This window comes from Dermacentor albipictus, chromosome 6 (assembly GCF_038994185.2).
Source record: "Dermacentor albipictus isolate Rhodes 1998 colony chromosome 6, USDA_Dalb.pri_finalv2, whole genome shotgun sequence".
NCBI classification, from domain to species: domain Eukaryota; kingdom Metazoa; phylum Arthropoda; class Arachnida; order Ixodida; family Ixodidae; genus Dermacentor; species Dermacentor albipictus.
The window spans coordinates 109,384,091-109,494,983 of NC_091826.1; the positions used below are offsets into that span (position 1 = coordinate 109,384,091).

A 110,893-nucleotide genomic window follows, 5' to 3' on the forward strand; every position below is an offset into this window, starting at 1 on the left:
CGCAGTGGCGCCGCCTATGAGCAGCGCCATACTGGCTTTGGTCTTTTGCATGGCAGGTATACGCTCGGCGGTAGGTTCTGGCGTTTGTCTTCGCGGTCGTGCGGTCTGTTTAGTATGACGTGCGTCTTCTACGTGGTAAACGGTTCTGTGAGACGTGCTGAAGTGGTTTAAGGCATCATGGCATAAATTTATGTTGCCGTTGAGGTGAACGGAACACGCAGCGCGATGTGTGCGCGCATACTTGAGCCCACAATGAGCCTCGGAGATCAATTGTGTATTTCTGAATGTTCCAATCACTAATGTTACCATATTGCAGTATTATCCTCTATTTCTAAGCTGTGGTTTACGAGCCATGAAACATACGCGACGATCCGAACAGCGCCGGTACCGTTCTGCTACAATATGAGCTGTGATGTTATACTACGACATGCATTCAAACTGTTCGCTGCAGGTTACATTGCGTGACTACTTGGTTGGATGGATGTGGTTTCCGCCCCTGAATAAAATAGTTTTGGCAAGTAATAGCAACATACCTTACAGTCTGAATTAAGCTTCTCCAGCAAAGGGACTGTTTACGAATTGCGCGAGCGTCCTAAGCAGTGGTAGGTGCTGGATTACATATATCTTTGTTCTATATAACGCATGGTCCGAGCATACGGCATCAGCGGTTACATATTTATAAACGTTGTGCGGAGTGAGTATGCGAGGTCCTATCGCGGCCTTAGCCAGTTTTCTCTTGCTTCTTCGAGAAAGAGGATGATAACCGAATTTTTTTTCGGTTGTGTTCGTTCCGTTCTCTACGACACACTTACACGTATTACGGAAATGTTGGCATCGCATTCTTTTTGTGCGATCCCTCTCATATGTTATGACTGTATGCAGGCCAAAAAGACAATGCCGAAGCGCACAGCTTACATATGTATCGTGCTGGTTCATCAACCGCAGTGATCGCTGTGTTGAGCAGAGCCGTCGGCCTGATGCAGGAAGGCTAGCGTAGACATGTGGTTATTTGAAGCCTACTAGACTTTAAATGCGCGAAAACGACGCCGGTGTATCACAAATATTTGATAGCCCTGCCGCTCAGATGTTTTGTGGTTGCCTTAGGTTGGCCGTGCACGAGCATGCGCTGTTATGTTTTATGTTTTACTCCCTACGCCAAGCGAGCAGACCATGAGCAGATTTACCATTTAATGCTGGTAATACAGATACGCCGGTTTTCCTTGTTGAATTAAAATCGACATAAGCAAAATAGTAAACATCACATACACGCACCGCGACTGATAATGCGCGTACACCGCGGCTGATTATGCGCGTCACATTTTCGCGCCCCATGACGTATTTCTGCTTACAGTATAGTTACTGATACACTGAAAGGCTTCCTTGACGATCTTATATGAACGAACATGGCGTAAATTTCACAACGTAAGATCTAAAACATCTCGAAATCGTTCCGCAGCACGCGACAGCAATACTTTCAAGCAGCGCCGCGCCGGATCGCCCAAGCCAGAGAGGAGGAAAGGCTCTCCGCGCGCCCTATCCTCCTTGCCCGGTGAAACGGTCTATATAGGTTGCGCTGAAATATACGAGAATAACATTTATATAGCTAATATACAAAGCTACAAGAACGTCTGAATCCACAAGCACGAAGATCAGACAAATCCGTGTACTTCCCATCATTCCCATGGTAGGACAACGACTGCAGCTCCAGACTTCCCTCTAGTAATTTTAGTGGGAGACTCTATGGAATCGGCCGCACTAATATCTCCCCACCCAGCAATTCGCGAAAAATGCGGAAATAGCAGCGGCTCAGAAGTTAATCTTACTCTTAACATCAGAAACGTAACAGACTCGTGTAACACGTCTTGTATTCCGGTGCCAATAACAGCAGCACGCTACGCTGACAGACAGTCCTGGTAGGCGTCCGGGGAGTCGTACTTTTGCTTGAAGAACTCGAGTGTCCTCTTCACTGTAGTCAGCAATGGAAACTTTCCCATTCCACAGTAGCCATCGTAATCCGAAAACTCAAGTCCCACCGCCGTGAATCCGTACTTTAGTGTGGTTGCGTTCTTCCGGCTAAGGCAGAGCTTTAGAAATAAAACAGAAGGAAGTAAAAACACATAAGACTTGACATAACAATTGCAAGGTACATATGCATATTGACAGGCACTTATGAGTAAATTGTCGGATAATCGGTGTCTAACTGAAGATTAATGGAAACTTGTAAAATTTAGAAACGAGCCAGAACTTGAATGAAGGCATAAAGAAACCAAGGGATAAATTAACAAGGCCTTTAGTTCATAAGTATCATTTTCTAATGGCCGGCGGCCTTTGCAAATAATACGCACGTACAACATCAGGATTGGTTCCTACGTGCTTTTACTGACAATTCTACACTCTTAAACAATATTGCACCCTTTGGCTCGTATCTTGCCACACAACGATAATCGTCGTCTGTCTTGTCCGCATTTACTTTCCTTAACGCTGCGAGCCCGGTACTTCCAACTCACAAACGGCATGCACGTTATCAGCACGAGAAAGCATTTTCGACAGGAAGCGCACGTTTTCAAGAAAGGAAACGCAAGCAAGGCAGATGATTATTGTTGAGTGAAAAAAAAAGGGTCTAAAAAAGGGACAAAAAATTTGTCTAAGAGTGTAGCGCAGGAGCTTTTTTGTAAAAACGGACCAACATCGTTAACCGCGTGCGTAGATGTCTTCGAACAGGGCAACGACGCAGCCAGCGTCGTGTAGTTAATAAATTAATATTCAACAGCAACACAGATTTGCAAAATATACGCACGCAGTACGTACTGAAAAAAGACTTCAGGCATACGCATAACGCAGTTGAGGCAAGGAAGACAAAGCGCAGTGATTAATCAATGACGACTTCGTTTCGGCAATGCTTTATCTCATATGACCATCCACTCTCTCAACACCCAATAAATTAGATTCCATATAGGGAAGCGCCCCAACGCAGCAGCTTCAGATGTGCATGCGATCGTGTACCAATTCATTACGAATTATTTTCTTTCCACGTACACTTCTGATAAGCTATGGACATATAAGGAATACTTTATTTAGCAAGTAAGGCAGCAAATTCATAGACGGTTGATATAGTAGTTTTCATAGAATTGACGTAATAAGAAAGTGATGGGACAGACTTAGTTTGATTGTAAATAAAATTTAGAACACGTGTGGACACAGACAACACATTCTCCGTTATAACTAACCTCACGTTTGGAGAGGTTGAGTAATTTCATGTGCCAGCATATCTTCTTTCTATTTCTCTGTCTTTTTTTATGATATCCTGCTTTCAAAGTGAGGAACCTGCTGTTGTTTCATGTATATGTAGCAACTCGTGAATTTGTTTTGTTTTTTTCTGCCATAGAAAAGCACACTGTACAGCCTTGTAGGCTCGGGACCCGCTGCCACGTATGCATATCTAACGGTCATTCAAGACCCGTCTGTGAGCTTTTTTTTTCTCCTTAGCCTAGCCCCATGTAGGTGGAATTGTTATCGGAAAGTAACAACGAAACTTGAAAGGAATGTAACGATAGCGGTACAAAATTAGAGACGTAACGCTAATGAATATCTTCCTGCTGGTACTAAGAAAAACATGTGGAGCTGGACAAGTTATATACATTCGCGCCCAGATTTTGCGTAGTCGACGGGGAGTGATGGAAAGTCCGTAAATTCGAGAATACGGTAAAATCGAAAGATACGAAAACTCAATGGTTAGACGGCCAATTTATTTCTCGTGAAAAAAAAATCGGTTATCTTTACTTGCCTACGGTTTTTTAATGAGAGTGCCACGCCGCTCACGTGGGTCGCCAAAGTGACGAGTCTGTTTTCTTGTTCCTTCAGCCTCGGCAAATTGCTAGGAGGAGGTCGATGGCGTCCGTGACCTCGCTAGCTGTCGGCACGCGACCTACGTGTGTGTTCGTGTCGTCACCTTCTCACCAATAGGTGTTGGAATACCAACACGCCCTAACCTACGCTGTTTCTCAAGCTTGCTCTGCGTCGGCAAGAAGCGTCTCAAGCTATCCCAATTTTCTGTTGCATTCATGTCTGTCGTCATTGCTTACGTAGGCGACGAAGTCCACGCCTGGCGGGATAGCGTGGCAGTCAGTCAGCGCAAGCCTTGTATTCGCGAATTCCCCCGCGCGATCCCAAAGAGCGTGTCTTTTGCTGCGTGGCATTTTTTAGTTTCCTTTTCCGCTTTTTTTCTTTGGTGTGGCTTCCTAATATCGAGAGGCATGGTCAATATTCCACCAAGCGATGGAATTCGTAGTTTCATTACACCTAATGGAATAAGTTTGGGGAATTTGAATTTCTTCGTAAAATCAAGACGATGAGCAAAACGAGAACAAGGTGAAAGCAGGAGCCAACGTTTCGACAAGTGGACTTGTCTTCTTCAAGGCGACGTATGTTGCCAAGGCGACGTATGAAGACAAGTCCACTTGTCGAAACGTTGGCTTCTGCTTTCACCTTGTCCACGTTTTGTTCATCGTCTTGAATTTCCATCTCCCACATTCCCCGTGTTTTCGTAAAATCAAGAAATTCATAAAAATTTGATTTTGGTAAATCCTGGTTAAACTGTGATACGTACAGCACATACCATCGGTCTTTTATGAATTTAGGGAATTTGTGCCGGCTGAAAGAACACATAGTCTACATCAAGCGGCTGTTAACTTTTTTTGAAAGATGCAATTAGGATTTCGCTATTCACATGACTTGTTTCGTTTATTCAGGCCAATGTTAAGCGATGTCTGAGCGACACCCGACGTGGATGCTAAGTGGCTATGATGTTGGACTGCTAAGCACGAGATCGTGGGATCGAATCCCGGCCACGGCGGCCGCATTTCGCTGGGGGCGAAATGCGAAAACTCCCGTTTACTTAGATTTTGGTGCACGTCAAAGAGTCCCAGGAGGAATAAATTTCCGGAGTCTTCCACTACGGCGTGCCTCATAATCACAAAGTGGTTTTGGCACGTAAAACCCCATAATTTTTTTTTATGTCTTAGCGAGGGTTTCTTTATCCTCCTGTAGATTTCGCTGATGTTAGCTATGTCAGCTCAACACTGGCCATTCACAACAGTCTCTAGTGGCTTCAGGATTAAGACGACCTTGGAGAAAACGAATTCATTGGCTCGACTCATTTGTGCTGAAGATGCTAATTACCTTGTACCGTAGTGTCTCGGGCACGTCGTAGACAAAGGTCATGAACTTCTTCTCGTCAACGTTGTACCTGCACTTGAACAGTTCGTTCTTCTGGACATGCCCGTACTTCCTATCTTTGCACACCTGCGGTCAATTTTGGCGGTTATAAAAGTGGGGCATGACAAACCTTATCATGCAACCTTGAGCCTATGCTTAAGCTCTCAACTTATTCTTTCGATGGGATTTCAGCCAATATCATCTAGCTACACCGAAAAATGTAGTATGCACAGGATTTAAAAAGCAAGTTATGTAAACCAGTTTTCAAAGCCATGCTTCGATAGACTTCTTATGCAGTGCACCAAGTCAACAACTGAAGGCTTCAGTTAGCCTTTCCATCAAGTGAAATTGTCATATGTAGACGGTGGGGAATGGTTTCGTCGAAAATTACATACCAATGCACATTTTTTAATGAGTGCCGCGTTACTAATTATTGAACTGGACATTGTTAAGGAAACGAGATCATCCTAATGGGGCGACTTGAGTGCTGCGCCCACGTAGCTCAGGGGCAGTTATGTCAGACACCGCCTAGCACTTTGCGCGTCAAGCAGCTGGTTTAAATACCGGGATCATGCGCCTATGCTCCCATCTTCCTTTTAAAAAAATACAAGAGGCATCCGCATGGCGAGATGTTCAGGTGCTTCTATCGCCTAAGTGGCGTACAACCACTATATGATATTTAGTAAACTATGTATACCCAACAATAGCGTTTGGACACATGTTTCTTATGTGATGTCATACGCAAAGACCAAATTGTCTTACATGAGGTATTGACCCCTTTCACGGAGTAGTTTGTTCTAGAGAAATCAGATGGCGCTTTTGGCGGCGCGTCGCACGTCGCCTCAGCGAGAGCGCACGAATACGAAACCATTACCGCTTCCACCTTGGTTCTGTGTGATCAGCTGTCGGAAATGCAACTGAGTTTTCGCTAATGCACTGTGCTCCAATCATGCCGGATTGAATCGCGTGGATTGAAGATGTGTGCAGTAGTTGGCTCCAAAAATAGTGACAAGCATATTAAGGATTGGAGTGAATCTGTGTAGCCAAGATCGCGGACCATTGCGGCAACTGTCCGTACGTGTTACCGGCACTTCGAGATGCACAGCTTTCTTCGAGGATACAGAAATGTGCCCATCCGCGAGCGTTGTATCCCTTAGAGCTGCGCACGGGCTCGGGCCGGCCCTAAAGCCCGTACCCGGCCCGCGGGCCGGGCTCGGAACAGACTTTCTATGTCTCGGACGCACCGGTCGGGCTCCCCGATCTCGACTGCGTACCTCATGGGAAAGTAGGCTTGTCGTCTCGCATGTAGATACAGCAGGAAGTGCAATGTATGTATTCATCAAAAATGGAATCTACAGGGCGGGAGAAAAGTACAAACGCCAACAAAAGGCAAACGAAGGATAGCGCAGGCTGGGAATGCGTTTTCGGTTCTACCAAGTACCGACGCTTTGGAAAAGCCGCCGCTTGCAGGCGCCTCCCAGTAAAAAAGCTATGAAGGGAAGCGTTTGCGGCCCGTGCACAGCTCTAGTGTGCCTAACCTTTGAAGAAAGTGCTTCAGCCCCACAACGTCGGCAAGAGTGAGTTCCGCACCTTAAACAATGACAAAGGGAGTAGCGCCACTTTCTGTCATAGTACGTTTCGCGCACAGTATCTATGCACGTCTGCCCCAGCGTGCACGGAATCTTACGCAAACTTTGTCGCCAACGTGTCAGTAAGTGAATGGACGCACACATAAATATACGCGCCCTATATGCGCACGACAAACGACGGACTGCACCAATAGCGCACGAATGGTCGAAGCTGAATGTTTCGTGATGGTCCACAAGAGTAAGCGAGTTACTAGCGATAATACATCCTTGCCACAAGGTACTAAAATGTACAAAACGGCCATGTTTCAAGCCTTGTGCGCGGCAAGAACAAATACAGGGTGTTTCAGCCAACACTCCAATTTTTTAAAGGTTGCCTGTGGCAGATAGCTTGATTCTAGTTTATTAGCCGGTCTACTCGAAGCGGCGGACACTACTTACACAAAAAATTGAAATGCAATATCGACTAATTAACAAGAATGCACTAATTAACTTTATAACTAATTATCGTATGGCCCATATTACAATTTACAAATTCTATATATAGCAGTAGACTGCGCAAGGCGGATCCAGTTGGAACAAATTCTCCGGACGACACCAGTTTCGAGATATAAATTCGCGAACTTTGCGGAGAAATGCATTGGCGTTCCAGTTACTTGTGTGCTTCGGTGCATGAAACGACGTTTTGTTAAGAAATTAACTGCGACGCCAATGCATTTCTCCGCAAAGTTCGGGAAGTTGTATCTCAAAACTGGTGTAATCTTGAGAATTCGTTCCAAGTGGATCCCCCTTGCGAACTCCACGGCTAGAATTTGTAAATTGCAATATGGGCCATAATGTTATTAGTTAAACTTAATTAGTGATTTTTTATAAATTAGTCGATTTTGCATCTCTATTTTTTGTGCAAGTATTGTACGCCGTTTCAAGTAGACCAGCTCATGAACCAGAATTGTGATATCTGCCACAGGAAACCTTTAAAGATTTTTGAAAATGTTCGCTGAAACACGCTGTATATCAGAACTGAGCACTCCCCCGAGGGATTAGGCCGAAATAATCAGATAGCGACCGCGACAAGGAAATGTACTGCGTCAGAAATGTGACAAGCATACTGCTTCAAAATATTCACCAAATAAAGAACGAAGGGCAAAACATGCTGTTTCAATTCATAAGTGAAAAGTTTGGATAGCTCGGAATACATATTTAGCCTCGCTTTTAAAACAAGCACCATATACGCTGCTCGCGCTGTTTGGGCATATATTTTGATCAGCGTCCAAATTTTGCATGTTCTCTGAAGCTGTGGCCAAAGCTCCGTGTCGTCCATCCTGTCACCGTCTATGATATCTCCTGAAACAAGCGGTTTGCTAGGCCACATCTGCGTCATACACACCCATTCTAAACGCGGAGGCAACGGAGGCAGTTGGCGCAAGAAATGGACGCGTAACCACGTGATCAAACTTGGCAGCAGCCACGGGGTCGCCGCGAAGAGGGTCAATAGCGCACGTTTTCATAGTATTTTGTAAATTCACAAAGTAGTTCCAGCCGTTTCGCACTATGAACTTTCAAGCAGGTATTGTAAAATACAAGGAAATCTCCATAGTTAATGCATTCCTTTTAAATTTTGTGAATGCTTGGAGCGTTGTATTTCCTCCCCTTTTATTTTTCGCCTGAGGTCTCACATGCCACTCACCCGCTGCCCTCTTTCGGTGTTCCTTTCTGATGTGACATATATTTTAAATACCTGCATCACATCTAGAAACAGCACGATAACTAGTCACATCAAGAAAGCCAGCGCTTTACGCACTCGCTCTCTGAAATATTCAGCGGCGATACAGTTAATTACTTACGGTTACTTAACGGTTACGGTTACGCTTACTTACTTACTTACATACAGTTAATTACGTTAATAACAGCTATAATTACTTTCACAAAAACCTATGTAACACTGCATTTAAACTCGCATCGCCGCGAAGTATTTGAGAAGTCATAGCGTATTCGAACTACAGAACGTTCTAGTTTCACATTTTAGAGATTTGTTGTGGCGCATTGTTGAATTGTGAAACGTGGGCTGAGCCTCCACGAATTACTGAAGCTTAATTTCGGAAATTCGCCCTAACAGTCCCAATATTGCACTGCACTCCGGTACACACCTTTGCACTTATATCTTTTCAGTACAGACCCACAAAGGATTATACTCTCAAAAAGCTTTTAACATACGTCCATTGATAACATCAGCGTCGTATTCAGGCAGTTTTGAGTTGGCCGTTTAATGTACAGATTCAGGCACGTGATACTGTCACAGAGCACTCCTAGCTTCGCGCTCTCAACGAGGCGATGATGGTGATTTACCCATTCGATAGTAATTATTTTCTTATAGAGCTAGGCTCGCCTATAGTCCCTTGATAATATGAAAGTACCGCCACTCTTTGAACTCTGCCACCGCCGCGCGACCTCCTCGCCTCCTCCTCGCCCCTTGCGTGTCCTACCCGCGGCAACCAGTTTTGCCCCCGTTTTTCTGCACGGCGATTGGTCTCCCTGCCGTTGCCCTTGGAAATGCGCGGATCTTTAGTTTTGCTTGTGTTTTTCTTTTTAGTTCGCGTCATTTTCCTCCTGAGTACGGCGGGCTCGGTGCTTTAGCTCGGCGTAGCGAACGTTGTGCGCAGTGTTTCTGGTCTATGTGCTAGCGCTATGCCGGGCTGTTGCGCATATAACTGCAGCAAGAAACCTGAAGATGGTTATGCCGTTTTTATGATACCACAACGAAAGCGTAACGGTTTGCGTAGGAAGCAGTGGCTGCATGACATTGGCCGAAGCAACATCAAGGGGATCAACGGAACCGAACTTCGATGAGCCGCACTTTTAAGACCAACGAGAGCCCTATTCGTTCGGCCACGCCGACGGTAGGGTTAGCCCTAACGCCGAACGCTGGCGCGTGGGAGCTCGGAGACCCGCAAGCAGCCTTCGTGTCTACGGTGAGCTGCGGGGACGACCCAGCCCGGAACGCTACGATCGCGGGGAACCCAGGCACCATTGCCCACCAACCACCGACACCGAAACCATGGAAGTTGTATCTGAGAGTCACCCGAGACCCCTGTCTGACGAGGCCTTGCCCGGGCCGTCTCCCGTCCTCTCGGAGCAGCTCCACAATCAAGAATCCCAGTGGGAAATGGTCGTTTCCCTTCATCGGAAACGCCGCCTGCAAAAACAACAATCCACTGGTGAGCAAGATCCAGTCGGGCAAACCACGCCATCGAAAACCACACCGTTAGGGCTAGCACTAACCCAGGTGCCAGCTGCCGCCGCGAAAGCCACGTCGCAAGCTACCTGCGAAGAGCGCGGAGCCGGAACACCTATTTCTGAAGACGCGGCTGCAAGTAGCAGGCCTCGCCGACGCGCGCCTCCACTCCCGCGCACTGACATGAAAATCATTATACGCCCTGCCCCGGGCCTCATCGTTCGAACTACAGACCGACCAAGTGGCCAAGGCGATCGTCCAAGCCACCGGAGGTGCGCCGACCTGCAAGGGGGACGACTTCATCATCCGCCTGCGACACGGCTCGAACACCATCATCGTGAGCACACCTCACGAGGCCACGGCGGCCACATTCATGCAAATTATAAGCCTCACCTTTCACGGACGATCACACCTCGTGAAGGTGTACCTATCAACACCCGAGGGCCTGCTTAAAGGTGTCGTACACGGCATCGACGCAGGCACCGGCAAAGAAGAGCTTATGGCGAATCTTCGGGTCCGCACACATGGAGTCCGCATCGTGCGGGCCCGTATGCTCGGAAAATCCCAGACAGCCCTACTCCACTTCGAGGGACCACAGGTGACTAGATTTGTGTACTACTATGGAGGGAAGATGCCCTGCCGAGACTACCAGCCAACAAGGCAGTTCTGCTGCATCTGTAGAATCACCGGACACCGACCAGACGTCTGCCCCAACCCAACGGTTCGTGCGTGCAACGTTTGCAACTACATTAATTACATTAACTACATTAACCCTGACGCCGGTCACACTTGTGTTCCGAAGTGCGCCCTGTGCGGAGGGGCCCATCTCACCGCCGCAACAGAGTGCAACAAGCTCAAATGCATTCCACCCAGATGGAAGCCTGCCTCCACCACCACACCCAAAACCCAACGACATCCCCGCCCGGTCACTCACTCGACCAAGGCGGCTGACCTTCGCCCGCGATAGTTCAGCTCCGAGCGGGAAGGCTCCGACTTCGACTACTCGGAGTCTCCGAGCATCCACAGATCCCGGTCCGGTTCCAACCCGAGGTCCAGGTCCAGCTCCTGCTCTCGCCCAGGGTCTCACTTTCGGTCGCCCAGACGGCAATCTCGGTCGACGCCCAAGCAAGGACAGCAGGTAGCATCAGCCATCGCGGTACTCAAAGACAAGGGGCCCCAGCAACACCACCGAAAGACCAAGGGAGCCTCAGTCAAGAGGACTACCACCAAAGAACACGAGGTAAGCGGGGCGGCAGTAGCCTCCCCCTCGTATAAAAAACCACAGACGCCACCATCGGTGAAATTGGAACAGGAACTCGCCACCATGCGCGCACAGATACAGACACTCACACAAGAAAACAGGCAACTCAAACAAGTGACACAGCTCACACAAATACTACAAGAGGCGGCTCCACACAAGGACATCATTGACCTACAAACCCATGTCGATGCCATCCGCACCCAGATGCAAGCCTTTATGGACGCTACACGCGCCCAGTTGGAACAAATAACACAGAGTGCAATAGAGCGGACAGATGCAGCAATAAAACATATGGCAGCCACTGTAGAAAGCAAGCTTAAGAACCAGCTTCACTCCACAAAACTACGAAAGACACTACGACAGAACCTTTACAAGGCCACACCTGTAGCAGCACCAAACCAAACCGTAACATCACCGACCACAACGTCCAACAATGCCTAGACCATACAGGCAAGTCAAAGAAAACTTAGAATTTTGGCAATGGAACTGCCGTGGGTACCGCAGGAAGAAAGGGCTGCTGGCACAATTGATCGCTCATTCCTCAAAACCACCAGAGGTCATAGCCCTGGAAGAGCCCGGTACCCGACCAACACTACATGGCTACGAAGAATACCACACAAGTCAAGACGACAAGTGGAAGGTAGCCACACTAGTAGACAGAAACATCACAACCATACAAAACAGACCCATAGACGACGTGGACGTACTACATGTACTTCTCGAAATGATATACAAAGGCAACCAGAAACAGATCGCCTTCGTACTCAACATTTATTGCCCCCCTAGCCAAAGGCGGGCAAACAAAGGAAAACTCTTTGGGGACACCCTCCGCCTCGCTAAAGACAGTCCCCTGGTAATCATGGGTGACTTCAACGCTCAGAACACCCTGTGGGGGTACCAGAGGCAGGATTGGAAGGGTCTCCAGCTACAAACACTAATTGAACAGTGTCATCTCACACTCATCACAGACCCGAACATACCGACGAGGGAAGGGAAGAGCGCCACACGCGACACCACTCCCGACCTCGCTTTCATTACTCAAAGCACGCGAGTCGAATGGCTCAACACACTCGAAAACCTAGGCAGCGATCACTTCATATTAAACATAACACTACAGACTAGACGCCTACGCAGGCAGATCGGCACAGCTAAACTCACTGACTGGCGAAAAATCAGGGAAGCCCAAGAACAGGACGCCGACACAATCACGAATCTCGAAGATTGGTGCGACAACCTCCGCCGACATAAACAACGCCACGCAAAGGAAATCGCCAGAACGGAAGAGACCCCAGAGGTAGATCCCCACTTACTACACCTGTGGGATGCGAAACGGGGCCTTACCCGCCGCTGGAAAAAACAGAAATATAACAGGAAACTGAAGACGCGCATAGCACAAATAACAGTGGAAGCAGAGGAATATGCCATGCAACTCGCTTCCGCGAACTGGTGTAGATTCTGTGACTCCTTCGGTGGCACGCTGGACACGGCGAAGGCGTGGCACCTCCTCAAAGCCATCCTGGACCCCACCAAAACCAAAAGAGAAGGACACAGGGCTCTGGAACGGTTACTACACACATACCCAGACAGCCAACAAGACCTCATCGATGCCATCAAGACCAAGTGCTATGGAGATCCCTCTCCCACACAACTATGTAGAACACCCTACACAGGACAACTCAACGCGCTAATGGACGAACCTGTAACCGAAAATGAAATGAGAGCGGTCATCGCAGCCAGCACTCGTAACACAGCGGCGGGCACGGACCAGATCACAAATTCGATGATCAGAAACCTGAGCGACAAGTCTATCTCCGCGCTCACGGCCTTTCTCAACAAACACTGGGAACAAGGTACGGTACCGGCGATGTGGAAACACGCACGAATAATCATGATCCCCAAACCGGGCAAGAAATTGGCAATTGAAAACCTCAGACCCATATCGCTCACGTCCTGCCTCGGCAAGGTGTACGAAAAAATTATAAACACGAGACTAGAGACACTTGGAAGATAACAAACACCTGCCGGACACCATGTTCGGTTTCCGCGCAGGCCTGTCCACACAAGATGTGCTACTCAAAATCAAGGAAGAAGTCCTCAGCAACGTTTCTCGCTGCGGCGAACACGTCCTCCTAGCCATCGACATCAAAGGGGCTTTCGACAACGTCAGCCACCAAGGAATCCTAGAAGGGCTGGCCAACACCAACTGCGGCGTGCGAACGTACAAGTATGTTCAGAGCTTCCTGAGCCACCGCATGGCGGAGCTGAAGATGGGAGAGATCCAGACTTCAGTGTACCACCCTCCCAACAAGGGAACACCACAAGGTGCCGTCATCTCTCCCACGCTGTTCAACGTCGCCATGATCGGCCTCGCAAGCAAACTGCAGGACGTAGCAGGTCTTCGGCACGCAATATACGCAGACGATATAACACTCTGGACCACAACAGGGTATCTCGCTGAAAAAGAAGAACGCCTGCAAACAGCAGCAAATATAATCCAAGAATACGTCAGCCAACGGGGACTACAATGCTCGCCCGAAAAATCTGAGCTCGTACGGTCTGGCGAGGCCGGGGTAACCACGCAGTCCCCACAGACCCAACAAGAAGACTCGAGGTACGCCTCAACGGGGGCCTCATCCCAGAGAAGCCGTTGCTGAGGGTGCTGGGCATGTGGTTGCAGTCCAACCAGCGCGCTACACACACCCTTACCCTCCTCAAAACCAGTGTCAAGGCGATATCACGCATGATCTCCCGTGTAACATCCAAGAACAGAGGAATGAAGGAAAGGGACACCCTCCGACCGGTCAGTGGTCTGGTGGGGAGCAGAATCACATACAGCCTGCCTTACTACCACCTCACACAGTCCGAGGCGAAGCAGACCGACACACTTTTGAGGATGGCGTTCAAGACCGCTCTCCGCCTGCCGATGAGTACATCGACTGAAACATTATTGGCGCTAGGGTTGCACAACACTCTCAGCGAACTGACAGAAGCCCATTACGTCTCGCAACAACAGTGACTTGCGCGGACTCACACGGGCCGGCAGGGCCTACAAACCTTGAGGTTCCAAGCAATAACAACACGAACCCAAGAAACCTGCTTAATACCTCGTCACGTCCAGGACAGGTTTCACGTTGCCCCGATACCACGCAATATGGACTCTAACCTACACTCCGGCAGGAGGAGAGCAAGGGCCCAGTACATGGAGAAAGCGTTCAGGTTCAATACCACGGCCCGTTTTACGGACGCCGCCATGTATGGGACGAACAACAAGGGCACAGTGGCAGTGGCATACGACCACCGAGGCCACGTTACCTCCGCTGCATCGACCCGCCCCTGCACGATCACGGAAGCCGAAGAGATGGCCATCGCGTTAGCCATGCGCGAGGGCCTACACGCAAATCAATTACGGACGATCCTTACGGATTCCCAGCAGGCCTGCCGCAACTTCCTACAGGGAAGAATTGGAAGACCTGCTGCACAAATCCTCGCCTGAATACTCAAGGTGGACCCTGAGGACTTCACCACCCAAACCATCATCTGGATACCAGGCCACACTGGCATCACGGGCAACCTGCAGGCCGACAGAGCAGCTCGAGGATTCGTACATAACCGAGCACTCATCACGCCGGCTGCAGAAGACCCGGACCCTGTCGACCTCGAGTATTCAGCCATCGTTAACTACCACAGAGGGCGTCGCTTGCGATATCCACCACCCCATCGAAATCTAAAGACAGAAGGTGCCGCTGCCTGGCGTAGGCTCCAGACAGGCACTTACACGAACCTACACATATTACATCGGATACACCCCACAGCCTACAGGGACGAATGCCCATGGTGTGGGGCCACGCCAACCCTATACCACATTACGTGGGAGTGCGCACTACAAAACGTAGAACACCTAGACACGAACACCACGAGGGAGCAATGGGAGGCACTCCTGTCCAGCTCGGCCCTCGACGACCAGCTCAAGCTGATAAAGAGAGCCGAGAAGATGGCAAGAGCCAGCGGAGCCCTGGACTAAGGGCCCCGACCATTAGCGGTTTTCTGATTTTTCTTTTTATAAAGTTTATCTGTCTGTCTGTTTTGCGAGCTGAGGAGTCTTTCTTATAGCTCGTATCAAAGCATCCCGTAATGCTGCGTTTTTTTATCATTCTTCCGGCCTGCTCACCAGCGTTTTTGTTGCAGTTGTCCTCAGTATGCTTAATATTCTGGGGTGGCTCCATCACTTCGCACGTCGCTAACTGTTGTTATTCAGTCGGAAGCACAGTATTATTGACTCTGCTTTGCGCCCTGAAAAAATTAGTGGCAAGTATCCCCGTAGTATTGTAGGTGATGAGCGTTCACTAGTCAAAATTGAGCTTTTTTTAAAGTTTTAAGGCGAAAGCCTTTAGATCTTTATGTTTCAAGGCCGCATTCTAAACTGGAAGTATCACGTGACCCAAGGAAGGCCAGAGGGGACCCAAAGCATGTCCACCCCTGTATGAAAGAATGATGAACCAAGTTAATTAATGAATCAATAGTGGTTGACATAAGGTGGATTAGGGAGGATTAAGGTTGATTAGAGTGTATTAAAGAAGATTAATGTGGATTAGAGTGCATTACGAAGGATTGCATGAATAAAGATTTAGGTGCGTGGAGGAGAACTATGGTGGATTAAGGTGAAGTGTTGATGATAGGGTATTAAGACCGATTGGGGTGGATTAGGGTGCATGAACAACAATCCAATCACTAATCAATCATTACTTTGGTAATCATTAATCATCTCTTATACGCGGCTGCACATGCTTTGGTTCGCTTCCCGCCTTCCTTCGGTCACGTGGTATTTTCTGTAGCTCACAACGGGAGCTTGAAAAAGAGGTCTAATGCTGTCATTAGCATTTCTCAAAATTTTCAACCCCACTGGGGCGCGCAACTGGCCCAATATAACACGCCTCCATAGAATCCTGCGGCCCGTACGCGGGAGCCCAGGAGGAATAGCGTGTCGTGCGCAGCCGGCGGGCGAGGAGAATCGAGGAGGAAAGCGCCGCGAGGAGGAGAGTGTCGCTACTTTCAAATTATCAAGGGGTTTTAGGCTCGCCCGCTAGGCTCCGGGGGGAGGGTGTGGTGGACGGGTGCGGGGGGGGGGTCGTTTTACGGGTGGCCCAGGTGGCCACGGGTGACCTTTGCGCGCTTGCCCGGGCCACTCTATCTCGAAACCCTTCTGCGCAGGGAACAGAGTCCGCCGTGCGCTGTGTTTTCGCGGCTTAGTGCGCGTTGATGCGAGAGGCAGCACGAAGACCAATTCGCTCCCTGCTGCTGCCGCGATTTCTCACTCCAGTGTTTTGACAGCCGGCTTGCGCGGTCATCGAGTGAGATGTGCGCATGCTTGCTTGCGCGCGCGTGACACCATGCTTGTCGATTTAGTTAGCATGTCTGTGTCTACGACTTCAAACAGCCGATAACACTACTGCTATCCTTACTTAATACAGCCATCCACTAATTTGCTATCGCAATCAATGCTTCGCCTTTCGGGCGAAACTTCGACATTTAATACTAGCTCTACAAGCACTCTATAAACCCGGTTCAAACTTTTTGTACTAAAGAACTGCATATATATGATTTGCTGTGCAGCCTTTGTAAAAAATATACGGTCCAACCACCGCGTTCACCATAAACGTCTTTCTGCCGTGTGCTCAAGTTTTTATGGCGCCCGTGATAATGAGTGCAATAGTTCTTTTAATTCCTCAGTAAGTTAGTAAATAGTAAGTAGTGACCGTGGCGGTCATAGGAGAACTAGCACGTGTACTTTTGACAAAGACTGTATATAGCGCCAAGGAAACATAAAATACAGTACCAACACGCTTACTGCACAATTCATACAGAACATTTCTTTGAAACATTTAGGATACGAACGTATGAAGAAAAACTCAGTGCCCTTCCACTCTCTGAAGAAGGATGACCAGCGAAGCTGTGTATGTGGGCCCCTTAATGGCGAACTACACCTGCACCGTGGGTCGGACCAGTATCGCACTATCTTAGGGAGCGGCCCACGTATAGTTAGTGCTTAAAGCTTGTTTCACCTCCGTAGCGGGCCGGCCCGGTATTGTACTACCCTCGATATCGGCCCACGTATGAGGAGTGCTTAACGCCTGCTTCACCCCCGCGTGAGTCGGCCCGGCATTGCACTATCTTCGGTATCGGCACACGTATAGGGAGTGCTTAACGCCTGCTTAACCTCCGCCGTGGGTCGGCCGAGCATTGCACTATTTTCGTGATCGGCCCACGTGTGATGCAATGACTTTTTATGCTCGTAGGGCTGTGTCAGTCACGGCGCGTACTCGACGGCACGTACGCATGTGGCGTCGACGCAGACGCCGGAGAGGAGAAGGTGTGCCTCCTGGGGGAACTAGCTCTTAATAGCTTCGCTCTAAATACTGCAATGTTTCAAGCACTTAAAGGGAGACTATAGGTTACCAGAAAGTCAAGTTAAAGTGGTAGAGCAATGTTGTAGAACGTCTAAGGCGTCAATATAGTCGCGAACGGAGCTTTAGTAACCGAGAAATTGAGGTAAATGCATGACATGATTTGAGACCCCCCAGCGACATTCCGCTACTAGCCCGATGACGAAAGCACTCCTCATAATTTGTGTTACTAATACTCAACTGCTCGTATTAAAAATATCATTTCATTCGATTATAAGACGGAAGAAAATGCTACTTGTATACGTCTATTCGATTCTAAGAAAAAATAACATTTTGACGTTACCCTTCCGTAGTATGGGTGGTCGAAAGGTTTCGTTTTCGCTCAACTCTGCGCCGCGCACGATTTGGAGTTTCAGTAGTTTCGTTATCGCGTCATGCTGTGCGGGTTCTGCTGGCTCGCGAAACTTTCATTTCGAACAAGCAGTGAGAATACCACGTCCATGTGATGTCGCGGGAAGCCCTTGTTGCTTTCCCGCTCCAGAGAGCCGGTGTCGAGGTCGCCGTCGTGGTACGCAACGACGCCGGCAGCGCGAGCCCTCAGCAGCAGGTCGCGCTCGTCAGCGCTCAAATCGCTGAAGTTTAGCCCAGCATCGCGAGCCAATCTGTCGTTGTCAGGGTCCATTGCGACGAGCGTCGAAGGTTGCATCATAGAATAAAGTACCAGCTTATGGTCGCGCGTTTCTCTTTCCGCTAGCCGCCATACTCCTGCTTTCGCTCTGCTGTCGGCTCTGTCTTGGCTCTGTTTCTGGCCGCGCGTTCGCGTTTTGCGCAGAAACGCCGTAGCGCAGTCTGCGGACGCCGTTCTACTCAGCGATGGCGAACGTCACTATGAGACCATGATGTCAGTACTCCTCGATCGGAGGGCGGGCGATTTAATTGCGCTAGAGGTACGCGGACTCTTCAGAACGCATTTTCTCTTAATATAAGTCTCTCCTTGGGACGAAACAAGCATTTCGAGGTTTCTGGGACGGTATTTCAACAGTCCACGTTCACTTAATAGTAACCTTTAGTGTCCCTTTAAGGCAGCCGCATTTTTTTTTTTTCACGAACGTTGGGGACGCAACAGTTTCAACGCGGTGTTCATCAATCGATTCTTTGCAAGGCGCAGATAAATAGAACCACCAATGACTTACATCGTATAAATATACATCAAGTCGGGCATGTAATCTCAGAGTTTTTAGTTTTATTGGGATGGTTCATTTATTCACATGATTACCGCACATCAGAGTGAACGCCCGAAAAACTGAATGCGGTATGTTAATTGTCGTTGCACTGCAGTGCACAAAAAAATAAAAAAATACGTAAGACAATTCAGTTCCCTCAAGAAATAAATTATAAGGGATAGTTCGTGCAAAGTTTGACATACCGGCACCTTTGCCGCTTTTCATGGCACAAGAAGTCTTCCTTCTACGTTAAAACGGTAGCCGTTTAGGGTAGCTGGGATGCCATAATTAGCTAGATCTACAGCGCTAAGCAGAGGACGAGTACACAGCGTCACAGGTGACGACAAGCGCTAATTTCCAACTGAGCTTTATTGTACCGGAACACGGAAATAAGTAGACGAAGGCAAAAAAAAAACGTGATTAACTAGAGATGAGGCTAAGGAAAGAGCAAAACCCATACTATCGCTAGGTGCGGTCGTCGGCACCCCTTGTACAGCTTTTCCAGAAGGAAGCACAGACGTCTTGCTCTGAGATAAGCCTTATTCGCGTGTCATCTGAGCAGCTTCAACGATGATGCTACAGTGTGGTCGTGCCAGTTTTTATAGAGTATTCGCATGTGTTTGAAAATTCGTCTGCATTTGCATGGCCTGCATGTGGGCAGGAAAAGCCATCCTTGCCACTACGGAGACAATTCGCATGCCCTGGTAGGCAGGCGTTCGCACATCTGCTGGTATATGACCCACGCGAAATGCGCCGCCATTTCACAATCTTCGGGATCGGCCCACGTATGGGAAGTGCTTAACGCCTGCTTCACCTCCGCCTCTGGTCGGCCCGGCATTGCACTAACTTCGGCATCGGCCCACGTATGGGCAGTGCTTAACGCCCGCTTCACCTCCGCCGCGGGTCGGTGCGGCATTAGATATCTTAGGGATTTGTATTCCACACCTAGCGCACATTCGACCAAGCTCTTCCCGCGATGAACACTGCAACTATCCGACTTTCTCCCAGGGACCGGTTAGTTTTGCAACGGTAATTGATTTGAAAGGGGCAGAAAACACCACACCGAACGCCAGCCCGTTGTGCAATCTTTTTCAACCAATGGAAAAGTGTGTGCTTCGCAGGAATGACAGCCTTTTCCTGTGCCAAGATTTTCTATCACGAAGGATACACCTCCGCGGTTGGAACGATTAACGCTTCTGGATAGTCTGAAGCCTTATTAAGGCGGGATAGATACTTGAGCTTCAAAGCAGTTAGGGACGGTGCAATGGCAACATCGGTCTGAGGCATTCGAAAGGCAACAGTGTGCAGTACCTCGCTTCCCTCTACCATTTCATCGCCCTCTAGCGGATCCCTAAATGTTTTTCTTAATTTTCGCCTGGCACTAACGATCATTCTGGCAATCACGTCGCTGCAGCCACGATGCCAAAACTCACAGCACGTTTTCCGGCGTCCTCGCACTACCACTCGCTTGGGAACATTTTCCACAGCTTTAACTCAGTGGCTAGATCCACTCTACGACCAGCCAAAATTTAAGACCGCGACAATCGCATTCTGATGGGGCTGTAATGGGAAAATCCCCATTTGCTTGTTGTGAATGCATGATCAACAATCCAACGTGATCGAAATCAACTCGAAGCCCCCTAGTACTCTCATCATGGCGCATGTGTTTCCTCGGCACATTAAACCCATGGCTTGATTCGATTCGGTGAACGGCTTTGAACACATGTGAACGTGCTCGTCATGGGAACAGCATTGCTACACCTGCCTAAGCGAGTTGTTCAGTATATGTACGCGCTGTTACGTGCTAGGCACTGGCATTAAAGAAACAAAGAAATGGCACGGCACTTCGGCTACGATTCATTTCTTGAGAACGCAGTGTGCCTTGTTTTGTCTAAGCCGCGGCTAGATATCTGTCCTCAGATGCTCACTCTGGCGAGGCATATAGCAGCTTCGCGCTAAAGCGATTTCACGAACCGACACATAGTAAATATTTTATTGATAAAAGAAAAACAAGGCGAAAAAAGGCATCGTATATACTGTGCCTGACGAATGATAAATAGGTCAGCGTACCTTCCGCAATACTTCATAGCACGAGGGTATCATTTGAACATTGAATAAGGCAAATGATGCTCACATCGTTACGCTTCGACAAGCCACCGAAGCATAAAAAAAAAGGTTCTGTATTCGACATACGTAAGCCCATGTACTCAAATGCGTTTGCGTGCGTTCGGATTCTAATCGCCAGAACATGATCGAGTCTCTGAAAGGTGTACGAAATGTGCGCTGCGACATTCATCGTCGACGAGTAAAACTTGTGTTGCACCGATACAGGTAAATTTGCAGCTGTCTTTGCTAAGCAACCGAAGCACAAGTGAGCCCTCGTAGGAAGTTCCTCCACAACTTTACTATGAGTGCACTGGCAATAACAAAGCGACATATGTGCTAACACCGTACTATATATACATATCTAAACGATGTCGCTATGTCTTGAAATCTCGCGAAATAATACCTGAAGCTACAATATTTACACATAAATAGGCCCAATACAAATACAGATCGAAATCTATATATTGAATTCGGCTAGAAATAAAAGCAGCGGACACTCGCTGTCGAGATGCCGGTGTGAGGAAACATGGCAGCAGTACCGAGCGACGTGCCCTTCGTGCTGACTATCGCTTTAGCGTAAACTGAGCGGCGAGAACACACCACGCGCAAAGGTACGAGCCGTCGGCGCACCCCAACGCTGATCGCTTTCAATATATGGTCCGTACGGTCGCGCACGGCTGCGCTATACGAAGTTGCTGCCAGAGTACTACCACAGAGAAACAAATTCAACAGGGGACACGGCGAAAACTGGCAACAGGAAACACGTCAAGCTCTGCGTTCACGCCATCCGTTAGTTGACGCGCGCATCGAGAAAAAAGGATGCGAAATGACCTTATAGACAGCGTTTTATTTTTGATTCTTTCACGCTAAAAATGAAAAGTTCTTGCGTATTAACGAACCTTTACTTTGTGACTTATTTTCCTTGCGTTATCTAGCCAGAAGCTAACGGCATGCCAGACACGCTGACGAAGCGAGCGAGGCCGGCTGCGCATGTGAAGTTCGCGTGTTCGTCTCTTTTGGATGTAGCCTGTTTGTTGGGATCCCGGCGTGTTCTTGCGTTCGTTCCGCACTTCGACACGGCACGACTGCAAAATTGGACTACGGAAAGGCGAGAAATTTTGTTTGACTGTCTGCGACGCATTTTAAGCAATTTAGGCTTTTACGGCACGGAACAGAAGCTCGTGACGTATAGTTCGCGAAAAACAGCTCGGTCATCTTGGCATACTTAACTTGAGGTAATGACTCATTCTGGGAGATGTTTGCGATACTTTCTGTGAGCCCCAACATTACTGTAACATATTCCGGTGGTGTCTGGGCATGCCACGCTCGCCGCACCCGGCTTCCTGACGCAGTTAGCGAAAAGGAGCTCGGGTGTGTGACGCAGCTAGTTAGTTTCGCGTGTACTGAATGTTACTGGAACTATATAGGAAGGAACAGCGCCAACCAAGACGACCACGAGAGGGAGAACGACACAGGACAGGCGCTTGTCCTGTGTCGTTCTCCCTCTCGTTATCGTCTTACTTGGCGCCATACCTTCCTCTTTCAAGTGTGCATCATCTAGCCCAAATGAATGTTGTTCTGAACCACGAATCTTACTGGGACAAGTTTTGGCGCTTTCTTTGACCCCCAACGTTATTGTACCTAATTTCGATGCTTTTTGTGGTAATTTTGAAGCGCAGTGGCCGCACCTGGTGTTGTGACACAATTAGCGAAAAGGAGCTCGGTTGGGATGACAGTTTCGTTTATTGATTGATTACTTATTACTCATCTTAGCCCCCACTCCTGCATTACAAAGAACTTTCGGGACCGATAAGCAAAGGCTAGTGATAGGTCCGACATTATATATATATATATATATATATACATATACATATATATATATATATATATATATATATATATATATATATATATATATATATATATATATATATATATATATATATATATATATATATAAACACACCGGCAACAACAAAAAACAGTAAAAACATGACAATGAGTGAAACAGGAAAGTAAGTGGTGTGCTTTTCCCTGCAGCAAACTGGAACTAAACTGAAGTGCAATTGGGAAAAAAAATAAAAATAAAAAATATCACGCATGGCAGATTTTTTTTTATATACTCAGGGCATGCATAGACTTCAGTGTCACAGTAAAGCTTTTTGCACGTGTGAGAAAATATGGAATGCTGTGTCATGCAGTGTACAAGGAAAGAAACTTAGAAGTGAAAAAAGACATCGGGATTCAAGATGGTACAAGAAAGCGGAATAAAACTTTGCGTTATATACCAATTGACATCTTATACGTTGCAGTGAAGGGAAACAGAATATGTAAGTTTGTAATCTGTAATGTCTGAATGATGAAAAAGAAGATCACGTAAGCGAAAGCAATTGCAGATAATATTCTTCAATTCCTAGGAAAAGTTTTGAGAATGTTTTATTTTTGGTGGTATACTGCTCCATATTTTTACGCCAGCAAATTCTAGTACCCTTTGACCATAAATGTTGCTACTGGGAGGAAGATTAAAGTTACCTATTGTGACATATATAGTTGGGCGGGCTGATGCCTGAAACAGAGCAGCCGGACAGGGATGGCTAAACATTACGACGTTATATGCAATCTGTGCAATTCGTAAGTCGCGTAGCTGATAAAACAGTAAAATTCTGAGCTCTCAAAAGAAAGGCTTGCTTGAAGCGGTGTAAGTAGACTGTGTCATTATTCTAACTGCACGTTTTTGTTATATTCTTATGGGATAAATATACGTTTTAAAAATGCATCCCCAAGTTTCAATACGCTATAGAATTAAGGCAAAATAAACAATCCGCAATATATTGATTTCAAAATAGTTCCATGTTTCTGCAAAAAGAAAGATCTGTACTGCCGAAGTAGAACTATTTATTAATAGCTGCCTTCTGCGACAAAATAATTCATATAGATACCTTGGTGTAGTTTTTGATAAGTATATGCACTGGCACGAACACATTAGTGGAAAAATAGCATCCGGGTGCTATTTTGGAGCCAACATCACTGATGTGTTCTTGCCAGTGCATATACTTATCAAAAACTACAACAAGGTATATATATGAATTATTTTGTCCGATAAGGCAGCTAATAATAAGTAGTTCTACTTTGGCAGTACAGATCTTTCTTTTTTTGTGTGTGGAGAATGGAACATAACATATTTTCTTCTTCAAGTATTGACGGTAATCTTGTTGGCCAAAAGCCATTTGGAAGTTCTGTCGAGCTCAGCGTTAGCTTTTGCCGCCAATTCTGTGAGATTTTTGGCTGTTGATACAATGAATGTATCATCGGCATACATGATAATTTCTGCATAGTGTAACAGTTGGCGTGTACTGAATTCCAGTGAGACAAGTTTGTGACGCTTTCTATGGCCCCGCAACATATACTTTCTTTCGGTACTCGCGCTTGTCGAAAACGCGACGAGCGATGGCCAAGAATGATAACACGGGAGTGGGGTGCTTGCGCCGGCAAAACGCCCAAAGAAGCTCAAAAACTAGGAACTTGAATATTTGTCTCCTGAACGACTGAAAACAGCCTTTGCATGCACGTATTTGTCTTGCGTGCGAGCAGAAGGCATTCTGCAAGCTTCTAGCGTGGTGGCCTGTGTTGTGACCACCTCTGTGTATGTAGCGTACCGTCGCGTCGGCTGAGTCCAAGTTGTTTTGGAAACGCGCATTCGCCCGGATATTTGCGCTTTAAAATTGCAGGAAATAGTGCCCGGGAGTGGGGGAATGCTTGGAAATCAGATGTTTTCTTCGTATTTTATGGTTTTGTTTGGGATGAGTCGGGTACATTCTACGGCATGCGTCATCATCAGCAGCAGCATCAGAATCATTGGACTGTTTTATGTCCCCTGCAGGACGAAGGCCTCTCTCTGCGATCTCCAATTACCCTGTCCTGCCCCAACCGGTTCCAACTACTGCCTGCGAATTTCATAATTTCACCTTCCCGCCTATAGCCTTCTGCCGTCCTCGACTGCACTTCTTTTCTCTTGGCACCCATTCTGTAACCCTAATGGTCCATCGGTTATGTAACCTACGCATTAGATGACCAGTAAAGCTCCATTTTTTTTTCTTAATCTCAATTAAGATATCGGATATCCACGCGTTTGCTCTCTGATCCGCACCGCTCTCTTTCTGTCTCTTAACGTTACGCCTAACATTCTTTTTACTATATTTGCGATATTCACTACTATATATTTACTACTATTTTACAATATTTACTAGCAAACTAATTCCGCTAAATAGCTTCTTGGTTACAAGTCTTGCGACACATGTTTGTAATCGACAGTTGAAGGAAACCATCGCATTAGTCTAGTCTAGTGCTTACATGTGTCAAAACGGCTATGTAGATTGAAGTCGCTGGCGTCAAATTTAAATTATCTGATTACGAGCGCGGTGCCTCGTAACGCGACTCTCTGTCGAATCCTTTGTGACGTAAAAAAACGTTGCGTAAAGTGAAGCGGCCCCCGTTCTTAATCCGACTGCTCCTGTGCACAGCTGCCGATTGCATGCATCCGCCGCTTCGGGAGCAGGGGGCGGCCGCACTGATTTATCGCGCCGTACGGCCCAGCTTCATTTCACGCCGCCCCGCTGCGTCACATCCGGCTGCGCTACGTCACTGCGACTCGCGCTTTACGGGGCAGCGTGCGTAATCGACTAAATTGAAGGAATTTGCCAGATGCCAGACATTTTCGGTTTCCATGGCCGTTTCCAAAGTAGAAACACGGAACTAGACTGTAGTGAATCCCCTTCAATATTACAGTACAAGAACTTGCCTTAAAATTCGTAACAGAGGAGTTAATCATGTAATTGGTTTAACTAGTGAACAAAACGCTTTTCTTTTTGCAAATGATGTCGAAATAAGCAGAAAGTTATTCTTTAGTGACGCGATTGGAGTAAATATTGTATTTCCTTTATTTTCTTACGAACGTGCTCGAATTAAAAAAAAATACATACATATTATTCACATTCCCTCCGCTCTATCTCCATGGAGCGAATGCAGGATTCTGTAGTAAGTAAATAATAAATAAACGTGGCTGCTACGTAATGCGTGTATTGTTATGTGTGTCCCATTGGGGCCGCCATCGTGCCAAAAGAATTAAAATTTCTAAGGAAAATTACTGATGAATTGTGACAGGTCTAAATTGTCACCTCTCAACGTTCTGCGCTTAAATCAGACACTATTCATGAATTCAAACATGGTTGCATAGATAGATAGATAGATAGATAGATAGATAGATAGATAGATAGATAGATAGATAGATAGATAGATAGATAGATAGATAGATAGATAGATAGATAGATAGATAGATAGGCCACGGCCAGTGAAAACATAAGGTAATGTAGTCAACCGGAATTCGTTTAATGGACACAATACATTCGCGTCCTTCCAAGCACCCCGGAGTCGCACTTCGGTGTAATTGCGGGTGCGCACACGTACCTTGGCGATGCCAGCGAGCTGGTGCCTATTTTCTATCTGGTTGCAGCCGTCACCAGGGGCGTAGTTCTTCACCCGCTTCCATGAGTCGGTGTGCACGTAGTACCAGCGGCCGTACAGACCCACGGAAACGGACAGCGCCGCCGTCTTGACGCCCTTGTTCCGCATCTTGTCCAGGTCGCCGGCGTGCCTGATTGCAGAGAACTGCGCATGTGTTGCCGCGGTGTAGAGAGGGGTTGTAGATGTCACGTGATTAGGCGTTATCATTCACGCCCTCGCATTGCTACGCAAAGTCGATGGTGGTCGGTATCGACAAAGCAGTTATAGTAGACTCGACCCAGTTATTCTCGAGCTCCAAACTTCGTTTATATAACGCAGCGCGGTATAGGTCCGTGGCGTTGACGTTGCGCTGCCAAACTTGGGCTCACGGGTTCCATCGTGGCTGCATGGACGCATCCCAACGGGGTCAGAATGCGGTAAGGATAACGCTCGTGCTCGGCACATTGGGTGCACATTAAAGAACCCCAGCTGGTCAAGCTTAATCCGCAGTTCCCCAGTAAGGCGTGCCTCATTATGATCCCAGGAATGTACTTTTTTTTTTCATTTCTCTCCTCTTTAATGGTTTTGATTTCTGGCATGCGTCCAACAGCTCCACATAACCACAGCTGCACCGGCCAACACATAAAACGGGGGAGACGCCACCACCTTTGAGAGGGAAGTATAGAAATCCCATATTCATAAGCCTACAACGGGATGCATCGTTATAGAAACATAGTATCGATACAAACGGGGCATTCATATAAGCAAAATTTTCTTCGCTTTTACTGAGCGCAGCTGGGTCACCTTTGCATAATGCGCTTATTCACGCTAATTATGACATCATTCTCGGTTGTCACATTATAATGCCAGAGGCTCTGCAAATATCACTTCTTCAATGACGCTTATAAGGGCATAATAAAAAAAACGACCTTCGTTGCACGAAGTGAGCTCGCATTTAGCGTGAGCGTACTTTCTCTCATTTCTGCTGTCATTGTTTATCTAATAATTCTCTTATTGTTCATGTTATTGTTCCCCTAAGTATTTCTGTTATTTTTCAACCCACTTCAATATAGCACAATTACTTCAATTATTAAACGACTGTTTTGTTTCACATCTCATTTAGTAGGATCCGCTGGTGGTGCTTCTTCATCTTCCGACCAAAGCGACGACTTCGGCGTAGGTAAACTAACGTTGTTCTAGACTTCTAGACGGCGCTGCCGTTGCATGTCAGTCCTTCTAAGCTCATCGTTCAGCTGCAAGATCATGAGAAGCACCCGCTCCGTTTAGACTACTTCACAGCAATGGAGCACCGACTGTTCTTTCCACTTGAGGCTATGGTGTTGACCTGCTAAGCACGAGGTCACGGGATCGAATCCCGGCCACGGCGGCCCGCATTTCGATGGGAGAGGGGAAAGCGAAAACACCCGCGTACTTAGATTTAGGTGCACGTTAAGGAACCCCTGATGGTCAAAATTTCTAGAGTCCCCCACTACGGCGTTCCTCATAATCGGATCGTGGGTGTGGCACGTAAAACCCTATAATTTTATTTTGAACTTTTCTTTTTCTTTCCAAGTGCCGATGCAGAAGAGACTATGCGCCTCTCCGAGCCGCGAATTGTATCTAGCGCTGAAGCCATGCACTCCTGCCAGTGTTAGGTGAGCCAATGACGTCACCCGCGGCGCCGCTTGCCTGTTCTTATCTACGCCATCGATCGTCCCCCGTGACAGCTGCGCGGCTCACCTCATTCTTGGCGTTGTGCGAACTTCTATCGCCGAGCTTCGTACACCCGCATCGCGAACCTTCAAAAACGGGGCAATATAGGCTCACGCGTATAACAGTCATACCGAAGGAGCTACCCAGGTGATCACATGAGAATCAATACTGCGTAGCGTGCCAGACCTTGTCATCCTCCTAGTATGAAGCTGCTTCTAAGTTCTATTGTGTAAAAACGTGCTCATATAAAGTATAGTTACTCAATTGAGAAAGCAGGCGCCCCCTAGAACTCTGCAATGTATTGCCTCTAATTGCGCACCTCTCCCCCCCCCCCCCGCAAAACAAAAGAGAAAAGAAAGAACAGTCTCAACAACGAAAACATATATCGAGGGTTACGCTTCCGTGTGCCGCATGAGCTGTAAGTCATAGCAGAAGTCACAATAACTTCACGATGTCCCTGCTCTACTCACGCACTACAAGAAGTATAAAGTGAATCGAGGGTAAGCGTAGCATTTATGAATACGGCTCCTGTTTCTATTACAAAATCCATGTAGCCATTACGAGAGACTGTTAAGTTATTATTACGCGGATTATATACTTCAGATATTCTGCCTTTATTCTGACCATACTACAGGGGAGTGTGGTATTGAAGCTTTCTCACCAAGTGGATGTAGTAGACGTATTTGGTCTTAAGATCCTGTGGTACTCTCAGTAGATTCGGTGGCAAAATTCTGCAGTCCTTAAAATCGTTGTCCCGATCGTATAGGTGCGCTTTCGAGATGAATAGATCCGGCATAAGCACGGTCCTAAAAAAAAAGAATTGAAACAGTGTGGTGAGCTGCGAAGCATTAGATGAATACTTCATTCAACTTCTTTATCAAGTTCACTTGATGCTCACAATTATCAGCATGTATAAAAACCTACATCGTTACGTTTGGTTACAAATTTTGTCAACTACGGTTGAGTGAAGTAACTTCATTTCGGTCCAGAGAAGACGCATGGGAGACCCCGCGCCACCCGGCTAGTCCCACGTAGGAACCGCCAAGCCGAGCTTGACGGCCCGATCGCGGGCACTCTGGACCGCCAGGGTTTGGTCGTTGAGTTCGGGGCTGCACAAGAGCGCTGAAGGAGGAGCCGATGGCGGAGCCGCTGAAGGAGGAGCCGATGGCTTCACACTCCCACAACACATGGTCCAATGCTGCCCTTAGTCCACAGGCAAGGCAGCCCGCACTGGGATATCTTTCAAGGTATATGACATGAAAAACCGCAAGGTTTAGGTACGCATGGGCTTGTAAATGTCGAAGGGTAACCGCCCGCGCCCTGCATAAGGCGGGGTGCGGGAGGGGGAATGCCCGTCTTGACTAGTGTGTGGTGATTCCATTAAACGTAAGCAAGGGTTCCCCGCGGGGTAGGGGGACTGCTGAGGCGGCGCGGTCAGTGAGTCCTCGCGCGGCCTCGTGTGCGCCCACGTTAGGGTTAGAGGGAGAACCCTCAATCGACCCCAAGTGAGCGGGAACCCAGATGAGAGAATGCGGAGAGATACTTTTGGCGCTTTGGAGAATGCGGAAGGCCTGGGGGGAGACCATACCGGTTTGGTAGGCCTTAATGGCTGCCTTATAATCACTATATATTGCCTCTCTGCGACCATCGAGCACAGCCAGCGCGATTGCAACCTGTTCGGCTACCACGGGCCTCGAAGTGCGTACCGTAGCGCAGCAAGTGAGCCTTGAATTGGAGTCTACGATGGATATGGCGAATGCCTCTTGTTTGACATATGCCGCGGCATCCACGAAGCTTGCCTCAATGTGGTTATTGCGGACATGCTCGAGTAGAGCTGTAGCCCTGGCCCGACGTCTGCCGACGTTGTTTGCGGGGTGCATATTGCGGGGAAGGGGCGCGATGTGCAGTTGAGACCTGATGTCGCAGGGAATCCGCACGGCGTCAGGGCACTGGTCGACAGGATTGAGGCCCATCTCCTACGGTTGAACGTTATGCATTGAAAATAAAGGACGAATAGGTCACAGCTGACGTGAGAACACCATCATACCCCTGTCACACGGCACGTGTAATGTCATTCGCAGCCAATGAGATTATGTCTCGATGCTATTTTTATTGCTTCTACACGGGCATGCTAAATTAGATTCGCAGCTAACGCTATTCACCCATTCAACGAATTTCCCTAAGTCATGCAAGTGCGACTTATGTAATCTTGAATACAGGGGCTTGGCAAAAATTTACGAAATCGATAAGCTAAAACGAAATGTAGTTACAGCAAAGGTTGTCATAATTGGTGTTATGAGCTGTAATAATTTTATGACGTACAGCACGATAGTTGAAGTCGTTTGTGTGCAGCTCAATTCTTGTTCCCAGTCTCCAAGTGCACGATATATGACCTCCAGTCGGCCATGTTTGCAAACGCTCATTTGTTTTGTTTTCATTTTTTTCTTTTTTTTTATTTATTTCCAAATACTGCAGCCCTATTCAGGGCTATCGCAGGAGTGGAGTACAGTAAACATAACCGAAACAAAAGCAGTTGAACACTATAGATAATACTAAAAACAACAACAAGGGGAACAGTCTTATCGCACTAGTGCTTCTACAAAATCACGCGGTGTCAATTCACGAACAGAACCGGGTAATTCATTCCAGCACTCGACAACTCTCGGGAAATAACTGTGTTGGAACATGTTAGTACGCGCAAAGAAAGGCTTTAGGTTGAGGGAGTGGCAACGTCTGGTTGGAAGAGCAATGGTATATCTGATGTAATCATCAGCAGATAGTTGACAGCAAGAGTGAGTAATTTCTGCTCATTGTTTTCAAAGTGGTGCCGCGTTAAAGCTTATCCGCCCACTACGGAAGCCAACTCTGCAGCTTCGTCAGTGGAGAATGAGAAGCAAAAAAGCGCACTGGACTGACGACGAGAAGCGTGCGCTGCTGAAAGGGCGGGAAGACCACCTTTTTGCAGGGCGAATCACAACCTGAAAGCACGCATGCCGATTGCCAAGTGCGCGTGTGCGCAAGGTGCCGACAGACATTGCCATCAATCGGGAATGCCATTTCGCACACCTGTGTATACAGGGAATGCAAGATTGCAATGACATTCGGTATGAATGTCATTTACTGTGAATGACATTACACATGCTGTGTGACGGAGGTAGTGTTCAGACTTGCAAACTTCTTTTATGTTGTGTCCAAACTTTTTTACCGAAATATCAGCTTCATACCGGCCAACTCAGTCACGACATATTGTAATAAATTGTGCAGCTTAGGCAGAGCCTCAGAATTGATCACCTTTTTAGGAAATAGGAAGTTCGCGCTTACTTTGATTGCAGGAACGAGACGAAAAAAAAAAGAAACTGCCTACAGCCTATGTCCTCTATTGATTTACGCTTTAAGCGCATTTTTAAGAGACAGATTTCGTCAGTGCAAACAGGGGTCATAATTATTGCTGCCACACAGCTTTTGACGAGACCGTTATGAGATACACAAATTATGACTATCTACACCCCAAAGGTTTCTCCTTGTTCGGTGTCTAGTTCACGTGTGCTAACGGATGTCTTTCGTAATTCCGCATTTGGCCCTTGTCAAGTGTTAATGTGGCGTGGTCATCCACGTTTCTCATGAGTATATTGTAGTTATTTGTCTTGGTTAGTTTGTTCCGATCGCAACATTTGACATTGTCGTCCAGTCTTACATGTAAGTATTACAATGGGGACTCACGGATGTGCCGTGTTGGTCCCTTTTTTTTGTTCCCGTGTATGCGAGTGAGCTCAACTCGCAGGAGGGATATCGCCAAAAGACATGCAGTTTACTCTCATCATATGGCCTAATTATATCTGATTACAGTGTACGTTCTGCAGAATTTCCGCACACTTTCTGCATCCTGTGACTACAGATGCTTCATGCAGTATTTGCAGAATAAAAACATGCACCAATTCGTAGTAGGGAGGTGGTAGAGGCCGCGTCATAATGTATGCTGAGTGTGTGTACGTCTTTTGCAGACTCGGTGGCACATTGTCTGTAAATTTTCTGTAGAAAGACCGAAAAGATTTTTGTGATTTCCTTACAAAAATATTTTCTAACAATGTCCCATACAAATACCCCAAATGTGGTATTTTACTCTACCCTGAAAACCGCATTTGCATGTTGCGGGGTTTTGCACACCTTGAAACTCAGAGTAACCGAATTGGCACGGTTTATTATTTTTTGATATGCATTCTTGTATATTCAGCTTTGTAGCACAAGCTTCATAAATATGTTAAAACAGCAATAGCGTCACATATATAAAACTATGAATTAAGATGCTTAATTGAGAATACATGTAAGAGGCTGCAAAGCTAAGCGCAATATCGCAAAAATATGAAGGAGCGAGGAAATGCGAAGTGAACTGCGCATATTAAAATATAAAAAAATACTCTAGGTGTGGGAATAAATTTGCAGCGCAGACTACTAATGCATTTGAAGTTGGTGTATTTCTCATCATTATCATAATGGTTGAGCAATTGCAGTGCCAACTTTTTCATTATGGCAACGTTTTAAGAACATGTGTAATTTGTGTATTGATAAATTTGTGCCTGATAAGTGCAAACTAGTCCGCAAACAAACACCGTGGATGACACGTGATATTATCCATATGACCCGCAAGATAAAAAGGTTAAAGAAAACACGTTTACAACCTGATCGAGGTAAAGAAATGAAAGAAAACCTTGCGCGTGCAGTATGCACATCGAAGGAACACTATTTCAATATAGTACTACCAAAATTTATTGTTGAACAGCCGGAAAAGTTCTGGAATTACTTGAGCGAAAAAAAGAAGCCAGTAGCACAAATCTGCATCGATGGTTCAATCATTACCGATCACAGGGAAATTGCGAGTCACTTCAATTATTATTTTCATAGTGTATTTTCTAACTCTCGCATTAGTTCACCTACAGACAAAACGTTTCACCCATCCGAAGCTAATTTTATTTCATACCCTTGCTTAGTTTCGATGCTAGTTAACTTAAAAACTAAATCTTCTTGCGGTCCTGACAACCTTCCGAACATTTTTTTGAAACGTTATGCTGAAACTATAGCAAGGTTCCTTCTTATTATATTTCATGCTTCGTTGCCTGCTGGAAAATTACCGGATGACTGGAGGGTAGCCAGAGTTGTACCCGTATTCAAGAAGGGCGACTGTTCATTGTTAGAAAATTACCGGCCAATATCATTAACATACTCATGTTGCAAACTAATTGAACATATTATTGCCAATCAGATTACCGAATTTCTAGATAAACATTCGATACTGTCTAATTTTCAACACGGATTTAGAAAAGGCTATTCAACAGTTACACAACTTGTCACCGTAATTCATTCACTCGCCTCATGCCTCGATAAAAATGGTCAAATTGACACCGTATTTCCTGATTTTAGCAAAGCCTTTGGTACAGTTCCACATGACAAATTAATAATAAAACTTAGACATTTTGAGCTCCCTGAAATATTAATCGCATGGATAGCAAACTACCTAACAAATCGCCGCCAGTTCGTGGAAATTAATCACCAACAGTCTGGCTGTCTTCGGGTCACTTCGGGAGTTCCTCAAGGAAGTGTCCTAGGGCCACTGCTCTTTTTACTCTATATAAATGATATTACTACTTCAATCCGTCCCAGCGTGCGAATTAGGTTGTTTGCTGACGACTGTGTGCTTATTAGGGAAATCACTTCAACCAATGATCAAACTGATTTAAATGCTTCTCTAGCTGGCATTACTGATTGGTGCAAAACATGGGGAATGCGGCTTAACGCTGAAAAGACTGTCTTTCTTCGCTTCACTCGTCAGAAAGCTCCACTAACCTTCAGTTACACATTAGGTTCGTTGGCCCTGCAGGATGTAACAAAATATAAGTATTTGGGCGTCACAATTACTACCAACTTATCATGGAATTTACACATTGATAATATCTGTTCTTCAGTCTTGCGTAAATTATACTTTTTGCGGCATAAACTTAGAAATTCCCCACCTAATGTAAAACTGCTTGCTTATTATTCATTATTTAGACCTAAACTTGAATATGCATGTGTTGTTTGGGACCCGTTTACTAAAGAAAATATTAAATGTCTCAAAAGGGTACAGAAAAAAGCCGTACGATTCATATACTCTAAATTCTCTCACTATGATTCCCCCTCACGAATAATGCGTGATAATGGCATTGAAGTCCTTCAGCAGAGAAGGCAACACTTAAGAATTCGATTTCTTACCATGCTTATTAATGGAGACTTATCAATTAATCCTGCATCGTATCTGTTCAGTACAACGTCTAGGCTTACTCGACACCATCATCCCAATTCACTAACACCTTATTTTGCACGAATGGATGTATTCTAGTATTCTTTTTTACCCCGAACTATAACAGACTGGAATAACGCGTTGTTGCCTGTTTCAATTGATTGAGTAATTGTATTACTGTTGCATCTTACCACCTCACTTGATTGAATAATGCATTGTAATATTGTTATGTTTAACCACCCTGCTTGGACCTGTTTTAGGTCTGCAGTATGAAATAAATAAATAAAATAAATAAAAAATTATTAAGTGCAAAAAAATTCCCTAACCTCGATCTGAAATTCTTCAAATTTTACAGCAACGCCACAGAAGTGTCCCAAGGAGTTGGAACCTTCACGTTCACTTGATTAATATTCCTAGTTTTCTTGACAAAAACAAATAATGGGGAAAACCAAATGCTGAAGTCTTAAGGCGCGCACCAGCATCTCACAGAGGGCCGTGATGCAGATTACCACTTGAGTGAGGCCCTGGCGCAACTAGAAGTGTGGATACGTGATGAAAACGCTGCACTGGCTAAAAACATTTTTTGTTCATTCTTGCATTATCTTCGCACACTGACCTAAAGTCTTGTTTTATGCAAAAAAGTAAGCTCGCTTACCTGAACACCTCTGCCGCTTTCGAAGCCGAGACTCTATCAAAGAACTGATCCCATGGCGACGCCACTACGGTGTATATCGGGCGCTCAGGGGTCTTCCGGTCTTCCAAGTAACTCGTGAGCCGCTGGGAAATATTCATTTTTACGAAAATCAGTCAGCGCTCTTGGACTACCTTTAGTGCTGCCCATAAGTCAGCAGTTGTAACTGAGCAAGTCTATCCAGATTTTTCTATTGCGATTAGCATTCTATGGGAAACTTCACTCAATTTTCGATACGTATATGTATGCTGTCCTTATCAAACGTTATTCAGGCAGTTTTCTACGAAAGAAAGAATAAGAACGTCAAATACTTTGGTGCTGGGAGGAATCAAAACCACGTCATAGAAAATTTTCAAGCGCAGGAATCCGACAACATAGCGCGCTGCGTCACGAATGAGAGGCCAGCGAGGTAACAGTTCTTGCACACACCGACGAGCCGCGAATCTCGGAGGCATCGCGCGGAGTTCGCGACGGCGTCACCAGATGGCGCACCATGTGCAGGGTAAAGCACCAGAGAGCTAGGAGCTCGGCTGCGATACACGCTTCCTACGTGATGCGTTTCGATGACGGCGACGCCGTGTCGCTGCATTATTCGAATGATAATCAATCGCATTAACATCGACGCTCATCGTGAGATTGTTTCTGCCAGAATGCTTTTTTTTTCTTTCATGATAAACGTGGGGTTGCTGCAGATGCTATATCTTCGCGCTACCCAGCTGACGGGGTTAGCCAAATATGACTCATGTGTGTAATAGCTCTCCTTGCACATTCTTTCCAGTCGTGAGAGGCTAGCCCCAACTCTTTTGGCGGAGAGATCAATACTGCACAAAAATAGGTCCATCATGACGTTCTGGGAATTTAGCGGAAGAGAACCGAGAGTCGCCCTTGTAAAACTGGACAAGGTTGATCTAGAGGTTACTCTAAGAAATTAACTAGATAAGGTAGGCATCACCCTGCTACAAGCACGATTACTTATCTATTTATACAAAAATCGTGTGCCTTGTTTCCTGCAACAACCAACAAAATGCATTTGGTCACGTCCCACTAAAGTGTATCGGCGTATATTTAAACCTTAGCTAAATTTAGCTGAGGCACTCTGTATAATATGGCTTCTTATTTGGTGATTATTTCACGCGCCAACCTTTTCAATGAGTACCGATAAAGAAAGCCGTGCAAATACTATTGCATAGCACGCCTGTTTAAGTCACGCGTAAAACAGTTGTAGGTAATTCACAAAACACTTGCGAAAATACCATCCGCGATTGGTCACAGTCGCGGTGGTTGTCCCATTGTCACACTGACTATTGTCGTGAACGACGGTGCCCTAAAATCCGGCCAATCAAGAAATACATTGAAGTGTAAGAAGGGCAGTAGTTATGTAAATGATTATTTTCATTTGTTTATATTTTAAGGCTAATGCAGAGGTCTGAATGGTACTCTGACTACTTTTTCACAAGGAATGACTTGTCGTGAGTAGTCCTTGAGCGGAAAGGTATCAATAATAACGAAAGGAATATTTGCACTACTCTGGTCTTGTTTTATGAATAGGGCCCCAATGACATGTGTCACTAGGAACAGTAAACTTTAAGCGTCAGAACACATTAAAAAGAGCATACAAGCCTGCGTAGTAATCAATGTACTGTGTGTGATTGCCTGAAAAACTCCCATGTTTCTATACTTCCAAGTTGACATTCTGATGGGAATGCATGGCAGAAGCAACTGCCCATCGACGCGAAAATTCTAAGCAGCTTATCGCTTTAATCATTTTGCGCTAGAATTACTCCGTCACAACGCACCGTAGATGCAGTATCATCACTGGTGGAAGAAGGTCCTTATCGCTGCTCCTCGGACAATAAATCGGACAGCGGGAATTTAGCAAATATACAACTGTAAAACGCATCGGCAGAGCATCATTGCACTATGATTTGTAATCCATGGTATTGCCTGTTCATTTCAATGTAAGGATTTTCATTTTGCCTGCCGCTGGTCTTGCAGCAGTCTTTTTGTAAAAGCCTTTTCGTTATAGTTCCACCCTTTGGCCGCACGGTCAAAGAGGCTATATTTAAGCGCTAAAAGAGAATAATTTTCAATAACTCAAGCGCAACACACGTACGTAACCACACGGCCATGAGCCTATTTTACCATATTTGGCCCTTCGGCAGTAAATGCTGCAGCAAATGGCGCAATACCTTAACGGCAGCCCATGCTGTAAACATTAAGGTATATATATTGTCACGTGCTAGTGACGGTGAATAACACAGTAGCAATACTGTGAACGACAAAACTAACTTTTATTGGGCGAACCTGTGCCCTCAAAACAGACTACACTTATAGCACAACGATAGCGGCGAACACGCTCGGCGATCGTCGAAAATCTGCTCAGCGGGTGAAGCGCGTCGGCTTTTATACAGGAATCATCGAATGTTCCAGATTAAACGTTGGGACCCGCATGCCTTCTAAAATGTTCTACACCATTCGTGTCAAGCGATGAAATCAGATAACACAACGTTCGGCGACAACAGACAGCGGATAGAAGCATCGATAACTTTCCAGAAACTTCGGACACATGCAGGCGCGTCCCGCGCTGTGCGATAACATTTGTTAGGCGACAAAACTTGTCGCCCGATAAAGACAAGTACACGTGTCAATACCCCCTCTTAAATAAAGCATCGACCCGATGCTGCAAACAATCGAAAACATTAAGTAAGCACTCAAAGCAAAGAAAACAACAAAATAAGGGAAGTTCGTTAGCGTCCGTAAAACGGTTTAAGACGCACCACGTGGACCACTTCAGGTCGTGCGCGGCGCCGCTGTGAATGCGAAATGCCGTCTGGCACGACCTCATAGTCCAGTGCGCCAATACGTCGGATGACCTTGTAGGGTCCAAAATAGCGTCGCAGTAGTTTCTCACTCAGTCCTCGTCGGCGTATCGGGGTCCATACCCAAACACGGTCGCCGGGCTGGTACTCGACGAAGCGTCGTCGAAGGTTGTAGTGTCGGCTGTCGGTCCTCTGCTGGTTCTTGATCCGCAGGCGGGCGAGTTGTCGGGCTTCTTCGGCGCGCTGGAGGTAGGTGGTGACGTCAAGGTTCTCCTCGTCAGTGACGTGCGGCAGCATGGCGTCGAGCGTCGTCGTCGGGTTCCTGCCGTAGACCAGCTTGAACGGCGTGATCTGTGTTGTTTCTTGCACCGCCGTGTTGTAAGCGAATGTTACGTACGGCAGGACGGCATCCCAGGTCTTGTGTTCGACGTCGACGTACATCGCTAGCATGTCGGCGAGGGTCTTATTCAGCCGCTCCGTAAGACCATTCGTCTGCGGGTGGTAGGCCGTGGTCCTCCTGTGCCTTGTCTGACTGTATTTCAGAATGGCTTGGGTGAGCTCCGCTGTAAAGGCCGTTCCTCTGTCGGTGATGAGGACTTCTGGGGCGCCATGTCGAAGCAGGATGTTTTCGACAAAAAATTTCGCCACTTCGGCTGCGCTACCTTTCGGCAGTGCTTTAGTTTCAGCGAAGCGGGTGAGGTAGTCTGTCGCCACGACGATCCACTTATTTCCGGTTGTTGACGTCGGAAAGGGTCCCAGCAAGTCCATCCCGATCTGCTGGAATGGTCGGCAAGGAGGCTCGATTGGCTGTAGTAATCCGGCTGGCCTTGTCGGTGGTGTCTTACGTCGCTGACAGTCTCGGCATGTTCTGACATAATGGGCGACGTCGGCGGTCAGGCGCGGCCAATAATACTTTTGTTGTATCCTCGAGAGTGTCCGGGAAAAACCGAGGTGTCCAGCGGTCGGATCGTCATGTAGGGCGTGCAATACTTCTGGACGAAGTCCTGATGGGACAACAAGAAGGTAGTTGGCGCGGACTGGTGAAAAGTTCTTCTTCACGAGGAGATTGTTTTGAAGCGTGAAGGAAGACAGTCCGCGCCTAAATGTCCTGGGGACAACGTCGGTGTGCCCTTCCAAATATTCCACCAAGCCTTTTAACTCCGGGTCTGCCCGTTGCTGGTCAGCGAAGTCTTCCGCGCTTATCATGCCAAGGAAGGCGTCATCATCTTCGTCATCTTGCGGCGGCGGGTCAATGGGGGCGCGTGATAGGCAATCGGCATCGGAGTGTTTTCGTCCGGACTTGTAGGTTACAGTGATGTCGTATTCTTGTAGTCTGAGGCTCCACCGCACCAGTCATCCTGAAGGGTCCTTTATACTCGCTAGCCAACACAACGCGTGATGGTCACTGACGACTTTGAATGGCCTGCTATAAAGATAAGGGCGAAATTTAGCTGTAGCCCAAACGATGGCGAGGCATTCCTTTTCGGTCGTAGAATAGTTGCCTTCCGCTTTTGACAGCGACCGGCTAGCGTAAGATATCACCTGTTCGACTCCATTTTTCCTCTGGACTAGAACGGCACCGAGGCCTAGGCTACTGGCGTCAGTATGGATTTCTGTATCGGCGTACTCGTCGAAGTGCGCAAGTACCGGCGGCGACTGCATGCGTCGTTTGAGTTCTTCAAATGCGTCGGCCTGCGGCGTTTCCCACTTGAACTCAACATCACATTTAGTTAGACGTGTCAACGGCTCGGCGATGCGTGAAAAGTCCTTGACAAAGCGCCTGTAGTAGGCACACATGCCAAGGAATCTACGCACTGCCTTCTTGTCGGTGGGCTGCGGGAACTTTGCGATGGCAGCTGTTTTCTGCGGGTCGGGGCGTACTCCGGATTTACTGATGACGTGGCCTAGGAACAGAAGCTCGTCGTAACCGAAGCGGCATTTTTCTGGCTTCAGAGTGAGCCCTGATGACTTGATGGCCTCTAGTACTGTGGCAAGCCGCCTAAGGTGATCGTCGAAATTTCCGGCGAATACAACGACGTCATCCAAGTAAACAAGACAGGTCTGCCATTTCAATCCCGCTAAAACCGTGTCCATCACGCGCTGGAACGTCGTAGGCGCCGAGCACAGTCCAAATGGCATAACCTTGAACTCGTAGAGGCCGTCTGGGGTGATGAAGGCGGTCTTTTCGCGATCTCTTTCGTCGACTTCTATTTGCCAATAGCCAGACTTCAGTTCCATCGAGGAGAAGTACTTAGCGTTGCAGAGCCGATCCAATGCGTCGTCTATCCGTGGAAGGGGGTATACGTCCTTCTTCGTGATCTTGTTCAGACGACGATAATCGACGCAGAAACGTAGGGTTCCGTCCTTTTTCTTCACCAGGACAACAGGGGATGCCCACGGGCTTTTCGACGGCTGGATGATGTCGTCGCGCAGCATTTCGTCGACTTGTTCTCTTATAGCTTCGCGTTCTCGCGGTGAAACTCGGTAAGGGCTTTGGCGGAGTGGTCGAGCGTACTCCTCGGTGATTATGCGATGCTTGGCGACTGGTGTTTGTCGAATCCTCGATGTCGTCGAAAAGCAGCCTTTGTATCGTCGGAGCAGACTTCTGAGCTGCTGTTGCTTAATCACTGGAAGACTTGGATTAATGTCGTAGTCTGGTTCGGGAACCATGGTCGTCGTGGTAGATGCGGCGGAATCCGAGAGGACAAACGCATTACTGGTTTCCACAATTTCCTCGATGTACGCGATCGTCGTGCCCTTGTTGATGTGCTTGAACTCCGGGCTGAAGTTTGTCAGCAACACTTCAGTTTTCCCTCCATGCAGTCGAGCGATCCCTCTTGCGACGCAAATTTCACGGTCTAGCAGGAGTCGTTGGTCGCCTTCGATGACACCTTCTACGTCAGCGGGTATTGCGGTGCTGACCGAAATAACAATGCTGGAGCGGGGCGGGATGCTCACTTGGTCTTCGAGCACACTCAAGGCGTGGTGACTACGAGGGCTCTCCGGCGGTATCGCTTTATCTGCCGACAGCGTTATTGACTTCGACTTCAGGTCGATGACTGCGCCGTGTTGGTTCAGGAAGTCCATACCGAGAATGACGTCTCGAGAACACTGTTGGAGGATAACGAAGGTGGCAGGGTAAGTCCGGTCATGAATGGTTATCCTTGCCGCGCAGATTCCAGTCGGCGTAATCAGGTGTCCTCCAGCGGTGCGAATTTGAGGGCCTTCCCATGCAGTCTTAACCTTCTTCAACTGGGCGGCGATGTGCCCACTCATGACGGAGTAATCAGCCCCTGTGTCCACTAAGGCGGTAACCGCGTGGCCGTCGAGAAGCACATCGAGGTCGGTGGTTCTTTGTCTGGCGTTGCAGTTAGGTCTTGGCGTCGGATCACGGCTGCGTCGTGTTGAACTGAAGCTCGAACGTCGCGTCGTCAAGTCGTCTTTCGTCGGTGTAGTCTTGGCTTGCTGACTTCGTCGGGACGGCGGCGTGTCGTCATTAGGTCGTCGAGATGGTTTCTTCGGCGTCTTCGTCGGCGGCGGAGGATCTTCGACAGTTCGACGGACAGCAACCGCACCTCCATCGGTTGCTGCTTTTAGTTTTCCGGATATGGGCTCGCTGACCGGCCCCGAGCTGGGTCAGTGTATGGTCGGCGCTGCGGCGACAGGTAGCGGCCTGATGATGGCGAACGGGATGGTCGTCGAGGGCTCCATTGAGTAGCGGCGAGGTAGTCGGCGATGTCACGTGGGCGCTCTCCAAGCTGTGGACGCGGCGCGTTGACGGCGAAACCTCGCAGTCCCATTTCCCGATATGGACATCGTCGGTAGACGTGACCCGCTTCCCCGCAGTGGTAGCAGAGCGGGCGGTGGTCAGGAGCGCGCCAAACGTCGGTCTTCCTCGGGTAGGTGCGCTGGGCGACGGATGGGCGCGTTGGCGGCGGCGGCGGCGGACGACGGAATTGCGTCGTTGCAGGACCCTGGCGTGGTCGCGGAGGGGGACCTTGACGGCGTACGACGGCGGCGTAGGTCATCGCTTCCGGTTGGGGTTGCGGTAATTGAGGTTGCACCTCCGGAACTCCAAGCGACCGCTGAACCTCATCTTTGACGATGTCAGCGATCGAGGCCACTTGAGGCTGCGATGACGGGAAGATCTGCTGAAGCTCCTCTCGTACGACTGCCCTGATAGCCTCGCGCAGGTCTTCGGAGGCCAGTGATTGAACTCCGGCATAGTTTGTAGCCTTGGTGCGGCGATCGAATTGCCGGTTTCGCATCTCGAGCGTCTTCTCGATGCAAGTGGCCTCGCGAAGAAACTCGTCGACAGTCTTCGGTGGGATTCGTACCATACCGGCGAAAAGTTCCTCCTTAACACCACGCATTAGCAGCCGGACTTTCTTTTCCTCGGACATTTCCGGGTCGGCGTGGCGGAATAGGCGGCTCATTTCTTCTGTAAAAATCGCGGTGGTCTCGTTGGGCAGCTGCACCAGGGTTTCCAGTAGTGCTTGGGCTCGTTCTCGGCGTACGACGCTTGTGAATGTCTTCAGGAAGGCACTTCGGAAAAGGTCCCAGGTCGTTAACGTGGCTTCTCTGTTCTCGAACCACGTCCTGGCAGCGTCTTCCAATGCGAAGAAGACATGTCGCAGTTTGTCGTCGCTGTTCCAGCTGTTAAATGCAGCGACCCTCTCGTAGGTCTCGAGCCAGGTTTCCGGGTCCTCAAATGTTGAACCGCGGAACGTGGGGGGCTCCCTGGGCTGCTGCAGCACGACGGGGGATGCTGGGGCTGCCATTGGGGTGGACTTTGTGACGATCTTCCTGGTCGTCTCAGGTAGGAGTCCGTGCTCTGGGGGCAGTCCTTGCAGCCGGCGGCTAGCTCGCTGGTCTTGGGCGACGTTGGTTTTGTCCTCGGGCTTCGGACTTGGATCGCGGCTTTGCGGGGGCGTTCGGTACATGAACGCACAAGCACCTCCACCAGATGTCACGTGGTAGTGACGGTGAATAACACAGTAGCAATACTGTGAACGACAAAACTAACTTTTATTGGGCGAACCTGTGCCCTCAAAACAGGCTACACTTATAGCACAACGATAGCGGCGAACACGCTCGGCGATCGTCGAAAATCTGCTCAGCGGGTCAAGCGCGTCGGCTTTTATACAGGAATCATCGAATGTTCCAGATTAAACGTTGGGACCCGCATGCCTTCTAAAATGTTCTACACCATTCGTGTCAAGCGATGAAATCAGATAACACAACGTTCGGCGACAACAGACAGCGGATAGAAGCATCGATAACTTTCCAGAAACTTCGGACACATGCAGGCGCGTCCCGCGCTGTGCGATAACATTTGTTAGGCGACAAAACATGTCGCCCGATAAAGACAAGTACACGTGTCAATATATAAATATGTATATATATATATATATATATATATATATATATATATATATATATATATATATATATATATATATATATATATATATATATATCGTTTGCTACTAGGGGTGCGGAATAGCAATTGTCAAGACCGAATTGACTAATTTTCGAATAATGAACAGCCATTATGACATATAATATCGCACGTTCAGATCCCAGTATTCTTAAAACTTATCAAGTTTCCATGACACAGTGCCTTATGAAGCATTATTTATTAAAATCACAAATAGAGCATTAGACCCAAACAAGTGGTTGCTTCGATGACCAGAGTGCGAATTACAGCTGGTAAAGTATGGCTACCCAAGTCACGCGCAGCCTGCTCCAATATGGAAGTCCACTTGTTCTATGTCTATACTATGCCCTTGGCGGAGGGGGGGGGGGACTTGCCGTACTTTTTTCCGATGTTATATTTGTTTGGGCGCAGTTGCCGTTTTGAGATTTTTGTTAAGTATTACAAAAACATTAACATTTGAGAATACTGACTTTTCGATTCTAAGACCGAATCAAGTACGGCACTATTTCATTAGTTATTGGGAACTTTCGAATATTCGCACATCCATATTTGCTACCGTGAAGACAAATCCCGCGCTTCCAGTTTGCACTTAAGCAAACTTCTTTTTCTCACTTTTGTTTTGCGAAAAGCTCATATACATACCTTTAGTATTTCCAGCGACTCAACCATCACTTCTTTGTTGAAGAAGTAGGTGTCGGTGCTGATGTAGCCGTAATGGAAAATTCTCTTCGTAAACAACTTGTGCAAATGACGTTTCACGGAGGAGTCCTTCGATGCCGCAGCCGTGCGGCTACGCGTTCTGTTGGATTGAAAATGTAAAAAAAAATGCACGTGAAAAACGAATTCTTTCACGGGCTTCAACCGGCACAAAGACAACACGCATGCACCTGCTCGACCGAATTATCCTCATTAGGTAACGACCGGAGAGGGCAGCAGTAATAATTGGATGCAATGACAAATATCAAACGCTATTCGAGCCAAGAGCGTAGAATAACCTACCCAAAGAAATTCAATTCGACACAGAGTGTTTCCTATGCGTTCGAAATATTCACGCTGTAAACAGAACTTCCTGATCTCTGCGATCGGGGCAAAATAGCACCCAGCCAAGTTTCTTCGTTGAAGATTACTGAGGAAGACAAGACAACGGGGTCAGTGAATCCTCAAAGTGAGGAAGCTATACGTCTTTTAGTGGTAACCTGTAGTGGAGGCGCCTGAAATGGCCTAGTGATCCGCTCAATTCTTCCAGCGCTACAGATTTAGATGGGAGGCGTTTTAATTTTAGAGATCAGTTGACACTGCTCATATGGCGTAGTTTATTTCATGTTCCCTTTCTGTTTGTTTGTACATTTTTCACGCCTGCTACAGCGCAATGAGCGCTGCAGCAGGCGTGGATTGACAGATGGAAATTGTACACCGTAAAATACGATACCATGAATGAGGGCGATGTGCTAAGACCATACATCTTGGATGGCAGATACAAAACTTCGGGATGGGCATGAGAGAATAAAGCCAAGTAAGGAATTCCAGTCTTCTATGCAACGAAGAAAAAAGCTGAATGTCAACATATTAGTGCGTGCAAAGTAGGCCTCAGGTTTGAGTTGTGCTGTCGTCTCGTCGATGACTTTGCCACGAGGTTAACATAGTTGTTTTTTAAAGTGTAACGGAAGAATTGAAGATGATGTGCAAGAAATCTAATAATGCTATGCGGCGACGTCAGTAGACCGAAGTTAAATTCAAGGAACGAAGTGCAGAAAAGGGTGGAAAGTCACGATCATAATGGTGACGTATACATCTTACAGCTTTTTATCTGAATTGTTCCTAGCGCGTTAAACTCACACTGCTTAAAAGGATTTCAAACGACAGATGCGTAGTCAATAAAAGGATGGATTAGCGATTTATTTAGTAATAGCTTATTATCTTTTGGATAGTGTACGACGTAGGAAACCACATTTTTAATGCTTTGTTATAAATTATGCAATCAACGTGATTAGACCATGACATGTTATACGCAAAAATGACACCGAGATATTTTTACTCAGATACTCTACACAAAGCGTGGTTATCGAAGGAGTAATGAAGAAAGAGAAGCTTTTTACAGAAGGACATACGGACGATTTTATCAAATTTAATGCTCATTTGCCAGGTGTTGCACGAAGTGCAAAATTTAGAAAATTACTCCTGGAGGCGGCAGTGATGATTAGAACAGTTTAAAATTTCATATTGTCACGTGGTGGTGACGTTCAAGAACACAGTAGCAATACTGTGAAAGACAAAATTAACTTATTGGGCGAACCTGCCCCCACAAAAACAGGCTACACTTATAGCACAACGATAGCGGCGAACACGGTCGGCGATCGTCGAAAATCTGGTCAACGGGTCAAGCGCGTCGGCTTTTATACATCAGTCGTCGAATGTTCCAGACTGATCGTTGGGACCCGCGTGCCTTCCACAAAGTTCTACACCATTCCCGTCAGGTGATGAAATCAGATAACATAAGGTTCGGTGACAACAGACAGCGGATAGAAGCATCGATAACTTTCCAGAAACTTCGGATACATGCAGGCGCGTCCCGCGCTGTGCGATAAGATCTGTTAGGCGGTGAAACGTGTCGCCCGATAAATATAAGTGCACGCGTCAATATAAAACACAATCATCAGCGTAAAGACGACTGTCAGAAGAGGTGTTAACAGTCAAATCATTTATGTAGATTAAATAAAGCAGTAGCCCAAGAACGGATTCTTGGGGCACTCCAGATGTCACATCAGCAGCAGTAGACTCGCTCGAGCTGTAAGAGACATACTCAAAGAAAGCTTGGAATCCAGTGAACTAGCTGCGAAATATTTAGTACAGCGCTGAATTTAGCACGGAGTTTAGAATGTAATACCCTGTCAAATACTTTAGAGAAGTTTATAAAGATGGCGTCAACCTTGTTGCCAACATTAAAGTTAAGGAAAATGTTATGCGTAAACTGAAATAACTGTGTTTGCGTATTAAAACCACACCTAAGCCCATGTTGTATGTTAGATAGCAGATTCTTTGATTACAGGAAAATCACTATGTGTTCATGAATATGTTTTAATATTTTGCATGACTGCGATGTTGTTTAAATCACTCTGTAGTTCGACAAAAACTGCTTATCTCCTCATTTATAAAGAGGAAGCATTTTAGCTAAATTCCATGAGGAAGGAACAGTGACAGATGATAAAGATTTGTTGAATATATGACCGTCAGGTATCGTGATGACCACAAAGAGTAGCGAACCGAGAATGCATTGTGTATCTCGTCCGGACCGGTGCATTTCTTGGTATCCAAGTTTAACACCAGGTTAATAATGCCTTCATTGTTTAAGTCAATGTCACTGACTGCTTCAGAGCAAACTATAGTGGTGAGAAAAGGCATGAAGTTGTTATTGGGTAAAAATACAGTCGGAAAATACTTCTCTCGTACAAGGCGGTATCATAGCGTAGTTTCAATCTATTTAGACTCTTCTACAATTTCTAACTTCTGAGCTGCGCACAGATGGCGCATAAGCCAAAAAAACATTGAATTTCATCTTTCATCCTTGCAACATGCAACATTTGTGTTTACCATTGTTCACGCGGGCTTACGGGGACACCATTTGCGTTTCCATCTGTGTATTTATTATTTATCACAGCAGAGCGCTCCAGCCCTGCAACTGATACACGTCGCCCCCGAGCGCAGAAACTTTCCTTCTTTTTGAGGTATTGCTGCCGGCTGCTCCTTTCCTTTTTCCTCGAACATCGTTTTCACCGAATCTATTGTCAGGCTCACTTGCCTCGCACAACAGCAGTACGTGTACGCTTACCTTATCGGTTTTATTTCATCAATAAATAAGAGCGCAACAATGCCGTTTCTCTCTGCTGTTTGACTGGTCGTGTCCTGAGCTCAGAACGCAAAGGCTTAGAAATCGACGAAGTTGGGCCCCACTTAAATATACATCAAAGATAAAGCCGATGTCGGCCTTTAATCCGAATTAGTGTTCGTAATTCTCTAGGCTGCGCTGAGCTATGACTGACTTGCAGCAGAGTCCACGTGTAAATCTTATCGCTTGGATCTAGCGTCTGCGATCGCATTTATTCGTCTTCGTCCAGCTGTCGCCCTGACGGGGCATGAACGTATTCCCACTCGCCCTATTCTCACTACTTGTCCCTACTCTGCTTGCCTAGCTTAGCGTTGTCTAGTTGCGTCCTCGCCTACCTTCCATTTCTCCACGGCGTTTTTTATCGTTTTTCAGTCTGCTTACCCTATTCCTGAATATGTGAGGCCATGGAACAGGCCTTTAACAAAAAAAAAGGGGGGGCAGGTCGTCGCTCCCCAAGGCCAGGCTCACGTGTAATCGAAGGCGACGCCGTACTCGGTCTTCGTGTGCCGCGCCGCGGTGTTGATGAAGTGCTGCACTTCGGACGGGTACGGCCCGCCAAAGTCCTTGGCACGCGAGGCGCGCATCTGCTCCAGGAAGGTGTAGTCGCACACGCCGTCCTCGGGGAACCGAGAACTCGCCTTGATATCCGGCCCATACGTGCACGCCAGCGAGTACGGAGGGATGGGCCGCTCTGTACGCGCAAGGCACGAGTAGAGCAAGCACAAACATGGAGGGCACATCACGTAGCATCAACGGGAGTTCTCTAAGGAGCACTACAACGATTTATAGGAAACTATTGTCCTGGGCGATAACTACATGCAATGTGCTTTTGATTGGAGTCATCGGTAATGAGATGGTATTGGATGCACGCCCTTCCGCACTTTGCGGTCGAAGCTCTGCCGACGTGAGGCGATGCTCGCGATGGGCCGATGAAAACTTAGATTTCTTTTATGTCGCTAAAATGATTACGCGAAGTACTGTTCCCATTTCCAGCCAATGTTCCTAGTATTGACGAATGAAAATGGATTAGTGACTAACTTAAAACGTAAACTTCCTAAGGAAAGTCAACAATCGGTGATGACGGCAATTAAGCCGCGCCAAACGTGCCGGATCCGTAAGCACTTTCAGGCCTCAACAAATACTGACTTGCAGGAGAACAGCCGGCAGTAAAGTGCTGTTTTCCGACATCTATTTTCAATGACACAAAATATATTTATTAATTCACCAAAATATACCTAATACCAGTGCTTTTCTTAAATGTACAAAACCTTACGTTGTCACTATGCGCCTTCAATGTAAACACAGATCCTGTCAGCTAGTCAACTGTAGTAGGTAATTCATGCCTACATTCTTGTTTTTCTCCATTCGGTCATTGCACATTCAAACAAAATGTCTCAAGACAGGGTTTACTTTGAGAGGATGTGTAAGTTGTGTGCCGCGCACACGTGAATGTTTAGTTCCGGTGTTGATGACGACATTGTGTAAATACTAGACTGGCTCCGCGCATTAACAATTTATACAAGCGTTTCCCGGCCAACAAACAATGACACATTCGCTGGTTTTTTCAAAGCACCGCGCACGACCTTGGAGCACTTGGAGGCGCTTTCCTCGTCTAGCTGCGAGAGCGACGGACACACATTTCAGGTCACGTGGTCCCTCCGATTGCGCAGGGAGCAGCTGAACGTACGGCTAAGGCCAGGCTTTCTCCAGCTTCATTGTGGAGAGGCAGCTGCATTGGCGAAAAACCATTCGGAGTGCCGGTATAGGAACCAAACTACCCCAAGCGCCGAGTGCATAAATGGGCCGAAAGGAGCTCGTTTTTTTTTAAGTTGTAGAAAGATGTGATATATTGTGAAAGATGCGAAGTTTTCGAAATATCCGGTGTTTCAGCTAACACTTCCCTTTTTTTTAATTGCATGTGGCAGATTGCACAATTGTAGTGCATGAGCTGGTCTTCTCGAAGAGATGGACATTACTTGAAGAAAAAATTGCAATGCAAGATCGCCTAATTAACAAAAAATTCAATAATCAAATTTTCAGCTACTCACCTCATGGAACATATTGCAATTTAGAAATTCAAGCCGGGGAGGCGGATCCGCTTGGAATGAATTCGCAGGATGACAACCGTTTAGAGAATATTTCCCAAACGATGCGCTCAAATGCATTGGCGTTCCAGTTACTTTTGTGGTTCCATGCATAAAACAAAGTTTTGGTAAGAAAGTAAGTGGAACGACAGGGCATTTTCACAGCCATTTTTACAGCGCATGTCTCGTAAATGGTGTAATCTACACATTTATTTTCAAGTCGATATGCCTTGCACTCTCGGTGGCTAGGATTTGTAAATTTCGATATACTCCGCAAGGTAATTAGTTAAAAACATAATTTGTTTTTGTTGATAAGTCGATTATGTAATTCATTTTTTTGTGCAAGTAATGTCCGCCTCTTCGAGTAGACCAACTCATAGACTATAATTGTGCCATCTGCCAGAGGCAAGTTCTAAAATAAAAATTTATAGGGTTTTACGTGCCAAAACCACTTTCTGATTATGAGGCACGCCGTAGTGGAGGACTCCGAAAATTTCGACCACCTGGGGTTTTTTAACGTGCAAATAAATCTAAGTACACGTGTGTTTTCGCCCCCATCGAAATGCGGCTGCCGTGGCCGGGATTCCATCCCGCGAACTCATGCTCAGTAGCCTAACACCATAGCCATTAAGTAACCACGGCGGGTTAAAATATAAGTAAAAATCGAAAGTGTTCATTGAAACATCCGGCATGTGTATGAGGAGTGTCGCACGGTTTATATATCTGTAATGCGTTAGTATTAGGAGTGTCAATGGGAAAAAGCAATGTCTGTTAAATTTGGGAAGCCGGCATGAGAGCTGGAGAAGGGATGGGACAGCTTGAGAGAGTGCGCATATATATATATATATATATATATATATATATATATATATATATATACATGGTCACATAATGAGAAGCCAACAAACACTGACACCAAGTACAACATAGGGGAAATTGCATGCGCTTAATAAATGAAATATATTAATGATAAATAAATCGAAATTAAAGTGGATGAAAAAACAACTTGCCGCAGGTGGGAACCGAACCCACAACCTTCGCATGTCGCGTACGATGCTCTACCGCGGCGGCGTTTCCCCATCCACTTTCTTGGGTATTTATGTGTACTAGTAGAACCCTGGGAGTGTTAGCCAGCGCCCCCACTCACAGACCTTGGCGGCAGACGTGGAACGTCTTTTTTGCCGCAGGCGTCACGAGAACGTGATCTTTTCGGGTGAAGGAAACTGGTCAATAAACCCACATATGCTATATGAAGGCATCAATGTTGCCGGATTCGAGACCCTCGTTATGTATTACTATTGACCCTCGTTATGTATTATTATTGGTCTCGAATCCGGCAACATTGATGCCTTCAGGTAGCATATGTGGGTTTATTGACCAGTTGCCTTCACCCGAAAAGATCACGTTCTCGTGACGCCTGCGGCAAAAAAGACGTTCCACGTCCGCCGCCAAGGTCTGTGAGTGGAGGCGCTGGCTAACACTCCCAGGGTTCTACTAGTACACATAAATACCCAAGAAAGTGGATGGGGAAACGCCGCCGCGGTGGCTCAATTGGTAGAGCATCGCACGCGACATGCGAAGGTTGTGGGTTCGGTTCCCACCTGCGGCAAGTTGTTTTTTCATCCACTTTAATTTCCATTAATTTATCATTACTATATTTCATTTATTAAGCACATGCAATTTCCCCTAAGTTGTACTTGGTGTCAGTGTTTGTTGGCTTCTCATTATATGACTAATAAATATCGGGTCCCTCGGTTAACCCCCTTTCTTCTCGTTTATACATATATATATATATATATATATATATATATATATATATATATATATATATATATATATATATATATATATATATGCGATCTTCCAGTGACGGTCTTCCACTCTGAATGGCTCGACCTCATAATCCTGCAAAGCGCTAATTATAGCCAATGAAATCCCCTGAGGAAGAACTTGCGCGGTTAGCGCGAAATTGACAAGGGGAAGGCATGTGCGGTTGCCAGTAATTGTCAGCACAGTGTGCGGCACGGTAACACCACGTGTAACTGCTGGAATTGGTGCGACCACGTAATTACCGTCAGGTACAGCTGATGAGTACAACAAGTCGATGTGTGTCAGTGTGGGGCGGTAGGCGAATAAAATCCATGCAGCTCAAACAGCTTGGAGGCGGGTCCACAGGTCGGCAAGAAGACGCAAGGCAAAGTAAGCCGGCCGAACAGTCAATGAGGGCAGAATGATTGGCAAGGAAATCCAGACCAAAAATGAGTTCGCGAGGGCAATGCTCGATGACGGTGAAGAGAACGACGGTGTGTCTGTCAGCAATGGTGAGTCGGGCAGAGCACATGCCAACAATAGCGACAGTCCCTCCGTCTGCGACTTGTACAACTCGGCTCGGGGCGGGCGTCAGAACTTTCTTGAGCCGACGGCGAAGAGCAGCACTCATAATGGACACACGCCCCGGTGTCAATCAACGCGCACACAGGAACATTGTCGACGAGAACGTCCAAAAGGTTCTTGTTCGAGGGTAAGCAGGCGCGAGGATTTCGTGCCAATGTCGTCATTGCAGCTTCACCCACAGAAGCTGCACTGTCTAGTTTTCCGGTCGGGGGCGCGGCGAGTAGGTCGGAGAAGGAGCACGGCGTAACGGGGGCGAACGAGATTGACGACGGGAGGAAGAAGGCGAGCGGGAGTAATGGGGTCGTGTCAAAGGGATCGCAGGGTCAGATGATGGAGCGGGCATAGAAGGGGCGAAGGAAAAGGATGCGCTTGGGGGGCGAGGGTGGTAATCAGAAGAATAGCGCGTCGGAGAAGTCTAGCGGCTGCTGCAGTGGCGAGCGACATGTCCAGTGCGTCGGCAGTTAAAACAGATCAGCTTGTCGTCCACGGTTCACCATTCGGAGGGGTTGCGCTGTCCGTAAGAGGAGTAAGAACAACGCGGTGGGGACGTGCGTGGAGAAAGAGGTTCCGAGAGTTTGGAACGAATGGATTGCAGGTCGACGTTAGACAACTCCTGACGGACGACGGCCTGGATCAAGGAGATTGTCACCGGAGAATGATCAGGTGACGGGAATGAAGGGGCCGCCGATTGTGCCGCTTCGACCTCACGACGAATGATGCGGGCCAAGTTGTCACATCGCGATGGCTGGTGGAAGAGGTCATCACAGGATGACGTAGTAGCTGTGTTGGGAAGTCGGGTGATGTGCTGGGATACCCGGCGGCTTTTAGCATGCTCGAGATGGCGGCACTCCTTGAGGATGGTATCGATGCTGGTGACGTTCGTAAACACCAGCAAATTGAAGGCGTCGTCAGCGATGCCTTTGAGGACGTGATTAACCTTATCGTCCTCAGACATGGTGGAGTCAGCCTTGGCACAAAGGGCCAAGACGTCGAGAATGTACGACACGTAGGACTCGGTCGACGTCTGTACACGTGTAGCAAGGGCTTTCTTCGCATTGGCTTGGCGACCGAATTGGTTGCCAAAAAGGTCGCGGAGCTTCTCTTCGAAGAGATTCCAGCTCGAGATCTCGTCTTCGTGAGTCTGGAACCATGCAAGTGGAGCTCCGTCGAGGTAGAAAAGAACGTTCGCAAGCATAATAGCCGCATCCAACCTGTGACTGGTGCTGACACGTTCGTATAGGCGGAGCCAGTGTCAATATCAGGACTGCCGACTTCGTTGAAAACACCAGGATCCCGAGGGGGGAAAACGGCTAAGTAGGTCGGGGCTGCAGGCGGAGACGGTTGCGTAGATGAAGTGCCGCCAGCAGAAGCCGAAGTTGCACTGTCGCCGTTGCGACCACTGCGAAGCTCCATGATGGGTACGGGGAACGTCCACCTCCACCAAATTAATGTTATGTGCTATGCAATATATGCTATAACAATGCTATATACAATTTATCTACAGCGAGGTCTGCGGCACCAAAGAAAATATACACCACCTGCTTTGCCTCTGTCTACGACATGCCCCAGAAAGACAAGAACTTGCTAACGCTCTCCAAAAACAGGAAAATCGGCCGCTTTCTGTGCAGGTGCTGCTGGAACACCGCCCCCGTCGCTCGTCGTCCCATAAAGCGGTGAAGGCGCTTTTGTGCTTCTTGAGGACGACGGACTTGTGTGAATGTCTGTGACTATTAGTGCAATTTCTATTAGACCACACGCGTGAGCGAGCTCACCGCTAATGTCCTTCTTTCCTTCCCTCCTCTCTCTCCCTCTCATCTTTGTTTTCCCCTTTCCCATTCCCCCGGAGTAGGGTAGCCAACCGAACGTTATTATGGTTAACCTCTCTGCCTTCTGCTTTTGTCTTTCCTCCCTCCCCTACGTGTTTACATGTGCTTGTATCGGCGTGAATAGGTTTAAAGGCCGTTTCTTTCGTGGCTGTAGCACAGTCTGCTGCCCTACGATGTTCGACGGTTTTGAAAAGCATTTAGCATTGCGCTGTCGTCTTTGCGCTGCAGTAAGACAGGCGGTCGAAATTTCCGAAGTCCTCCACTACGGCGGGCCTCATAAACAGAAAGTGGTTTGGACACGTAAAACCCCATAATTTTTTTTCTTAAACATCAGTGAACGCCCGTGTCGAGCGCGCGATGTGTGATTGTCGCACCCTGCGCTCGCCACAATCATAGCACTTTTATTATGGCGTCGTTTTTCGAGAACATCACAAAAGAATCGTACGTTGGTTTAATTAAGTGAAGTCGCTGCAGCGAGACGTGAATACCGTGCTAAAAAAGTGACTGGTCACGGTTTGTCGTTCGCTCCGCAAACTCTGTGTTGCCACGAAACATGAACGGAGTGGTGTGAACATCACTCAAAGCAGTAGAAAAAAAAGCCTTAAGCGTGCATTCATGTCATACCGCGTCATACACTTTATTAGCTTGATGCAAGACAAGGGCCGCAATTAGCTGAAGTAAAACTAGCGAACGATATTACCTCAAAAAGTAATTGCAACTTTGTCACATCGCTGTCGTGCGCGAAACAGTTCAAGTACGATAAAAATAATCTCGTCTGAAGGGACCTGATGAGCCTATACTAACGTACTGTCACAGTGGCCTAACTTGCCTAATTGAACTCATTAACTGTTTGCATTTCACAGCGAATAAAAAAAAGGAATACAAGCTGTAGAACGCGCATCAGTTGGTGGAGTAGAGTGCGCATTAACTTGCTACTTTACCTTTGTTTTACAGCAATACACACTCTTTTTCTATACAGTGCAAGATTGTCACAGAATGCACCATTAATAACTGACGCAACTATAGTAACAGACTAGGCGGAATCCAAGCCGAACATACACAAAAAGCCCCGAGAAAGTGCCGATACAAAGACTGCGTTGTTGAGTGCCAGTCCCCCTTTGAACGAGAGTACGCGCTTCTTTCGCGTAAATGGAAATGCTGTGCGGATTTCGTGCAAAAAAAAAAAATGTGGCGCTGGAGGGCAATATGGGACCAGCACAGTACAGTCAGCGGGTTTCATTACCTGAAAATTGGGCCGAATTGTTCACAGTGGAATGCCCACGCGCACACATGTCAATGCGCGCCGTCGAAGGCCTATGCACACTAACGCGGCGACGGTAGTGCCACCTATAGTTCGATATCGCGGTAAATATTTGATATTCTGGTGCTTTGTTAGAGTTCTCTCCTTGTATATTTTCCATTGAATTGTACTAGAACACTCCATCCCCCACCCTCATTCGGGAGTTACGTGACCTGTATTATAAGTTTATATATATATATATATATATGTTGACGACAGCACAGTTGTTGCGAAGCTAGTCTTCCCAGGTGCGCGATTTCAGCTAGTCACAACAACGTCGTTTTTGTCGCCGCCGATTCAGCAAGAGCTATCGTTACAGTCAATATGATCATGCAAAGGATATCGAAATACCCGAAATTTAGCATATCGCTGACGAATGTTCAATCATTAAATATTTGCACATTTTATTGTTAACTCCCATATTCACTAAGGAATCCGTCATGATCGATATATGTATAGAGCAACGGCAACATGCATACTTCGTCTTGCCTTTAAGTAACGTTCAATAATTTTTGTGCGTGCTTGAACCGCTATTTTTAAACTGCCCTTAATAGGATTGTGAGTCAGATACTCATCCTGATGAAGAAAAACAAATGGCGGAGGCGCTTTATTACTTTTCCACTGGTTGTGGTTCTTATAAATTTCACGAAAGTCAACGTAAAACAGAAGCACCCTAAGCTTACGCGTCGTTGTCGTTGTCGTCCTCTTTGTTGTCGTCCTCTTTGTTGTCGTCTTCCTTGTTGTCGGCTTCCTTGTTGTCGTCTTCCTTGTTGTCGGCTTCCTTGTTGTCGGCTTCCTTGTTGTCGTTTTCCTTGTTGTCGTCGCCTTTGTTGTCGTTGCCTTCGTTGTCGTCTTCCTTGTTGTCGTCTTCTTTGTTGTCGTTGCCTTTGTTGCTGTGGTGGTCGTCGTTGTCGCTGCGTGAGAAAAACATTTAGTGCACGTTTGTTTAATTATAAAACATTTCTGTAAAATAAACTAAGGTTTTGAAATGATTCCTAATTTTAAGTGCGCTGTATGCAAACACCATCACAACACAAACTCAATAAGTTGTTTTATTTCTAACATACAGTCTTTTTTTCATTCTCCTCCCGACTTAGGCATGCTTTATGTAGGCGGTTTATACGGGGCGCCTTTAATTTTTGCTGCGTGTTTTATTTCTTTCACTACTGTACTTTCATTATTTTGCAGGTTAGCAATCCGGAGGAAAAAAAAACACAACTACCCAAATCGCTAACATTTAAGTTTTAAACACGAGCGAATATGTTAAAACAATGCATATAATTTTTCTCGATTTCCAAGCTTCTTTTCCTGCCGCAGATGCATTAGTCGTTGCCTTTTAAGCAAACTTATAGACGTCTTACCCTGTTTCTTCTTTTTAATAGCTTTACCGCAGAGACCAGCCAGAACTTTTGTGAACAAAGCGTAATTATTACCATTAATACAAGAGTCCTCAAATAAATCATATATTGTGCCAACATTCTAGGCCAGTTACAGGAAGCACACTAAGCTTCGTTTTCCTTTCTTACGATTTGTGTTGATTGATGAAAACTTTGGCCTGAGCCGCTTTTACTTTATTACTGAAAAAGAGTTCCTTGCTCCCTTTCAATGTGCATACCACTTGACGCACAGTACAAATGATAAAGCTTCCCTTTTTGTCTGTTCGGGTAAACGTGGAACTATCATGACCTATGCAATGGTACCACTTTTTGCTTACTATATTTATCTTTATGCCTTGTTCTGTATACATTGATCTGAACCTTAGCTGTACATACATTGAAATAAAACATTTTCTATTAAAATTTTAATGGTGGACTCTCGTGCAGTGATAGTATGCGTGAGCGTAGATGGCGAGGGACGCGAGCACCTGAGGAGAAAGGGGCCTGGAGGAAAAGAGAACCGCAGCGTTTGCGCCCTTTCCCTTTGTGCTTCGACGCCGCCGTGCTCGGTGTGCATCTTCGATGCGCCTCTTCTTTGCACTTGGGTGCCTCGATGTCCTCCTCGCCCGCTGCTCCGTACAAAGTGCAGACAGCGGTGGCATCTACTACGGCGTTGAGCACGCGAATGGCGGACGTCGTTACAGCCTTTGGCGAGCGCCATCTAGGACGCGTTGCCGGCGCTCGTGTGTATCCGCCATTCGCGTGCCCAATGCCGTAGTAGACGCTGCGATTGTCTCTACCCTGCACGGAGCGGCAGGCGAGGAAGACATCGAGGCACTCTGCACGCGTATAGCGATATACGCCTGGAGGTGGAGAAGAGAATCGCCACGTTTGTGTCCTTTCCATTTGTGCTTCGACGCCGTGGTGCTCGGTGTGTATGCGTGCGGCGTCCTTACGCCTGCGCGGAACCTACATTCACGGAGTGAAACGTCACTATAACTTTATTATTTATTTGAGGCTTCCTCTTCCAAATGAATCATTTACATGCAAAGAATTAGAAACTTCTTCAGATCAAAAAAGAGATTAAAATTTGAGCACTTGCAAGGTCATGGCAAGAAGCCGTACACTTCACGTGCCTACACAGGCAGGTTACTAACTATTGGTTAGTTATCATCATTGCGACACTTTGCGTTACAAACACCATTCCTCTGAGCAAGCCGCGCCTCTGCCTGAACTTATGTCGGTGCACTACACAGAATGCGTGTGAGGTAGCGTGCAGGCAAACTTTCTTCTGCATCGGCCCACCCACGTCCGAGAGCAAGTCGTCTGCGTGGCGTGGGTCCACATCGCGCTACAATGGACGACACGTCGCTCTCTTAGCCCGGAATGCAGCCGCAATTTGTGTCAAGAAATACGCTCACGCAAAATTAAAAAAAAGAGACTCAGATAGAACCGGGAAAATAACTCGACATAATAATAACAATGACCCAAATCCAGGAAGAAGATGTAGTATTATGGACGTGGCCGGCCCCAGGTACCAGGTACTTCAGCGAGAACTGTTACCAGGTTATAAAATACGATGAATTCAAAGATAAGGACATTTTCGTTCGCCAAAGTTCGCAGCAGTAACGGAAATCAGGAAGCGCGAGTAAGGCCCGCTGGCGAAGAATCAGAAAATGTATTTTAATTAGACACTTTACAGAGGCAGTCGCATAACACTTGTGTCATACAACCGCAAAATTGCTGTTCACAACATATTGTATGCCTGCTCGACATTAACCTGCTGAGACACCACACGGTAAAATACTGCTGCTAAAAACTTCACAGTGTTTGCAATGTAACAGTGCATTTCATGACCAATTATGGCTATTGCCACTTTCCAAGTTGAGATCAAATATAGTTATTGCCACTGTGCAAGTTGAGATCTATAGTTTCCCTGAGTTTTCGGTACTAATTACTCAAACAATGTTGCAGTGACGTCTCACTTCGCGAACGCGGGTTATGCGCAAACATATGCTCTCCGCGAACATGCTCCTTTTTTCAGAGATTATGATAAAACTTCGTTAAGATTGTGTAGCAAAGATGCCTTAATTTTGAGAGCCAGTATTTAGAGCCGTCAGCTTTAGGAAGATTCACGGCGTCCAATGTTTGGCGCGGCTTTTTCAAAGACGCCTTAACTTTTGCGAGCCAGTATTTAGAGCCGTCAGCTTTAGGAAGATTCACGGCGTCGAATGTTTGGCGCGCTTTTTTTAACAGTTGTTGCACCAACTTTACTAACAGTGAAATAACAGGGCAAGCGCACATTGCTGCAGATGCAAAGAAGAGGTGCCGCATGCATTGTTAAGAACGGCCCAGCTAAGGTGGAAGTTTTGCCAGCCACTTCCGACAGGGGCGGCAACTTTCCCTGGCGTTACGCTCTAACCTCGTCGCCGTTGTGACCGAATGAGTTCGACAAAGCAGGCTTTGTGCGCAACACGACACCGCCTACCCTGGTCGGCCGTGAGCGGGGGAGTGTTCCCGCGGGAACGTCTATTGATGCTCCTTCCCACGCGTCGACCAAGACGCAAGAGAATGGCTACCCGGCCGCGCTGCGAGTGTCAGCTCCGAGTTCTACGAAATTCGCGTGACGTCGGTTCCGGACCGGACCGTGAACCTGTGCGTGTGTGTGTGCGAGTGTGTGTGCAAGCCGTCGCGGAGAGAGGCGGCGTGTTTACAATGAGTGGACGAACGTTTCCGTCCCCTTGGAATTCAAGGGGGACCGAGTGTTAATAAACCGCTGTTTTTCGGATGCTCGAGACACTTTCTTAAGCAGTCATGTTGGACTGAGACACTCTCTCAAGCAGTCGTGTTAGACTGACGTACTTTCTCTAGCAGTCATGCTAGACTGATGAACTGCATGTATATACTATAAATAAACCCTTATTCCTCGTTCTCTATGAGAAGCAGTCCTTCCCTTCATCAACGTCCTCAGCGTGGATAAGTTGGATGACGGCATGGGCCAGCTACCTTCGAATTCATGCCGGACGCCAATCTTGACAACGAGTTACGAGCGATGGGATTGAGCCCCCAATCCTGACAACTGGTGGCAGCGGTGGGATTGTCCTAAAATCTTACAACTGGTGGCAGCGGTGGGATCGTCCTAAAATCTTGCAGCATGCACGGTGAGCACTGCGGCGTACAAGCAAACAGAGAAAGGGGGCGAGCCTGGCGACTCTCTCCTCCACCTCCAGGCGCCTTCTTCCTCCGGTGCTCGCTTCCTTCGCAGCTTCAAACGTAAGCTCGCCGATTTCACAGCTCGCCGAGCTACGCCTACGCGTAAAATCAGCTCTTAGTATTACCGATAATGATTTCGTGTTCGTGGAATTGCTACGCTATTTTACGTGCATCAGAGTGCGCGTAATTGCCCTTTTTTCTCTCATGTAGCAACACCGGTGCCTTCTCATCTCCATTTCGAGTTATGCTCGAGTTCACTTTCCCAAGGGTCATTTACGTACGAGCTGAATCTGGGTGACCTTGTTAAGAGACTGCGCGCCGCGTCGTGTCAAGTCAATATAATTATTAATTTTCACATTTTTCTCGAGTGGAGAAATAGCCTTTCGGCTAAGTAGCAAACGCAACACACATTTCAAAATTCTCTAGCGTATTCAACATAACGTACGTCCAGGTCAACAGTATCAAATGCTGCATCAATTACAATACCAGTGAATATACTGCCTCGTTCATATCTGACATAGAGCATTTTCTTATGTCTTCATTAAAACTGAGATTATAGAATATCTTGCTTCATTGCCTTTATTCCATGTGCAGGAAATCACTGCTAATCTCAAACAAACATTTAAGATATACAGAGTGGCTCTCAAGGCGACTACGGCAATCGCAGTAGGATAATCATTTGTGGCCGTTCACTTATCGCGCGGTATTTGTGAAAGCTCCTTCAGTCTCTCCTCTTTGTACCAAACGTGTGCGAAATGTTCCAGACTGCTATTCTGTTTTGTCGGCAACGAGCATATTAAATATTTGAACTAGTCGTGAAGGCTACGCATGACGATGTTGCTGATGCGACACACGGCGCGACAAAGTCATCAGCTGATTCAATAAAAGCAAATCCTGCTTGCGCATTATTTCTCGGCTATATGTCGTTAAGATTCCTGCTAGCGTTCACCGTTGTACGCAGATCACGCTTCAACCTCGAAATCTGAGGCTGTTTTCGTTTTCTATGAACACATATTGATATGTGTCAGCGATAATTCAGCGAGAAACTTATACTCACGCATTGTCTTCCTCGGCATCACTGCGAAAAAATTCAATTATTCAGAACACGCTAGTTCATTCCATCCTTCCCTTATACGAATTATGGCGGTCGCCCTTGTCTCGCTGTCGCCCAAATATGAATCATGACTGGGCAAATTTGCAAATATACCTCTTTTTCCGGAAATCATGACACAATTTCATTAAGATTGTGTAGAAATGATGCATCACCTTTTGTAAGCCAGTATTTAGAGTGGTACGCTTTAGGAAGATTCGCGGTACGCTTTTTCAACAGTTCTGGCACAAACTTTAGTAAACCTTAGATGGTCGGACCCAATACCATGTGCTTGAAATTTTCTTAACTAGCGCTAAACCTTCAAGACTATCAGGCAGAAATTATATGATATCGTCACACGCAATACTGCTATTTTTACCACTGCCTAAATATATTCATGAGAAAACGCCACATTGACCGTTGTAATATATTTCGCCACACATCCTAAATCCCAATATATTTCCACACTGGCACTTGAAATTTGGGTAAATATACGTAAATTCAGTTAGCGCTGTTTTCAATTCCAATCTAAATCATTACAGCGAGAGTTCATTTTGCCTTGCCTACATGTCTCAACGACTTCCCGACGGCTCTCTCCACGCGTTTACCCTCAGTCTGTGGCCAACATCGACACTCTTCCACTGACATGCTAACAGGAATACGACTGCCAAGCGTAAGTTAGAGCTTGCCTAGTGTACTATTCCATTTCTTTTTCTTTTGAACGCCAAATATTATGAACGTTTCTGCTCACCTGGCTTCTTCGATGTGGTCGCTCTCCTAGTACCTGAAAACAGGTTTTCGTTTGTTTAAAGTAAAATAGTACTTGTTCGTCACACTGATGTTCGCAAAAGATAAAACGTGGCTGCAGTAAAAGTTGAAAGCTTTTTGTAATCTAGAGCGATTCGTACGGACAAGCACAGAACCAGTTAGTCCGTGCGAATACACGAGGCGTTTCTACGAAGACAAGAAATGTCTAAAGATTGCTTGCGTCAGATAGCACAAATGTGGGCCTTGAGCCAGTATGCTCGAAGACGCACACAATATTTACACGACGAATCGAAATGCATAATAGACTAATGGACAAGAATTCACAAGTTAGCTTTTTATGTAATTCCTTACCACATACATTCTATTTTAGAAATTGTAGCTGGCGAGACCGCAAGGCGTATCCACTTGAGAAGAATACTGTGGATGACACTGTTTTCGAGGTACGCGCTATGAAACTGGCAGTAAAAATGCACTTTGTAAATGGCGTTGGCAAAACCGCAATAATGGAACAAAATGGCCTTTTGCACTAAAGTATCTGGACTGCCCATGTATTTCTTCGCAATGTTTGTGATTTAATATTTCAAAACTGCTGCCATGCTGAGAATTCGAAGTGGATCTGCCTTACGAACATTGTAAATTTGTCAGATTTGTAAATTAAGATATCTGCCCAAGGCAATGAGTAAAAAATAACTAAACCAGTGAATGTTTGGTAATTGATCGATTGTGCGTTGCAATTTCTCCTGTAAATTATGTCTGCCTGTTTGACCGATACAGCTCAAGGATTATAATTGTGTTATTTGGCAGAGGTGATATTTTTTTTTGAAGTCTTTGCGCAGACACACAGCACAAGCGGAGAGGTTGCACCATCTTAGCTCAGATGTGCTTTGTGGGGAAGTGTGCGTGGCGTTATGCATACGTGCCGGCACAAACACTGCTTCCCAAAGGTAACCAGCACACGGACGGCCACGAACAGCGCAGGGCAAGCGAGAAAGTGCTAGCGATCTTGACCGAGTTGTCAAACATGGTGGCCATATCATCGCGCTGCAGGCTTTACGTCAGAAGAAAGCCAACCATCGCAGCATCTGACAGTGATAGCGCACATCCAACAATTTTCAATATGTTTAGTAATGATATATTCGCTAAGAAGCATTCTAAACAGTATAGAAAAGTAGTGTGGTTCCTAACCTATCAAGTAATGGAAATACCAATTCAAGATAAATTGCTATATCTACAAGCAAAAATTTTAGGAGGAATTCAATTTTATAACAAACCATATGCTTTGTCATTTTTCCAGTTTCAGCTTTCCTAGATTTCATTGCACAAATTATATTGTCTATACGAAGAACTCATACCTCAACATTCTCGGTGTGTATATACCTTGCGTAAAAAATAAGACGTACTTTTTTTGGTTTGCCAGTAAGCTCTGCCTGTGCGTATCTTTTTGGTTTCGTATACTCCCAGAACACGATGGTGCCGCGAAAACTATTATCACATGTGAGCGCAACAAATCACTGTGATCCAACGCTGAAAACTGTTTGCCTCCCTGACAGTATACACAGATTTCAGCGATGAAGAAAGCGCGAAGTTTGTAGGATGCGCGTGTAAACGACACGATATAGGCGCTAAGTTGTTTTGCCTTGGCTGCTATACGATTTGCTACCGCCGTAGTCACCTTCGTATCTGTGTATTACAATATGCAGCCTCTGTGTAGAATGCATGAAAGAAGGAAGTCGCGGTAACTGTTGTACTTTATGGTGGACACATTACCGCGGTGTCACGGAACGAGAGTGGATGAAAAGTTGAAAGAGCAAAGTCATAGCCTCATTTGTAGGGAAAAGTACGGAATGATGGAGTAATGGCTCATTTTGAAACAGCTTGCCTAATGTCGACCTTCTTACCACCACTGGCATGTGCTTTCGGTGCACGCAGTGCGTCTTTAGCTAATGTGATGCAGTCACCCAAGAGCAACGAACTGTCGCATAACGGCTGAGTCGTTCGATCTTACTCGTAGGGATATAAATGCTAGTTAAAACTGCTCTACTAATGTTCCTGTGTAGTATTTGAGCAATATTATTACACAACAAACAGGCTGCTGATTCATTCCACATGTGGAGCAGGACGTGTATGTGATAAACTAAATCATGATAGCTCGATTTCAGTAATTCCCGCCTCCACAGACCAATTAGCAATTTGATCTGTCACTTAAAACCAGCTTTAGCAGGCACTTGGAATGCCTCAGATGCGATGGCATGCACGGGAATTTATAGGGCCGCATTACAAAAAATGCCGAAGGGTTGGGCTGAAACACACAAAGGGCTTGACCTGGCGAGCATTTCCCTAAAGCTGTGTAGGGGTGGCAAAAATGGGAAATGTCTGACAGCACGTGGGGATTAGCTAACGCGAGCCGGTGATTCCAAACATGTAAGACTGGCAGCGTGACCACAATTCAAATTGATGCTGTTAATGGTATATATTTTCACCTACTGCACCTTATAATTATGGCCCGCTGCGTTCCCGTGATGTGTGTGTTGGCCGTATGAGACAGAATTTAGTTAGGCCTCATTACCTTTCGAAGTAGGCTCCTTTGTGATTCCCTAGGTTTCTGCAAGAAGTTGTACCCGCACTACAGTATAAGAGCCGACTAAACACAAGTAGCAGCTATAGGGAAGGAATACTTCACTTCTTTGAGAGCCTTACAATAGAGTACTGGCTCACAAGTTCTGTCTCAATGCTTTCTTTGATAAATTAGAAACAGAAAATAACAAAAAAATATTCTAATTATCACAATACGAAGTTCTGGTTGCGTCACACCCCCGCCCCCAAAAGATGCTAATTCTTCATACTAGAAATGGGTGGCTGTGCTGTATTGCTGCTGCCTTTTGCTGTTGTCTGCACTGCCGCACTTCATCCTGTATGCAAGTGTCGAACCTCAGCTGATTTTCGAAATGTATTTTTCAGAAACAATTCCCGCCGTTTCGACGGCACAAAGACAATATACCTTATTTACTGGTTTGAGGCCAGCCATCGTTTAAGGCCCCCACAGCCACTATGGAGTATGAAATTAAAAAAAAAACAGAAGTCACGGAACGCCCTGCGCATACTAGCGTTTTGATTGATTCCCGCAAGTCGCTACAAGATGGCACTAGTCCATGTCCAAAAGTTCGTCGGCCACTGTCAATGTGTTCATAGTCTGTCGCCAGTGATTGCATTTATTTGCACAGCAGTCTGAGCGCAGTTTGACGCTTCAGTCAAGTAGCCACAAATTTGCCTCGTGTAAAGTCCGTACCGGTAAAAATATTGAAAAAAAAAATTATGCGTGGCTCCGCTATCGCAAATACCAGAGACCAGGTGAGCTAGGGAAAGTTATGGCTTCAGAAAAAATTGGAGGATGCTTAAGCTTCAAGAGTGGAACGCGACAGCGTTCCCGTCGACCCGCCAAGGGGTGTAAGACAATGGGCTACGGCGCAGCGACTACGTGCCCCGCATCGGACGCGGTGAGCGTCGAGCAACGCAGCGTTCGGCGCGGCAACGAAATGTGCGCCTGAGCAAGCGACGCACGCCTGAGCCTTAGAAACAGCTCGTTTCTAAGGCAACACCGCATTCACTAGAGGCGCTTTTGTACCGCTTTGAAGCATCGAATTCGTGGCCCAGTGGTAGCGTCTCCGTCTCACACTCCGGAGACCCTGGTTCGATTCCCACCCAGCCCATCTCGCAAGTTGTTTTTATGCGAAGCATAATACTAGAGCTCAACCCAGCTCCTCAGGCGCGGCGGTGTCGCCTTCAATACCACGTGACACCGTGACGTCACGACAGAGAAACGGGGCTCCAACTCGCGGCGTCGCGGCGGTATATAAGCATCTGCGCTTGCCTCTGCTAGACACTCACGAGGTGAGATGCCTTCTGGAGACAGAGCTGCTCGTTGGAATGAGAAGCGAAGGTTGCGGCGTGCTACAGAGGTGGAAAGGTGGCTTTGCTACGGCGCAGCGACTACGCGCCCCGCATCGGACGCGGTGAGCGTCGAGCAACGCAGCATTCGGCGCGACAACGAAATGTTCGCCTGAGCAAGCGCCGCACGCCTGGGCCGACGCCGACGACACCGGCTTTTCTGCGACACGAGCTCCTTAACGCTGTCGCGTTAAAATTCATGCCGCCCATAGAGTTTCTCACTATAACACCTAGAGGGTAATCTGGCGCCACCGTCTATGGGAGTTTCTTAAGGGGGCTCCATGCCGTCATGGGAATGACGGTATATGTGTCTGCGAGGCTCGTGTTGGCTGGTGTTGTAAGAGGCTTCGTCTAAAACGTGGATATGGCTACGCAAATAACGCGTTCTCAAAGTAAAATCTTCTTAAAATGTTTCCATTTACGCATATTACATCTTTACTCACCCACGATGCATGACCATGCGAAGAAAAGCAAAAACAGACGACCAACTGTTTCAAAGCGAGCGCGAACCTTGTCGTCTGTCCTCCAACTTTAGCGGCCCGCTGATACCTTTTACGTAACATGTAGTCGTACACACAATAACAGGTTCTCATAGTTAAACAAAACATGTTCTCGCACAATAATAAAACTAAAGCAGCTTTTCACGTCCTGCTTTAGTAGAAAATGAATCATTGTGACAGACGGAACGGTACCTGCCAAGCGCGTCTTCAAGGTGTCCTGTCTCTACGAGAACGATGCCAATCCGAAGTCACAATATACCGGCATTCCCATGCATACCACAGCGCAGCAGCGCCAGATTTCCCTCTAGGTAATGTAGTGAGAAACTCTATGATGCCGCCTTCCTCTGTAAGGGGTTTCGGTTGGACGGCGCGCCATTTGAGGCAACCGCCGCAACAGAAGCGATTTGTTGAGACGCCATATGCGTCGCGGTGTCGTGTGCCAGACGCTTCACGGACGCGACGCGGCGGCGACCTTCGACGAGACGTTCATTTGAGGAATCGCCAGCCGTTTGTGCGCAGGCGCGACTAAGAGCGGGCGCGAGAGTGAAAATCTGGGGGCTTTTTCTCCTTGAATATATAACTCTGCCTACATACTACGAAGGAGGTTTCTTAGCGCATGTTGTAGGCGTTTGTCCCTAGGCGTGCCGGCATTGCGGAGTGGGGTCGAGTTTGTTTATGCTCGGACGCTGGCTGCCGGCGCGGTAAGATAGGTGAAGCAGCGGGCACTGACGCCCGGTTTGGCGACCGCTGTGTCGGAAAGACTGCCTCGCACCTGCGGCGCTCGTGCTAAGTCAGTCGTGGCGGATAATAGAGAGTTTTAGAATTGAGGGCCCAAGCGGCTTGGGGACCCCAAGAAAATTCTGCGCCACCAGTGCGCATGCGCAGAACCCAAGCCAGTCTTGGGTTCTTGCGTTCGCGTTAATTCAAGACCCAAAAATCGAAAACTAGCGTGGGGCCCCAAGCCGTCTCGGGCCACCCTCGCGGGTGACAGCGACGGCGTGCAGCAGATGGTCACAGAGCAAACTATGTTTACTTCGACTGATTTTCGCCATTTCACGCGGGTGAACTCGCAGCTTTTTCGCAGCGCGTAACAGAAAACACCAACTAAGAGCACTTGGCTTCGATCGGCTTTGCTTGGCTTAGAATCGCACACTTAATTCGTAATACTAACCGGTACTAACACAGTGATTACGTTTCTTAGATTTTATTGTTTGCTCTTTTTGCTCAAAAATGCATTCTGTGTGTTTTCACTTGTAAGAAAAGAGGTTCATTTATTTTTGCTTTCAAGCACCTTTCTATTTTCCACACTGCGGCGCCACGAGCGCTCAACCCAACACTGTCTGCGTTCGACCCAATCCTCAAACTCTGCTGCCCATCTAAACCCAAGAGCAACCGACGCAACGCGGCTTGCCAGCACTATCACTCACCCACAACACACTGCATGCTGCAATCAGCGTAAACGCTGACCCTATTTTTGCATGCGTTGATCAAGTATATAGTGAGAGTGAACTCTTCTGAAAACTACTTCCAGATGTTCATTCGATTGTTCTTGGATCTGTGACCTCAAATCACCGGTGGTGTGAAGCACTGAAATCTGAATTAGCGCGTTACGTGCAACATGCGTTTGTGCACATGCGTACAAAAAGAAAAGGCAACTGCAGCTTCTAAGTTCCAAACAAGACAAAAGCAATCTCTTTCAGAAAACAAAAGGAAGTTCTGACTTACTTTGCTTCGTTTTGGTTGTCACTACAAAAAATATTGTTTGGAAGAAAAAGAAAACCAGACAGTATATTAGACATTTCCGTAACTCTACTTATGAATAGAAAACCTTGATGTTTGCATTTCTGCTTCTATAATCACACAACAAGCAAGGCACCAGCACTGACTGAACGGTGTGCCTTGCTGATAACTTCTGCTGCTGGCATCTTTTACTCCACTGATCACATTAACTGTCAAATATCTTCAATGTTCGCGTGTAGCCAGCAGATAAAGATCTGGCATCAGTTTCCTGCCAAACGATCCAAACAAAACAAAATGCAGCGTTATTTATAGAGCCTATCAATGACAAATGACACTTAAAAAAACAACGATGTCTTGATTTTATTTTTCTGGGGGGGAGGGGGTACGAAACTTAGCGCGGGTCGTCTTCCTCGATACTAGAAAATCAGCTCAATACCAGGGACAGGCAACGTTTGGTAAAAAAAATTTTATGTGCAGTATATCGGCGGTGTTGCTGCCTGTAAACTGTGGCAGCTACGTCCTTACAGCACGAACAAATACATGCTTAAGCGGACACTAAAGGTAAAATTAAGAGAGATAATCGACAAGTTATTTCTCTTGAATTATATTATTGTTTTTCGCGTGCTGGTGTATAGCACGCTGAAAATTTCCACCGAACATCCCGTTGCTCCTCCTCAATACTTATCGCCCGCACCAAAACAAACTAGTTGATGTAATTCCCAGACGACCTACCTCTCTACCGCTCTTTATATAAATGAGCTAGTGCTGATGTCAGATGATCGATACCGCAGTCCTATGCAGGTGAAGCTACTATGATTTACCATTTTCTTTTCTCGCTTAAAAGCTCAGTTCTGGCTACAAATGGCAAGTGTTTTATTACAGAGGCCTAATCTTTGAATCTAGGTGAAAACAATATTTTTCTTTTATGTCCCTCTAAAACTAAACAATAAACCACGCCACGGAACCAAAGAAAGCTAACAAGCACGAAAAAAAAAAACACGTGAAATCAGGTGATGTACATGCATTAAAAGCAGCTCGGAACAAAATGATTTGAAACACATTGGAACATAAAGTCATCTGAAGTAAATGCACAGAGAGAGAGAGAGAGAGAAAAGGCATAAGGAAGTCAGGGAGGTTAACCAGGCTGAGCCCGGGAGGCTACCTGCACTGGGAAAAGGCGATTGAAAAATGAAGAAGAGAGAAGGTCGACACTTTACACTGGTACATAAACAATCAAGGTTTCGTTGAGTCAATCACAAAAAGAATAAATGGAGAAACCACAACTGCAAAACAGGGTACATAAAGCGCACTAAGGCACGATGTATGTTCCAACATCTGCTTGACGAAACGAAATCTGATGAAGAGCAATACAAGCGCTTAGTTTTCGGCGTCCTCTCTGTTTCTACAGTGGTAATAGAAAATCAGAGGCACAGTATTTAGTATGCAGTTATTTTATTCACTTCTGTAATATATTTACGCAGCTTCGTTTTATAAAAAAAACTGATATTGTGTGAACAGAAAGAGAGGTTCGTTGCTGAGGAAATTAGTGGGTTTGTCTGCGTTGACAGGTGACGAAAACTAGTTGCTGCTATAGAACTATTTTGATACATACTATAGAATGGTCACTAAATAACTATAATACTTAGACGTGTGCAACTGCATAATTTAACCGACAACATGCATAGCTAAAAATGTAAAGTATGCGCCTTTGACATTTTATCTATACTGCTTCATTCAAATGTTCAGACTTTTTAAATCTGTCCTGAAAGAAACCACAATTCTGCCGCTCGAGCTGGGTTAAGGTTCAGTCTATCAGAACAAAAATGTGAAACGCAATGTTGAGTAATTAAATATGCTTCACAAATTTACTTATTAAGTAAACGCTTCATAGACCATATTCTAATTCAGGAGTTAAAGCCGGTGGGTCTCGATGCCCTTAACTTGCAATGAATCATTAAACGAGATTTGAGATAAGCCCCGCTAAACTGCTTTTAAATAACTGTTGCGGGATTAACCAATTCAACAAAACGCTGTCCTAATCAGTACTGGGCCAATTTAACTGGAAGGCCAATACATTTTGCTACGTAACTGGAAAATCAATATATCCAAACTGATTTCAGCTTAAGGATTCCTGCTAAGCTAACGAGCCTTCTAAACTCACCGGCTCCAACTATTTATTTTTGTGTGCTGAAGTTAATATATTGTGACGCGGCGTTAAATAGATGAAAGCGAAGCACAGTTTATAAGCAGACGTTTTGCAGCGACGGCCAAGATGGCTGAACATGCGCAACGTCCCGGCCATCGTCGTCATCTTCGTTAGTCCAAGGAGGTGGTTCGTAACACCTAACCTCACCGGCGGTCGAAGCACCGTCTCGGCGCAGACTAATTACACAAGGAAGACGTGGTGGAAAAGCTAGGCTTCAAGCAGAATACATACACGACGTCACGAGATGACAGGGTAGATGGTTGAGAAGTATCCAGTGGCACGATCTCGTAGTTCACGTCGCCAAGTTGCCGTAAAACTTTGTAAGGTCTGGTGCAACGCAACAAAAGCTTTTCAGAAAGACCTACACGATGAGATGGAATCAGGAGAAGTGCAAGAGATTCCGAAGCAAAGCCGGGCGAATGGTCGTTCCCTACGGCGACTCTTGGCCTGCTCGAAGCGCTGGCATTCCTCGATCACGGCACCGACGGTAGCACAATTTCTGCACATGAGCAGATTGAATGCGTCGTCCGCTATCCCCCTCAGGACGTGGCCGAGCTTGTCAGACTCTGGCCTGTAGCTGTCAGCATTATGGCACAGTGCCAGCACATCCTGTATGTGCGACAGGTACGACTCCGTGGACGTTTGGGCTCCAATTGACAGCGGTTTCCTTGCAGTGATATTGCGACTGTAGGTCTTGCCGAACAGATCACGGAGCTTTTACTTCAATGTGTCCCAGCGCTCAAGTTCGGCCACACGATTGTCATACCACAACTTCGCCGTTCCACTCAGATAAAAGACCTCATTGGCCAGCATGACCGTTAGGTCCCAGTGAATGTGTTCGCTCACCCGTTCGTATTGTGTCAGCCACTCCTCAAAGTTGGTGTCATCGGTCCCATTGAGCGTTCCAGGGTCTCGAGGGTGGGCTAAACCAATCGTGGTCCGCGGCGCAGACGCAGATTCCGGCTGGTCTGCCATGGTGGTTGCACCGCAGCGCCGACCGCTTCGAAGCTCTGTCCTGGGGCGAGAGCACCCCGCACTTCCACTAATGTGTGATGCGGCGTCAGATAGACGAAAACGAAGCACGATTTAAAAACAGACTCTTTACAGGGATGGCCAAGATGGCTTAACACGCACAGCGTCCCGACTGTCATCTTCTTCGTTTGTCCAAGGAGGTGGCTCGTAACAATATAGATAAAGTTGTTTAAAATAAACTTCGTTGTTTAGTTAAATATGCATTTTGATGTCTCACGCATCAATTGCCTTGCTATTCCAGAATTCCAGCTTAAGTAGCCAAAGAGTATTATCAACTGTGAACGATTTAGTAAAATTCTCGTAACAGCACAACAAAACGGTGTTTAAAGTAGGAATGACAAAGGAGACACGAAGTATACGGATGGAACCGTGATGTAACGTTTTGTAGCATAAAAGCTTCTCAGTGTGTTGTCTGCCATGTTACTGGATTTGTTTCGCGATATAGCAAGAACTGATATGCATTTCCGCAGCTTATTCCTTCGAGGCCACATTTGAAACTCGAGGCAACTTACTCTTTTTTTCCGTTGAGAGTGTTTTCGTCGTCTTCCCCTTCGTCGTCTCTGAAATGTTGATAAATAGTGAGAAGACGGCTGGGAGCAATACACTAAGCCCAGTGCGCACCCCACTAGCTCAAATGCAATGAACCTAGAGCTCGAAACACGTAGAAAATACTCACTGACGGCCTCGCAACCACCGTACTTACAGCCTGCAATGCAAAAAGCTAGAGGCCAAATTATTCCCGAGTCCCCCACTGCGACGGGTCTCATGATCGAAGCCTGCGTTTTGCGCACAATACCCCAGAATTCAATTAATTTCAACCCAGAAGCTAGAGGTTGTTTCGATTTCTCTGTATCAATTTTGTGAAACTTATCAACAAGACGACGATGTGATATCCCTGACGTCACGTCTGTGCCTTCTACAGCAAGCTGCAGAATGGGATGCTATGCCATTTTACGAGATTCGAAGACTCCTTCATGCCTGTAAGGTATTGTTTACAACGAAATCTGTCCACATGCCAGCTGCTGAGCAGCTATGGTCCCGGGTGCGGGTGCTTTTTACAGAGTCGTACTTCAGCGGCTGGTATCCGTTGCGTATTCTCAGCTCTCTTACACCATGCTATGCGAACCAAGCGCCGTATTCGAGTGCGCACGGAATATTCTTTTCCGTGACTACACGCGATCCCCACTCTGCAGCTACAAAGAGTACTCGGTGAATTATTGCAATAAAGATTGATTGATTGATTGATTGAGTGAGTGATGTTCCCATCTCAAAGAAGCTCGATAGCTATGAGAGACGCCATTGTGCAAATCTGAGACATAATCTTGACCACGTGTCCGTTCCAGTGGAATGTACCAGTGCGCATTCCCAGTGGCACGTACGTACTTACCCGAGTCGGCGTCAAAGACGTTCAACAAAGAGCGCCACACACATTGGCACACACCCAGTGATCCAAGCTGGCCCGATAGTTGGTTTCGAACCATATTATTCCAGCGCAGCATGCAGCCCGATACGCTACCCATTCTATCAGCGACTGTTCAGTGACATAGGTATAGGCGTCAAAACGATTAGATACAAACATAAAACAAAGATAGATAGCCTCCGAAACGTGCATGAAGTACCCAAGGGATGGTAATACATTAAAAATATCCCTTTGAGAAAAGGAGAGGCCCAGGCGTAAAACAGGACCTTTAACGTAGTGAGCGTGGGAGTGCTCGACTTGAACCAGTGCTGTTTGCTGCGGGTCTTTCCGGGTCCATGGCGCACATCTTTACAACCCTTTACAAGCCTCTTTATAAGTGGTGGAGGTGCTGGAGCCATGCCACTCCTGCACTCTGGAACTTCCATCCTACACGCTACACTCGACCATGCCTTCCAATGCATCGCATAGACGCCACCGCCGCCAGCCGTCCTTTGCTCTGGCGCGCTTAGCCGAAGAGATCCCCGGTGTGTTCGGTGGCGGAGGTGACCACGACGTCGAGCACTTGCTCACGTGTTACGAGAGTGTGAGCAGGCACAATCGATGACACCGCGAAGTCGCATAACGTCATATTTTACCTCTCAGATTGGCGAACTTGTATAAAAACCATTCAACAGACTTTCAGACCTGGTCCACTTTGAAGGCGTCGTTCTTCAGGCGTTTTCGGCCGCCCTGCCATCCGGAAGCCGCGTGCCGAACAACGTTTGCGCGCTCGGGTGCAACATTCTAGTGAGACTTTTACAAGTTATACCGACGACGTCGTCGACCTGTGGAAGCGTGCCGACGCTTCAATGACAAAATCTTCTAAAATTCAGGACGTAATGAAGGCTATCGACGACGGCGTTTTGAGATTCACCGTGGCCGAACTTGTAGCGCTGCATCAGATTTATGATGAATTGCTAAAGCAACGAACTTGACCCGACGTCCTTACGAACACGACGACCCACTTGCGGGGCTGGCAGTCGACCCTGACCACTTGTACATTTTCCCACAAACTAAAACGGACGTCCGTGAAGAGACGGCTCGTCAAATATCTCTCGTGTCCACCATCGCTCAGCATCTGGAGCTGCCACAACAGCAGCGGTAGCGTACCAACAGCAAGGTACCTCGTTCGGCTTCCGTATTGTCGCAAGGATTTGATAGAAGTATTACTACCCAGTACCCGCGGCTGACATAAGAGCAGCAGCAGCACCAGCCGCCGCCGCGGCCAAGCATTCGTCTCGGACTCTCCGTCACGCTATTCAGGAAAACATCGCTAAGGCCCTACTGATGTCCGTCCAGCAGCAGAGTGTCGCCGTGCCCCTGAGTTACGCCGAAGCAGCGAAATGGCACTCACTGCAAACCTCCTTGCCGTTTCGCCAAGTGTACCCAACGACAGTCGCTTCTACGCCCGTAGCTTGGCATCGACCCATCGCAGCCGCGAATCTTAAGCCTACGGACGATACCGGGCAGTTCTGTTTCACGTGTGGCAGCCTCAATGATATCGCCAGACACTGTGATCGCCACGTGCAAACGCCGCGGGACGCTCGTCATCCGACCTACTACGTTGACCAGTCCCGATACACGCGACGACACTTGTGGGGTGATTGGGGTTCTCCTCCATGCTCTTGGGACAAAGGAACGACAACACAGTAGTGCAAACAATCACAAGGGCATTTATTGCACCTTTCATAGATCAATCCCTGCTAGCCGAGTTGCTATCCACAAAACATGCCGATGGGCGCGCGACAAATCTAGAAGTCCGACTCACCGCGACTGGAAGCGAGCGAATATGTTCGCCCCATGCTGGATTCCAACGCCTGGTCGTTCGCTTGTATAGTCACGCGAATCGTGGCGCGTTCGAAGGCGGCCACGCGAGGCGGTCTCGCAGAAGCATCGGTCGCCGCGCGCGCGAAATGTCCGCGCTGTTTGCCGACCCGCCGGGAAAGAGGGTCGCTGCATGCGCGGCACGGCACGTCCGTGCTGCTTGCTGTCTCGAACCCAAGAGAGAGCGCCTTGTCTTTCCCGCACCCAAGTAACCGCGCAGCGACGCGACACTCGCGCCATCTCTCGCACCGCGCTTGTACCACTCCGACCGCCGCGGCCCACGCGGCGACGCCGCACGGAGAAGGGGGCTATGCGGGAAAACAAGATATCAGGGGAGGCGCGAGGGTCGCGCATCCCCACACACTTCAGATTCACAACCCAGAATTCCCCTAAATTTCTTGGATGCTAAGCAGAATTCAGAACGAGAATCACAAGATTCCTGAATGTCCGCAACCCGAAGCTTTAACAACTGCGCCTAAAATGCGAACAGTATGTGCCGCTTTTCAACGCGGCAGCGCTACATGGCGCCAATTTTTCTTCGGGAAGCGCGAAAGAGGAATCCCGTTGCTCAAACGCCTCATACATAACTCTTTTCGACGGTGGCAATGCGTTCTGTCGATATATTGATTCAATACAAAACGCATTACCGTTGATCCACGTCAAGAGATGGGTTTCGCCGAAATTTTGCATTAATATCTGGACGGCGAATCGTGCCTAATGCGGATGTCGACCCTAACGATCACCACTGCTAATGTGTGTTGCTGAAGATGTAACTACTGGGAATAATTTTTTTGCTCGGTTTGTTCACGAGTAAATGATCAACTAATCGTCTCAAACTAGCAGGAAAACTTGGTCCCACACTTACTGGCCCCGTTAGTCCCCGTATTTCCCGCGGGGCCCTTGTTCACGCCGTACGAGTGCGATTGCTTGGTCGCGTCACTGTCTTCACCGCCTTCCCCGGCGGCGTGTTGCGCCTTAGAAGCTGGAGTTGGGAAAAGACAGAGAAATAAAGGTATATGTAGTCGTCATGCTCTTAAGGGTAGCGTTATAGATGATACAGAACGAAAAAACAATACATAACATGAAGCAGTAACAACTCGCACAGTTTACTGTTCCTTAGTCGCTATGCTTTTATGCTGTCGTACCAACCGTTGACTTCGCGTACCTAGATAAGTGTCCCGTTGTATAGATATCGACAGCTACAAGTCGTAGCGGAACTCCTATACTGCTCAAGTGATAGTTACTTCTGGATCGCTCACTACACACTTCGCTGCAAGCATGGCATCCAAGATCGAGAGGCGCGCGCTGCGGGATCTTGGAGGCCGTGCTTATACTGCAGCACTATTCACTTTGCCACTACGTGGCTACGTGGCAAAAGTTTTTACTTTTGATAGGACTGTTCCAGTGGTGCGTTGTGCCACAAACTAAATTCGTAACATCGTGCCGACTGTCGCTTTCAGAACACACCTCGCCTGCTCCTGCGTCGGCGCTGGCGTCCCTCGTAACCAAGCGAACGACGAAAGAGCGAACGTGGAACGCAGCGGGGGATGAAAGACGGCGATAGCGAAGAAAGCGCGCGAAGGAAAGTGGAGGAGGAGGCTGCAGTAGAGCCATGAGGCAGATAAAGGAGGAGTAGGGTATGGCGAAAGCTTGAGAAGTAAAGCACAGTGCCGCGCAAGACTGGCTATGCGACCACGATAGCTACGAGATGGCGCCAGAGTAGCGCCGGTAGTCTGTTCACCGATGACGGCACCGATAACATATATGTAAACGAAGTGCTGCATGAGTGGAGGTGTGGCTGCTGCGGTTGCTGTGAATCGCACCCATGCCTCACCGACGTGCTGCGTCTCGCGATCCCCCCTGTCGTTTAGCTAGGCATTCACCCCTCACTTCGCGCCGTTTATAACGTGCCGGACGCGACAGATTGTATGCGCCAGCTAATATATCGCGAAAGAAAAACACGTATAGAGTTGCGCTGAAATTTCTCATAAGGGAGTTTCGTAATGGTCGGCGGGTCCGCCGTTCACTTACCGCCGTTTATTGCTTTTACAACCAATAACACACCGCTCCGCTCCAAACAAAGTTTTGACATCTGTGTACTTTCAGTCCCACGCGCTTACCCTGTGGCTGCAGCCCAAATTTTACAGCCAAGCTGTAAATGGCTAGCCGATTCATTCGTACGTCTGTCGCTTGTATGCCGAAAAAACTCCTTCGACGCAACACCATGCGCATGCGAAAAAAAAAGGAGAGAGAAAGAGAGGCACGCGATTGGCTGTGCCAGCAGTGATGTCGTTGCCCTTTATCGCAGCCGAGCGCGCACAGCAGTTTCTCTCCGGCTCCGAAATGGGTAGGCCACGGGTCATACGTACTCATGAGCAGCAGGCAGCCTTTCAATAGCAACGCCGCGATCAGAGCCGGGAACGAGCTCGTATACGCCGTGTCGTGCTGATGCTGCAGAAAAACGGGCTCGTACAGCCGAGCTCAAGCAGCCGTTGCGTACCGAAGATCCGGCAGCCTACCAAGCCGTCGTTTAATGAACTGTCGGAATTAACCCAGTAATAAAACACCGGGGCTGCACGTTTCGCTTTCGCTGGTTAGCCATCTGGACGGAGTGCGTGGACGGCAATTTTTTTTATTACTAATGCTTAATGGGCCATCCAGCGGGCGGAGGACCCGCGGGGCCCACAAACTCCTTCCTGGCCGTCACCTAGGTGGGTCCTTTGGCCCTCCCCACCAACTCGCAGGACACGCAATTAAGGTATTTCCTCCTCCTCCTCCTAATGCCTAAACGCCAACTGTGCTCTACGTACGACTGAGTAAAGGTTTACTGGCATAGTTCCAACTGTTTATTTTTATCTCTATTAAAGGTCGTTGAACTCGTTAACATTAGAATGATGGTGATATTAAGAGTGGTCTAAATATTGACTATAATGAGATTTCTAAAGCCAGTTTTTGTATCGGTTCGAAGGAGTTGACTTTGTTGTAAAAATCAGTCTGGTGTTTTCGTGCCACAACCACAATATGATTCTGTAGCATGCCGTAGTATGGGGCTCCGGATTAATTTTCACCACCTGGGGTTCTTTAACGTACACGCAATGCACAGCGCACAGGCGTTTTCGCCACCATCGAAATGCGGCCGGGATTGGTACGGCGCCCTCGGCTTAGCAGCGCAAGGTCAAAGTCACTAGGCCTCCTTGGCGCGTAATAGTATGCAATGACGTTATGAGAAATATTAATCACGGGGGAGCAGGATATAATGACGCCTTTCAGACTCGCTCCCACTTGCTATGTTATGCTGCTACATTTCGACTCGCAAATAGGTGCAGCATAGGACCAAGCGAGCAGGAGTGAACCTGGTAGAATACGGTTACTCATCAAGCTCAAGTGGTTGTTGAGGACATGTGCAGTTTTCGTGAAAAAACCCTATAAGCTCGCGCAATAATCGCGGTTAGCTATAGCCCGCCACTCCCGCCGCTGCATTTTCACAAAGCAGAGGAAGCATGACTTACACGAGCTGCCTGTGAGCAGAAGCACTGCGATAATCAAGACCACGAGGATGGCCAAACAGACGGCCACTGCAACATATACATTCCTGTTGCTGGATTCGTTCCTGCAAGCAGAAACGCAGTGAGGAGCACTTCGATGTTCATACATTATCATAGCTTCTGAGGTGTGACCGAGTGAATGCTCGTTCATGAATATTCTTTGCTTTGTCTTATGTATGGTGCGGACACGTGAATGCTGGGTAAAATATTCTACATGAACTGCTACAGGATTTATGGCGCTATACCACCTCCATGAAATTCAGCGCGAACAACCAAGGCACGTTTATGGTGACATAACTTTTCAAAAGAAATGAAAAGGCCAGCGCCATTCAAAGCATACCAACCAGCCATCGCCGGTGCCTTTCAGAGGAGCTGCGAAAAGCCGCTTTAGAAATGGTCGGGTTAAGTATGTCAGACTGTGCACAACAGCCTTCAACACGCGAGGCTGTACGATGCGAGAGCAGCGGGTATTCGGAACGTCCGCTTTCCCACGTATTCCCACACGAAGCTCCCGATCAACTTCACCGGGGGAGGACAACGCCTCCCAACAACTGATAAAGCAGATACGTACGACTCCTAAAATTCGGCAGAGACACGTAAAACTGCTTACTCCTGGGAATGCGAAAACATTATATTCGCTTTTGTGAAATGTTTCTTTTCTGCGCCTTCCTTGTCCGCGCAAGCTCTCATCGCCTGCGTTTTATATGAGCCTCTGTACGGCCAAATGAAAAGTTGTAGATCGCGCAAGCTTCGGCTTTAAGAGTGGAATGCGATAGCGTTCAGAGACCCCTTACTGCATTTCAGACTTCCCGACAACTGCAGCTTATGTAACCGTAACGTTTACCGAAAAACGCTGGCTGCGAACACTATGCGCGAAGGCGAGCGTTCTGGTAGAAACTGGGCCTCTTGCGTAGGTCTGTATCCTGTTATTGTTTCGCACTTTAACGGGAACAACCGCTAAGCGGCACTGGATGACTTGCAGAGTGGCGCGTGTCCTCTTACGTGCAGCGGCAGTACTACAAAATTTGGTTGGAAAACGAGTGCAAAGTTGGACCGCTTCTCGGAGAACTAAGTTCGAGTGCTCGCACATGTCAAATGAGTTTGCTTTGTTTATGTAAATATTAGGGTTCTTATAAAATAAAAGCTACGTGTTCAAGACAAAAGTGCTATCTTTGCATGAGTATTGATGACTTGACCTGCAATAAAATTCGCTAAGATGTCCTGAGTTCATCCAAAAACCAGTAACACGAAGACACTCGACGACCTTGTATGTGAGGCAAAAATCAGATGTCTTAAGAAACTTTGGTTGGAAAATACCTTTCCTGCTCATGCGCAGTATATTTCTGCAAATGGGTCATTTGACATTAATGCTTTTTACCGCGCCAGCGCTGAGGGCACCGTGTAGCATACAATCCGGTGTCAGCTTTTTGCGTCGGACCTAGTTTGGCGAACAATCCTTCCGAACCACAACCACTCAGGCCCTCCATGTGGCGCAGAGGCGTTACTGAAATAATTGAATTTCTCAAAGTAAGATGTGTCAGAAAAATCGAACAGTCTAACCAGAACCTACAGACATGATAGCGTCGCATTGTAATTGCAATATGCCAGAAAGCATAATTCTGTTACGCGGAAACTCAAACATCAACCTATTTCCAGCGTTTCTGCCATTCATAGAGCAGCGCGATGAGCTCGGTTCCTTGAAATAACACAATCCAGATGGCGCTAGCCTCCGCGCATTTGCGGCCCACGCAAGAGGCTGCGTTTCTACCAGAAAGCTCGCCTTCGTGCATAGCGTTTGCCGCCAGCGTTTCCCGATAAACATTACGATTACATTAGCTGCAGTTGGCGGGGAGTGTGAGAAGCGGTCAGGAATCTTTGTATGCTATCGCGTTCCGCTCTTGAAGGCTAAGCTTAAACGTCCTCCAAATTTTTATTTAATACATTCACTTTATTCTCTCATGACCTGGTGCGACCTCCTACACATTGGCTGCGCCGTCACGTGCTCAATGACGTACGCTCTAGGCCGCACGTTCAGTCAGCCAGGTGGTTGCGACGTGACATGCGCAATATGACACGCGCACTAAGCGCGCATTTAGTCAACCGGAACCGTGGAGCCGCCGTGGAGTCGGCGAAGCGAGCTCGCCTCGTACCCCAGACGCCCGGGCTCGATTCCTACCCAGGCCGAAATTTACCTAATATTATTTTCAAAGGTATTATTTTACTTTGTTCACGGGGACCTCCCTGAGAAATCTCACGTCAGTTCTAGTATTTTTTGATGTGGGTTTACTCTTTGCCGTCGGCCATTTTTGGTACCAGGATTCGGTCGTGCCTCCAACCTTCGCGGAATGGGGCATATGTAATGCTTTCTCATTAAAACCGCCGTGGAATGCGAATCAGGTGCAGGGACAGTTCCTGTAAAAGAATGGCGCAGCAATCGACTATCTTATGCAGCTTGTGAAAATGAAAGTCACGATCCGGAGAGTGACCAGGGGTGGAAGGTTCGCTTAAACACGAAGAAACGAAAGTAGCTGCGAAACAGGCTATCTGCTGGAATGTATCCCAAAAATAATGTTCCTTTCCAAGCGAGCACCAACGCCGTGACGTTCCCGTGGGCGATGACACGTCAACACCTTGTGCTTCGAGACGGAAGTGCTTTCCGAATGAAGTGTGCGGTCTCACAGATTACAAAGAGGAGCAGGCCCGCGAAGTTTCGTGCAAAGACAGATGCTACGTTACAGGAAGCTATGACAGAGGCGGATGCGGCGACTGATACTTGGAGCGCCCCAGAAGCGATTATCATCATCATCCATGATGGCCTTCAAGACATTACCCACAGCAGCGTACTTGTAACGAGATGCCGCATAAACTCAGTAGTGCGATCTCGACTTGGAAAGAGAGCAGAGAGGAGCACCCTGTGTGTTATATGGGATATCTGAAGTGTCGGCCGAAGAGGTCTTGTATTAGAAGTGTTAGCAGTGAAACGATCAAGTGAAAGTAGCTTGCACGAAAATGGGTCCGCGCGAGGAATTTGTCAAGGCACCACACATAGCTCGAGTCAGCCATCAGGTCCTGGTGCAGAGCCAGATCGCGGCGGAAGAAATGGGAAAGCGTGTGGGTCCTAGGATGTGAGCTTTTTTTAGGTCTTCGTCCAACCCACGCTGCCCAGCACCAATCCTGGATGAAAACGTCAGCAGTAGCTCCGCTTATGCTTGCCCCTGGACAGCTTATCCTCCAAATGGCAGGGCCAAAGTTACAGGTCAAACAAGTGCTGCACCCCCACTACGCCAAGTTGTGGCCCCGCCATGGCCGCTGCCATCGCAAACGAAGCTTCAGATTGAATTAGTAAAGGCAAGGCGCAGAAGACCAGGACTCAATAAGAACACAAACGACAGGACCTTGAGTCCTGGTATTCTGCGCCTTGCCTTTATTAATTAAAGCATGAACCAACTAGCCCAATCAAGGGTTTTACTAGAGCTTCAGTGTCGGTTTCCTGAATATGAATGGTGCCCGCCGGTGGGAATAGAAGTGAATATTGCTATATAGTGTCCTAGTGCAAGCGATATCTCGCTTCGTGCAGTTGCATAAATACACCTCCGAGGTCTTGAGCACCCCCTAGTGCATCTTGGATGACATTGGGTGGGCAAGAATAGAAGTGGAGGTGACCGGAAGGGTGGAGAGGTTGGACAATTATGACGTCAAGCTATGGAGTGGCAAAGTGTAAGTGCTACGGTGTGAATCATTTGTGGACACTGGGGGATGTTCTGGGCAGCTGCTGTGTTCGTGGTGTATGTGTCAGTCGGCAGCAAACAACACACTGCCAATACTCAGCTCGTGGAGTGCCTCTTCAGGGACGCAAAAAATTGCCAGGAGGTAGATAATTCTTGTGGGCCACTTTAATGAGGAATGGGTTCACAGATGGAAACGGACACCTCTTGCTTCGAATGACCGAAGAGATTAAACTGGTTGTGGCGAATCTGGAACCACACTCTCCGGGTATAATTCCACGAGGACGCCAGGTAACCTGAGGGGGAGGTGGTATTCTGTAAGAGTCCACCTAATGGACGGTCCGTTCCGGCCGCTGCTGATTGGCGAGGGCCGCTCGTCTCCTCCTCGCTCGTACAGTTGCATCCGATCAGCAGTGGCCAAAATGGACCGCCCACTAGGTGGACTCGTCCGAATACCCTATCCCCCCTGGTGTCCCCATGACAGCTACACATCCATCGATTATACCCTGGGTGTCAACAGGCCTTAACCACTTTCTTGGGCAGATGAACATCAACGAGGAAGGCTTTTACAGAGCTTGCAGCGACCACAATCGGCTGGTTATTTAGTTAAACTGCTCGAGTAGTTTGGTGCCTCACGCCCGATATACAAAGAAACAGGGTAAGTACCTGCCCAGCCGAGCCTCTACGAATGTCGTGGGTGAGTACGAGACGAGTGCTTGATAAGTAGGGCTGTGACCTAGTATGACTATTTGGCAGCCTTGCACTTAGTTATACAAGGACATATGGTGTGGTAAAAGCGCGGTACACGTGCAGTACGCAAACCTTGGTGGATGCAGAAGAAACATGGCAAGTCCGCTGCGAGGCGAACCGCCAACACACCGATTCCTTGTCAAGAAAGGAGACAAATAGACACGCTCGGCTGCCTGGGCTGAGTACCTTGACCTCAAACACGATCTGCAAATGCTGATACGGGTAAGGATCGTTATATATAATGCTCGTCTGTTTCGCTCTTTAAAAGAGGAGGGTAAATCTGCAGCGCAGAGATTCTGGCGATATGTCCAGTCTATGGATTGGACTCATAGATTATATGTTCAGCTCTTAAATGCGGATACCGGGGAAGCAAATACGGAGCTTGAAAAGCATCTCACTTCCCACCTGCATCGCTTATATGGCCAAGAAGAGGGAAGCTAGGCCGCAGGCGGAGGAGAGTCATCCCATGTGCCCGAACACGAGACATTTCCAGGAGAGATGCCAGGGTAGGGTTTGGGTGTGCGGTAGCAAGTCAGCGGAGGTGAAATTGATTGTGCAATAAAATGTAACGGCGCCCGCAAAGCAGCTGGACTGGACCGCCTGCCAGCAGGAGTATTTATAGGCTTCGGCAATGAGACGAAAGAACAGCTCACTGGACTGTTCACAGAGATCACTGAAGGTGCGCTAATCCCAAGGCAGCTCGGCCGTTTGTCTTTTTCATATCGAAGAAAGGAGGCAAAGTTGACCTTGTCGAAGAATGCCGCCCACCAGCGCTCTCTACAGGCTTTTTGCAGGAATCTTAAAAGGATAAATAAGCAGGTGAACATAGGCAAAACACCTGCTTACGGAAATACAGAATAGTTTCCGTCCAGGTCGACGACTGGAGAACAATTTCCTCGTGCTTAGTGGGTGTGTGGCGATTGCCAAGCCAGAGCAGCTCTCCCTCCCATGTTGCTTGGTACGCAATGTACTACATGCTCCACTTATTGACTGCCTGTCTACAACCGAAATCCGGGCTACATTGCTGTCTAAAGTACAGCGGCTGCACAGAAACAATACTGCCATTGCATACTCTGGGGGTCTACTTTCCTGACCTATAAAGGCTGCGAGGGAACTACGACAGATGCCCTGTCGACTACGAGAGGGATGCGCGTATAATCTGTATGTAGCCAACCTAAAGCACAAACTTCTCAGTAGTGGTCTCGGTTTCCAGCTATGACTTAGTGTGGTGGAGGTGAATGAGAAGTGCAGATTACCTGTTCTCACCTTTGCTGACGACCTTGTATTTATGGCACATTGCCGTCAGGACCTACAGGCGCTGATTAACATCTGTCAGGTGGAGGTAACTCTCCTAGTACTCCGCTTTAACTGCAAAAAATTCGCAATAGTCCCCCTCGCGGGCCTGGCTATGAATCAGGGCGATATAAGGCTAGGGGACGAGGTCCTGATGGTGTGATCGGCATGCAGATACCTGGGAGTGCAAATGTCAAGTAGACCGGAGCTATGTGGCCTACAAGAGGACATCCTCCACCAGAAGGCACTTCGGACGCAGTGCATCATTCGTCGCCGATGTCTCTTGGGACTGAGCAGCTTTACCATGGTTAGCGACCCATTCAAAATCGTTCATGTTCAGGCGCTGACGTTCGCAAAGGCTGTGCTCTGTCTCTCGATGCCCGCGCGAGAGGTGCTCGAGCGGAGCCAGTGAGATGTTGGTCGAATAACTGTCGGCTGTCATGGTGCGGTGTCCAACGAGGCTATTCATGGCGAGCTGGGCTGGTCAAGCTTTTAGGCTCGGAAGGTGGTCGGCATAGGCGCATACCCTGGCCACCTGCTCTACATGCCTCGAGGGCGGTGGGCGAGACGTGCATTTGATTACTTGTCAGCGATATGCATGCGCATTCCGAGGATGAGGCGCTTATGTCGCACAAAGAGTAAATATGGCCTATTTCGCTCCGCTGTCAGCGCAATCTCACCAAGGGAATTGGGCAAAACATGCACCGGAACGAGTGCAGGACGAAGAAACACGTTGGATGTGGGATATGGCGACGAAGTCGACGTTCGCTGTGTGTTGATGTCATAAGAACACTATTGGCATGGTGCACCTGTATGACAATTCCCTTGGGAGTATAGGTTGCCTCTTTGAAGCAAGACCTGGTGTGCTCCGTACACTTGTGCGCCTTCGAAGCATAAACAATGATGTGTGGTGTCAGGCGTGCGGTAAGGAGGACAAAGCCATTGAACATGTGCTGCTACGGTGTGAGGGCATTGGGCCATCTGTAGTACAGGATGTATCCCTGGAGGATGCTCTTGGCTTCGAATGGACTAGTGGAGAAGACAGTGCTTGAGGTGTAGACAGAGCCGCAGTGGCGGAGATGGCTCATGGCCCAAACTTTTCCAAGTCTAAAACGTTGCATAAAAATAGCAGCATCTTAACAGCGGAAGCATTCGGTATTCTGATAACTGTTGAGCATATAGTACAACACAAAATACAAAAGTCAATAATATACACAGATTCTTTAAGCGTTGTCACAGCCCTGTCCTTTGGCAAAGAAAGCCGAAACCTTGTATTAAACGTGCTCCTTAAACACATTCACGTAGTGTATAAACAAAACCTAGCTCTTGTTGTATGCTGGGTGCCAGGCCACTCTGGGATCGCAGGCAATGAAATGGCGGACAAAAATGCTGGACAAGCGGCTCATAGGAATACCGTTGATGTAAGCAGGATGCATGGTGTGGACATGAAACCTGTGGTACGAAAGGCGCTCCGTATTCATTGGCAAGCTGAATGGGACAAGGAAGTTGAAAATAAGCTCCACCTGCTTAAACCGCAGTTAACCAAACCTTTCACACTGAAGCTTGATAGACACTCCGAAGTCACACTGGCACGACTCAGAATAGGACACACTTATGGCACACACAAACACCTCTTGACTGCAACTGACCCACCGACGTGCACACGCTGCGGTGAGAACTTAACTGTCCTACATGTCCTCATTCAATGTCCTGAACTTGTCCTGAACCTGTCCTGAATGTCCTGAACCGAGAGCGAGTGGCTCATTTTAGGGAACTTTATTCAAATCATATACCCCCCAATCCATCAATGTTTTTATCAGAGGATGCATTCTTTAACTTTAAAAGAGTGCTTAATTATCCTGCAGAAGTTGATTTTCTAGACATAATCTCATATCATCCTAACCATCAGATTGTGCCTCACAGGTGAGGCACAGTCTGATGTACAAAGTATGTCTGAGCTCTCTTGCACTTCTTGCGTAAGCAAGAATTGTACAGCAAGGGACTCGGGCTATCGGCAATAATTTACTATGTGTGCCTATAACCAAGCATTCGAGGCTTTATATTTATCTTCGTAATTATTTTAACATTCATTCACTAATATTTACAGATTTGTCGTATGTGTAGGCCTCTATACAGCCTCTATTTTAAGCCATAGAACTAAATCCACAATTCAACTAAACCAAACCACATGTCCTGGCGCTCTTCGACCTTGATGCCCTTGCGCCACTAAACTTCAATCATCATCAGATGCCCCGAATGCTATGGCGAGCGGCACTTGGGAATGGGCACAAAGGACTGCCCATGAGTGTAGCGTGCTCTCCCATTTTTCTTCTTTTTTTCTTTATTGTTCTCCTCTTTCCTACCCGTGCTTGCTTTGCTCAAATGGGCAGGCAGCAGAGCGTCATCCTGGCTTAGGCGTGGTTGCCACGTCCACCCGATACAAAGGGTTGGCAACAACATCATGATCAGTCGAGCGAAAGGACGCTCTGGAATACAGGGATTCGAATGCTACTCCTAGCCTCGAGATAACTTATACTTCTAGAGCATAGCTGAAATAGAGTATTCAACACCTAAACATACAGAGTTTCATGCGGGAGCTTCATTCGGGGCCGTTCAGCCAGCATGGTAATTATGGCATGTGATATGATTTACGCAAACTTCGTCCTTCTGGCTTCGAACGGCTTGGTGGCTTTGTAAACTCGTCATTTTATACAAATTTCTGTGTAATAAATAATTAAATAAACGTTATTAAAGCTCTACAACGGCAGGATTCGAACACAGGAGCTATGGTACAGAGGCCCCCCATTGAAACCATCACGTCACGGACGCCCTTATTAATTCCTAGCGGGCAAGAGAGTGCATTGAGACACTTGGCGCATTTCAGTTTGGCCACCTCGACAAGCTGCAGCAATTGCGCAGGTTCGCAGAATATTCCGCAGTTAGAAAAGTAGGATTTCTCTGAAACTGAAGACAATGAAGGCAGAAAAAGCGAACAATAAACAATGCCACAAGAGCGTCTGAACCCGCAAGCATGAAGACCAGATAAATCCACGCGCTTTCCACCATTACCATGATGGCTGAACGATCGCTGCGACATAGTTCCCTCTAGTAATTATTGTATGAAACTCTATGCCTAATACTAACAGAACGTGCAAGAAGGCATACCGTACGAGTCAAGATGCGGTTTACGTGTTGCAGTGTCTTAACACATAGTTCACGCAAAGAAGCAAAAAAGACAGGTCGAACCATTCATATGGTGGTGGATCAGCCAGCAAAGCGGCTTCTGACGCTTATACGCAGCCTCAAACAACCTAATTCACGCTTTCGAGCGGCCTTCAGTGCGCGCTCTTCATCGGTAGCTTGCGCTCGCCGCTGACGATCACTCTCTCGCATCTGCTCTCGCTGATGTTCTTCGGAAGCAAAGTCACTGGCAGCATTCTCCGCTTTCGCACGGGGATATTGTCGTTGGTTATAGTCGCGTCTCTGCTGTCGACGCATCTCGTCGTACTCGGCTTGTTCTTCAGCCGTGCGCACAATGCATGGCCTTCCCACGTTTCCCATTTTTTTTCGAAGTCGCAACTGTTGCCATCATCTACCTCTGCAATGCACATTCCAGTTTTTACACACGTACCGCGGCGCACATCCCCGTGTTTTCCACAATAGCTCTATGCTTTCCCTCCACAACAGCCGCGCCGTTGTATTGAGGGCAGACGGCAGCAGACGCAGCGACAGCGGCCTGCGCGGGATCACTCCCCCACTGCGCAGTCCTGGCGCGCCGTGAAATCACGCGTCCTTTCTTTCTTCTGCGCCGTACTATGGTTCGTTATCTTTTCTGTTCACTTTACGGACGTTAGCTAGCCCAGATACCCCCCCCCCCCTCCCCCTACGACATCTCACAATCTGCTCACTCATACTAATCCGTCAGATACGCTGCTTCGTTGTAGAAAATCATCATTCTTGATTTCTGCCGTCTAACAGGAACGGATTTGACGGCACATATAAAAGGCTGCCGACGATTTGCTGTGGCTGCCGACGGAGATAACGGCAGCCATCCGACCTTCGTTGCGTGCTGCTAAGATTTCAGGGCAATGGAAACGTTAGGATGCAGGAGCACAAACCCGCTATACTTACTGTTCTGCTCCCACAGTACCTGCGTGCAGTCAGTTCGACTTCAGGAACAGCAGTGGAAAGCTTGTGCGTCGTTATCTGATACGCATAGAAGTACTTCCTCTAATATAAATTGAACACACACACACACACACACACACACACACACACACACACACACACATATATATATATATATATATATATATATATATATATATATATATATATATATATATATATATATATATATATATATATATATATATATATATATATTACACAGCTCCACAAAATAAGGTTATGGGTACTTTCAGTAAACGTTCATTTCTTAACAAAGTTAGCAAGCATGTGACAGTACAACGTTAAACTATTCCAATCTCTTTTTATTGCGCGAGCTCGAGGCAGCACGAAGGTAAATCCGCTCGCTGCTGCTGCCGTGCTTCCACACTCCAGTGTTTGGTCAGCGAGTTTCCGCGGTCAACGGAGATGTGCTTGCGTTCCCGGTACGCGCGTGACGTCATGCTTATTAACTTCGTAAACAATAGCTTATAATTTTATACGACCGTAAAAACAAATAATCTTACTTCGCATAGCTGTCGATTAAGTTGCTGTCGCATCGATGCTTCGCGTTCATAGCGAAACTGCGATGGAAAAATTGTGCGTTACACCGGCCATAGTGCGATGGTCGTACAGGCAGACGTGAACAGATGTCACTCGATGACCACGGACACTCGCTGCCTGGACTCTGACGTGATGAAGAACGGCAGCAGCGGTCAGCGAACACTTCGTGCTGCCTCTACAGCTTCAACGCGTCTCCAAAAATTGAGATGACGCGGCCTCCAACTCTAGGGATGGACAACACAGCTCACACGAATCCACAGGTTATCTCGTCTCACGAAATCTTTGTATCTGCCGCTGCTGATAACCTTCAAGATAGGTTCAGTGCGGCCACTATCAGCTGTGCCACGCGCAGCAACGGCTGGGCTAGAATTGAAGACGCGCTCATTTGCCTCTACCCCCTCCACCCTTGTAGGCTAACACTCGAACGCTTTCCCTCGCACCTACAACATACCTACAACATACCGCACCTGATCGTCAGAACCACGAGGATACCACCTTCGAGCTGGTAGGCCCATTTTTGGAGTTTTTATCGGGCTTCGAAGATCTCCGACGTGGCCGGGGAGCTAAGTCTCGCGTTAGGCTTAGCCACACCCGACACCCAGGTGGGCACCAAGTAGGCCGGAGCGACAAGGCATCGACCGAAATGGGTCCCCGGGGCGCTACCAACCCTTTGACAAGCAATTTTATGGCCGGGCCGGCCCAAAACCCGGCAGAATGCCAAGATATGGAGGAGGCGCCCGGCACCACGCGCTCGAGCACGGAGGAAGCGGGCACCGGAGCCGCAGAAGAGGACCTCATGCAGCAGGAAACCACGGGCGAGGCGAGCCGGCAGCAAGACGGGGAAAAAAACTGGGAAATCTACCATTCCAGGCGCCAAAAAAAGAATCTCAAGCGCGCTACAGAGAGCGACGTCGTTTTGAAGACGAGAGGATCCCAAGCCACGGGGAACAATAACAACATGACGCCGGCAGCCACAGCTGGCAGTGGCGTCACGCAAGACGGCGTGAAGGGAGCGCTGCAGCAACAACAACAAAAGGTGCGAGCGCCGCGGCAGCCGAGGCAGAGGCTGCCACCGCTACCGACGGACGACGCGAAGATCATCATCCGGCCCAAAGGGGGGCTGAAAATCAAGGACATGAAACCATATCAAGCAACGCAAGCCATCATAGAGGCCTGCGGGATGAAATTCAAGGAAGAAGACTTTCTGGTCAGGCTCCGACCAGGGTCCAACATCGTCATCGCAACTGCTTCCAAGGAAGAAGTAGCGGACGTCATCAGGAAGATCAAGTACCTCCCATACAGCGGCATCAATTACGAAGTAAACGCTTACGTGGCGGTGCCTGGGGACGTAAAGCGGGCGGTCATCCACGGACTACCGATAGGATTACCATCTGAAATACTGGAATCCAAGCTGCGACTACGTACTCAAGGGGTGGAGATCCTGGTGGCAAGGATGGTGGGCAAGTCGGAGATGGCGCTAATCACCTTCGACGGCCCCATCATTCCCAAGTGGGTCATCTTCAGCGCAGTAGAATACAAGACATACCCCTACAGACCAACCAGACAGTTTTGCTACGTATGCGGCACGCAAGGACACCGCTCGGACGTCTGCCCAACGCCGGGAGCGAGAACCTAAAGGCAGTGCGGAGCAAACAACCCAGTTGAAGGACATCAGTGCCAACCAAAGTGCCTGGTATGCGGAGGCGAACACGCCGCCGGTACCCGGGACTGCCGGATGCGCCTCAAGAACATCGACGAGCTGCGAGGAAGAGCCTCGCAGAAAAGCCGAGGGCGGAGCCGGAGCCGTAGGCGCCGTCCCAGGTGGCTGAGCTCAGAAGGAGAGCAGAGCCGCTCGCGGAGCCGAGGCCGCAGCCAAACGCGGAGCCGGGACCGCAGCCACTCCAGGGACAGCTCCTTCCCACCGCTGGGGCCACCATCCGCAGCCAAAGGGCAGTGGGAACAGCAGCCAAAACCACAACAACAACAAAAGAAGGGCTGAGTTAAGGTAAGCTGGGGGCAGGCCCTCCCAAATCACGGTTTCCGCACTCGGACAATAACAATAACGACAACGAACTTAAACAACTAAAGGAAGAAAACAAGGCTCTAAGGCGAGAACTAGAGCAGAGTAGGAAGAAAACAGAACAACTAGAGGAGAGAGTCAAAGAATTAATCAGGGAACTGCGACAGCAAAGGGCGGGTAGCCTGCCGCGACAGCAGACTCCATCTCCAGCTATGGAGCAACAGCCACATCAGTCGGAAAAGGGAACCATAGAAATGCAAATGCAATCCTTTATGCAAAAAATGCAGGAGCAAATGAGTTTGATGCAACAAAAGATCGCAATGCAAGATCAAAGCTTTCGCAACTACATAAAAAATCAAAATACGCAAAAGATAACAAATGAGCCTAGAGATAGACTTTATCACGAAAAAAGATTCGGCACTGAAAACCAAAGTATAACAACAACCAACGATAAACCAACATGGCTAGAAACAACACATTAGATATATGGCAGTGGAACTGCAGAGGCTACCGCAAAAAGCAAGGCCCGATGCAGGAATTCATAAATTCACAGTTAAGTCGTCCTGACATAATCGCGCTGCAGGAGACAAACACCGTGCCGACACTCAAGGGATACACGTCCCAAGAAAAAGATCGCACGGCCACCTTAATTAGTAAACAACTAGTCGCCATAGCACACGTTGAAATTCCGGACACGCGGATAGAACACATCGTGACAGAGATAATTCCAAAGAAAAAGGGAAAACAAAAACGCACTTTTATCATAAACTTATACAGTCCACCGCGACAAAATGACAGGGATTTTCAGAAACTTTTCATAGGAGCCAGCAAGCTAGCGAAATCCAACACCCTGCTTATAATGGGTGACTTTAATGCCAGGGGGCAGAGCTGGGGATATCAAAAAGACACTAAGAAGGGAACGCAAGTTAGCGACGCAGCAGAAATCACAAGCTGTGCCCTTTTAACGGATGCAAACCATCCAACGCGCCTAGGCAACAGCGTTAGTCCCGACACATGGCCAGACCTGACATACGTCAGGGGAGCTAGACAAGCCACGTGGGAGAACCGGCTGGAGAACCTGGGTAGCGACCATTATATTATAAGAACGCAAGTGTCAGCAGAGAACATCAAGCGCAAGGTAGCAACAGCCAAAATAACGGACTGGAACGCTTTTCGCAAAGAATGCAAGCACATGGAGGGGGCGATAACCTCCATAGAGGAATGGTGCAAACAACTTAAGGAAATACAGCAACGATACACCCAGGAGGTCGAAAGGTCAGAGCAAACACCGGAGGTGGACTCGCGATTCCTCCGGTTATGGGAGGCAAGGCGTGGACTAACCAAAAGGTGGAAAAAAACAACGACTAAATAACAAGCTAAAGGAGAAGGTAGCAGAGGTTACCAAGGAGGCAGAGGAATACTCAGCCCAACTCACACGACAAAGTTGGCAAAAGTTTAGCGACATGCTGAATAGAACCCTCAGCACCGCAAAGACCTGGCGTATCCTCAAGGCTCTAATGGGCCCAACCAAGACCAAGTCAGAAAGTAACAAGGCCATCCAAAGACTAGTACACCAATTTGAAGGGACAGAAGAAGAGCTACTGGAAAAAGTCCGTGTAAAGTGCTACGGGCAAGATAAACCCGAAGCGAACACGGAGAGATACCGAGGCGAAGAAAACACCGACCTAGACAGACCCATCACTAGGGAGGAAGTTTTCGCAGCAGTTAAGGCATCGACCCGGAACACAGCAGCAGGTGCGGACAATATTAGGAACGCACTAATCCGCAACCTAAGTGATGAGGTGGTCACGCAGCTGACGAACGTCCTCAATACACATTGGGAAGCGGGGACACTGCCAGAGGAATGGAAACATGCGGAAGTAGTTATGATCCCCAAGCCAGGGAAAAAGCTACTAGTAGAAAACCTACGGCCGATATCACTCACTTCGTGCCTTGCCAAGTTGTACGAGCGAATCGTGACAAGGAGGCTACAACAATACATGGAAGATGAAGATCTGTATCCCCACAGTATGTTCGGCTTTCGCACCAAATTATGAACCCAAGGCGACCTACTACAAATTAAAGAGGGGGTTCTAAGCAACATCCCCTACAACGGAGAAAACATAATAATGGCACTCGATGTCAAAGGAGCATTCGACAACATCAGCCACGCGGCCATCCTCAAGGGACTGGACGATCTCAATAGCGGACGAAGAATCCACGGCTACGTGACAGCGCTCCTATCAAACAGAACAGCCACGGTGGGGTTAGGAGACCTGTGCACAGACAAGTTCCACACGCCTAACAAAGGAACCCCGCAGGGATCCGGGATCTCACCGATCCTTTTCAACATTGCAATGATGGAAGGGATCGACGGCATACATCACGCCATTTATGCCGACGATATCACCATCTGGACTAACCAAGGCTCGCTCAGCCAAAAAGAAGAACGACTACAAGCCGCAGCAACATGCGTGGAAGAATGTGTTAGGGAAAGAGGCCTCGCCTGCTCGACGGAGAAGTCAGAGCTCCTGCGAGTCAGAAGAGGAAAACGCTCGGAAGAACAAATCAGCATCACCCTGGAAGGACAAAAAATACCAGAAAAAGAAGCCGTCAAGATTCTGGGAATGTGGGTGCAGAGATATCAACGCTGCACACACACCATAAACATACTCAAGCAAGCGACGGCACAGGTGGCACGTATGATCACCCGCGTCTCGCAAAAAAGAAGTGGCATGAAGGAGGAAGATACAGTCAAGTTGGTTAAGAGCCTCATAATCAGCGGGATTACGTACGCCCGCTCATATTACTACACAAACAAAGGCGAACGGGACCAGGCCGACGCCATCATAAGGAAAGCGTTTAAAACAGCGCTTCACCTGCCGGCCAACACCTCGGCATAGAAGCTGCTGGCCCTCGGACTCCACAACACGTTCGGGAGCTCAAAGAAGCACAATTAGGGTCGCAGCTACTCAGACTCCAGCAGACTACCACGGGCAGAGAGCTCGTAAAAAAAACTGGGGCATAAAGAAATTGAGAGGGAAGAACAAAGAACGGCAAACCTACCCGATGAGTATCGCAGTACCATCAAAGTAGGGTCGCTGCCAAGAAACATGGACCCGAATTTACACACAGCCAGGCGGAACGCTAGGGCAAAGTATGTAGAAAAATACCTAGCAACCAAGGCGAACACGGTATACACGGACGCCGCGGTATACCCTCGAGAACGAAGGGAAAAGGAACAAAGAGGCGTCGCGGCAGTAATAAGCTCGGACTATAGGGAAATCGCTTGCGCGTCGGCACGGGATTGTACGGTAACCGAGGGAGACGAAATGGCGGTTGCTCTGGCAGCTGTGGAGGGCTACCGCACAAATAGATCCCTTATAATTCTAACAGACTCCAAGGAAGCATGTCGAAACTACATTAACGGCAGAATTGGTCTAAAAGCGCTCCAAATCTTCCTCCGCGCTGGCCAACAGAATAAACACATTAGACACACCATCTTTTGGGTACCGGGGCACACTGAGATTGAGGGCAATCGAAGGGTCGATAGGATCGCTCGCGAGCATACAAAAACCGAGCGGGCCTAAACAGAGATCCTGAGGACTTCATGACAGTGATCCCAACGTACTCTGACATACTAAATTACCATAGAGGGACGAGGATCAGATATCCCCCGCCTCACAATACACTCACTCAACAACAGGCAGTTTACTGGCGAAAGCTGCAGACAGGAACTTTCCCAAATTTACATAAACTACACAAAATGTTCCCAGGTCAATACAGGGACACATGCCCGTGGTGTGGCGCAATACCCACACTTTATCACATCACATGGGAGTGCAATACGAATAAGGCATTCCACAAACTAGAAAATCCGAGTGCGGAGCAGTGGGAGAGCGTGCTCTCCAGCGGCGACCCTAGCCTCCAACGGAGGCTGGTGAATCATGCCCGACGAGCAGCCACGCTCAGTGGTGCCCTGGAATAGGGGCGCCAACCATGCAGGCCGGAGATCGGCATCAACCATTAGAAGATGAAAACATCCGGCCCGACCGCTGAATTACTCTTTCTAGGGCAATAAAGTTTACTTCCTCCTCCTCCTACTCCTATATTTATATAACAAAATAGTTTTTCATGCTGTAACTGGGGTTAAGCTAACTATAGATTTTCTTCGTCAGCACATAAAAGTTATACAAAACAATTGCGAAAAAGAATTTTGATATTGCTGAGGGCGTCAAGTAATACATTTCACAAGCACGGCTTTTGTATAGCAGAGAAAGTGAAAATGGGAGCGTTGCCAAAGAATTATTTCTTCTTTAGAAAGTACACGAAATAACTTTGCGCAAACTTACAGGGCCCAATTTTCGAAAAGTCCAGTGATGAAAATTTGCAAATTGACACGCGCATGGATAGCAAAGCCTAAGTCAACAAAAGTCAATGTAGAATTTACTGTAATCCCCGCTCTATATATTTCACATACAAGCTGTTTTAGACAGAGAGATGCAATTTCGTTTCTTTGATTTTCACGGAGTGATGAAAACATATCATGCAAATGCGCTTCGGTCATTCAGAGACGGCACCAGTCTCTTCCAATGTGGGCATCACCCCCAGCTTTAACTTACTTTCGCTTGTGTAAGAAGACGCTGTAGGTGAGAGACAAATGGAAACACGTGAGTGGTAACTACAGCACGTAACCAATGCCTCATCGTTTAGAAAGTGTCAAACCTCCATTTCCAGTCCACTGTACCTCAAGCTTAGAGTTATGAGTTAATTCTGGAACGCTTAGACGAACTTTCTGTCGGCCTAGCCGGTGTATATTTGAGAAACATTTTTAAGGCGCAAACAAGAGACACGGCACAAAGTTAAGGTCATACACAGGACAGGCGCTTGCCCTGTGTGTGTGACATTCCTTTTGTGCCGCGTCTATTGTCTGCATCTTAAAAGTATTCGTCAAATCTGGAACGCTCATTGCAAGCAAGCAAGATGGCTGCAATGTGTAGTCCAACATCTTAAACGATTAAAACATTAAAATGTTTCCTAATTAATTTCATTCATGCATTAACGGTCGAGATTGCCCTAACCTGATGGCCATTTTAAAAAAGGAGAGGGGTGAACACCTTGCAATTATCTCTCAGTTGCAGCAACAAATCATCAGCTGAAAGGTTAAAAATATAAATTATGGGGTTTTACGTGCCAAAACCACTTTCTGATTATGAGGCACGCCGTAGTGGAGGACTCCGGAAATTTCGACCGCCTGGGGTTCTTTAACGTGCACCTAAATCTAAGTGTACGGGTGTTTTCGCATTTCGCCCCCATCGAAATGCGGCCGCCGTGGCCGGCATTCGATCCCGCGATCTCGTGCTCAGCAGCCTAGCACCATAGCGACTGAGCAACCAGGGCTGGTAGCTGAAAGGTTTCGAAGATTCTAATACGCTGTGTTCAAGAAAAGTTGTAGAGAATTACTTCATCAACAAGGATTTACCCTGAATTCCTGCAAATTCGTTGACTATTTTCTAGAGCCACATTGTTTTTTTCCCCTTAAATTACGAACACTAAGGCATATAACGTGCATTTCTGGTATACTTTATTGCCTGCAGAATTATTCTTCATTCTCTGAACAATTTCTTCTTAATTATATTCGATAGAGTGACCTTGCTACTGCGCCATAAATTCGCCAACAGCCAGAAATGGGAAAAAAGCGCGAAGGGGGCAACTGCGGCGCTGTTGTCCTACGAGTGTTTATTTTGGTGTAAGAATATGAAGGCAAAAAACAAGCAACAAATGGCTGATAACTCATAAGACTTAGATAAATAAAGCTGACTATCTACCATCATACCATAGATTCTAAGCTCGCACGTAATTCGCATATATATCTTTAAGGCGACATTTCTCTTAGATATAAGTTTTATCTATACCGGCATCAGTATTGGAATGTCCTTATTATTCAGAGTGCATTCGCATAACTAATACATTCGAACGAGCTAATTAGTATGTTACCGAACATGCGTACTCCAGTACCGCCCCTAATTCTCTGCAACTTCTGCGAAACGCCGTGTCTATGCAGATTTCGAATATTGTTTCATAAATACCCGTGGCTGGAGCTCAGTAGATAGGCAACCGCGCATTTCAATAATGAGCTTCTCAGCTAATTTGGCTAAACGATAACCAACTGACCAAACTAAACAAACCAGCAGAGTGCGTTTCGCCATTGTAATGTGTCACGAGTCCGAGTCAAAGGTCGGCGAGGCATCCGCAGTTCTTTTGGCCGAGCTTGCTACGAAACTCGTCAATTATCCACTCGGTCGCTCCAGTTCCCATATTAGCAAAAGTGAGGATGCGGTACTGTCGTAATTTCTCAGGAATTCGGCGTTTCGCATTAGTGACCGAGGAATGGAAGAAGGTACGCCTCGCATTTGCAGTCCGCTTGGAACTCGGTGTTACCATATGCCGTGACTTGAACCTCAATAATCTTTCCACCACTGCACCCGAGCGGAACCGTCCCGTGCGCTTTACTGAGGGCAGTATTCGAACCCGGTGGGTCGGGCTGCATAGAACATAAAAGCTGTCATGTTGGCCCCATGATTTTCCGTCCATCCTGCTAGCACCGGCCATTACAACAAGAGTTTTCAAAGCATCGCCATGCATATATCGTTTTAGGCTGTTTCTGAGGCTGCGGGAGCACCTGCTTCATTGCACTAGCAAGAGTGAACAGCCTGCTTTTCGCTACCGCTCGCAACTGTCCTGAAAGCGTGCGCTTTGGCATCCTGACGTAATCAGCCGAAAGGTGCTACGCCCTCACGTGACAGTTTGGCTCTAATGGTTGGGAGAAGGTTAGCACGTTTTAAAATCAAAATACAAAAACCTTTAGAGCAGGCTGTATGGCATCGAGGATGGCGAGTATGCAATGGCCACATCCTAGTAGCAGGGACCGTATTACGAGCCACTCGCAACACTGCTCAATACTGTGAGTTGAGTAACAAAGATGACCATGCATGCTATGTTACTAGAAATACGAACAGCCTTGCTAACAAATCGAAGCTATTGAAAATACAGCCACGATTGTGATTCCTAACGAAATAACCTGAAGCAGCAGAAGCTTGATGTGGGCGAGTTGGTTTTGCATACTTGAAGAGCGCTACGAAGACGCGGATTAAAAGAAGAAGAACGTGTACGACGGACAAAGCGCTTTGTCCGTTGTACATGGTCTTCTTTTAGTCCGCGTCTTCGTAGCGCTCTTTTTATGCGAAGCATATTACCAGAGCTCAACCCAGCTCCTCAGGCGCGGCGGTGTCGCCTTCAATACCACGTGACACCGTGACGTCACGACAGAGGAGAAACGGGGCTCCAACTCGCGCCGTCGCCTTCAAGGCTGACCACGTGACACCTTGACGTCACGACAGAGGAGAAACGGGGCTCCAACTCGCGCTGTCGCTCGCGGCGTCGCGGCGGTATATAAGCAGCTGCGCTTGCCTCTGCTAGACACTCACGAGGTGAGATGCCTCCCGGAGACAAAGCTGCTCGTTGGAATGAGAAGCGAAGGCAGCTGCATGCTACAGAGACTGTTTCTAGGTGGCTTTGCTACGGCGCAGCGACTACGCGCCCCGCATCGGACGCAGTGAGCGTCGAGCGACGCAGCGTTCGGCGCGACAACGAAATGTGCGCCTGAGCAAGCGCCGCACGCCTGAGCCGACGCCGACGACACCGGCTTTTCTGCGACACGAGCTCCTTAACGCTGTCGCGTTAAAATAAAGGCTAGTATGCTTCGCATCCTGGGCTTAACCTTAGCTAAGCCACAGCCAGTTTTTCTTCAAGTAACGAAATAAGGCGGTAGCGCTGTTCAGTGTAAAAAAAATTGGGTTTCACGAGCCAAAACCACTTTCTGATTATGAGGCACGCCGTAGTGGAGGACTCCGGAAATTTCGACCACCTGGTGTTCTTTAACGTGCACCTAAATCTAAGTACACGGGTGTTATCGCATTTCGCCCCCATCTAAGTGCAGCCGCCGTGGCCGGGATTTGATCCCGCGATCTCGTGCTCAGCAGCCCAACACCATAGCCACTGAGCAACCAGGGCGGGTCGCTCGCTGCTCAGTCTAGGCGCTGAGGAAGTAGGATTGGTCAGTACTACATCTCCTTCAGGTACACCTTGAGGAATTTTACACTTCTTTTTCACTGCGAAAGCTGTATATGACTAACCTTCCGTTGTTTCATTGGCGTCGGGCAACAGAAACGGACTTAGCGATTTGTAACAAACCCATACGGGTGTAGCGCGGCAGCGCAGATGTGAGAATGTGGAGCCGATTAGAGCGCTTCGCCGAGAAAAAATACCGTGACGTCAAGGTTATCGCAGTATATAAGCAGGAGAGGTATCGGCGCTAAAAACAGCTGCGTTATCGATGGGGCAGACACGTATAGTTCGTACACTCGAAGAACAACATGCGTACGAGGAGCGCCGGAGGGTACAGCATCGAGAATGCAAACGGCGCCGGCGCGAAACGACCACCGACGAAGAACGTTCCCGCGATGCTGAACGAAAACGACAATCTCCAGCCCGGGCAACCATTCCACTCTGTGAAAATGGAATGGCAGCGAAAGCACTTTGCTTCCCGTTTGAGAGCTTTGACTGTCAGCTTTCGCTGCCATTCCATCTTCACAGAGTGGAATGGTCGTCATTCTTTAATTCCTTTTTAGACATATACGCGAAACTTCGGAATGCCTACCGCGGGTAGTATATGATGCATATGATCCCTAATTAGGTGCAAAAAAAAATCAAAGTGACCATGATTCTGAAACAAAGCAGCAGACATTTGTTCGTCTTTCTGTGCGCCTGAATTTCGAAATTGCACCAGTAACAGCTCAAACGTTTTCAGAGTGAAGGTGCTATGTTTCGAGCGTGGCACGTCTTTCTAAACGTGGTCTTTGGGACTTACCTTCCACAGTGGACTCGACGGTCGACCCCATCTCTGTCTCACCTTGTCATGTGCGAAAGAAGAAGAAATTATGGACCAACAATGGGGGAATACAAACGTGAATACAATGATAGCCAATGAATAGGCGCGTGACAGAGGTACACACGTAGTAAGACAAGCAAGCGGCCTTGTATACGTAGTAAGACAAGCGGCCCTTGTATTTCCGGGATGCATTTATCTGGGTAGACGAGGACCACCAAGCAGTATTACGCGATCAGTAACACGGAACATCTTACCCGTACCAGAACGTTGACTTCCCGAAAAAAAAAAGAGCGTTTATCAGCCGCACTTCATCAATTTGATTTATAAGTTCGTTCCTTTAATTATTAGCTTATTACTTAGTTGCTTGCATTTTCTTGCTTATTAGATTTCTCTCGTCTCTTGCAATCTTCAATACACACTTCTTCCACTATGCGGGTTCTGTGAGTCTGACAGATTTAGTCATTAAAAAAAGAACTCATTTAAAAAGAAACGATGCTTTGTGCATCTCGTGGTTACGATACGGTGCACGGAACTACAAATTGTGAAAGAGGCAGAGGCGATATTTATTAGCATATTTGCTACTAGGGATGCACAATGCTTTCGGCTGTGTTCTGCTGCGTTGCGTGGTCTATCTCAAGCCACCGAAGCTCAAAATGGGTGTGAACGGGGCAGACGTCTATAGATGCCTGTAGATCGCAAGTAGCGGCTGCCATAAGGTTCTTTCTATTTAAATTTCGAGCTGAATGCACACATGATCCCGGAACGGGAGCCCGCAGGCGCATTGTGCATCTGTATACGCCAACAAAGACGACTTTACTTGCGTATAGGTACATCCTCTTGCACCCGCACCTTCTATGCCACGGCCTGCCAATTACTAAGGTTGCGCAGTGGAAATAAACAGGACACGCCGGAACACAAAGCGATGTACTCGAGAGACATGTTGCATGATGCATGAGGCATTTTCTTTCGTTTTCCCGTTATATGGGTTCTTTGTGCTGTTTTACTTTTGCGCTCATTATTTCGGTTGTTATTATTGTATTTTTTGTCCAATGACATTAGAGCGGCTATATATTTTGCGTTGTTTACGAAAACAACTGTATCTTTTGTCGTTTCTCTGATATGTGCACTACACGTCCTATTATTTTTGCGCAATGATTTATTGTATGCATAAGATGTTGTGCATACATTTTTATACTGTCTGCTAATAATGCATATATATTATGTTTTGTTTTATGCCCAACATATATACTCTGCTAGTCTTTCGTGACGCCCCCCTTACCGCATACCTCGTGCGAGGCTTGTAAGAACATTGTTGATAGACAAATAAATGAATAAATAAATAAGTAAGTAAATAAATAAATAATCTAGCCCTTGAGCGAAATCCTTTCGTTAATAGCTTGGTATTCGTGTCACAGCGCTGTAATGTGTACGCCAAGGAAAACAATACTAGGTGGAAGCTTACCATCAGAATTTTGAAGCTTATATTCATTAAAAAATTTAAAGGAAAAGCTCGAGGGCAATCACTACATCATAATCAAGCAGCACACTCCCATAAAAGTAGTATTTCGCCTTTCGGGGCGTATCTTGACCTCAAACAATAATCGACATCTATCTTGCGTACCTTTCCTGTCCATAAAGTTGCTCACTTGGTGTACTTCTAGGTCACGAACTGCATGTTCGTTAACACCGTGGCGTAACAGTCATCTCTTTCTCTTTCATCAAAAATTTGTAGACCTTTTACAGCGAGCAGCCTGCGCACCAGGAACGCCGCCATTGGACGCCTTCTGGATCGAGAGCAGACGGGCGTCAGCAGCCACTCGCTGCTCCAGCAACGTTCCGCCGAAAGCCCGCGAATCGCTGATTACTATTATTTAAAAATGTGAAAGAACAGAGGAGGAGACGAGCTCTGTCGTGAACTGTAAGGACTGCGACAGAGCCCTGAATGTGTCAAGAGCATAGACTTGAAGGAAAAATACAGGGCACCTCTTTTAGCAGAGCCCTGACGAAGGCAAGTATTCTTTTGTCTATTCGGTTGCTCCAACCTGGAACATGCCTTTTTCAACCATAGTTTATTGCTTCGTCTGCATTTCCCCTGAACATCAGCCCCAGTGGAAGTCCTCGCTGGCTTTGATAACAAGCAGAGGTATGTTGTTCTAAGGGTTCAACACAACTGCTTCGGCAGCGAGAAACAAGTGCAAGGAACACTGCTTGATGCATTTTATCTTTTACAACTCTGTAGATGAAGCGGATGGCAAAGACAATTTCCATCGTCATCAGCAGCTGCAGCAACGACACCAGCAGCCTGTTTTGTGTCTACTGCAGGACGAAGGCCTCTCCCTGCGATCTCCAATTACCCCTGCCCTGTGCCAACCGATTCCAACTAGCGCCCGAGAATTTCCTAATTTCATCGCTCCACCTAGTCTTCTGTCGTTCTCTATTGCATTTTCCTTCTCTTGGTACCTATTCTGTAACCCTAATGGTGGAACGGTTATCTAACCAGCGCATTACATAACATGCCCAGCTCCATTATTTCCTCTTGATGTTAATCAGGATATCGTCTACACCCGTTTGCTCTCTGATCCAAACCGCTCTCTTTCTATCTCTTAACGTTATGCCTAGCAATCTTCGTTCCGTCGCTCTTTGCGTGGTCCTTAACTTGTTCTCAAGCTTCTTTGTGAGTTTCCAAGTCTCTTCCCCATATGTTATCACCGGTAAAATGCACTGCTTGTACACCTTCCTTTTCAATGATAACGGTAAGCTTCCAGTCAGGAGCTGGCAATGTCTGCCATGTGCGATTCAAGCCATTTTTATTCTTCTGTGAATTTCCTTCTCTTAATCAGGGTTCTCTGTGATTAATTGACCTAGGTAAACGTACTCCTTTACAGACTCTAGAAGCCGATTGGCGATCCTTAACTCTTGTTCCTTTGCCGGGCTATTTATCATTATCTTTGTCTTTTGCATATTAATCTTCAACCCCACCCTCACACTCTCTCTGTTAACGTCCTCGGTCATGTGTTGTAACTCATCCCTAGTGTTGCTGAAGAAGACAATGTCATCTGCAAATCGAAGGTAGCCGAGGTATTCGCCGTTGGTCCTTGCTCCTAAGCTTTCCCAGTTTAGTAGCTTGAATACTTCTCAACACGCACTGAATAGCATTGGAGAGATTGTGCCTCCGTGTCTGACCCCTTTCTTTATAGGTATCTTCCTGCGTTTCTTGTGTAGAATTAAGGTAGCTGTAGAACCTCTGTAGACATTTTACAAGGCATTTACGTAAGCGTTCTGTTCTCCTTGATTACGTAATGCCTCCATGACTGCTGGCATCTCTACTGAATCAAATGCCTTTTCCTAATGTATGGAAGCCATATAGAGAGGCTTATTGCACTTTGCGGATTTCTCGATAACCTGATTGATGACATGGATTTGATCCATTGTAGAGTATCCCTTCCTGAAGCCAGCCTGTTCCCTTGGTTGACCAAAGTCCAGTGTTGCCCTTATTAGATTATTTTGGTAAATATTTTGTATAATACTGGGAGTAAGCTAATGGGCGTATAATTTTTCAATTCTTTAATGTCTCCCTTTTTGTGGATTAGTATAACGTTTGCATTCTTCCAGTTTTCTGGGACCCTTGTAGTCGATAGACACTTCTTATAAAGAGCCGCCAGTTTTTCAAGCTTTGTCTCCTCCATCTTTGATTAAATCGACTGTTATTCCACCTTGCCCTTCCGCTGTTCCTCGTTTCATGTCTTGCAAGGTCATTCTGACATCATCGCTAATCATAGGAGTTCCTGTATCCTGTTCATTACTGTTTCTAATGGAGGTATCCTGACTCCTCTGGGTACTGTACAGGTCAGTATAAAATTTTTCCACTTCCTTTACTATATCTTCGAGATTGCTGATGATATTACGCTGCTTATCTTGCAGTGCATACATACTGGTTTGTCCTATGCCGAGTTTCTTTCTCACCGATTTCAGGCTGCGTTCATTTTTTACGGCCTCTTCAGTCTTTCCCACGCTATAGTTTCGAATATCCCTTACTTTCGCCTTGTTGATCAGTTTTGACACTTCTGCGAATTCTATCCTATCTCTTGAGTTGGACACTTTCATTTTTGTCGTTTCCTTAATTATTAGCTCATTTGTTACTTGGGAGAGCTCGCCTACTTGTTGCCTTGGTGCCTTGCCACAATTTTAGGCACTGTTCATTCTTTGGAAATGCTTTTGCACGCTAATTCGAGTGGTAAGTGGCGTATATGTTATTTGGTGACGGCAAATTCACTATTGGCGGCGATGGCAGCAATAATGTAATTAGGAAGCGCAAGTTGTCTGTCCGGGAAAATACCCAGCGGCCCCCATACTCGGTAACCCAAGTTGTCTACTGTGCCAGCCAGTAGCCAGTAGCCAGTCCCCGTGACTCGTGCTGCCTGCACGGCAGATGCCTAGTGGCCCCATCTATTAGACAGCTTACGTGACATGGACGAAGGGCGTAAAGTAGCTGAATAAGGCTTAGAATGCCAATGGGATTACAAAGATATCCTCGCATTTTGCGCCGCTTTAATCATGCTGCTCTGAGAGGCAGTAAAATATTTAATGTTTAAAGATGGGCAAAAGCAAATAAATGCTAAGACGCCTTGTTTAGTACAGGGAATGTGTTTTCCCACATTTCCTCTAGAATCTATGGAAATGTTGACGTTTTGATTAATGCTGTGGCTATTCTTTTGACAACAAGCAGGATCGCTCGAAGTAAATTTCATGGGCAGTTTTCGTAAATTGCACGCGTGGATTCTGACCACTGACAGCGCGAAAAAAGTGAAAACTTGAGCAAGCACTAAGTGTAAGCAGCGTGTCATTGTTTAGTAATGTCGCTGCATCCGGGACAACAAAGGAGCGACGGGGACACAACATGAAACCCACACCTTCCAGTGGTTTGAGGGTTCGCCGAGATCTCCACGTGCAGGTTATGTATGAGATCGACTGCCTAGAAGAGCAGACGACCGACTTCTTTTACGAACGCTCCCACGCGCGCTTAGGCCTCGGTAAGGTGTAAAACTATGTACACCCTCATGGTTAGTAATAGTATAAACCATTTTATATCTAACACCCTTATCCACTCTGGGGCGTACGTGCGTGCCTCATTGTGTAAAGGTGCGAGTTATAGACTGATTTACACCTTTATTCACTTTTGAGGGTGTAAATTATTTTGCGGCGTAGCCCCAACCACCTGACCACCCTGGTACCAGCTTTGATCCCCTCGTTGCCCTCTGGGTGCCCTGAAGATCCTGCCCAGTGGGCTTTATTGTACTTTCAGGCTCTCTCCTTTGTCCTCCGTTTGCCAGCATTTTAATTTTCTTGCAGGCTAAATCATCTCTAACCAGCAAGTAACACTATGGACAAAGGACGTCGGTTCGACCAAGGGACACTATGGAAATGCTGGATGGTACAGTTATCCAGCTTCGACTGGTTGCCGGCAAAATAGCCTGTTTGTTTACGCTGAATCCCGAAAACTGACCTAGCCAGATGCGTTGGTCACATAGCGGTAATAAACTAAGAATGCCTGCCACGGAAGTTCAGCACGCAGAAATTGTTTACCCGGCGTTCTCGAGACATAGACGTGGACGAGATAACTCACCCATTTTTTCGCCAAGTTGTCACTAACGTAGAAGCCGGAAGAGAGCCAGTGGCACAACGGGTTGCCTTCGTCTTTGCGGTGCACGCACGCATGATGATGATGATGGTGGCGGTTATTCCTGACATTGGCGAATACCCACGGCGCAATATTGGCCATGTAGTACACGGTAGGATCATATGACAAGAAGGGCAAGATATGTTACAATGAGAAAAATAATAAAGCCAACGATTATTTCGACATATGCGTGTACGTAAGAATGAAGAAACCGCTCAAAAACCCTACTGGCTATTCAACTACGAATTCTTTAGCACAGTTAGAGTGTACTAGAACAGTGTACGTTGAAAAAGAAATACAGTTGAAAACATAGGCTCCTTTGAAGATGAGTGAACTGATGGTCAAAAATTGCATCGAAATTGTCGTCCCGACCGGTTTTCGAACAGTTAAATATAGCTTAGATAGGAAATCAATCTTTTTATTGTCAGCGCAGTCGAGTGCTTTTGGGAACAGAAAATCTATGCGCATCCTCACCTAGGCCAATACAGACAGTTTTGCAGTTCTATATTGTGAAAAAATTGTTTTGTTTAAGAATGGTGATAAGGTGTAGATTAGCTGAAGAATAATGAGTTCAATGCTAAACGAGTAATCATGGCTAAGAGCAAGCAAGTTCCGTTGAGGTCCCAGTTATGTTTTGGCTCCGAGAAAACTGTCTTTGTGGATAGCCTAAGACACTTAGGTGTGCATTTTGCGGGTCACCTGAGTTGGGATAATCGTGCAAATGCAGTTGCAACAAAGCTGTGTCGTATAGGAGGACTAATAGGCTGACATTGGCACTTCCTTGCAATGAAAGTAAAAGTCTTGATCGTGTAATTTACAATTTTGTCAGACCTGAATTATTGCCAACTTGTATGGGGAACAGCAATCGCTACTAACTTGCAAAAAAATGTTCACTTTATAGAAGAAGGTATTGTGCTCAATTTCTAAGGAAAGTATTTTCACACAGGAAGATGACTTGTTCGTTTGGTACATACGTTAATAAATTTCTGACATTTATTGCGTTAGGCTAACTGATAGTTACAGGAGGTAAATAAGAGCTAATGTCAATAACCTGTGCGCTGTGGCGCATCTTCATACCAATGTACCCGTGCATAACAGCAGGCACTGAGACCTTTGGCACGTTCCGAAATGCTAAACTAAGTACATAACTCCAAGTTTAGTTAACATGCTACCACGTATATTAAACAAATGTAAACACATGGAAGCACTTGTATGGAATATTTCTCGCAAAACTCTAATTTATATCCCTTGTGGTGTGTCTTAGCCATGTGTTTATAACATTCTGCGAAATAAGTGTTGATACGGTTGCTACAGCATGCCAGTTTGTTGCAATGTATATACCATCGGAATACCGTGTCATCGTCCTATGATCTGTGTAATGCTTTCGTTTAAGCGCTTATCATTTGCTGTATAAACATATTACTGCGAGATGTTTTGTTTTCATTCATTGCGAATCTCTGGTTTACCTTTTCTTAATTTCACTACATACTTCACTACATCATTTTAATACTTCTATGTTCTGCCTCATGTTCAAGCATGTTTTGTTTCTTGCGAATATCCAAAACTTTGCGTGCGAGTTTTTTTTTTTTCATTATGCATCCGGCTAGCCGACTGTGACGACGTACTGTAGAGGTAGATAGGCTTGTGAAGCTGCTCATGAAGCTTTGTTTCCTCGGCTCTCCCAATGTGCCATTGGAAAATAAAAATCATTTCCATTCAACTCATATCATTGGTGAGACTATGGAGGCCTTGGATAAGAAAGTCCAATGAACAATGTGCATTAAATCTCGCTAAAAGATCGATTTCGTATTTCAATTCACAACTGAAACACGCCATGGACACAAGAAGTGGTTTTATATAAACAAACAGCACTCTGCTTTCGAAGGACTTATTTTAATTTACGTCTGGAATATGCAAAAATGCAGCCAATGATCGCCTACTTGAATTCCGACAGTGTTTATTTACACCTTTTTCACACGTGACTTGTACTTCTCTCAAACCTTGGAATAAACCGCCGTTGTCGGGTATCGTTTTCTCAACGTACGAAATATTTTACTGTAGGTAATATCCCAGACAAGCATATTCAACTAGAACCCAACAGGTTTCTATTGGTAGTGAATGTGACCAACCCGGTTCCAGCAGGAAACCAACTGGTCCCAGTTAAACAGGACAACAGGTGCCAGTTAGAAGCCAACTGGCTAGCAACTCGTTTCTGTTGGGATTCAACTGGAGCCATCTTCAGTTGTACTGGAAGCAATTGGTTCTATAGTTGGGATCCATGAGATACATTTACCAGTATTGGTTTTACAATTGCTTACATCAAAAGATGAACTAAGTGATATAATGGTGAAGCGAGTGCAACATTTGAACGAATGGGTTTTACCCGATGCAAGATTTATTGACCTGTCGTGGTTGCTCAAGTGCTATGGTATTTGACTGCAAAGCGCAAGGTCGCGGACTCAATTCCTGGCCTCGGCGGCCGCATTTCAAGGGGGGCGAAATGTGATGAAATCCGTGTACTTAGATTTATGTGCATGTTAAAGAATCTCTGCTGTTTCAAGTTATTCCGTAGTCCTCCACTACGGCATAGCTCATAATCGCATCGTGGTTCTGGCACGCAAAACCCCATAGTTTAGTTCAACTTTCTAACATTCATTTCTATGAATAATTGAATCGTGCAGGATCCCGTTGCAGATATGCGCAACGCATTGAGTTTTCAAGCAGGCACGCCTTAGTTTCAGCTCACTAAGCGTGTGAAAGTAGGCCCCGGTCCTTACAGTCGTCGAATGCGTCATTGGTTCGTCTCGTGACATTACTCGGCGTGACTGGTAGGCATCGTGGTGGTGCGGTAATGTTACACCGGCTTTGTACCGCTGACGCCGTTGCCTAGCTATGCGCTAATGAGCTTAATGATATTTCGGGAAATCAGCTGATGTTTGCAGCACGTCGATTACTTCACTACGACAATGAAAAGCAATTGCTCCCCAAGCGTAGAGCTGCAGAGACGCACGAGTGCATCAGCACACTTTTTACCCATGGACCCTATTGTGTTTGATATTGCTGGCATAGAAAGAATAGCACATCAGTTAAAAGTTTCTTCATCATGTGGCATTGACAATATGAATTCAAAGTATTTAATCAGCACTAAAGTGTACAGTGCTGTAATGCTTTCTCATCTATTCCAGGGAAGCTCTTCAGAAAGCCTTCATTCCAGAAGACTGGAAGGTTGAGGAGGTGACATCCTTGCACAAGTCTGGGGATAGCCATTCGTCACCTAATTATCGGCCCATTTCACTTACGTGCATTCCCGGTGAAATTATGGAACATGTCATGAACATCAGCATGGACTTCGCAAGTCATTTTGCTGTGAAACTCAACTTTTATCGTTTACACAGGATCTAAATTCCATACTTGACAAGAGTTCCATTGTTGACTGTATATTCCTACATATTTCGAAAGCGTTTTACAAGGTTTCTCATCAACTGCTTCTTTTAAAGCTAAGTAAACCTAACCTTGGTCCTAACGTTCTTTCATGGCTGCACTCTTTTCTCACCGATTGCTTGCAATATGTCACAGCTGATAGCACTTCCTCTGTCATTTCTACAGTTGAATCGGGTGTGTAACAAGTATCTGCGCTGGGACCGTTGCCTTTTCTCATTTACATTAACAATTTACCTGATAGGTTATGCTCATCCATTAATCCTTTTGCAGGTGACTGTGTCATCTACCGCGAAATTAACAGCGACTCCGACATAGGTCTTCAGTCTGATACCAACTATGCTCCTGACTGGGCTAACACATGGAACAAGGAACTAAACATAAGCCACCGTAAGTGCATGCGTTTTTCTCATCGTGATACTACACTGCCCTCTTATCATCTTAAGACTAGTAACCTCAAATCTGTGCCCTGTTACAAATGTCTAGGCATATTTATTTCTTCCAATCATTTTTGGAAAATGCATGTAGACAATATAACCAACTATGCTAATCGCATGCTGGGCAACATACGCCGCAATTTTCATCTTCTAGTTCTGTAAAACTACTTAACCTAATTTGTCCAGAACCGGGCGCCTCGCTTCATTCTTTCTAATTATCACTGTAACTCCAGCGTCACTAATATGAAAGGAAGCTTATCATTACCATTGGTTATCACAATGCAGGAATATTTTGCCTTTGCCTGTTGCATAAGTTACATTATGACAACCCCATTCTTAACCCATTGAGGGTCGACGCCGTAAATATACGGCGCCGCGAACAGGTCCGAAAATGGTCGACGCCGTATATTTACGGTGCCGTCTGTACGTTTAAAACGCGAGCTAATTTCCTAACTTTTTCTTGCCTGGCATGTGGTGCTACTATGTGGGAATACATGAAATTTTTTTCTCGTGTCTCTCTCTTTCAGTTTTCGTTGTATAGTTTTTTCTTGCTCCGGCGCGTCTGCTACCGCTCGCGCATTGGCGCGCTCGCGGGCGCGCGGCGGTTAGTTTCGGTCTTGTTCCGCACGCGGTTTCGGCTTTTGCTCGCAAAACTGATGGCTATCTCGTTCTTGTCACTCAAAGGGTGACCGCCTGTTACCCGCTCGGTTGTTGCTCACAGGGGTCCGCATACGAAGGATGCCGCCGTGCATGCGTTTCCTTTTTTGGCACTTTATTCCGAAGTTGCCTCCCACGTCTGTTCAGGGAAGCAGTACCCAGAGGAGGTGCCATGTCTGCGCCAACCCCACTCGGCAGCAAAAATATCGCGAGGACACAAGGTACATGTGCGCTGAGTGCAACAAACCGCTCTGCGTGGAGCCATGCTTCAAGAACCACCACACGTTGAAGAAGTATTAGTGCAAAAGGAACATTTGAGAGTTGCAAAAAATTTTCGTGTGCGCATTCTTCTTGTGTATTTTTCTCGTGTGCACATTGTGTATAACAATGCGCCATTTTTTTAAAAATCTTATAACATTATTTGCTATTTTTTATTGTTTTTCATGAATAAACAGTCCATATATGCCAACACCAAACATTTTTTTCTCACTTTACGGTCACCCTAGAAAAATTACTGTAATTTTTTTTCGAAATAGCTCCCTCTGAAGAATTTAAATGTGCAATAAAAAAAATCGACGCTGAGTGGTCGCATGTGGCGAAAAAAATCGACCCTCAAAGGGTTAATAAATTGATAACGCTCCCTCGTTACCTTTCAGCTAGCACCGACCATCGTCATAAGGTTGGTATTCCTTCATGCCACACCAACCACGTTTTCAATTCATTCATCCCAAGTACAGCCAATTGGAATCACCGTCCCCAATCTGTCTTAAAAATATCAGATAAACCGAAGTTCAAAGCTGCTTTAACTAACCTGCTGCTGTCAAAACACACGAAATTGCAGCGCTGTCAATTTTATTTTTGCTTAGCCCATTTATTTATTTATTTATTATTCTCCTGCAGCTGATTCAGACGATGACCCTTTCGTTTTGTTTTTCATATTTTTTACTCATTCAAGATTTTCCGATTGATTTGTAACAGCAGACAGCTGTGTGCAGTGAAGGAGCCTGTGCAAGGTGATATCTCTATGCATACAGTGGTATATTTTTATTTGCTGAGAAAGAAACAAACAACTGGTGAAGCTTGTCTGTGTTCAGTTCATAATAAAGTGGTTCACAAGTGTCCCAAATAAAGCAGCTAGGTTCATTGCTGGTGCCACAAAAAGCCTGCCCGCTATACGCGTGTGGCTTTCTCTCTCAACCTCAGTTCACTTTGCTCACAGGATGGCAGACTTTCACAAGACTCTGCTCCCTAAAAAGAATGTGTAGTAGCTGTAGTGGGAACTAAAGAATGACGACGAAGAAGCTGCAATGTAGTGCCAACGCCTTGGTGAAAGGGTTTTCCTATTTAAAATATAGATGAGAGCAAGTATTCTCGTTGAAATGTTGGTACCAATTCAAGGCTTCCTACTTGTCTTCCTTGAGCTCCCTCAATGTCGCTTGTGAGTGTACTTGTAAGTACCACGGGAGAGTATCTTATCTTTTTTCACTGCATACCTCGGCCCATATTCTGAAACATTCGCCTTCCACAAAACTACCGCCTTGGCCACACTTCCGCAAATGGCGCTCACTGATTGG

General features: G+C 47.0%; 1 protein-coding gene across 2 annotated transcripts; it reads right to left on the reverse strand.

Moving 5' to 3' along the window:
• Positions 1-1,806: 1,806 nt before the first annotated feature.
• Positions 1,807-104,817, reverse strand: LOC135904971 (uncharacterized). 2 transcript variants are annotated; one of them, XM_065435960.2, is made up of 18 exons: positions 104,734-104,817; positions 99,090-99,131; positions 94,783-94,803; positions 87,541-87,559; positions 77,606-77,706; positions 74,962-75,078; positions 71,326-71,373; positions 67,561-67,581; positions 61,374-61,406; positions 60,590-60,610; positions 55,627-55,857; positions 47,808-48,030; positions 44,099-44,255; positions 35,162-35,283; positions 28,897-29,041; positions 26,487-26,687; positions 5,179-5,301; positions 1,807-2,084 (listed from the first exon to the last, which is right to left on the reverse strand). In XM_065435960.2, exons 1-18 carry the CDS (start codon positions 104,735-104,737, stop codon positions 1,893-1,895), a joined length of 1,821 nt encoding a protein of 606 aa, XP_065292032.1. In that variant the 5' UTR covers positions 104,738-104,817; the 3' UTR covers positions 1,807-1,892. The 2 variants fall into 2 exon arrangements, with proteins under 2 accessions (XP_065292032.1, XP_065292033.1); XM_065435961.2 differs by lacking the exon at positions 60,590-60,610.
• Positions 104,818-110,893: the final 6,076 nt, after the last annotated feature.

Coding starts and splice junctions, on each gene's coding strand:
- LOC135904971 (XM_065435960.2), bottom strand. Junction 35,284..44,098: donor AGTCGCTGGAAATACTAAAG/GTATGTATATGA, acceptor AATATTTCCCAG/CGGCTCACGAGTTACTTGGA. Junction 26,688..28,896: donor ACGTCTACTACATCCACTTG/GTGAGAAAGCTT, acceptor ACACATGCGCAG/TTCTCTGCAATCAGGCACGC.